The sequence below is a fragment of the Embiotoca jacksoni genome, unplaced genomic scaffold, assembly GCF_022577435.1.
Source record: "Embiotoca jacksoni isolate LCO1_2020_lvr unplaced genomic scaffold, fEmbJac1.0.p SCAF_25, whole genome shotgun sequence".
In the NCBI taxonomy this organism is placed as follows: domain Eukaryota; kingdom Metazoa; phylum Chordata; class Actinopteri; family Embiotocidae; genus Embiotoca; species Embiotoca jacksoni.
The window spans coordinates 6111075-6255253 of NW_027185376.1; the positions used below are offsets into that span (position 1 = coordinate 6111075).

General features: G+C 41.0%; 1 protein-coding gene across 1 annotated transcript; it reads right to left on the reverse strand.

The window, feature by feature from the left end:
* Positions 1–1553: 1553 nt before the first annotated feature.
* Positions 1554–88990, reverse strand: LOC138204226 (cadherin-12-like). The gene is made up of 12 exons (XM_069159344.1): positions 88601–88990; positions 58155–58622; positions 42920–43214; positions 40210–40329; positions 37696–37863; positions 34770–34957; positions 21604–21857; positions 16037–16173; positions 12325–12446; positions 7665–7782; positions 5895–6146; positions 1554–2885 (listed from the first exon to the last, which is right to left on the reverse strand). The coding sequence occupies exons 2-12, from the start codon at positions 58401–58403 to the stop codon at positions 2374–2376; spliced, it is 2415 nt and encodes an 804-aa protein (XP_069015445.1). The 5' UTR covers positions 58404–58622; positions 88601–88990; the 3' UTR covers positions 1554–2373.
* Positions 88991–144179: the final 55189 nt, after the last annotated feature.

Sequence of the window (144179 nt, forward strand, 5' to 3'; positions counted from 1 at the left end):
TAGTGACTCACAACTTTTATTTGTTCAAATCTTTTGTTTTTGTATAATTTTGACAGCTGTACTTTCCCTACTTTTTTTTTTTGCATTTTTTTTTTATGTTATTTCCAGTGCTTCTTGTTAAGTTTCCCAACTAGTGACCCCTGTTTGCCAGATTTTGTGTTTTTTAGAAACGTAGCACTAAACCACCAGCTAAAAACCTGAAGCAATTCAGCCCGTAATGACATAGACGAGAAGTCCGAATCCTCACATGGGAGCCAACAGTTTTTCCTTTTAGAGATAAATGTTCAGGTTCTGTTAGCTCAAGAAGCGGAAATAAAGTGTCACAGCAAGCAGCACAAAGTGGATGAAGCTCAAACACGATGGGAAATGAAGCACAGCTGTACAAGAGAGCTCAGTTCAACAACTGAAGGTCAAATTACAACAACAAAAAAGCTGCATTATTGTCGTCCCTGTTGGTGTCAGTTACAGACCACCTCCACTCAAAAGGGCAGAGAGGGTGTAGGAGTCAACTTATATCGCTGTCACTGCAATTCCTTCTACCTGCAGGCATCATAGATTACCTAATGTCCATTTAAACACATCACTACACATTTACTGAAGCTCTGCCTTGGTGTACCTGTTGGATGTAACAGGGAGAGACAGAAAGAGGGTTCACTCCCCATCCATTGGTTAGAAGCTCTGCATTGTACGTCAGTGCTCTGGCTCCCATCCAGACCTTCCATTATGGCGTCACCAGACCATAGCAAGAAAGGACTGAGCCACTCTATTCAGTGAATGGAGAAATAGGTCATTTTGATACCTTACTGAAGCCTCAGTGTGACTTGTAATTCTTGCTACCTTGATTGCTTTTCCTCGGTGTGGGAATGTTGTAGGAAACATTCAGTCCTAAAAGCTTTTAGGTGTTTTTGTTGATTTTTTTTTTCTTGAGAAAACCAGTCAGCTGTGCAGTAAAAAGTAGATTCTCCCTTCGAGGAAGGTTGGGGGGGGGGGATTAAACATAGTGGTATCACACTTTTAGTGCTGGTGTTTAGCAAATAATGTTTACCATAGTTGTTAACGTGCTAACACGATAATTAACATTTTCTAACTAGCTCTCCCCTATAGACTGAATGCAAAAATGGAAGTAGTCTTAAAAGTGAAGCCAATGCTGAAGTGCCTTAAAGTGCCACTGAAGACCACTAGGGGCTGGCTCCAATAGACTCCCACTCAAAAAGTGACAACTTCTCTCATTAAATATATATTCAATAAAATGTTATATGGTGTCATTAGACAAAGTCAGTGTTTTGGTGGTCCTTCTGAAAATATTCTATAACTCCATACATATTATTACATAATATATTACATAGAATTTGTTCCTTGCTTCAGAAAGGCTCAACACTAGAAATATTGCAGTACATTTCTGCAACTCCACGTCATGTACCATTCAGCTCCAGTGTGCTACAGTCTGTTCATACACATCATAATCAGCAACACCACTTATAGTACGGCATCATTTTTTAATTCAGTGATGGATGAACTTTTGTAAGAAGTAAATATAAAGAGAGTTTCTGTCCAAGTGTGGTTTATTTAAGAAAACAGTGCTTATTACATGACTCAACTGCAGTATTTAGCCCTAATTTATCTTTTTACAACTCTAGTACAAGTCTATTCACAGGACCCACCTAACAGAAACATACATTTTCATGTGGGCCTTGATTAATTACAAAATCCTCGAGTGTCTCCAAAAATAAAAAATACAGATTGATGACTGAGAGATAAATAGATAAATACACAAAGAAATCGAATCAAATTCAATCAGCCAATAAATAAATAGAACAATAAATAACATTCAAAACATCTTTGGCCAAACTCGGGCCACCTCATCGTCCCCACAGAGTTGACATTGGTCTTGGTAAATGCCTCGGCCGGTCAGAGCACAGCACTGTGATGCTGACTGAATTAGCTCAGCCTATGGGGTCTCTAGGAAACAACACTGGATATGTGGCATGAAATAGCAAGTGAAAGAACAATTATATTGAGGCACTTTAAAGGATGTTTTAGGAAATGGCAACATTTCCGTGCGTATGCGTGTTCCCCCGAGAGGAAACAAAACGTAAGAAAAGAAACAACATTCAATTGAAAGGAAAATAAATGGCTGCTTTGCTCGTCTGTTAACATATGTTACCATATGTTCTCTCATTTCTTATTTTATTTTTTTTTACAATTTTGGGACTGAGCGTGGTAAAGTACAACAAAAAGATACAAAAAAAAAAAGTGCGCTAAAATTAGAAAATGAAAAGAGATGGCATGGGAGGAAAACAACGGTAAAACATTGTGTGTCGCCAAACCAAAAGAACATTGTTACATATTTGCTTTTTGAGTCTGTGAATAACATCAATGTGTGTTCTCCGTGGTTGTTGAGTCCGACTGAGTTTCCGAGTGTTCCCCAAATATCCCTGCCAGTGTCTTAAAGCGGGGCCCCCAGTCACTGAGGTAATCATAGTCCTCCTCCAGGTCTATCGCCAGGGACTCGATGGAGCTGAGAGACTCGGCCACCGAGCCGTCGCCCTCGTAGGCGTACGTGGCCAAGGAGTCGTAGGGCGGCGCCGAGTTGTCGGTGTCGTGCTCTTTCAGTCGCTGGTTGATGAAGTCTCGGATGTCCGCGCTGTCCTGAGAGACGGCCGGCCGGGGACCTCGCTTCATCTCAGGTTTGACGTCCCTGCGGTACAGGTTCTCTTTGACAACCTTGGGATTGCGAAGCGTCCCCATGTCAAAGGCGTGCGTGTCCTCTTCACCCCCTCCTTCGTCATCGTAGTGGATCACATTATCCCGGATGTCCTCTTTGGATGACATGAGAGTTTCCTTTTTCTTCTGCCGCCTCAAGCCCACGTAGAGAACCACGATCACTAGGGGGAACGAATCAAGACGCGTACATGTTAAACTGCTGGCTGCAGGTCCAAACTAGTCTGATTTGAACACCTGGTGAAGTAAGAAGAGACTCTTTGAAGCTGGAATTTAATGATTTGCAGCTTTAAAACTTGTCAAGTATTTAAATGAAAGCTGGTCTTAAGTTGGTTAAATATTGATGACAAGATGATTTGATTGATGACAAAAGTACCTGCAAAACTAATTCAAGTCCCATCACTGCTTATTAGCTAATCAGCTCATTGTTTTGCATTGCAAACACACTAAGCTGAGATGGTGAACAGTAGCTGCTAGCAATGAGTGCTAGTGTAGTCATTATGAGCATGTTAGCGTGCTGACAATAGCAATTAACTCCCGGCTCCACCGTGTGCAGCCTCACAGAGCTGCTAGCATGAGTGTCGACTCTTAATTCGTTCCGACATCTGGGTCAAATGTCGCCCATTATTCCAATTACATAGTTAGCTCTCGCTTTAAAAGTGTTGAAATAACCAACCTACATGAAAAACAATGTTTTTCACCCCTATTTAGCCTTTTTTTTTTTTTTTTTTTTCATCTCCATGTCTGCAGATGCTGTGACCTGAGAGTTAATGGCTCTGGTGGGTCAAATAGTGAGGTGGATTATAATAGATAGCATAAGAACTGTTAACATTGCTGGAGCAAAAATCGCACTGCTGACAGGATTACCAAAAGCAGCACTTAATTGTTTTATCACACAAACCCATCAGAGGTTACTTGAGGTGATTTTTCAACACACGGCATGACAGTAAATTTCCTTCCTCCCCTCCGTCCCGTCAGAGCAATCTGTCTCCGTGTGTCTATCTCCCCCTGTGTGTCCCTCTCTCTCCGTCTACTGGATGAAAAATGCAATAAAATGTTTTTTTTCTTTTTCCTCTGGGGTTTTTTAATATACAGTTGCATCTAGGAGGAAGAGCAATGGCCGGGATAAAACTTAAATCATTCAAATGAAAGAGTCCAATAAATACATTCAGAATGAGAAAAAAAAACAAAAAAATTTAAGTAGGTCTCTTCCTTTTCAAGCACTCTGTATCTCAGTTCCTGTCTGCCTCCCTTCACGCCCATGTGATTATATCTGCCTTCGTGCAGTGTGCCAGCTCCCCCCAGTGGCACCTTTGAAGACTTTCGAACAGCAAAGCTGTCACCGTGAGGCACAATGGCTTGAACGCGGCTCCGTTTATTAGGTGCAACAGCAACGCAGATGAAAGGCTCGTTGTCATTTTGTTTAATTTATCCCATCGTTTCCCCCTCACAGGACGAACTCAGCCGTCCTGACAAATCCTGCTCAGAGACTAAGTGGCTCTGTGGAAATGTTCTCGGTGTGAGTTCTGATTTTCTCTGCCGCTTCCCTTCTCGGGGACAGCATGGCGGTTTGGCTTCAGCCCTCAGCCTTGGGGGTGAAGTCGAGTGGGAGCTTTGAAGACATTCTTCTCAGATGCAGTGAACACAGCGACTGTTTGCTTTTATGTTCAATCATACATAAAACAATGAAACCAGAGCTGATATTTCACACGAATACATTCGAGAGGTCGTTAAAAAAAGAAAAGAAAAAAAAAAAGGATTAATGACGAGGCGTAGTTGGAGTTTAACAGTGGATTCTTTGTTGGACGATAAATTAGAAGGAGAGAGAGGAAAGTAAATAGAGCTAAATTCAAAGGTCATGGCTCCCCTTGACTTCCAGTGTAAAACGAGAACTTCTTTAACAACCGACCGTCCCGCATTCATAATTCAGAAAACGAGGCCATAAACCCACATTGACTTCCTCCCTGCTATGCAGATGAGCTCGGACATTAACAGCAGAGCATTAAGGAGGAGTTTTACAATCATGACCTTGTGGGAAATGTAAAAAGCTGTAGCTTGGGAAGCAGCCACGGGGCAGCGAGATTGGATTTCGTTTATAGAGCCAAGCGTCCCTCCCTCCGATCTTTTAACATCTCATTGAATGACAAAATTCATATGGGTTCTATAATTAACTGCGGACCCTCCTGGAGAGACGCCAGCCCGACTCCCGTGGTCAGCTCAGCAAGTTTGGAAACAGGTATATATAAAAAAAAATGGGGTGAAAAGAATTGTACTCCAGCAAAATAGGAAATCCATCTGCTGGCTCAGATTTACATCAATACAATTAGGTCATGTGTTCAGTCTCTTACTATAAGCTTTAACTATGCAGGAGTGAACATTTTTAAAACCGTCCTTAACATCTAAATCATTACAAGAGACATTATGGATTTTCCATTCAGGTTAAATTAAGGTTGGGATTCGGCCAGCAGCAAATCTCACATTTTAAATTTGTCTTGAACTGTAGAGAGAGGCTAAATCACCAACAGGTTTGGAACAGAAATGTCAGTAGTTTGACATTTCATGAAACAGCAGCTACTGTCTTTTAGAACAACATTTTTTTTTTTTTTTTTAAAGAAAATCGTTATCACTCTCCTTAAGTCTTGTTGTCGTGATAAGATTGCTAGGCAACCAGTTAGAAAAACATCCAGCACATAAACACCCCCAAAAACTGGATGGTGTCTGGTTTTTTTGGGGGGTTTTTTTTACATATAAAACAAATGAGACGTATTTTTTTTTTTTTTAACCTTTTGGATGGAGCCATGCTCGCAGGCATCCAGTGTTTGACCCAAGATAACCGACTCCTTGCTACAGCTTCATGTTTAACGGACAGATATGAGCATGCTGTCTGTGCTCTCCTCTATCTCTGCTATAAATCAAATATTTCCCAAAACGTCAACTATTGCTTTAAAAAAAAAAAAAAAAGGAGCACAAATCTTATTGAGGTCACAAAAGGTCATTTGTAGAGAGTAAGATGTGTTTACAACAGTCGGAAATACAAATATCGTTCTGACCCGTTGGAGCTGAGGCCGAAGTCAGAATTGAGCCAGTAAGGCGATCTGATTTATGATCATCAGTAATACTGAAAGCTAAAACGAGAAATGTCCCACAAACCAAGGAAGACAACAAGATCTCACCTAGCAGGATGATGATACACAGAAGGATGGCGATCAGAGCTCCCGTGCTGAGACCCACGGGGAGAAAGATGGCCTCGGCGCTGCAGGTCAGCAGTGAACCGTCCGACTCGCAGCCGCACACCCGGATGGTCAGGGTGCCCGTGCTGCTTTTGGGCGGGTAGCCGTTATCTTCAATCACCACGGGGAGGAAGTAGATCTCCTGTAAACGCCGTCTGAAGCCACTCCGCTTCGTCACGATTCCAGCTGTGTTGTCTAGGAAAAAAACAAAAAACAGGAGAGTTTTTAAAAAAGACATTCCCCGATTCTTTGAAAACAGTCTCGGATTAAAAGAGTCTTGACATTTGTGGATGGAAAGGCCCCGAGGTAGCGCAGCAACTACTTCTTCCTTGATCTGTACAGGTTACGAAGGCCTTCAGACTAAAGTCAAAGAACGTATTCCTCCCAATAAAACCTCACATCCATCAGACAATTCTCTGATCTACGTTACAAGTCTGGAGGTCCAAGAAGGAGAAAGATGAAACTTTTTCAATGTCTGATAACTCTTTATGTTTGATATCAAATCTTCTCTAAATGTGCCTCTGAGTGAGATGAGAAACATATGAAAGACCCTTCTCATCAAAGCTTCTCACCATTTTACACCACTTACTCTAAAAAAATTTAAAAAAAAAAGCCGTCCAAGCCCAACCACACCCGGTACAATATTCCCCCGAAAACCCCCGCGGAGAGAACGGTCGGCCTCTTGTTGTTGTTTATCTCTTTGTGCAGGTAAGCGTCGCTCCGGAGAAACAGCAGGTTAGCAGCGATGGATAATAGATAAGGAATAAAAAATAAAAACATGCAAAGGGAACAACTCGGGGAGACAGCCGGAGGTGTCCGGACAGCGAGTCCAATGGAGGCCGACAACGTATACGAGTGAGAGGCAACGTGTCGGGTTGAAACCCGTCCGCTGCAGCTCTGCTGTCTGACCCCTGTCACGCCAGGTTTGCTGCTGTGACGAGGCCTCGCACTTCCTCTTGACAGGAGGTCAGGCGTTTTAGCACACCTTGCATGTTGTGCACAGCGGCGTGTTTTTGTTTTTTTGGTTTTTTTGTTTGTGCTCTCTCTCCGCCCGCCCCCTCGCCGAACCTGTCCGCGGCGCCCGTGGTGTTTGTATTTTCTGTCCCTGCGTATCAAATCTCCCCCGCGTATCTGGAGAATGTGGCTCCACGGCTTCTGGCAGCCGGGAAACCGCAAAGACAGTGTGTGTCCAAAAAGGTAAAAAAGTGGATCAGAGGTTCGGACTAGGAGCTTGTCAAGGAGGGTGAATGCATTCGTTTCCCCGGCCTCATCCTGCCATGTCCCACTTTTCACTACCTCGTCTTTCCGGTTGGACTTCAAAGGGCCTCGGCCAGCGCGCGCTGCAGAGTGTCACATGTGGCCTCATCGTAAGACGACGTCCAGCTGCATGTGTTTCAGTTATTTTTAGCGTTGGTTCAAGAGCCTTCTTAGGCGCTCGGAGCAGCAACACTTTCGACCAACGATTGATCTCGAGTCTTTTGTTTTCTTCTTTTTCGAAGGAAGAAAGTGGACAGTAATTGTTTTTATGTGATAATTCTGGATCCATTTTCTGGAATATATTATTCTTATACATCGCTATTCTTGTCATTTAAGATTTGATCGAGATTTGATTTATTTTCATTTGTAAAAAAGATTTATTATCTCTGGATATACTGTTGGTTCACACTTAATTGCCAAGTACGTCAAACGTTACAGGAATATAGAAATACTTACTTCCGAAGTCCCGAATGGTGAAATTCTTGTTCTTTATATCTTCTTTTGATGATCTGAAGGAGAACTGTTGACCAGCAGTTGGGAGGTCCTGATCTTTTGCACTGAAGGTTTGAATTACCTGGTTGAAAAAAAAAAAGTTTGATTATAAAAATATATATATATCCAATTCTTATTTCACTAAATTTGGCATTTAACTTTTAGAAGCTTTACTTAGTGGTTTACATTTCCAATAATCCTGCCTGTTGGAGTACATTGATAGTCGACCGGTGACCTTTTCATCGACATACTCCCAGAAAACTGTGTGTGAATTTGTACAGTTAGAAAGTGAAAATGATTGAAGTTTGAACTATTGCCGACCTGCCACCGCTGAAACAAAACCGCTAATTGGTCCCCTCACTCGTTTTGGTTACAGCCGCTGAGCACTTTGTTGAAAACTTGTTGAAATGTCCAAATCACACTTAACACACACAGTGTGATGGATTAACTTTCACTCAAATCTGCTGGAGCCAGTTCAGTGGTCACGAACGGAGCAGCTGTTTTTATATTGCACGTATATTACAGTACAGCTGCTGTAAGGACAGAACAAGCCGGATCACTTTTACACTTCAGCAAACCGGATCAGTTGCGTGAGAAGTTGTGTAATAGAGTTTACGACAACGACACGTGTGCAACCGACGACTATCTTCTTTGACGCAGACTGCTGATTCAGCCCTCTCTGAATGGCTTCCTGCTTTCTTCTGTTTCCCAGATTGTCTCAGAGCTTTTTCTGGAACCGGCTGTCCTGCCGACCCAGCTGTGCAACCAGTCTGTTCTCCCTCACTCGCCGGGCTTGACCTGCCGGAGACGCGATGCCTCGGTCCTGCCCCCCCCCTCCTCCTCCTCCTCCCCCTCCTCCCCCATCTACATGCAGGTGCCACTAATCAGCCCTCCTGGCCTCCTACATCACCCTGACGATCCCTCTCTCTCTCTCTCTCTGTCCTTCCCCTCTCGGTATTTACATGAAGGTCCCACCCGGGGAGCGAACCCGACACTAGGTGTGATGAGTGTTCTGTTGTGTTCCCCGCAGCAGATGCACAGTTCACACTATTAATTTGCTGCAATCAAATTAGCTTTGTGATGAATCAATCCAGCTAACACGAACAGTTCTTTTCATTAGTGTTTAATCCGTCAATTTTATAGTCTGAAAATCAGTTACGTGGCTAATGTCCATGAAACATTACCACAAAAATGATGTATTAATGGGTTGTCCTAGTGGGAGATCTGAGGTAACATCCCATAGAACTGCAGTGTCCCCGTGGAAACGGACTTTAGTTACATGTCATACACCTCTCTTTCATTTCCTGTTAATGTCTGTGTGCAACAAAAGACTGCCAGCTAAATATCCAATAAAAAAAAGGCAAAATATACCAATATTAGGCCCTTGGACAAACGCAATAACCACTCAAATGTATTTAGTTTACAATTAGAAGAAAAATGAGGTTCCTTTACATTTTAGAAGCTCATAACAGAACGTTTTAGGCAATTTTATACAAGAAAATAAGAAACTGTAATGATTTAAAATAGTCGAAAACTGCTGTAATGTTGATGCAAATCATTTTAAATCAATGGAAACTCTGATAAATATGTTAAAACCAAAGTAAAATTGACAACCTTTTCCACAACTGATAATCGAAATTAAAAAAATAAACTGCAGAAAATTCAGCTGCAGAACAACCTGATTCTAATGTTTTTCCAGCCCGTTAAGTGGCCGTTATCAGTTGTCATCAAATTTCAACAGTTTTGCTTTAGCCTGGGGAAAACTGCCCCTGATGTAATTATGGATGGAGCAAAGGAGCAAGACTGGTCGTATAAAGAGAGATGAAGTCTGTGTGAGGAAAGGTTAGGACGGTTGCATGATTCAACCGCAGGACTTTCACCGAGGGAACCGCTGCCTGCTGAGATTTTTGTCAAATTTCGAGGATTTCTTTGTGTTTTCCAAATGTAGTTTGTCTCATGTGACCTGTAAACACTTTTTTCAAAGCAAGAGTAAATATTGATTTCGTAGAAAAGTATTTGGTATACGCTTTTTAAAACTAGAAGATGTATTGTATATTTTTTTACAATACCAACATTAATTGGATTCTGTCATGTACAAATCCCCTTTTTTATTGCTCTCAAAAGTGCTTCCCACCTCCTTGATCACAAGAGGTGCTGCTGCTCCAGTAACTGCTTATTATTGACTGCCATTGTGTACGTTAAATGGCTTCAAGTGTATTCTGCTTTTTGCACTCAGCTGCATTGTGAGTTAAGCGAGAGATAAGAGGCGCAGGCTAAATGCTGTAAATGTTAATGTAATTATTCCGGCATAACAAACAGATTCACTCGGTTAGCATTTCAATGCCACGTTATGAAAAGCAAAGCAAAATTACTTTAAACGGCGGAAACACATTATATAGTGCAGGCCCCCCAAAATACATCCACTACGTTAGACCTCCACAGCAGGAGAGGACTTCCGTTGTGTTTTCTTTTATTGAGGCTCTTTCTCATTTCACACTTGACCAGTTGAGTCTGAGTACAGTAAATTATGAAATAGGGAAACATCCTACTGTATAACTCCACCACGAACTCTGATCTTCTTTACTTGTAAATTACAGTTTAATGTCGTAGGCCACTCTCCTCCTTGCTGTTCCCACACATTTACATGGAAGATAATTCCTTGGTTTCTTCCTGGTTACAGTTTATTTTCAATCAAGGGTTGCTTCCCAGCATGAGACACCCCCAAAACAAGCGCTTTTATATGTTATTGTTTTTCAGCTGTGAGTGCAGACAATCATCAAGGGAAAATGTGTGATGGATTTTTAAAAGAGATAATCTGCAATTCTTTATCATCCCCCGCAACACCTGGTGGAGTCGAGCTGTGGAAACACTGAGGGAAAGTGTATATTCTGGAGAGGAAGAGGAAGGGGGAAAGACGGCGTCAAAAGCAGGAAATTAGATGATAAGAAAAAGGAGGAGTTATGGTAGCGGAGAAAAAAAGATAATGATGCATTCGCTGCAGTCATTTTTATACTTTATAGTATATGTATTTTTCTGTATTTCCATAAAGTTTTGCCTCCAGTAAAACTTTGTTTGGAAAGAGTACAGACCAGTGATGTAAGTGAATATAATGATCTGTTGATACCTTATTTACTATAACCACAAAATTTAAAATCCCAAGGAAACGTTTCTGAAATAGTGCTTTGAATGATAAATTGTGCCTGAAATGGATTTTCTACTAAAGAAAGTTTAATTATCCAGGTCAACATTCTCAAAACAGAATCTACTCATTTTCCCTCCTTCATCAATAATAAATATTGTTCCTTTCCAAAGTTTAACTTCTGAACACAAGGCGTCTAAAAAAAAACCACGAGGTTTGTGCATCGGTGGCTCCGTGTGTTCTCGTAAAGCATCGAACTGTTAGTTGCACATCGGACCTCAACTGGTTTCCAGTTGTGATGTAACAAAAACATGCTCGCAAGTCTATGAGCACAAATAATCTTCCTCAACGAGCAAATAAATGCAAAAAAACAACAACATCCTTCTCTTGTCAAACTTGTAGATCAGTCTGCAGAGTGAAGGTCAAACATCCATGTGAAGTCACCATTAAGATCTATTCTGAAAGAAAACATGTATTTATATTTTATTACTTGTTTGGATTCCTGTGGATTCAGTTTAATCAGATTAGATTCATAGTGCTTTATAAATCAAATACTAAAATCTAGATTAGTACATGGTAATGCATGGCACTGGGAGGCATCGGCAGAATGCTGAAGTCAAATGTTTGCATACATTCGGTGTTTACTGTATGTAGAACTCATTTGCAACAAGCAGCTACTTGAAAGCAAACGTTTTCAGGCCCTTCAGGCAAAGTGTAATTTTTTGCACGTGTCCTGATTTCAGTATCGAAAAGTCTTTGCTCCATCTCGACGGCAACGGCACACGGCAGACTCCCATCCAAGGAAGACAGAGATGCCTTCAAACGGAGGGCACAGCCAGTGTTTTGATTGCAACAGGCCTGAGGAGCAGCAAAACAGCCTCAACGTGATGAGGCGTCTGCTGTGATTTGATAGACTGCCAAAGAAGCTGTTCCCTCACAACGCTAACTGCATATAGATGCTGGTTAATGGGCTAATTTACAGGCACAGGTGGTTTACAATGCGCACAGGCAAATTCTCCGCCGCATCTGAAATGTACTCTCGGCCCGCTGATATGCAAAGCACTGCCTCCGCTTTATGATTGCTTCTGCTGCCGAATCGAACTCGATGACACAATCAGTTTAAGGTTTTCGATTCGTAGTCCGTGCTGAAATCCCTTTCAAATAAAAAAAGGTTTTGTTCAAGTGACCTTGAAGAAATCACGAGAGAGCAACCTACGGTAAGATGTCAATGTGAGAGTTAAACGTGTACTTATGGCGCCCCAAAAAAGCAGAAAATACATCCTCACTTTGTCTCCGCTTACTACAAGTTCAGTAATTATTTATTATTATAAATCAACACCTTTTTAAATAGAATTCTTGCACCTTCAGGTAGTTTTCAGCAGCCACTTTGAAGCCGGTGTGCTCTGTGGGAACATCCACCAGCTCAAACAATCAACACATCCAGCTGTGCTTTTAATTCAGAGAGGAGAGGAGCTGTGAACATACCTGTCCCAGTTTGGCATTTTCACACACAAAGGTCTCGTACGGACTGGCGAGTTCGGGGGGGAACTCGTTGATGTCCAGCACGTGGACGGTGACGGCCACCCGGCTGGTCAGAACTGGACTGTCTGGAGAGAGAGAGAGGGACACAACATGATGGAATAAATGTAGAAAAAAAAGATAACAAGGGCAGTTTTATTTCACAGCACTGACACCATGTGGATGTCTGAAGTACTACCGTCGTATGGCAAAGGCAGAGCTTTGAGGTTTATCACTGTTGCGGTAGGATGGCTGAGTGCTGATGTCCAGTCCCAGTCGTCCTTGAACAGCTGCTCACCTGCTTTTGAGATCTGTGTAAGATGCCGGGAAGCCGCCGGTGCGTCTGCAGTGTGGCCGTGCATTAATTGCACCCGGGATGCTGCTGTTTTATGACGCTTTTTTTTTTTCTTTTTTTTTTTTTTGATTGATGATGTAAAGGAGAATTGAATAAATACACACCGTGAATTCATCCCATGTGTTGCCCATGAATAAAACATGGATCCGTGGGGGGGAATTTTTTTTTCTTGTGCTTTGGGTTTGAGCCATAAGATGCAGCGGCCCGTTTTAATTACAGTTTGAAAGCTCCCTTGAGTGGAATAAACGTGAATCCAGGGTTGTTTGTTACAATGTTTCCTCACTGCAGGGGCACAATGGGGAAATGTTCTTTGTGTGTGTGTGTGTGTGTGTGTGTGTGTGTGTGTGTGTGTGTGTGTGTGTGTGTGTGTGTGTATGTGTGTGTGTGTGTGTGTGTGTGTGTGTGTGTGTGTGTGTGTGTGTGTGTGTGTGTGTGTGTGCGTCCAATTCCCGGCAAGGTAAACTTTGTGGATCTGGTGTGGGAATAGGCTTTGCTCTGCAGTGGGAGGCTTTAGTGTGCGCCTGTTTGTGCGAGTGCCAGTGCAAAGGTACGTATAGGTGCGTGTGTTTTTGTGTGTAGGTGGCGATTGAGAAGAATGCAGTGAGGTGTGGGTGGGTGGGGGGGAGGGAGGGGGGGGGGCTGTAGAGTCGTCTCAAGGGGATTGGAGAAGCAGCCACGGCTCAGTTAGTAACCCGTCTCTGACCTTGATGGAAAAAGCAATCTTCCCACCGAGGTAAAAATGACACTGAGCACGGGATTTGGTGCTTTGCACCGGCTAAACTACTAACATTGATGCTCATCCAGCAAAAAATACTAATCTTTTGTGTCATCCAGGTCCATGATGAGCAAGTCTGAACTTCCAGCATCTCAGAGATTCAATAAAAAAAAGTATAATATAGGTCTTTAAAAGCCCAGTTTACAATTTTCTTCTCATCTCATTTCAATAGCTCATCTCCATAACTGTTGTTGTTATGAGTGATATATCGCTCGGCCCACTAGATGGAGCAGTCGTATAGTGCTTATTTTCAAATCTGACACGCATCACCACTTCAGTCCAATAACGCATGCTCTATTTATTTATTTCCTGAATCAGAATCCTTCCCTGCCGTCGAACGCTTGAATGGTTCCCCATAAAGTCCCCAGCCTCATACTGCCTTTTTTCTTTTTTTCTTTTTTTACTGCACATTACTGTGTTTCTAATTAAGCTCATTTTAATAAAAAACAAAAAAACAACCACCTCATCTTTGCAAGCAATCAACCACAAATCTATAAAAATGTGAAATGGGAAGCTTCCTCGAGGACATGAGTTCGTTAAAAAGTGCAACTGTAGGCAGAAGAAGTCAGCAAAAACAAAACTCCCTGAGAAGTGTGAAACTTCATTCATAGGCTGATAGTAAGTGTGCCTCCCTAATTGCCTCCCTGCCTGTTATTATTGCAGTTAACAGATCTTGCCTTCTCTTTGACTCCTCAAAAAATTGCAGCTGGGTCTAAATGCCAAAAAAGCCGAGCGTGAATGTATCCCCGGCTCTTTTTCAGATCGCCTCCTGCTCCACGCTGCGTCTCAGGAGAGCAGCACACACCGCTCTGGTTTTGCTGCATGACTGCAGCGTCTGGAGACGACCGGACAGACGTGGGAAAAGTCTCTTAACTCTCCGGTCGGGATGTCCATCATTGCAGGATAAGAGCGGCTCTAGTCAAGGAAAATGTCGTCCGTGAGTGTGGGTGGATAAATATTAAAAGGCATGAGCAGTAAGGACGCGAGGTAGATGCAGAGACAGGTTAAATACAGACTCCGCTGTGATTTACTGTTTAGTGAAAGCTGCTGTGCCAAATGAGGCCTCTCCAGACTGTAGATACAGTGAGTCAGCGTGCAATGACCTCTCCTCAACGGACGCATGATTTCTTTTTCGAGCACATGGAGGTATCTTTGCTTTCAGTATTTATTGCTGTTCTTCATGGTTTAAAACCCGAGTAACGGTCAGACAGCAACCCCAACAAATGACAATAGGATACAGCACCGACGAGCCACAACAAGCTCTCCAAATACCCAGAACACAAAGTTCTGCCAAATCGCCCTCAAGGTCAAAAACAGATTTGAACTCACGCTGGGACACACAAACTCGAGAGAGCCGGCTTTATCTCAATCCTGACTGCACCAGTCCAAATATTATTTTGAAACACTGGCACTGGAAGTATTGTTTTTTTCTTTTTTTTTTTCTTTTCTATCAGTGAGTTAAAACTCTGCTTGTCTGAGGAGGGGAACTGGAGAGGGCGAGATCAGAGCCTGACTCGGCGGGAGGTGATAAGAAAAGAGTAAAACACGTGGGGGAGGCCAAAGTACTCAAAAATGCTCCCTGATGCCGACTTCAACATGCAACGGCCTTGTAAAACTGCCCTCCTCCTCCTCCTCCTTCTCCTCCTCCTCCTCCTCCTCCTCTTACTCCCTCCACGTTTATATCCTTTGAGTCTACCTCATCCTCCAATTTCTTGGCACTTATGCACAAAAGCCACACAAAGAAACGCGCGCACACGCACACACACACATTGAAAACAGAATTAGCATGTCACTGCCATGACCTTGAGGGGAAGTGAGTAATATCAGTTTCCAAGGCGACAATGACTCAAGTTTTAACAGCCCATATTTCACAGTCTGTCCTAATGAATATACGGCGTGTGTAATTTTGATTGAGCACCAGCCTGCCTCCGGGATAATGACTTTGACGGTTCTCAGCAGATTTGATGACTTGATGACGATGGATTTGCTTATTTATCCGGAAATTTGCTCCACTTCCTTCATAAAAACATAATTAGCTTGATGACACGTCTTAAAGCCGCACCGCTTCCATCTCGCTCGCTCTCTCGGCTCACGGCATGCTGGGATGCCACTTGCATCTGCTCGCTGTAAAAACTCGGGGAAAGAGGGTTCACATTTTTTACTGCGCTGTAAGTAAAAGTTGACTCTGGCAAGAAAAGCTCCTTTCCAATGCCAATGTCATGAAATGTGATAAAAAAAAAAAAAAAAAGAAAGAAGAGAAAGAAGGCAGTTAAAAATGAAAACAGAGTTGAAGCAAGTGTGGTGGAGGAGACAATGTCCTGGAGATACATCCTGCCGGGGGGGCCATCATGGTTTATAGTCACATATAAACCTTTCCAGCAAAAATGGGATTGAGTATTGACTCGAGTAAAAGTGTGTTAAATCCTTCACACAGATTATGGCGAGGGTGGGCGGGGTGGTGGTGTGTGTGTGTGTGTGTGTGTGTGGGAGGGGGGGGGGGGGACGCCGATACCGGCATGAATCACCATTGATCTCGTCGTCATACTCACTAAGTTTGGTCGCCACGACGGAGATGTTGTGCTGGGCGATGTTCTCTCGGTCCAGGAGCTCGTTGGTGGAGATCGTGCCCTCCACCGGGTCGATGTCGAAGTAGCTGTCCATGTCGCTCTTCCAGTCGATGGAATACCTGCGAGGAAAATGTTTGTTTAATGTCCGCCTCCATTTTGCGCCATAAACCCCCAGAATTAAACCACCGTGATTCCTGCCTTTGGGCTCATGTATACAAGCTCGGTGTAATGTAATGGTGGCGTCGCCTTCATTACTCATTCTTGAATGGTCATTTCCAGAAAAATGTGCTGAGGATCGCACGTACATTCCAATCTAATAATGGGGCACGTGGAACTTCGGCCTTGCTGAGCAAATGCTTTGCAAGAGGTGTGTGTGTGTGTGTGTGTGTGTGTGTGTGTGTGTGTCGGGGGGGGGGGGGGGTAATTTTTGTCGCCATCAAAACCGAATCAATCTCTCGCGGCTCACGAACAAAAGAAAGGGGATAAAGTGTCGTTCTTTTTGGTGTCAGAGAAACAGATGGTATGATGTCCTCGCTTGTGAAATGCATCTTTGGTCTCATACCCAGTTGCTCTGAATACAAACTATGTAATACAAAAGAGATCTGAAAGCAAAGCACATGCCAGTGACAGCGCCATTCATCACCCCGTGCTATTTGATCTTAAAAGGCGATTTTTCATTAATAATTTTGGGATTGTCGGGGGAGTTTGGTATGAAATAGTTGTTGTTGTTTTTTTATTCCCCTTCACAAATAGGTTAGAGGTTGGGAATTTAGGGCCTTGCTCGTGGGCACTTTAACAGAGCTCGTGCTTAATTTCTCAAGGGGGTGTGAGCCTGGACTTTCCACCTAACGGACAGCCTCTTTTTGACACCATTCTGGCCTCTTTTTTTTTTTCTTTCTTTCTCATGGTGAGTTATTTGATCTTAAAAGACTATTTCTCATGAATATTTATCGTGCTTGTACAACAGAGCCTCAAACTGGACTTGACTCAGTCATTATGAGAAACAGGCCGCGTATCGACAGCCTCGAGTCTTTCTCTGTAATGATAACTCGAACAAAACCACTTCAGTCGAAATTTTTATGAGCTTTGGTTCCATCAAATTTTCTGTTTCAGTTTTGATTTGTGCACGTCCTCTCTTTAGCTGTGTGTGTTGCGCGCAGCCTTGAAGTGAACATGATCGTGTCAAAATAGTTTAGTCGTGAGCCTCTTTGATAAATATTACAGCCAAACTCCCTATCAAGAGTTCAAAAGATCAATGCTTTGCAGTTTTCCCTCAGGGCAAAACGCTTTTTTTTTTTTTTTTTTTTTTTTTGGGGGGGGGGGGGGGGGGGGGGGGGGGGGTTCGGGTTGGTGGTGGTGGTGGTTGGGGAGTATTATTGGATTCAAACTGCTACTGAAGCATACATTTCCCTGTGAGTGTGGCCCAGGGGTCAAAGAGACCAAATCATTACACGAATATTTAACAGTGTTGAAATTCAGTTCAACTCGACAACAAACCCCCTTATCAGCTCACTCTCAGTCTCTCAAACTGAATGGCTAAGATGAAGACAAAAAACCTACATTTTGCATTCATGTGAGACAGAAAACATTCAAAAATAAAACAGTTTTACTTGTAATTGGTCCAATCTCCAAATTAAATAGAAAAGAGCTCATCAACAGCTGTGAGAAATAAATCTCAGATCTAAAGAGTCTACTTAAGCTCAACTCCAAACTGACAGCTGTAGATATGAAAATTAATTACAGCGTTATCTCCTGCTTTGAACTGTGGGGATGTTAATTCACTCCAGTGAACATTACACACAATGCGCAAGGTAATTTAAGAAGGAAAAAAAAAACAACAAGGGAGGTAATGTTTCGGTTTATTTTCCACAGGTTTTGATTTTTATGGTTTATGGTCTTTGTGCAGCAGCGTTTTTTAATGTCCACGACCAACGTGGCTCCTCAAAGTCCTGTGATTTGTGACATTACCATTTTAGACGGAGGGCAAGAGTTCAGTCTGTACAACCCATTCAATCTTTGTGAAGCTCTGTAGAATAGGCGAACAATGCAGTATTCATGAAGACCTTTTGTTTCCCCAGCTGGAGATAACGCCACACTATACCGCTAAATAGCAGAATCAGTAGAGTCTATAGTCTAAAAGCATTATTCCCTATGCATGATGGGTCATTGGCTCTATTGTTTTCAAGTGAAGAATGCAAGGCAGCTCTCTGAAGACGCACAAATGAACAATGTCAGCCGTGGTATTGATGAATATTTAAAGTGCTGGAGACAAAGTGGGGATCCACAAAATAGAGGGCATTAGCTTTTTGTTGAACAAATCTTGGCTTCTGCTCTTCCTCTGTTTTCTCTGGGATGAAATATTCATAAAAAAAACAACTACCGTCCATTGCAACAGGTCGTTTTTTGCTTACATTTTTTGCGTAACACCGCGGCGATTCATCTTCGAAGAACCGTGGCTATAAAACAAAATGTGTCTGAGTAAAAGTAATTAATAGATTTTCGAAAACTAAAAGGTCTCATACATTTTTAAAAATGCACTTCTTTGGTCTTTGCAGAGGACAATCTATTGTTATCCAGCACGGAAATTTCATGGTTGAAAACAGAGCAGTGTGTGTGTGTGTGTGTGTGTGTGTGTGTGTGTGTGCGTGTGCGTGTGCGTGTGTGCGTGTGCGCGTGCGTGCGTGTGTGTGTGTGTGTGTGTGTGTGTGTGTGTGTGCGTGTGCGTGTGCGTGTGTGCGTGTGCGTGTGCGTGTGTGTGTGTGTGTGCAGTGATCGAGAGAGAAAATGAATGACTTGCCTTGAGTATAAATCGGTACTTGAGCATGCCACGTCTATAAAACTGAGTAGTGATGCTTAAATGTTCCACCTGATAATTACCAAGGAGAGAGGAGAGGCGGTGTATTTAGGACTCTTTAAGTTTTGGGACATTGTCATAGATCAGGATACATTTTTGAGTTCTACAAAAGGAGATCAAAACCTAAGGAATTGATTCTAATGTTTGATTTAAAACAGCAGGATTAATTTCAGTCCTTTTGATTTCATGATTAAACTAATGTACTTCAATACTGCATTGTATAAGCCATGTTCTCTTTAGATTTGTTTCCAAAGTAAAATTCAGAGCCATTTACTATCCTACTAATTCCGGATGTGGGTTAAAAATAGAGGCACAGCTTCCTCAGTGTAACGTGGACCACTGAATAAGTGCCATGAAAGAACTAATTCATCCACTTGGCTGTCCTTTGAGTCACAGTGTATCACTCCGCCATTAAGTAATGTCGGTCATCTAAATACACATGCATATATGCATAATATGAATAATGCTATCTGAACGATAAATCTCATCTTTGTATACCTCTGAAAGAGCAAACTCAGTTGCGTGGTAACCACCATGGACGTATTGTAAAAGAATAATTATTTTGAAAACCGATCAAACAATAAGCTCCATAAATCCATAAATGTTTCTTAAATCTGTTTGAGCCTCAGCGGACGGTGAGCAAATAATTTAACCTCATACTTACTCTCATTGAAACAGGTGATCTAAAAATGTGCAGTCAGCACACTCGATGCAACAACTTCAAGACATCAGCTGAAATTTGTTTTTGTTGTTTTTTATGCGACATGCCTGCCTCTGAGCAAAACCTGAATTATCCCACTCGTTTATTCCCATACAATATACAATAAATCTTGCATCTGTGCGTTAAAAGTTAGCTGCAGAACTTACTTTTTAAACTGTTATAGTCATTACCAAACTTAAATCAGAACATCTCTTCACTCTTAAAATTTAGACTGATATGCGAACTCTCATTTTATAAGTGCACCTATTGGGTTCAAAGATGCTCGATGAGGCCACTAATAAAGTGTCAATATTGTCTCCACGTTGCACAATATCAGCAACAAGTGCTGACCTGACCAGCCAGCCAGTGACGCTAACAGGATATTACATGACAGTGTCAAATGTTCTACATGGATTCATTAGTCCTCAAAGTGATGAGTAAAAGTGACAAAACTCTCAAGATTAAAGCTATGATGACATTGATGAATGGGGACCGGAGACAGTGATGAATGTATTAGAGATCTAAAACCTTCAATCACCCGCTGCAGTATCACAGTACTTCTCCCTTTAGCTCTTTTATCCTCAAGAAAATAACACGGGACATTCGGTTCAATAGAGTAGCTTCTCGAGATGGAGATGTAGATTCAGGTCAAGGCCGGCTTCATTCATCATATATGTGTGTTTATCACAGATTACAGTCATGCTAACAACAGGTAACAATGGCATGTTTAGGTGCCAAGAATTTCTAAACTGTGTGTAAGACTATGGTGCGGTTTTTGTCTTTATTTTTTTTATCCTGCTTCTGACATACAGCACATTTGAGCAGTTAAAGATTCCCTCCAGGCATGTTTTAAGATGTAATGTATCTAAACACATTACTTTGAATATTAATTTGTGTCTGGTTTTCCTCCAGAAAAAAACAAAACTTTAATATGGTAAAAATCCTTAAAATAACATCTACTTTAACTCGAAAGTTAAACTACTGGACTCAAGATGTAAAGTCCACCCTCAGTGTACCCTTAGAGAAAAAACAAACAAACATGAATTTCACATGTGCAAAAGCTCACGTGACCTCAAACACGTGATTGTGCACATGTGAAACTTGGTTTTTCATTGTGTAAATGAAGATTCCCATGTGAAAACTTTTCCACATATTTTCCCCTATTTATCATATGTTGCAGCATGTGGTAAACACGGGTCATACATGTGGAAAACATGGGAAACACATGTTTTTTTTCTGTCAGGGTGTGTACACTGAAGGCTTCAAGTTTCTGCCCCATGCATGTTTACATTGAATATTGGACCAAGACTGGCACCGCTGATGTCACAAATCGTGCTCACAGCTCCACCCTTCAAATTGATCAGCCAGAGAAACTTTTCCTCTTTCAAGCTCCTGATTGTAAAAAAACAAAAAACAAAAAAACCTGCCTGCTAGTTTTAAGCTCTGCAGAAACCTCATTCTGCACAGCGAGCTCAAATAATAATAAACAAGACGACATTTTCTGAGCGGAGAGAGACTTTAAGAATGAAGGAGAAGAGAGGTTTAATAATGGATTATATTCGGTCTGTGTGCTAACGTTTTGGGGGAAAGGATAATTTATTAGAATGATCAATTTAAAAGGAAATATGCCACAGAACAGAAAGACTGAGAAGGGTGTGACATACATTTTAACCAGAATTGTAATACCGTGCACAATTGAACTCAATCTGTTATTAAGCATTTTGATGGCCTATTTAGTCCCTCTAAGATTGAGGGTTGTAACTGTTTGCTGGAGAAATCAAAAACCAAACTTAAAAATAAGATTTGAGCAAACGTTTGCTTTGTAGAAGTTTAATTTAAATATATTTGAATGTAAGATTTGCTTTTGATCAATTTTGCCATAAATGATAAGAAATGGAACAAAACTGATTAAAGGGCCACTTCTGATATATCATAACAGCATCGCATAACTCCATGTGCAGTGTACAAGTTTGAGACAGAACAGATCAACTTTACCTGACTGGGCTGCTGCTGGCGTCTAAATCCTGCGCCGTCACCGCTCCAATGATGGTGCCGGCAGGTGTGTCTTCATACACATCCATCACATAGGAGGGCTTATTGAACACCGGCGGCTCATCCACATCCAAAACGTTAATCTTCACTGTTGCCGTGTCTTTGAAGGCCCCAAAGCTGTGAAATCGTGGATCCAGATGAGCGTTGGAAGCATCTACCTTGAAGGTATATGCCTTCTTGGATTCATAGTCCAGGGGCTGCACGGAAAAAAGAAAAAAAAACAGACAACAGCACAGTTGAAGATTACTTTCCAATCATAATTGTGTTCGTACTTCTGCTCCGATTTGCTTTCTCTGGCGTGTTCATCGTGCACGAGCGGAGAGATCCTGAGGAAAATGCTGCAGCTCGACACGAGCGTCAGTGTTGACAGCAGTTTGCCCTCTGCTCATGTTTCTTATTTTACAATTCTTAAGCACAAGTCCCTGCGACTGCTATCGCATGTCAACATCAGCCAGCTCATATCCAACAGTATTTGGGTGATTTCCATTGTTTATGTTGTCACTCAAAACACACTGAAACAGCAGAGTTCTCAGCTTCCTGAAGAGCAGAACCAAAGGAGGCAAAACGCACTTGTAAACAAACACGTGTCGTTACGGACGATGATAGCGTGTGTTTTTTAAAAGATTTATGGAGAGCCTCGAAACGGCAGTCAGTCGTTGAAGACGCGCAGCGAGTCCTGACCAGGTTAATGTTTCGCACCCTCCGAGGGAGACGAGTCAAGCTGCTCTTATTTGGTTCAGCAGAGAACTTCACCCTATTTACAAGAGTTCTCCGAACGCGCACCGTCGGGGGCTCGCGGCGTCGGTTTCTTCCTCCTTCAAGCCTCTGACATATCAGCTCAGGGTCAATTAGTCAAAAGCGAGGGAGGGGTGGGGGTGGGGGGGAGGGGGTGGGGGTGGGGGGGGGGGTTTGGGAATCAGCATCCTCGGCATGTCTGAGGCTGAGGTGTACACATCCGACAGCGATGACACCCGCGCTCGTGCTCCCGCCCGTCTCCTGCCCTCTCATGTGTGACCGACCGTACTCGGCGAGCTCGCAGTCGGTCACGCTCCGCCGGCCCGGAGTCACATGAGAGACATTCCTTTCTGTGTATTTCAAATTGACTAACATATAACCGCTGTTGCAGCCAGTGCTATCTCCCTGCCCCAGGACTTGGGCTTCTCCGGCATGTTTGTTTCAGAAGAACGCCGAGCGAAAACAGCTGGTTAAAAGCCCCGCGAAACGCCGGGTGTAAGAAGAGAGGTGCGGACAATGTTTTGGTTTTGGGTGTGAGATGGATATGACCAATCATCTGTCCGAATTAAACGCCCATGAATTGGCCATCGAATTAAAGTCCAGGGGCTTGAAGTGATCGGAGGCTGTGCAGTCATGATTTCACAGATGATAGCAGATGCTTCTCAAGCCCTCGGTCTCTCCTCCATCGCCATGGTTTTGCGGTCTTGCAGCTACAGCAGGTGTCCATAAAAAGAACAGAAAAAAAGAAAGAAAGAGAGAGAGAGAGCTACGTGAAGGCAAGCCAATCTGAAAGCAATCATTGACCATCAACCACCATGATTGGTTTGATTACAGTGTGCCAGATGCAACTGGGTAGGCACAGTTATACGATCCTTTAACAGGAAATACACTCTGTCCCTTTCAATCACTTTCAAGAGGTGACAACACTGAAGGGAAGACCGAGCTCCCCCTGAAGCAACAGTTGCGTCTGATACCTGCATGTATCGTAGGTGTCATTCAAATGCTGATTACTACAATCAAACGAAGAGGTTTTCTGCCAAATTACACAGAATAAGTAGCCTTGAACGTACAGCGGTCGTTATTTCGGTTTACCGAGCTTCCCGCTGGTTCCCGTGAATTCCAGTTTCAAAAAGGAGCTCGGTGTACCTCGTTTCTCGAAGAGCGAGTTTCATCGGCTGCAGTTGAATGCATCAACAATGAAATAAAAGCTCGCGTTCTGAAGCGTGAATAAAGCAACGTAAATAAAGTACAAATACACGGATACCTAATAATAGGCCCTCTCGCACTGTACATCATACCGGTGCCTGGACTGATGCCTGTAGACAGCCACGCATAGCTCAGCTCAAATAGGTGCACAGGTGGAGAGGGAGGAGGGAAGGCGATGCCAGGGAGGTGGACAGCAGGAGGTGTACACCAGGCCTCATTAGCCAGAGTCTCACTGGGGACGAGGAGAAGCTCCCGCTTTCCATCTCAACATGCTGCGTCACCACAATTAGGATACAGGCCCAAAATTTCACCCTCTATAACTGTCTAATTTTCATGTAATCCTCCGATAGCCGAAGACGTGTGATGGGGAAATGCTCTTTTCACGCACAGACTTTGCCGCAGTTTTGACACAAATCTTCCGGCGTCTCGGTGTTCCAGCTGACAAATGAGTTTGCGTAAAATAATGCCAGGAAAACAGTACGAGCATGAAAATTGCAATTGAGGAGCAGGTCCATTCAGAAATGTTCAGCTGGTTTGATGAGATATTTTGGAGCAATACCAAGATTTTCTTGTATTTATCCCTGTCGGTGTCCGTTTCAAACAGTCACCTTGTTAGAACTCAAATCTGCTGGCTAATTCTCAATTACAAAGCCAAAACGCAGCTTCGTATTTGGTCAAATCTGAGCAGAGACTGGTTTGGTCGACGGTAAGCTCTGGAAATCATCGGCACACTTCCTGCTCCGTTACAGAAGGACAACTTAAAGCTTCAGCAGGAGAGCTATTTGAATGTTTTTTCGTTGTTTTTTTGCATCGCGTTCCCAATTTGAAATTTTAGAGATTTTTTTTTTATAATCGCTTAACTGATTTTTTTTTTAACTGAAGTAAAATCCTTACAGAAAAAAAAACATGTGTTTCCCATGTTTTCCACATGTTGTAATATATGATAACATTGGGAAAAGATGTTTTCACATGCAAATCTACATGGGCTAAACATGTTCAACCATGAAAATGTTCCAAACCCACGTTTCTAATTTTTTTTTGCACATGTGAAATTCATGTGGGTTTTTTTTTGTTTTTTTCTGTAAGAGTTCTCTGGCTCTGGAGTTACTGTTCTCAAGACGATCTCACCGCTCCATTACATATTTGATGTGTACGGAGTTGGAGAGATAGTTTCTTTCACTCGGAGAACCAAGGTTACAATGTAACCTTATGTTCTACGTTGTCTTGAGACCATCTCTCCATCTGCGTACCTATGAAATATGTAGCGGAGTGCGATTTCACTCGGAGAACCGAGGTTACAATGTAACCACATGTTCTCTGCTTTCATAGGGGAGAAATGACCGGTGTTAGTGATGGTTTAACACATTGCTACAAATCACGAACCGCTGCCACTGTCGTGCAAAATCAGCCGAACTGTCACAACATCTCGGTCTGTGAGAGTAATACTTAGCGAAGCAGATGCTTTTATTGCTCGATCATCCTGGAAAATCAGTCAAACTCGTTTTTTTTTGTTTTTTTTTATGACAGCGAGAGGGTGTGTTTTAACATCTTGAAAAGTGTCTGCATTAAATGATTTTGTATATTTTTTCTGACTCATTATAAAACTTAGTTCAGTTGATGAATGGATCCACTGTAGTCCACACTAGGGTAGTCTTTCATCTTTCATCAGGAGTGAAAGGTTCTGATCGCACAGCTCTCATTAAATTGGACTAACGAAAAGAAAGGACGTCACGAGAGCAAAGTTCGGTTCATTTCCTCGACAAATGGAGGACTGACACGGAACGATGCCCGGACAGATATACGATTAACTGTCAAGCAATTTCCACAGATTGATTTACATATTGCGGCTTGGGCGCAAAACAGTAATGTTAAGAGCTTCAGTGCCTTTTAAATGTGTCTGAGACGCGCGATGGTCCAAGTACGTCTGAAATATCTGTTGTTAAATTGGAATAAAATGGGACCAGGAAGGGGTAATGAGAAACTCAGAGTTAATGAGAAGACGTGCTAATGTGTCAACGCTCGACTTAGGGAGAATCAAATCAGATCTGCAGGCCATAGGGGAAATTTCCCAAGAAGGAAAAAAAAAAACGGCCATTCATTCTCAGGCTGCATGTATCATTTTAACTTTTTTTTTTCTCCCCCCCTTTCTCAAGATGACCTACTTATGCACTCAGAACCAGTTCTGTATGGATAAGTATTACCCACATCCACAAATACATCATCCTTAAACAAGTTGCATGCACCTATGCATGTTCAATTACACATTCGAAGTGTCTCATTACAGCCTCAGTTGTTATGCACATTTTATGGGTTACCGCGGACACAACAAGGAAGTGTATCAACGAAGGAATTTGTAAGGAGGACAGACCGAGTTCCTCTCATGTCAGTGCTGCTGCTCTTCAACATCACAACAGAACACACTTGAAATTCTAGACATGGTGCTGCACCCTTTGATATGTAAATGTGCACCTTCATTGCACTGGCAGTGATACTGAATGAAGGAACTTTTTTTTTTTTTTTTTTTCATCTTGCCAATTGAACCTGTTATGTTCCAAGGGAATTTGTTAATTTAGGACAAGGGACTAATCACTGCATCACAGTCTCACAGGTACAGTATTAGATTTTACACACTTAAAAAAAAGAAGAAAAAAAAGTCCTTACATCGTCAGATTCACACGTGTGAACGCAGAACAATGGATGTGACGATCTTGTACCGAGATATTTTTAAGGGCAAGTCCAAAAACTGAAAAATCTATTTCTCGCTCAGCTGTTATGTCGGTGTCTTGTCCCTCCCTCGGAGCTCTCTCCTCTCTCTGTACAGCGTAAAGTGTTAGTTGCAGCTGTTTTTTGTTTTTTTTTCTTTCCTGCTCGGTGGTTATTTTTGGGGATAGGAGAAGCAGGATGATATGCATATTTAATAGGTTCTCAGTTTGTTTGTGTGTTCAGTTCAGTATTACAATAGCAGAGTTCAATACTATTCTCAAACCTCAGATGCGCTCACACGCTAATGCAGAGGTTAGTTTCCTGCCAATAACTGTGATTTAATCCAGTCTTCCGCCTTGAAGAATCACAGAGAGGACCATTAGCAAACCGATTCCATGTGTATGTGCTAAACACATGCATCACCTGAAGAGGCTGAAGACTGCAGCATTGTTTAATCTGTGATATGCAGCGCAGCCCCTAAATCCACTTAACCGCAGTATTATACATTTACAATACCACTTATGAATCATTTACACCCCCTTCTATGATTTATCTACTGCGAGCGTGTCAAAGCTAAGCCAAACATGCCTGGAATATCAGACGTTTCTAATTGTAGTAGCGTGAGCCAACATAATTTTCTCCAAACAGTAAATTTTAGGCAATGACTGGATGCTTAATTTCAGACCAAAAACCTTCTGATCCCACATGACAGCAGCCATTATTGAAAGTATAAAGAAAATGCAGGCTGGCTTGCAGTAAGCTCTAATACTCCTAACAACGCTCAGTAAGCTAAACGTTTTATTTTCTCGGAAGCAAAGCCGCTTCCAAGCAAAAAAATTCCACTGAGATTCTGAGATATGCAATTATGTCTGAACGGTTTCAGTCTGGCCTGATATCTCTGTTTGGGATTGAGTGACTTCTTCATAAGGTCACTGCAGTCGTTGAGTGACAGTTCAGCAAAACAAAAAAAATCTGCCACGTGGATGAACACTTAGGACCTCGAGCCACTGTTGTGCCATCAGCAGTCGACTGACCACAGAGAGCACAAAGAGCTTATCATCAGCAGTGAAAAAGCGCACATGCCCAAGAGAGCCATTTCATGTCGCTCTGAATACCAGGGGGTCCTAACACTGTGGAGAAGAGATGCCCACTTTATTGTCCTGCCATCAGTCACATCGGTTTGTGTCCTTGGCTGCCTCAAAGCATCTCCATCCCTCCGGTGCTCACAACAGTGGACTGCCATCTGAGAGCCTTTGCCAGCAGCCCTGTCCACACCGCAGTTGAGAGGAGTGACTGTGAAAGACTCGCACTGCCACTCTTAATAGGACGGGGTTAGCCATGGGATGAGCCCCGAGACACCAGTTTAATCTATTACACCCACGCCTCCTCGGGCCACCGGAGAGACGGCACTTCATCGACTCCCAGCACGACCTCACCCTCCCTCGCCCTTTATCACTCCGTCTCCTCGTTTTCCTCCTTTTGCACTCGTCCGCTCACAATACACGGAATATTGCAGATGTGCCCCCCCCCCCCCCCCCCCCCCACCACCACCACCACCACCACCCTCATCCCCCACCTCCATCCCTGCTCAGCCTCTCGGTGAGGTGTTATTCGCCTGTGCTGGCCACCTGAATCTCCTGCTGCTCTGAGGTATTGTTTCCTCCTTTCCCTCCGGTCTTTTGACTCCTTTCACACTGGGGCCTAAAATAACTCATTCCACCTCCCACTGCAACATTCAACACTGCAATCAATAGATTAGTTTCAACTCTCGTCTTTGCACAGGACACAGTTGGTCTCGTGCCACTGGATGGGCTCTGAAAGTAAATGGCATTTTTGTTTTGTTTTATTCTATGAAATACTGCAATTACCCCGCAGCAATATATATATATATATATATATAGTATGTGTGTGTCAAGCATTTTTACAGGATAAGGACATGTTTTTATTTTACGATTAATGTCCTTGTAGCTGTAAACTTTGTTAAACCACTGTCCACTGTGTTTGGTATTCAATCAACATTCTCCACCTTTTTCTGGCCTTCAGTCAACTTTTTCAGTTTGTTCATTACTTTTGTCATTTGAGCATCAGATTTTTTTGTTTTTTTTCCTTCCTAGTAGTATCTCAGCAAGATTGAGCAACGCAGTAGCAACATTCATTCTCGTAATTTACTGTTTAAACAGCCCAGTAATGACATGTCTGATGGAGAAATTAGACTGCAGTCACTTTATGGCATTAGTAAAATTAAGTCCCTAATTGATGGCAGGAAGGATGAAAAAGACTTCTCGTCTCCGCGCTGTCAATTCACTCCGGGGAAAATCTGAATACGGCTATTTCTGAGCGATCCAGGCAATCAGTGGCATTTCTTTTGTTTGTGATCAGTTTTGCACTCTTCTGGTGACAAACTCTTTGTTTTGTATTTAAATGCCATGCTACACTATAGCATTAATTACATGAACACGCTGTTCTTGTAAAGCAGGAAAAAAATTCCTCCTTTATGCAAGCTGGATGACTCATTGGTCCTTTTTTTTTAGCGTTACCCGATGAATACGAAATCTTAAAAGAAATCGGTTTGCAGCAGTAAAACATTATTTGTATATACGTGCAGTCATCAAGCCCCTCTTGAGTCGGTGCGCTCCATCTTCACTCTAGTCTTTTCCTGTCTCTGTCCGTGGTGCTGAAACATTCAAGCTTGTCCCTGACTCTGTCAGAAATGAGTCCTTTGGTCACTGATTTGCTATTCACTGTATTACCATAAGTTGTACTTTATACTGAGCACTCAACTGAGATTCCTGACAAAGGTAGTAGTTATTTTTGCATCTATAAATGTGACATTGTAGGATTGTACATGCAATGGACACTACACGCTTTGTTCACTTGTGGGAATTTGAAAACTCGGATAATAATGACATTTCAGGCAGAAAACTGGAAGATATTTGTCCCTCAGTTTCTTAAAAACCAATGTGAACGTCCTAACAATCACCAACTAATCCCAATTGAAGACAGCAACAACCTAGCAACCACTAACCCCCTTAAACTGACAGAACCAATGTAGTATTAAAGCTTAGGGAGAAAAATCACTCTGCTATATGAGTTTTATTTTCTTATTCACACCCTCGTACTGGCAGAGCTCCAGTTCCAGGTGTTGGCCAGGCCACCGGGAGCGGGAGGGGTTCGGTGTCTTGCTGTGTCAATCCTGTAATTTATGGACCTGCTCCATTATTATCAGCTCCAGAAAATCACAGCAACCAATCCTGATTAAGAAAGTAACGAGGCATCAAACACCACCTCAGAAAATAACATCTTAGCCGAACGCTGAAGAAAACCTGTTAATATATTTTCTAACTGAACACTTGTGGTTGACAACAATTTAGAGTTCACAAGTCACCTGCACTTCTCTACAGTTGTTTTTTTGAACCCCCCTCTCCGACACTCGGGGGCGATGGATTTGGAAGCGGTGCCAGGAGGTCTGCAGCAAACGCTCTTTATTCGATGCACAGTGGCGGCCGGGGGCATTCAGTTTGTACAGCGGAGGAGATAGACCTGTATTAAAATTGATTCCCTGAATGTGAGCTGGCAAATATTATGCCACACAAGCTGTCATTAAACAATGGGTGCTCCTTTAGGCTCACAACAGCACATTTCAATTACGCATATCTGCTATCTTTTCTCCTCCCGAGAGAAGTTAAATAACATGCAAATGGACAAACAGCACTTGATCTGACTGAAAAACGAGTTCACCAAAGCAAAAACCAACAAGGTTATCATGCTGAATCTCTGAATGTCTGGGAGTGCTATTTATGCTTTCCATACATTTTAATGCAGCTGTGTACCTCTACATGCTTTTTCTTGTACAGTACTTTGCTCTGTGTTCACACATTTGTCTGCATGTTTCCCTGGGAATTCATTGGTGGATTTACCTATTGTCTCCCATAATCTTATGTGTTGCAGATGGAATGTGCAAACCCCCTGAATGCCTCTGTGCCCCCCCTCCCCCCTGTATCAGCAGACTGGGAAACAGATGATCATCCTTTGAACCCATTACTCAGCCTGATCCTCTTATCATAACCAACCTTCCCGAGTCTCTAATTTGGGGTCTGCCAAACTCTGCTCTGAGCACAATGTGGCTTTCGTCTCTGTCCCGCTGTGTGTTTTTTTTTTTCTTCTTCTTCTTTTTTTGGTGTGTGTGTGTGTGCGAGGGAGGAAAGTCAAAAGAGAAAGAAGGTGACAGAGAGAGAGAGAGAGTAGGAGGAGGAGAGGGGTACAGAGAGGGAGGCTGTCTGCACACATTTGCACACCTGTCTCTGGGGATATTCCACCAATCTGAAATAAGACAAGTCTGTGGGAGGGTCAGTATTCTGGGAACACAGTGAACAACTCATAAAGGCTTCATCTCTGGCTACATATACTCCCCGACCACCTTTCCAAAGCACAGCACATTCTTTCTCATCTCTCTCTCCTTCTGTCCATGTCCTGCTAATATCCCTCTCCTCATGGGTAAGAGCACATGTTTTTTGGTAAATTACCCTGTGTGGGGAGGGGTGTGTGTGTGTGTGTGTGGGGGGGGGGGGCTTGGTCAGTTGCAGGGGCTCAGAGTGTCCCCCATCAACACTGGCTTTATGCAGCAGCCTGCCGCTGCAGGGAGTACAACACAATGCCTCATTGTTGTTATGGCAGCATATCAAACACAGGAAGTAAAACAATAAGATGAACCTAACCATCCATCAAGGGCTTACACGATTTAAACAAATAACTGTCTTCATTTACATCAGAATTGCTTGCCTTCTCATTTTGTTATTCAATTACTGTCAATGAGAAGGTCACTATACAATGATCTATAGCTATAAGCACTATTCACACACACACACACACACACACACACACACACACACACACACACACACACACATGCAGGATTTACACACAGAGGTTCGCACGTGTTCATGCACACATGCAACGCAGCGAACTGAGGGAGCTCTTACACGAAGCAAGGAATCAATTACTCACTGAGCTGCATATTTTTGGCGATCAAAGGATCGCACACCTTTGTGTACTTGTGTGCCGGGGCTTGTACTAAAAATGTACCAGTTAATGAATACCTCAGTCTGATACATGAGAGAAACAAAGGCAGATTTGCATTCCTCCAAAGAACACTTTAGACACTTACATCAGAGATAGCCTGAAAGGCACAAAAACAGGTAGAGTTTATTTTTTCTTTCCTGTTAATTTTGCAATCAGATGAAATACTGCATGTGCTGTGTGCCTGAATGAAACACGAGACAAAAAACATTTGTGTTTTAACTCCTTAAAAGCACTTTGTTGGCAGAGGAGGCAGGATTTAATGAGAAAGCCACTTTTTTGGGGGGATCTTTCAGAAGTGCATTTGCATATAAAGCTGGGAAGTTGTGGGAGATGTTTTTATTAAGAAAGTTTGAGGTTCTCTGGAGAAGAAAAAAATCTAATTGACGGTATTATGTTCTGACATCCAACATAAAAGCTGATTTTATTTCCTGTTGTGTATTACTTTGAGTGAGGAATTGTATGACTGCAACAAAATCCACCAACAGTGATTAAAGTAATGGTAAATAACAAGATTTGCTCTCATCAAAATTATTGCTGGCCTGATGGTGAAGCTGAGCGAGTTGTTAGTGAAGCTGTAGCTCATCTGTTACATTTTCCTGCAAAATATTTGCATGTGTATTTTCAACAACAGTATGTTTTTGAAACAATGACAGAAATCTCTGATGCCGACATGTTTCCCAAAACCTCATTTTACAGTCAGGGGAAATAAGAATATCCATTGCAGAAAAAATGAATCCATCTCATGCATGCATCAGAGCACTGCTTCCAAAAAATCCTCACTTTCTGACATTTACATTTTTTTTTGCCTTCTCAATATTGCAGAGATATTTTGTGTTTTTTGAATTATGCAAACTTAGCATTTCTTTGCACTTTTTTTTTCTTTCTTTCTCCCGCGTCTCAATACCAGTGACAACAAATGCTATTTAAACTCACCACAGGGGTCTGCTGCCTGCCGCCAAAGGGAAACTACAGAATGAAATACGGAGGTGTAAATGTTCATTGGCTGGTGTGAGCGAGAGGAGCACAATAGCACAATGAAAGCTTACACTTCTGCATGTTTGCCTGTGTGTGTGTGTGTGTGTGTGTGTGTGTGTGTGTGTGTGTGTGTGTGTGTGTGTGAGAGAGCAAGATACATTCCAAATGTGCACATCTGTGCAGTAACTTCCACACATTATGCTGCTTAACTGTTACATGACACACTCGGAGACGCCGAGCCGAACGGCACGTCAGCTGCTGCAGTGATACTGACATGATGTGTTTTAGTAGAAGGCTGGCAGACGTGTGGAGGCGTTTCTGTTATTCAGCGGTGGCTACAAATGGCTGTTAAAGGTTTTTGTAAACTGCGGAAAAACAACATACTGCACCGTGTTGTTTACTAACCTGTCTGGCCTGTAACGCTTGATGCACTCCAGACAGATTTGGAGAGGCGAACAGATTCTTCAGTACGCACACGACTGTGATTCTGACTCTGATTATTACGGCCAAATGTCGGCAAGGAATAAGTCTAATGGGAATTTCATTGAAATATAATTCTATTAATGTGCTCTTTGTTCCTGCTGGACTTGACCTGTGATTAGGCATACCTTTTAAGAGTTGCCCCCCCCACAAACCTAAACGAGACAAATCTTTTAGTCTCTGCCCATGCAGCACTCACACATGCACATTACCCACTCACTGTCAGAGAGCCCAACGCTTTCAATGCCCAAAGAGAAATAATATCCTGCTCCTGCTTTCTACAAAGCCTTGTGGGTTGACGGATGGATATTATTTCAATTTAGAAGGTTTGGATTGACTGTATGTAAGAGTAGACGTAGCTTCCGGCTCTGAAAAATGAGGCCGATGCGGAAGTGCCTTAAGCTGCAATACCACCGAGTGCCACTAGAGGTCGGCTCCAAAAAGCATCCGTCTTTTGAACCAGTCTCATAAAATTCTGTCAATAAAATTTCTTCACGAGTTATCTCGGTGTTGTTGGCTAGAGTTTCTCCTTCTTACTGGTTTTCTGGAGGTGAAAATAATCCCTCATTAATTAGAAAATAAACCTCAAAAAGCTGTGTTTTTGGGGGCGTGTCTGTTTGATTGACAAGCCTGCGATGGAGTCAGTTTACGTCTATTGGTGGGCGGGATGTAGCATCGTCTGGTTTCCAATCAGATCAGTCAGATCCATCGCTCGCTCCTCCCCCAGCTCGTCCAAATATGGTCACTTCCTGCTCCAAACCGCTCCAAACTATTAAGATGGCGCCGCAATGAGGGGGAAACTTTTAATGGGGAGGTTTTTACTTGATAAACCAAAACAACATGAGTACATTATAAAAACTAACATTACGACTGATGTAGAAATTCACTAGTTTTTCAGTGTAGCAGTTACGGAGTTCACACTCCATTACTCCGTGTCCTCTTATCCACGTTTAAAATTGATATGATTATTAATGTGAATGTTTAGAGAACTCCACTGTGGTATATTTGAAATGAAATGAAATATCCATCACTTCTTAATTCGCTCCCAAGGTCCTTAGGACATAAGATCGTGATGGTATTTAAGTATGAATGGGATGAATTTTGGAGCCCAACTTTTTAATTTTTTAATATATAGGCAAAAGTAATAATTGATTGCACAATAAGTCTTATTATAGCCCAGTTTTTTAGTAGATTAGGACCCATTGCACCAGCTGGGCCGCTCTATTTCTCTTTCTAATTTTAGTCTGTGGCTGTAATGTCCTTTTTCCTCACCTCTGGCAGTTGCAGGTCCCCCTTGAAAATGAGATGATAGATCTCAAAGGGTTTATCCTGGGAGTAATAAATTACTCTAATATCACTCGCGCTTTTGTGCCACTTGCCATTTTGTGAAGTGATATCACGGCCCTGCAAATGCTATATGTGGTAAAAGTTGGTATTAAACTGTGATTTTTTTTCTTTCCTTTTTTTTGCTCCATGGTTCAAGGCAAGTACAACCAAAGATCAGGACCTTTTGCTGTGGGTCACAATGCAATGGATGTATTAATCCATTTAGCAAAAAAGAACATATGGCATAGTTAATGAGGCGTGACATGCTGAGCGAAAGCTTTATATAGCACAAGCGCTCAGAGAGACTCGTGCCGTTGGTCCGAGTTCTGCTTGAAGCCAATGGGCAGCAAGGACTCAAACAGAGAGCCACATCACGCGACGGAAAGATCACAGCTTCAGCCCTCACATGTCCTGCTAATACAGCATTGTGCAGCATCACTAATTGTCCCTTTACTTCATTGTATATCTTATTTTATGTATCTGAATATTTTCATTTAAAAGCGACTTCCTCCACTCAGGGATCTTGTTTCTGTCAATGAGGGAAAACATGTAATATTCCAGATGAGAATTTACCATTCATGTTTTTTGTTTCTGAGATTTCGTACCCTTTTGAGAATGATGATCCCCTCTTGGTTGTGTTCATTAGTGGTGATGTCGAACATGGCTCCTCCGTCACCCGGCACGATGGTGTACTCCACTTCGGCGTTTCTCCCGATGTCCAGGTCGTGAGCTTTGATTCTCCCGACCGCAGACCCCACCGAAGACGACTCGGGAACCCTTAGGTGAAAGAAACCTGTCGACAAACAAATATCAGACGGGACTCATTCGTTATCATCACTTGACATCGGATGGAAATACAGAGCGCCTCACATCCTCGGTCCTTTACGTCTTCTCTCGCCCACCCGGTGATGTCTTATCCACCCACAGGCAAAGCAGCCAGATACTTCCTCTGTCTGAAGTCAAGCCCGTGGCTATAGGCATGATATTATTCAACTTAGTCGTGTTTGGACATCAAGGCCGCTCAGCACCTTGTAATTGGCCGGCTCAACCTGTAAAACCATCACAACACCGAGAGTCCAAGGAGCTTTGATTCTACCAACAGCAGAGATCACTGCTGAGGACTTGGGAGGAAATCTACAAACAAACAGACTGACTGAAGATCACTTCCACCTGCGACTGGATGAACTAAAATCTGGCGTTACGCTTCTCTTCACTCTCTGAGGTGACCGTCTGTTTGAACATCACTTTCTGTTTGTGCCAGGGAAATAAAAAACATCTTCCTGTTGCCTTCACCTGGTGACATCACAGAGGTTTGTCGTGCTATTCATCTACACCTAAAAGCATCAAAATAATTCTCGGGACTTGGAAATGTTTCCGGGTAATTACGCCTCTGATTATATCTTCACAATCACATTAGTTCAAGTAATGTCAGGGAATCAGCGTGGGATTCATTTGGAGCTTTCATTTTAAAAGCAGTGCTGTGTCATAAGGCTACACAGAGGACAATTCATTCTGACTGAATGAGTGAAATTCGGTGAGTGCATCTAATCAGTGAAGCTCTGGTACCTGACCACTGGGTCCATTGTGTCTCTTTAATTATGCAAATTCCTAACATACTGCTGAAACAGCGGGAAAAAAAAATCAGCTAAGACCAATTTAAGAAGATTTATTCTTTGGAATTTCAATGATTTCGGCCTTCATTTTACATTTTAACAAAATACATGAACTTGAGCTGAAGGATGGATGCATTGAGGACGGCACGTTGAAAAGGAAGGCGACCTTCTAAGGACGACACTTTCTTTTTTGTTGTTGGAAAATAAATATACTGAAACAAAACCAAAACACGCATCTTTGCTTTGGGTGTCGGAAATATTTCCAAATCAATTTAGCTAATAATCAGTGCAATATTATACAACAAGTAGTTCAGACCCAGAGATCTGATTGGTCAACTGTAATTTGGAAGATGCTCAAATCAGCAAAAGTAGAATTGAATCTCATATAATATGCAATATAATATTGTTTTGAGTTGTTATAGGTCTATTAAATGGGACCCATTTGGCAAAATCAGGTCTCTTTTGGTCCTTATTTTGTCGCTCCGAGCGGCGGCTAGGTGCTAAAATCGGTGCTAAAATCTTAGCATCACTGAAGTTTTTACCTCCTTGTATAATTATTCTTAATTGGAGATGTTATTGCATTCTTCATTTCCTCCATTTTACTGCAGATGGTTGGTAGTTTTTTTGTGTGTTGATCCGAGGGCTGTCAGAGAAAAGCTGCGGCCTCTGGATGAATCTGAGGTGCTATACTGTCAATAAATAAATAATCAAGTTCTTTTAAGGACATGCATTCAAGTCTTTTTAAGGTTGACATCCATTCAAGGATAGGACTTGAACTTTTGTTGTTGTTGTTGTTGTTGTTGTTGGTGTTTGCCTCAGGGCCAAAGAGTTGCAGGTTATTAGAGGCTACAGCTGTTGCGGCTCTGTCAGTGGTTTAACAAGCCTCTCGGACGATTCAGTTGAGCCAGATGCAGGTATGATACACCACTATTAGTAAATTACATCTGCAGGTTCAGAGGATTGACGGTTCACTGATACGTAATCTCTAACGACAAGGGAGGAAAAAGACAGATGTGTGGTGGATTTATACTGTACAGCAGTATGATAATGTAAACTACATCATTTGATTAGTTGTTGTTTTTTTACCACCACACATTTTGCCGCTCCATAGAAAGGAAAAAAGTGAGGAAGACAAAGAGAGGATTTGAGACAGGGCACAGGAGCCAGCAGGCACGGCCCAAACCTCTGTTGCTGTGACAGCATTATGGAAATATCATCTTTTTCTCGCAGCCAAAGGAGCTTGACCGTCTGACTGCCTTGTATTTACATTCAGAGGAGGCCACTCAGTGTCACCTCAAACTACCTGAAAGGACTGCATCAATACAAAACAGTGTTTTTGCTTTCCTGTCGTACACTCGCTGTTTTGAATGGAAAACATTTTGTACACAGTTTAATTTATTTATGCTCGGTATATGTTGAGAAGCTTTCACAGATCAAAGATTTTTAGCGCATTGTGTTGCATGTTTTTGATTCCAGCTTTGGTTTTTAGATGACCTGGTACAATCGAATTAATCTGGTTTAGCAGTTTATATCAAAATACTGACTAAAATACAATTATTTAAATACAGTGACTCAATCCCTGTTGCAGCACCAACATGCCCAAATCTGATCTAAATATAGAACGATGCCCCACGAGCCGAATAACAGCAACCCCGCTTTATTTGCCAGGAGTAGTAGCTGTAGATGCAATCATGCTAAATAAACAGGCCACTGCTTACTGCGCATAATGACAAATAATGAAAACCAATTACAACGAGTAGATATGATGAATACCCCCTGCCCTGTGGTAATTGCACGGTGTTTATATCATTATCTAAAACGTGCGTAAGGTCACCGGCATCGTTATTGTTTGCCAAAAATGAGAGTTGTTAAGCAGGCATTATATTCAAATCTTCATTTTCTATAAGTGGGAACTCACTTTTCGAGAACCTGGGCGGGTTATCGTTGACATCGCTGAGGGTGATGTTGATGGTGGTGGTCCCGGCCAGCCCCCCCAGCTGGCCCCCCATGTCCTTGGCCTGGATTAATACTTGGTACTGTTCCTTCATCTCTCTGTCCATATTGGGCAAGGCTGTCTTTATAACCCCTGGTGTGCAGTGAGATTTATGAGAAATACAGATCATAAAGAGGAGAGACAGAGATAGTGAGATTAAAAAGAAAAGACAAAAGGAAAGAGCGGTAAAAGGAATGTTAGAAACACGTTTGATGCACAATTTACTTACAACATGCACAATATATTTCCACCTAAGTGGCTCAGTCTCGTGAAGTAAGGCTGTGCGCACGTGCCAAGGCTGAAATAGAGGTCATCTCACAAACTGGAAACACTTGACATTCAATGGGGAGCTCTGGTGAAGCCATACAATGATTCACTTGAGGATCAGAGACCCTGAGATCAGAGAGCGTTTGTACTGCAGATTAATTGCCAGGTCAGTGGGAGGTTGGCGGGGTAAAAAGAAGCAGGCAGCATAGGTGGGTCTACACTTTCCCCTTCCTCTTATTCCATTTTACATGGTGAGGATTTCACATTTTGATCCACAAACTCCCACTGTGTGTAAATCCAAAATCAAAGCCTACGAATATTTTTCAAATTTCTCAGTTTTTTTTGTTTTTTTTTTTGGTGGGGAGGTGTGGGGTGTGTGTGGGGGGGGGGGGGGTGTCTGTGTGACATCCACGGTGATTTATGAATGTTGTTGTTGCTGCCCCCCTCCTCCCCTTCTCCACCTTTCACCCCCCCCCCCCCCCCCCCCCCCAGTGTTTATTTCCCTTGTTTGGAGATAGCTGTACACCCAGCAGGGCCAACATTTGCTTTAAGTGAGATTTCTTTTTCTTTTTTTTCCAGCATCATTTTTGAAATACAGTCACAGTGTGTGCTCTGTAAAGCTCGGGGATGAGCAGCATAATCAGCTACAGATTCCACCATATCTGGCTGTGTGATATGTATGAACCTATTTTCATATGCTTTGAACTGTCCCAGATAGCAAGCCAACAACAGCCCACTACCAGCAAACACCAGTGATGTGAAGGTGTTTCAGATTTAGTAGCAGTCATCTACCAACTCCCCCCCCACCTCCCGTTGCCACGCCACCACCTTATTACTGGCATTCTCCTCCCATGACACCCTATTTAAGCAAAGTGTGTATAAATAAGGTGGAAGCAACCAACACAGTTTGTGTACTCAGCAACAAATCTGTATTGTGATATTTATCTCCTACTGATCTGAGTTTAAGGCACCAGCTGGCAGTTTGCTGACAAACACTGGCAGCAACGACACAGCAGATAACTGTCTTGTAATGGTGTTTAACTGTCTTTTACAAAATTTACAAAAGGGATGCCATGAGGAGCAGCCATATTTAAAATTATAATTGAAATGTTGTATCTGGTTTTCCACACGATCATTTTGCGATTTTTTTTTTTTAATATTTGAACCGTCTATGATATTTGAATGCCTGTAGATAATGGTGAATGCTTGATGTTAGAGCTGCTTGATTTATGCACAGTGTTTGATTCAAACTGCCCCTTACTTCATGCCTGTCAAATAAATAATTCAGTCTGTACAGGAGAACACATGTCCTGTTGTGGCACGCTGATTTGTAGCGTGCCTCAGGGGTCGATTCTGAGACCTATTTCATTCTTCTGATATATGCTTGCACTGGTACACATTATGTTATACATACTGATTAGAAGACACTCAATCATCTCGCTCAAGAACGATGACCCAGATAACTTTATTTCACTGTAAGATTGCCTCACTGGAATATCCAGGTACACATAAAACAGAGACCTGGTATCACGACAGAGCGTGAAACAGACACACCCATCCAATACAGCAAAACGTCAGATAGCTGCGCTTGCCGATGTCTCGGCGTGACAGCTACACACATTGCTGTCGTGAACGTGCGTGTCTATTACACGCTTTGTCCTGTAGCGATCTCTGGGAAAAACAAAACCTACTGCATGGTTTCAACCGTGTGACTTGAAATGAAACCATTTGCAAAAACACATGGTTGGGGTTAGGGAAAGATAAACAACGAAAGAACAACTTTGTCACCACATAGCAGTCTGTGATTATTTTCACCAATACACCCCTCCTATGTCCTAATATGGCAAAATATAATTTCCTTTGTAGTTAATATTGAGACCTCTGTTGTGACACCATGGTCACATGATCCTTTGTCAAAAGACATTTATGTGCGTGTCAGTGTCACACCTAAAAAAGCGTGTAACGGACACGCTGGTCAACTACAGCAAAACGTGTGACTGTCCTGCCGAAGCGTAGCTATCTCACGCTTTGCTGTAGCGGACGGGCATGTCTATTTCACACTTTGCCGTGATACTATGAAAAAATTTGAAAAAATTTGAAGATGTTTACTCTATAAACTTTAACTAGATTTCCAAATTGTGTTTCATAAATTCACCAAGATAATTACTTTACCTGTTTTGGGGTCAACAGAGAAGTACGGTTGGCCGTGGAGGATGCTATAAACTACTCTGGCACTGTTTCCGTAGGTTGGGTCGTCTGCATCCGTGGCTGTTACTTGCGTCACATATGTCCCTGAAGAGAAAAAAGAGTGGGAAGAATTATTGACTTTGGCTTAATCGCTTTCCTCATGAGACTGAAATCCAAACTCTCTGAAGTTCATCAGTTTACTAAACGATCTCACCTGACACTAATGAATGGTGAATCACAAATGAGAAAAACTACTGCCAATGCTGAACAGTCCAGGCTCCAGACAGAATGCAATGAGGGGGATTGTAAAGGAGAAAAAAAAATAAAATGTGTTGAGAAGTGGTTCAACTTTCCCGTTGTATGTTTTGATTTGCACATTTGTAGCCTCGCAAAGTGGCTACTTTGAAAATACAAAGCAATGGTTAAAAAAAAAAAGTGCTTGTGCAACCAATTCATTAAACAATGCTACCATTAAGAAAACAAAGGGTGATGGCAGAATAGTACTAGGATGGCAGTCTTCCAAACTCCTGCGGGGACAGAATAATTACTCGTTGGAGGTTTGGCTCATCCCTCTTAACCAGCTGGCAGGGAAACGCTATTTCACTAACACAGTCTTTATTAAATGTATTTAAATTCAACAGATTTAATCAAAAGTTTCTCGTTTGAGTACCCCAAAAAAAACAAAAAATGCCTTGACAGCCTGATGATTTTGGTGTTTCCATGGGCAGATGTATCTGTGAGAAAGACTTGCAGATACGTTGACATGGATGCCGTCACTAACTGACAGCTCTGTTCACATTATGTCAATGCATCAATCACAAACCCACATCTGGGTAGCTTAAAAAAAAACCTGCTATGTAAAATAGAACGGCAGGCTGTGTGGGAAGCGTCGTGCAATCAAGAGAGACTGACCACAGGGACACCGTTTACATGGTCATTTTAAGTTCTGCTAAGCTCCTGGTGGCAGATAAAGATCTTGCCCTATATCAAATAGGCTTTTCAGTCTGAGCAGATGGCAACAATGGAATTAAAACATGAGATGAGAGAGATCAGGGTCTCAATCCTCGCTAACAACGTCACACATTCCCGATTAGACATACCAGAGAAGGGCTGCACCGTGTTAACCGCCAGGATACAATAGACGAGATAATACATTAACACCTTCTCTCTCTCTCTCTCTTCATCCAAGGAGAAGAAAACCTGCAGCGAAGCAGTCAAGGACTCCGATGTAGAGAAAGTTAAAAAGCCTTCGAGTGTGGCCGACACCTCCGCATTTTTAAAGGCAACAGCAATTACGTGGGTGAGGCTATAAAAACAAAGTCAAATGGATTCTTTTTGTATGATTATAGAAAATCCAATGCATGAGTAACACTAAGATGTACAGAATAACTGCAAAGGTCAGTGCTGTAAACCAATTTTGTAAAAAATAAATAAATAAATGATCTGTCTGACTTTGTTAAATAACGCAGATAAATCCAAATGACACAACAATATACAAAGTATACATGTTTTCTTCTCAAATATGAAGGAAAAATATACAAATTACTGCAATCAGACGACTGATTGGATTGGTGGAGGACTTCTGTCACATATATAAATATAACCTTAACAACTTCAAAATGATATTAACCAATTTATTAAGCCTGGGACGTTTAGTGGTAATTACATTCTGTTCTAACAACTCCCTGTTAAAGTGTCTTTCTCTTAATGATTCACTGATAAGATAATTGCTAACAATAAGAGATTATTGCATCGGGCTGTTTGGCCATAGATTAGTTGTGTTTAGCAGCTATTATTGCTAAATGATGTTCGGCATCTCTTCGTCTCATTTAGTTTTTTATTTCGCCCTGCTAACAAAGACCACAGGAGGGATGTAGCGGTTAATGAATCTCATTGATCACACAAGTCTGGCTGGTATAAATATTGATAACGACTTCGGCTGGTTTGATGTTAGAACAATGGTTGCTTCCCTGTGTGGACGTCCTCATGAAGTTTGACGACTCACAAATCAGGGAGCAAGACTGGTGCACGGTCATGACGAGCAACATGCAATATTTTATTACGTGCAAAAACGTACACGTCAGACTTGTTTCAAAATCAGTGAAACGTGTTAATTGCTCATGCACTGTGGCACGCTACAGCTCCAGCACACAAAAGCACAATTAAACTGTGTAAAACATCCAATTGATCATCTGTGGGTGGTGTTTAAAGTTAATCTCGGCTTCCACACAAGATGCTTTTTTCTTCTAAACTTGCGAGCCTCTTTCTCTTTCTACAGTAAACAGTTACAGTGCAGCTTGTGATTTAGGAGGGCTCACTGGGGCTGGGTCGTGTTGTTCCTGCTTTACTCCAGAGACTGCTGATTTTGGAGTTTCCAGGGCTTTGCTGCAAATTCACATCAAGAGGAACCATTCTCCCAGTGAATTACCTTGATCTGTTCTCCCTGGGGGGGGATATGTAAAGACAAAGCCGTGAAATATTCTCAGGGCACACCGAGAATAAGCGCCTCTCTGAAATGTCAAAATCTGTGGGGGGGAGAGAGGAGGGATGCTTTGCCCCTCTGGTTGTCCCCATGATGCTCCTGAAACTGAACTTTTTTTGTTTTCTGCAGTTGAAAAGGAGAAAGTAAAGTTTCCGACCGCAAAGAGTTCTCATCCATCAAAAAAAAAAAAAAAAAGGTCTTGGGTTAACTTACCTACTGGTGACATCTCAGGAACGTTGGCTGTGTACGGTCCCTCCAGGAACTTTGGCTCATTGTCATTGATATCTTGGACCTTGATTACAAATTCTGATTCAGGTTCGAGGGGCCTATTGGTGTTGATGTCCACAGCCTGGGCGCGCAGGGTGTAGTAAGGCTTCTCCTCCCTGTCAAGACTCCTTAAGGCATGGATGTCCCCCGTTGTTTGGTCAATTGTGAAAATGGAGCCAGCCCCATCCCCGGAGAGAGTGTACTTCACCTCACTGTCCCCCCTATCGAGGTCAGTGTGTAGCTGCGAGACAAAAGAGGACAAAAAAAAGACAGGTTGAGTACAAACATTGGCACAGATAATGATTCATTGAAAGCACTGGGGGAGAGCTGACATGGAAGAGTGCTTCACAAAGACAGTCAAGGAAACTGACTGCGCATCAAAGAGCAAATTCATTCCTCTGCAAAGATCTGCAAAACACTAAGTCATGAGAAAAATAAAATGATCGTGCTTTCAGAACATTTCATAGATTAATGAGGCTAAATCTCTCATAAATAATGTATTCTCTCAGTGCAATTACGCTGCGGTGATAACTCCTCAACATCGCGGACCCATTTCTATCCAGGCGTGACTCAAAAGTCTCTTATGTGAGATAGGAGATGGGAGTTTTTCTCAGAGAGGCAAAGATCAGAAGGATCACCTGACAGCGGAGCTCTTGTGACCAGAGGACTCTCAGCACAATTGGAAAATATCACAGCTCCATCCAGAGAACGTCTTTGTTAAAATAGATCCAGGACTGTGGCAGCTCTCTTTGTACAATAAAAACACATTTGCAGCCGGTGGCAGAAAGCCTATTGACATAGTTGTGTTTAGCTCGCACATCACTCATACAATTCAAAGCTCTTTAAATATTTAAGGGCTCTAATGCAATGTGATCATTACCATATATAGATATGGATTTTTTTTTTCCCGTTCCTATCGATGCCATGAAATTAACTCCAACACTGTTGAACAGAAGTCTAATCCAGGAAGACTTTAAGCACTGAAGCAGATGAAAACAATACATACACCTGACAAAGTTACCTGTTGACATGGTGACGCAAAGATTAATTTTTCTTCTGTCAAATTAGAGCTTCTGTTACTTGCACTGATTTGTCTTTAATTCTGCTCTTCAACGTGGACTTCGGGCCCTTTTTTCTGTGACTGAATGGACTCTGAACTGATTACTGTCCTGTTATCACTCTCTTATTTGTGAACTATCTAATAAGTGACATTGACCGCTATTTTTTTTTTTTTTTTTTTTCTCCAAACACTGACATATCATTTGCACATGGACGATTTCCCCACTGAACTTTCAGATCCAGCCACGTGACACAGAGGAAATATGAGAAGCGGCCACAAGTCCTCTGCAGATTACGGTTCAGAAACAACACAAGACACGTGCACAAACACACCGGGAGTAATTAATGAGGTTTAAGGGAAGAATTGCCAAGTTCACTCAAGCATGGTGTGGCATTATAATGTTGTCACCCACGGTGCATTATTCATTGCTATTCAAATGAATTAGAATTATTTTTAGTACACAACCCTAGTTGGGTTTCTGCTATGAGCAGAGTATCTGAAATATAGATTATTTATTTTCACTACAGATCCAATTAACATGTTCCTCCCCCACAAACTACATACTCTGACAATGAAACAAAATATTTATGTATCCTTACTTGGCGCTACATGAGCCACCTTACATGTTGAATTTAGGTCAAACGTTCTGCTGATTTTGGAGAAAGTGTTAAAAAATTATGTGAAGATTAATTTATGCAATGCCAGCCAAACTTATTTTGAAATTGTATCATCTGCAATTGGCTTCAGGCAGAGTTGATAATTACCATAATTATGATTGTGTTATGTAATATAAGTGTTATGAATTAATGAGGGTTGTGATGTGTTACTTTAAACCGTGATCACTGTGTCAGCGTAATGCTACATATATTACAACTTTTAGTGATGTTTTATTAGGCTTCTGACAATAAAACATTTTATAGGGATTTGTCATGGGACTGGAACATACAGTATTTCCGCTGGATTATAATTTCCTAAAAGCTAAAATATGATGAATGCGCATTTATGTAACATCTCCCGACATTATGGGTTGATAAGGAGTTGATTTAACAAACAAAAAACAAAAAAATAGATTTCCAAGATGGAGCAAAAGAAGGCTGAAATTATTCTCTTGACCTCGGACATGCTTGTTGTGGTCCATTATGGTGCGTTGAATGCAGAATGGAAGCTTCCATGGATCAAACCTTCAGAACTTCTTCCCTTTACTGTGCTTATCGTAATGATGTTAATGTCAAAATAAGATGGCCCTCGAGTGCAGAAAGAAGGGATCAGTTAAAATTGAAACCAGTCAGTTCTCAGTCAATCAAACAAAAATACATCTGAAAACACGGACATCCAAACGAGTAAACATGTTGCAAGTGCTTAAAAAAAAAAAAACCTGACAGTGAGTTGACAATGTCAGTGAGGCCAGAGAAAGCTTCTCCACAACCGCGCTTCAGTTGTTTCATTCACCCCAGGTCTCCTAATTTTTATGGTAATTAATTAGGGGCTTATGATTTTTCACGTGTCCCAAATTAGAATAATAAAAATGCCTTGGGTCATGTGTTTTTCTTTTTCTTTTATCACAACCTGTCTTCGGTGCAGCACCCCCAACTGAATGGAAAATTAAAGCTTATTTAAAAATGTGAACTTTGCTCTTGTCATTTTTAAACCTCGAGTTTGAATGTGTTGGACCACAGCGCACCTACAAGCACCCTCCTGTGTAATGACGACATGGGGTCGCAGGTGAATACTTACATAATCAATTTTATGAGGTGGGAGGGGAGGTGGAGGTGGAGGTGGTGGTTACGTGGGGTTTCCTGTACCCATTTCCAGGGAGAACAAACATTTTCAAGGAAACCTATTTCACCTGTCCACGTTAACAACAATGAGGACAACCACAGACATGAAGTACAAAATGTGTATATAACAGCTGTACTTGTGCAGTTTGAGATGTATAACTCGTATAAATCGGCTGTTTGACATTTTTCTAATTGCCAACGATGATAGAGGTAGAAGAAACGTTGACTAACAGGTCAGCGTGGATACGAAAACTCAGCCTTACGGACGACTTGACGTTGTTTAACAACACTTCGCGTCCACCGCCTTTCAAACGCTGCTGGCTGCGTTATGATGTTACAACTTCAACAATAAACCACGTTGGACGGAACCGAGATGCCGGAGACACACGGTTTGTTCTCCACCAGAACCGAGGTCTTCAGTCCTGAGGGGAATTGCGACGGAGCATCTCCAGGACCGGAGGATGTTGGACCGCCATGGAGCCTGGAGGTGTCCAGGAGCAACTGGAGGTAGAAGCTGACTCTTTGTTTTGTTGGTTTTCTTGTCCTGTTGTGTTATATTTAGTATCACTGGGTGAAAGGCCGCCGTGCACTTCATTATTCCGAGCTTAGCTGCTGTTTTACACTGGCTCCTGTGAGCACGGACTCGATTATAATTCATAACAATTGATTGGCTGTCAGCATGTGTCGATGTGATTTGGTATAGAATTGCCATTCCATTATGTTCATTTTCTGTGCTGTTTGGCTGCAGGCCGTTGGACCATTATGCTGCTGGGATACTATAATTTGCCTCTTGTGCTTGTGCCTGCACGGAGTTTGTGTGTGGAAGTGGAAAAGTACTTTTTTGTTCATATCTGGACTTGAAGTTTGTTTGAGTTGCGAGCACGTTGGCAGGCTGTATGTGTTTCATGGTTTTGTCTCGCCTGTTGCTGGTTTAGCTTTTGGACTATGTCATCTGACAAACTGGGGGAATGCTTCATACTGTAACGGTTTGTAACTGTAAAATCATTTATCATTGTGGGACTAAGATGCAAATGTGGCTCAGTAATTATTATGCAGCACAAAGCTCCCAGGGCTTCTGTCTCAACCCGTGGGTTTAAGAAAGTCACCTGCAGATGTGATTTATTGATTTCTCTTGTTGACTTGTAAACTGCAGCTACACTCGATTTCGCTTCAGTGGAGAATCTTCGATGGCAAGTGGGACATGCTTACTATCATAGTTTTAGCACATGGGTGGATGGATTTATTGGCAGCACAGATACAGCGTGCTCCTAATATGTTGCCTGTCTATGTAATGCATAATTATATTATTTTATTTCCTATCATACTGTGGTCTGTTGTTTTTCTCAGCTTCCTGGGATGAAGCGATTGTGCCATTACCTTTGGCTCTGTACTGCATGTGCACGTGTCGGTGACCTGCTGCAGTGTTCTCGGCAATGGTAGCTTATTTGTTTTTATTTGTTTTAGTTGGACACATGCCTCCTGTAAAATCAACTGGGCAGAGAGCCTCCTCTGTAATTTAACAGCCCCCATCAGCAAAAAAACTGGAAAGTGCTTATACGAGCTGTAATGATCATGGTTATCTATTATTGTGGGATTGAGTAAAATAGCATGTCTGGCATTCCTGTGTGTTAGGCTGCAACAGGAATTACTCGCCCGAAACATCCAACATTTCACTGTTATCAGGTTAAACCCTTAAAAAAATAGTCAGTATAAGTCTTATAAGACCTCATAAATCCTTTTATTTGTAACTTTTAACTCGCAAAATGTAGAGTCTCGAGGGCGTGGATTGTTTTTTTTTTACAAATATATGCTCTATCATACAAACAATGCAAGTAGCGGATGATTGCATTTTGTTGAGCAAAATGAAAGGGAACCATTTCCTGAGGGCCTTTCGACTGTCAGCAGCGTGGTTTAAGAGCCTTGTTGCCCTCAGGTGCTCCCCAGAAAGTTTTGCTTCCTGGCTCGCCAGGCTTTAATAATACACTGTGCATCGCAGTATACGCTGTTTTAGTCGGATCCTACAACAATAGTAGCTGTTTTGTTTAACCATTATTTATTTATCTTCTTTCCTCTTTTTGTAATCCAGTAATTTGTGGTACATTCACGTGATCTGCAGCATCAGTCGTACTAGATTATCTCGAGTTTAGTATCTCCCATTAGACGGCGTTTTCATTCAAAGGCATCACAAACATGATGTTTCTTTTTTTGCTTTTCGACATACTGGTGAGATCGTATTGGCAGATGAGCTGTTGCAAAAAGCCTAAATAGGATCCGCAGTCTTTTGTGAGTTAAATCTATCCAAGCAAAACACACTGCTGTTCGAAAACGCGTACAGGGGTTCACAGAGCAGCGCCCAGTATTATGCAATCCGGTACAAATCGCCTGCAACAAACAACTGTTGTGAAAGAATATTTGATGGCGTAGTTTGTGATTGCGTCGTGTTCTGAGACGTTCACCCTAACGTGACACTCCACTCCCAGTGGGACAAAATAACAAAGACTCCTACAATGATGTCTGGTTTTGTGAAGCTGAATCAACATCTTTTTGACACACAGGAGCATTGTAAACAATTGTTATGAATTGGCTGAGATTCTGCAGGTGTTTGTGATAGTTTCCATCATATGCACCAAACTCTGCACAAAGATATTTAACGGCAAATAAGAGGGAAAATGATAAACATTTTCTGTTGGCTCAATAACTCGAGAGCTGTGCTTTTTCAAAGTTCTCCCGTCCCAATAATCAACAATCAAAACAAAATACTTATTGTAACTGAAGCTGGATTGGGCCATTAGTATACTTTGCACTGTGGGGGGAGACTCATATCTTCATGTATTATTGAATAGATTATCCCTTTGTATTCATGATTTTATGGCTAGTTTACATTTGATTGTCCTTTGACTGACAATAAAAGGAAGAGATAAAAACACCCTCTTTAGCACATTAGCATTAAATATGCATATTTTTTCATATGTGTATTTTATTCAACACAAATAGCCAGGAGAGGCACCTGCACATTGATTCCAGAATGGCACAATTAGAGATGAAAAAGAAAAGAAAATGCAGCTATAAAACCGACGGCCACGTTGCCTCATTAATTATAAGTGAAAGTTGACTGATATTAATTAAAATTTCCATTAGGCCAACAATGGTAATCAATTATATAAAAAGATTCATTAATATGGAGGCAGACACGGGCTTTGTTTAAACTACAAAAAAAAACCCACCCCTCCCCACCCCACCGCGTTCAATAGACGAGCGGCAGAATAATAGTCGTCACCATCCCAACAATACGTTAAAGAGAAAATACGTTATTTTCCTGAAGAGAGTAGAAATCCCCTCCTTTCTCATAACACTTTTTCAAATATTTAACACATAGCAGTCACTGTGTGCAGAATTCAAATGATGGCTAATCTTAAGTAAATCAGCACGTGCGGGATGACTGAATGAAATCTTGTGGTGACAGTTCGATGGCATGCACCTGCGTTACGGCGAGAATATCCCTCCCCTCCGTTTTGCCTCATTGATGAGCGTAATTAGTAAGAAGCTCCTGCCCAGCGTATCATCTGACGTGGCAACTATAAAAGGAAACGGTTTGTGTGTGTGGAGATGAAATAAGATTCCTGTTCCCGTACAAAATCACATTAACGTTCATGCTCTTGGTGGTTCAGATTCTTGCTTAACCTCATTTTGCTCAGATACCATGCCTATTATGGAGACACATAAGCTATTATATTATTTTATATAGGGTTCAAAGCGGTGACCTAAAATGTCCACACTGTTCTCTGTAACCATTTGGCCACCTTGCCCTGTTTGAAGCAGTTGAGACGATGCACATGGGAAGTCAGTGCATCATTAGCGGTGTCATCAAAAGCATCGGCAAGTCCATTATTCAACTTGCTATTAATCAGCTGTGTAAAGGAGTTATATTGACCAAAGCTGCTCATCTACTGGTAGAAAGAGGGGGAAGCGGTAGCTGATCTTACTGACCGTGGAATAGTCACATACTTCTGCTTCTTTAGAGCGAGTTCTTGAGTCTGGGAAAAGGGTCGGCGTTCCCCTTTCACTTCCAGGATCTGCCGCTCGTGGTCCCTCATCGGCCGAGCAGTAAAGAACGCATATTGATTAATTGAAGTGATTTCAGAGGAGAACGTAACCAACCTCTGTAGAAAACGCTGTAATTGGATTTCTCCAACCGGGTTTATGTGGTGGCTCCTCTCAGGAATGCATATCAGAGCCGCAACTCTCGAGCTGATGGCGAAGCCCACATTGTTCCTCGAACGCTCAGACGATACCCGCGCCGGCGAGAACATTTACAAATCTGGAAAATAAAAGTTAGGAAACATCCTCGTTCTGGTCTTTTAAAGGCTATCGCGTGTTTGTGTGGGTTATGAAATAGAATATTATTGGTATGGTACGCGATACATACATTTTTTATATTGTAAATTTATTATGCTTTATACACAAGTTGAGATGGATCCATATTTAATTGTGGGCATGTACTACATGTCACCCGTCAGAATTCACACTAATGAGTGTAAATCATTCAGTGTCCATCAGTGCTTCGTATTCCTACTCCCGTCTTGAGTTTATTTTTATGCTGCGAGTCATTTTTGAGCTCTGAAGCCACCGTTCATTCCTGTAACTCTTCAACCACCGTCCTACCAGCTCGGTAGTGTGATGACACAGTTGGCAGCGTGTTGGCATGTTGTAGGTGGCTTCAACTCGTGTGTGTGTTGTCAGGGCCAGTGTCACATCACGACTGGTGGTTGCATGGTTTTTTTGAGGGTAGTTGGCAAGCAGCTGATGGAAAGAAAAACACGACGTCAAAAATGCTGCAAGCTTATTATAGCTGATCGATATTGGCTTGCGAAGCCATTTCTCTGCTGCTGACAGCTCAGAGATTCCTATCTGGGTTGTGTCATGCCTCAGTCAGGTAATAGGGATGGAGCACAGGAAAAAAAAGGGAGGCCTATACTGATTAGATATGCAACCACAGAAAACGTATGTGTGCAAGAGAGGGAGAGGGGTGGGGGGGTTGACAGACAGATGTAGCCTCGGGTGTGTGACAACAGATAAAAGTCAATGAGTTGCATTCACCTCTGACGCTGTTGAAATAGGTATTCATCAGAACCCAAACAGCTACTTTCACTGTTTATGGACATGTGAAGTTTGATATAAATTCTACCTCGCTCAACAACCAACACGATGCAATAAGCAGCAACGTTATTACACATTAACAATTCTTCCCCCCAAAATATGTACTTTCACGTGAGGTTATCTATTTTGCATAGCAAATAGCACCGAGCGCGACTGATGTTTGACATATCACATTCATGTACGCGACTCTTATCGATCTCGGAGACCCCGGTTAAGGCTTGATTCCCTTTTCTCATATCACACTTGATTAAACAATATAGTGATATTGATACAACATACAGAATGCAATTTTCTACCCAGAATCACAACAGTATTGCCCATCAACGTCAACGCACAAATGGAAAACGTTGACCATGGAAGTAAGTGATACCGATTGGGGCATTAGCACACCATTTGGAAATATGATCCAGGCAATTCAGGAGAAAAAGTCCCATTACCCATGGGGGCAAAATATATGAAATGTATCGCTTTGGCAGGACAGATGAATGGCATCATTAGCTTTTATTTCAGCTGTTCTTTCCGGAATTTTCCTGCCAACATTCATCATCAACATACATTACAATTGTAAATGTTCTCGTCTTCTTAATATGTTCTAACGAGCAGCTGACTCACCGACATACTTCTTGAATAATCTTCAAGAGGCAGCAATCCTTTCAAATTACTTTGCATGTGACGGTGAATTACAACGGCAACAACTTTCCAGATGAATTTAGAGAGTGATGTATTCGCATTTTATGGGAGTCACATTTTAGGAAATCCACTCATTTACTGCATTTTTCTTTACCGGCATTCAAACCAACTTTCACACCTGTGGGTTTAATTCTTATTAGTAAATAATCACAATAGTAATCGTATGACAGTAAGACGGTGACCTAATTGCTCTTACACGTGTGTGATATTCCTCTGTGATTGCCGTATTGTTGATTATGGCCGTCATGGATAAATCAACAAAACTGTCATTTGGCACATTGCTTGAACTCTTCATGTAAGTCTCTGAATAAACACCTGCACAGCTCAGTGAGAAGAAATCAACTTGCTTGATTTTTTTTTTTTCCTCTCTCTCGAGTTGAAGTTAATTAGCTGCTGGCTTGCTTTGCACTCAGTCCCACTGAAGTATTTCACAGCGGTGGCTCTCATTATCATGGCACGTAAACAGGTTTGCTGCTTTTTATAACGGGGTCCTTCCAAGTTTTTAGCTCTACGACAAAGTTTCTGAGCATTTAATACACATTTAACAGCGCGGAACACGCTAGTATGGCCTGTAAATTTCATACGGCCAACCGATGGGATGGCTCTTTGTCGTGCCAGGTGTGGAAGTCTTGTTGAAAAAGGGTTTTATGTCCTTCTTATAGGCCCTCATTGAAAGATTAAATTGCAGGCTCCACATCAGTAATAAATCTCAGCCAGGTGTGGGGTGGGACCGTGAGGAAGAGCCATCAATAAAGAGGAAGGGTGGTCATTCCTTGTCAGGCAGGAAGCGAAGGAATAAACAAGTTGTAGGAGAAACGGGGCTGCCCTTTCTATCAAAAGGTGCTTATTGACTTATATGTAAATAAGTGACCTTTTGTCTGCAAGTGTGAGAAACAGGGTATTGAAGCATGCCAGGCCTCCTCATTCTCTGCAATAAAAGCTACTAGGAGACTTCATTTTTTTCTTTCCTTTTTATAGGACCTAAGTGTGACTATCCAAATTGATTGGGCTTCTTTTCAACCTTCAGTGCATGTGTGGTTATGGGTATAATATTTGCTTTTTGAACTCAATGGCTGGAGCGTTGGTGATGTTTTTTTTTTTTTGTATGGAACTGATTCCCTATCTGGATTTTCTTGCCAAGTGTATAATTTGTTTAGTATCCTTTGAGAGAGTCTCGCAAATTGCCTAGCTGTCATGCTCCCATGACTTGTGTAAAAAGAAAACGTGGTTGTGTCTGGTGTTGCTTTCTGTGGGAGGTAACACAGCGGACTATCTGTGATGGGCTAAGGTGGTGTTTTAGATTCATGGAAATCTACAGAGGGAGTTATCTTTACGTGGCTCCAGTCCCTCATCAATGAAAGGGTAGACATTCAAACGCTCTGTGCAGTCCATCACAGCTTGGTTATATTTTAGCAATCTATCTACAATTTCTGTATCTGATCCTCAAAACCTGTTCTTTTTCTCTTTTTTTTTTTTTTTTTTTTTTTTTTTTTGTGATGAATTGAAGCTTTTATGTGTATCATACGATACGGTCAAGGTTGTTTATACCAAACTGAGAGATGTACTGTCTTCGATTACACCTCCACTTGTTGCGAGCATCATAATATTTATCATTCATCAACATGACAGGTGCATTTCCTTTAAGTGGATTTTGGAATTGCCACGTTATTTCATTTTAATTCTGAGGAAAATGGGTCAAACAGCATTATATGACTATTATGTTCAAATGAAGACTGCTATCATGTTAAAAAAAAAAAAAAAAGATTGCCCGGAAAATAGCCGGTGATCTCAGAGTGAGAGGAAGCAACTCGGCTTGATATACAGCTGCACATTTAATGGCAGATTTGTTTTGCAGATAATCACTGCTCAGTGCAGGAAAGGCCTCGGTATTATCTAATTATGAGTGCTCAGGCTCGTTACATTAACCCTCTTAATCCCTCTGGGCTTTGTTGGCTAAACTGCAATGATGTTGTTGTCAGCAGGAGATTTGGAAACACTTTTTTGACATGAAATCAAACCATATGGGCATTGTTAGGATTTTACTAGAGTTGATATGGTATAACTTATTGATAGCAATATGTATTGGTAATCTTACAGAAATACAACCTTAATTTCATAGAATTAAAATAACTAACTGTTATAACTAACCGTTAACTCTCAGTAGCTGATGCAAGTGGCTTAGCAAATCTACCCGTGATTGGAAAGTTAATAACTGTGGAGTTGTTTGACCTGATAACGCGTGTTACTTTGACGTTAATCGAACTAGATGCACTGCTGGTAGAAAAACTAGCTGCTTTGCCCAGAAAACGCCACAAACATTTGGTGTAATTGTCCAATTAGTTTGTCAGCTTTCCACTGTTACATGCAACTGTTCTTCTAGTATGAACTTTTAGCTTTGCTGCAGTGTTTATTTCACATTTCACAGAATGTAAACACAAAATAGTTGGGCAACACTAATGAGCACATCATCATTAGTAAACAACTAGATGTTGGGAAGAAAGTTCATTTAACAGAAGGCGAATGCAAACACTGGAAATTGAACACATGAATGATGTTCAAATACTAACAGCAGCGCAACTCTCTAGAAATGCCTGTAAAGTGAACTAATTGACAGAATATTTGTTCATATTTTTTATAAACTGTCATGAAAATATAATGATTTGTTGTTATTTTTCAATTCGTATTGTTTCTGGCATTGGAGCATTTGAGTTTTACCACATTGCGTTTCACTCAGCAGAGCAGCTTCACAATAAACGTGAAAAGTTAATGTTTTAAAACCTTTTTTAAAAAATATATATATATCCTTGAATCACCACTTTTTCTTTTTTCAAGTTAAATGTGGTATTAAAAACCCCATTGAACTATTTCGACACAAAATTTGCGCATCCTCCACCGAGGGAACACGGTGGCCTCAAGACTCTCAGGACATCGTGACTCCATGTGAAAAATTAAATCACCGCTTTTCTAAATAGCTGCAGTTCACTTGCCCTTGAGCACTGGCCCTGAGCATTTGCTCCCCCATTAAAGCTGGTAGGGACTGGTAGTAGTGCTAAAGACTGTGCTGAAACTTGTCATGACCTTATTTGCACCTCAGGGAGTTAAGAGGATAATTATGAAAGTATTGTAAGCAGTCGCTCCCAGTTGTGACTGGAGCGTTTCTAACATTCACGTCACGTTTAGAGTCCGCCGCCTCAACTTTTCTGGCCATGAAGCTGTTACAGCAACAACATACTGTATATCTATTCTGACATAAATATTAAGATTAATCTGAGTATATTCATCGTTGTTTTTCACGGTTTGTGCTCTCAGATTGGCTTGCATCCATTTAAATGCTATGAAAGCCAGAGTATGAATGAGTTCTCTTTGTTTTATTTTGTTGTCCTACCGCTGGAACAAGTGGAAATGCAGACATGGCATTTATTTCTCCTCATGTTGCAGAAGAAAAGAAATGTTGCTTTGCTTGCACTCATTAATCCAAAATAGACCAGACAGAATGTGAAGATGCACAATTTTTGTTTTTTGTATTTCCTTCCCTGCAGTTTCCTGCACAAGAATAGTATTCACCTGCTTCGTAAGATTACAGATGTGCACATAGAATAGGCAGTTGTGATTATACTTTGAGATGTATGTTTGTATAGATAGTAATACAAATTTAAAATAAAAATGAACTTAGACATGCACCAGGTTGTGAGCAGATGGCCTCTCTCTGCCTCACTCTGCCCAGAGAACTGCAGCTAAGATTTATATTTGTTGTGGGTAATCTATAATTTAATCACCCAAAGTTTAAAAAAATACTTAATCTCTTCACATAAGTCAGTCCCCAAAAGCTTTGTTTCTTTTATTTTTAGTGTGCTGCTTTATATTTACGCAAAAAAAGACCACCACCTCAAACAGAAATGCCAAACTGTCGTACGAGGTGTTGGATTTGGTGCTAAAATATGTATTTGAAATGTTAAAAGTTTGTTATTTACAAAGGGTTTAGTGGTCAAATGGATTGGTAACAAGAAACATCAGATAATTGTGTTTGTGTTGATGAATCTTGTAAATGTCCCACAATCTTAGCGAAATCTAAGACTCGGCATGTTTTGACGTTACAAAGATAAATATATCAGTAAATCATTCACAAGGACAACTACATGTTATCTTTCTGGTCACAAATACCTCTGCCTTCCACCACAAACAACCACTGGTGCATTCAGGTGAACGTTGTTTGGCAATATGCAAACTAGTTGATCCGTAACACCGGCACTGACTGTGTACTCCATCATCAGCGGTTGTCCTCCCGTCCTCCTCCAGCGCTCGTAACAGCAGCTACAAAGTCCTTGAAGCTAAAACTATATATTTGTTTGTTTCCACCTTATATAGTCACCTGAGTTACTGCCACCGTGTTGATTCTGGTTCTTGTGCTTTTAATTTTAATTGCACTGCTGCTTATTAAAGAATGCTAAAGTACCTAAAAAAAAAAAGAAACGAAGACTAGCTACGTGCTAGCAGTGGTAGAAATGCATGGTGCATTCATGCATTATGCATACTTTGCATTTTCTTAGTGTATTTCAGCAAATTTTGAGGATTTCAAAAATGCAAAAAAAGCGTTTTCTGGGGGCGACCGTTGGCAGAGCGGTGAAGGTGCATACCACATTTCCTGTCCATCTCAAACGCAAAATACCAAAAATCTATTATAATAATGGGACATTACAGCCCTGCTTTTTACTAAATCACCCTAAAAAGTAACATACACATGTCTCTTACTCAAACATGCATGTATTTTTGGGGGGGCTCCAAGTGTGTATTTAGATGAACAACTGATTCCCGTGTTGCCTTCTTTGTGACTTGAATGCAGCTTTAAAAAAAAAAAAAAAAAAAAAAAAAAAAAAAAAAGCCCTACAGCTGTCGCCCTCAACTTTTTTTCCCCTCATTCTGCTTCTGTTGCCTCTATTTAGAGGCTGCTGTCAGATAATTACTTCTTCAATTGGTCCAGAAGGGCACTTCTGCCTCTGAGGAGAAAAACAACAACTCTTGAGTCCCTTTAGCCCCTTTAGCTCTGCAGGTCACGGAATTGAAATTGTGTGCGCGCTCCAGGAGTAAATACAGCACCACAATAAGACGTGTATTACAGAACGAGCAGTCATTGTTGACTCACGGTCCATTACAGTCCATTTATGCAACATTAAGACGTAATTATGACCTTAAGGCCTTTGTGATTGTACTTGATAACTCCTGTGTCACCTGCGCCCCGTCCTCTCCGTCTCCATGGTATTAACTCTTTTAACATTTGCCGTGTCACAGCTACAATCATTAAGAAGCAAAAAAAAAACAACAAAAAAAAAGATCTCCCGGATCTCCAAATGCTTTTCATATGTTGAAGAATCAGTCAATTATTTTTGAAGCAGTGCAGCGGCCCGGGATTAAGTGACTTAGGAGTGCAGCAGACAGCCGCCTCCCTCCCCCTTCTTTAGCCTCAGAGACTTCCACAAACAGCACGACTTGTCAGGGCTGATTGCGGTGGCACTGGGGCAGATAAGTCAGTCTTACTATTATCCTATGTAAGCCAGGAGTGCCAAATTACAACTTTAGCCTTAAACCCCCACAGAGTTTGCTTACGAATGTCTTAAGCCACAGCGGTGAATACAAAAAAAAAATCCTATACTAAAAAGAGCGAGAGCCAGAGATCTGAGGGAGGGGACAAAAGGAAGTGAGTCTGATGGAATATGTGTATATATTTCAGTCTGGATTTAGTTCACGCAGTCGGGTCTCTGCTGTCTTTTTATTGCTGTCAGCATCTTCACCGGCTCATAACTAAGATGGTCTGACAGGTTTACAAGGACTGTGATTCAAATTTATTTCTACCACGCCATCGATTCTCGCGCCACCTCGACGTCATGTGTGTCCGGCTGCTCTAACATAGAAAGGTTGTGGCACAGCTCCATTTGCATTTATAGATTTTGTTGTTTTTGTTTTTTTCCACCCCTCCACTCCTGGCAATGTTTATATCTTCAAAGAGTATCAGGGACAGTTTTACAACACAAGCATTATTAGATTAAAGTGGTGAGGCTCCAGGGGTGAAATGAAAAGAGGCAACTGGCAGCAATTGCCTTCAGAATCATAGATCTCCTTATATATGTATATATATATATATATGTGTGTGTGTGTGTGTATATATATATTAATTAATTGTTTGTACATTTATTATTTTAGATTACTCTGCTTAAAAAGACAAACTTACCAAGACAATTCTGAAATTGTTTATAAATATTTATGAATAATTCATATATTTATTGCAGTTTCACTTTAAAATGTTGCCCAACTGAAACCAAAGAAGTTTGAAACTTACTTTACATTAGCACTCCTTTCTGTTTCCTTTCTCCCATTTTATCTCCCTCAAGTTCTTTCGCTCCCTCCATTTACCACCAATTCAATTTCTCCACAGCTTCTTACTATGTGATTTATGACTTCTGCCGCATCATAAATAACTGTAAAAAAAGAAAAGGCTTTTTACCTTCCCCACGTACTGTGGGTCTGACCCCATGTACTCCTCCAGTACAAAGAACTGGTTCCACACCCAGCCCCTTTTGACCCGCTGAAATCCAGCTGCTGCCCCATTCCTCATCGGGCCCACCGAGCTCCTGGCGTGCTCCCCCCTCGTCCTGCTCCGTCCCGGCGGCGGTAAAGGTGGACGTAAAGAAGAGGCTGAACCCTCGTTGACAAGAATCCACAGGAACAGCAGCAGGCAGTTCCTTGTTAGCATTGGCGGTCTGTGAGGTTCAGGTTCCCCGAGTTAAAGTCCAGTGACGAGAACTGAGCCACAGTGAAACGATTCGTGATGGGTTTTTTTTGTGTTTTTTTGTGTTTTTTTTTTTTATGGGAGATGGGCGAGGTGCAGGGCTGCGCTGGCTGTGGCAAACCCAAAAGCAGTTATTTCCTGGGTCTGTCAGGATCCCACTCAGAGATTTGTGGAGCTCATCACCTGAAGGAAAGAAAACACACAGTTAAAAAAAGGTTTTCTTTTTGCTGACTCCCTAATAACTGCATCGGCTAATCCTGCTTTATTCTGTACCCTTTTTTTTATTATTCTTATTACTGGTAGTCCAGTTCTGCCTCACAGCACCTGCGATCCTCCTACAGTTAGTATGAGGCGTTAATAGCTCGCTATTCATAAATACCAATGACTTGGTGGCCTCTATTCTTTTCCCCCTCACTTCCCACCTGCTTTAGCTTTTAACTGCTCAGTGATGGATGACACTTCTTTCAATCTCAAGCATAAAAATGGTGAAGTGTTGTAATTTTTTGCCTTGGTGATAGATTACCTCCACATCAGACAGTTCACATGGATGCATGCTGTAATTAGTTAAATCACTCGTCTCTGTCGGGAAAACTTTGACTTTATTTCTGCTGTCAATTACAGGCCGCCGCACACTGTGCCACCGGCCTGTCACCGCTACTGCCGCTCCATGATTGCCCGTAGATGTTGAAAGTCATGTATTATTTAATGGTACTTTTAATGAGAAGCCGCTGATTAACCTTCATGATTTGCTTCACAAGCCGCGTGTCAGTACTTCTGATCAAACCTTTGAGAAAGCTGCTGGAAAATAGAGACGGAAACCCCTTTTTCTGAAAAATCAAGTTGACAATAACGTACATTTGTTCCATCAAGTTGCAAGTAACCATCTGGAGCCAAAGCATGATGCATTGGCAGGTCATATATCAAAATGACATGTGTACTGTAGGAAGTGTCAGTCTGAAGCAGCGCGCTCGCAGTGATTTCTTTAAGATGCGTTGCTTTCTCTCAGACATCCTTCTGCTGAGGAGCACAATTTGACAACCAGCGGCCACAGGAGATTAAGCCCATTGCTTCAGCTTGTCGTTTGACAGACACTCGCTTCACTAAAGTGTTCCCTCATACAATAGATAACTACGATGTAATCCACCTCGCAGACAAACAATTTCATATGTCATGTTTATATATTACCAATACGTATTATCTTCACGTACTTTGGTAGAACTACAAATGAACTCCGAACGTGCTACGTTATGGTCACGTCAAACCGCCGAGTGGGATTTTGTTTGAATATGTAAAGGACACGGGAAAATTGCGTATCAAAGGAATTTTTTTGAATACATTTTAGACTATTTAAAAACGAGTATTTGACGAGTTTTCAAATATTTTTTTCAGCAGTGAAGGCCATTTGTAGTGCAGTCCATGAGAATGTACCCTTCATTTCTGAATAAACCAAAGGAAAAGCAGGTCTTCATTAAGTTGTCATATCAGTAGTGTGCATAAGTGCATTCATAAAAACTAGATTATAAATTGAAAGCATAGAAGTACATCTCGCTCAACCTCGAGGCAAATGAAACTGTTTGGTCTGGATTGACACCAAGATATGCAAGTTATTCACTTAAATGTATTGATGTCAGGTGAGTTATGTAACTTTAAATGAACTTGAATGTAACAGCAATGAAACCGTCTTTAATTAAAGGGATCGTCGTATTGAAGGAGAAGGACCGCCGTTCATTATTGAGCAAACGGCTACTGCGCTGTTGCTGTTCGCACCTCGTTTACAACGTGGTCGTGTTACAAGACACTTAATTGCGCTGAAAACAAGAGAAGGGAACCACAAACGGTTGGAGTGAAGAAGGGAGCTAATGGTTTCCACACCTGGTTTATTGTTCCTCTCTCCCTCCTAATGCACTTATAAGCTGTACAGTAATGGAAGACAGCGTGCCTCTAATTTCATAACTGGAGCCCTCATTGACTTCATTGTCTTTGATTAATTATACAGACTTGGAACATCAGCTTCAGGGAAAGATTGCTTCAACAAGGTTACACCGCGCTAGCCGGATCCATTCATTCTCTCTGTCACCACAATATCTTAAAAGTCAGAACTGATCTGCAAAGTTCTCCGTGCAAAATTGGCAGGAACCGCCTTGACACGGGTCAGACATGCCTCTCCCGTAGGTCACTCCTCATTTAGCATTGACATAATGGAAAATGACTGTTCCCATAATTCCTGCAAAATCACGCCTCTGCCACTGTTCTGGTCCTGGGAGGGCCCTGATGCATATTTTATGAGACGGGTTCATTAGCATATGTCGGGCTTTGGTTGTGAGCCTTGACCTGCGTGTCTACTTCAGATAACACAATGCAGTCGGCTGACAGTGTTCGCACACGTCACCTTCAATAATCAAAGAACATATGGCTAGCTCATCTGCCGGTGCCGATTACCACCCACAAGGAAACTCCCACAGAAAGTTATTAATCGTCAAGGCTGCCGCAAACACGACAAACAAAGGCACTGACTTCTGGAATGGAGGGGAGAAATGAGTCATCTGGATCAAGTTATTGTTTTGCACACACTTTAATATCCTGGTAGATCAGTGGGAAGAGCTTTTTAGTTATTTGGCTTTCCTTCTTTAACAGCTGCAGTGTTTTGTAGCTGCATAGTAAATCGATTTCTTGAATGTAGAGCGACAGTCAAATATGAGGAAATCGACAAATGCTCACGCAGCCGAAACGTGCACATTCCACTCTACAAAGCAGCAGCGATACAGAGATGTAATGTAGACGATTCAAAGTCTTCTGGGGCATTTTATGTAAACAATAATGAATATAATGTGTTTGTAAGTGAGAGATAGTGAACATGAGATCATCGACTTGATGATGTGATGTGCAGGACACCTACAGTCATGGGAACAGGAGTCTTGTGATGGCCCCATTTTGCCAGCACCAGAACTGACCTGGGACCTCATCTGCAGTGGTGCAATTTATACTTACAAAAAACAACAAAAAATAAAATAAATTGAATTATATATGTAGGTGTTATGAATCATTCTTGGCAATAGAGGTGCAAAGGAATCTCAGAAAGCCCGTAGTACTGTAGTCCTAACCCATCTGGGCCGGATACTGTTCCGGTGGGGAATTCTTTAATGGCTTCTTGTAGCTCAGACAGAGACAAACTATTCCCTGAAAGCTGCATCCGGCAGTCGTGGAAAGTCAAGAGGATAAAACACAATGATGGTAAATCTCTCAAAAGAACTTGAGGAATCGTTTGTTTGCAAATCAGGGGCGCTTTAGATTTTATTATGTTTTGTCTGCTTCTCTTTTAGCTGCATCTCTAAGAACTTTCACTTTCTCGACTCAAGGACAGAGTTATATTTCTGTTGTAGTTTGACAAACTTGGTATTATCTGATTGGACAAGAGACTCGGTCTCTGCATATACATCAAAGGACATGGAGCATACCACCACAGATGATATTGTTTTCACCAAACAATATTAACCGAAGTCAAAGATTTTCACCACAATGATCAAGACAGTGACCTAATTTCAACTCCAGCCCTGACTGACGAGAAAAAATATATGCAGTGAAGCTGAGGAGATGAAGGATAAAGAAGTGTTAGTCAGAGATCCCTGTGTAGACATTGTTTTTTTTTTTTTTTGCATGGCAAAGGCAGAAGGAGACTAATATCATTGAAAGCCTTCGGGAGAGAGTGGGAGGAGAGAATTGTAGGTGGAAGCAATGTAATGAAAATGGGAGGAACAACACAGCTGGCCAGTCAAGCAAAATTATCAAAGACCAGCTCATGCGTCGGTTATAGCACAATGGAAATGATGAATAGTGAATCAAATGGCTGCGTTAGTAGATGCATTTCCAGTTTTTAAAGTCTTTTGAGTCAAAACAGAATAACAATAGTTCAGTACTTGCATGGTAGCACTGGAAGAAATGCAAATGTTTGTCCTGCTTGTCCATCTGTATGTATCTTAGTTTACACATTGGTTTTGACCACTACGCTACCTCTGGGAAAACGCCGATATAGTCATGAATAACCCTTGAAATTTCAGAGTTGATACCAGTATTGAATGCCTTTATTGTGGTTTTGTTTAAACTCTCGATTTGGACTGTTACAGAATACCTCTATCTTTCACTGAGTTCATTAGACCACCAAGATAGTCGGCCAAAACACAGTCTTTTAATAGTGACAAATGGCAACTACTCTTGTTGCCAAGACTATTTCTGTGATAAATGTGCTTCGATGCTTGCTAAAGCGCGATGTCGGCAAAACCAAGAGGTCATCAGTTGAAAGGAGGTTTTGCAGTGGAGTGGGATAAAGTTATTTACTGTATTTTAGTGTCTTGTCTCTGCCTTATCACGGGCTCTACAGTGCAGCGTTTCATTTGCATGCTAGTGAAAGTTAAGAGTGGGCGAATTTGTGTGTGCACAAATTCCAGCGAGTCTCAGTTTTGACACCCGGACAGGTAAAATTAACATAAATCATAGAGCTGCTGTCGGCACTTAAATTCTGTCAGTAACTTTGACGCTCGTCCAAAATTGTACTTTATTGTGTGCTTAAAGTGCACTCTACGAGCTGCTGTCATTTCATATCAATTTTAAAAAGGTGCACTGACATTTTTCTGCGTATCAATTTCATTTTTTTTTTTTACATTTAAAAAAACAACAACAATATATTGGTTAAATTTTTCAAAGACAACATAGAACTGAACACGGACACGGTATCACATCAGCCTACGGACACACGATGCAGACAACTGCGGACACTATACACCGACCCACAACCTCTAGAGAGGCGGTGTTGAAAAGTCATCATCAGCAATATAATTAGGAAAAAAAAAAATAGCCACAACAAGTAATCAGTGTGTTATGACAGGCTGGACTGAGTGAGGGGAACTCCTGCAAACGTCAGTACTTTTAATAACCTTCTGTGTTTAGAGATGATGGTTTTTTTCACGCTGCATGTTCTCAGGCCAAAATAATCCTCGTTTTCACACACAACAGGGTTAGCCGAAGCCCAGGGTGAAACGGTTCGCACGGCACTTCCACGAGCCCCGGGTGTAATCTGTAACTAACGTTTACACTCGAGAGGGATGTGTCACCGGGCTGCGCTTTAACAGTAAAAGCAGGGACTTAGCTGTTGCCACGTTTCACACTGGCACGTCTTAGTCCAGCGTTTATCTGATTTTCAGGGGATAACCCCGTAAACGGGGCTACCGCCGCTCCGGCGGCTAAAGTCGGGTTTAGCCCACTTCGGAATGTTTCAGGATTGCGCCAGTGTGAAATAAGGGAACTGTACAGCTGTAGAGATAATGAGAAATAATACCCAGTTCATCCACACTAACTTTGCAGTTACACTTGTGGCAAAAATGAGACACGTTTGCATCCATTTCGCTCATAAAAAGCGGCCGTTGAACGTGAATGCACGAGCTGCACAGTTTGAAGTTGAGTCGACCTGGTGCGGTTACATAATGTATATCTCCGTAGCTTGTTTCGTAGCTGAGCAGTAGTGACTTTGTGCGTGGTGACTGGTTTCAGCAATATTCACTGGTGGTTGTAACGGAAACACTCTGACAAGTGACTGCCGGGAAAAAAAACAAAAACTGAATCTGGCAATAAAAGTGAACGCGACAAGGCTAAGTTTGTCACAGCAAGAAATACGACAGATGTCAGCTTGTTCTGTTTTGTCTTTTGTATGAAACGTCTGTCTTTCCATCTCTCCTGCCGGAGACAAAGGTGTCAGACCTAAAAGTGTCTATTCCATGTCAACAGAAAACAGTGACTGGGCAGACGAACGGAAACCTTTTTTCTTTCACAGTAAAACAATACGCGTCTTAAATTCTCAAATATGTCTGTAATGTTTCAAATAGCAGTAAAGGTTGCTTGGCAACACACAAAAGTATGTGTCTGTATTATTATTATTTATTTTAAATACCTTTTATTTATTAATCAAAGCTGACGGTATTAATTTGTTGTACATCGAAAATAATGAAAACAACAAAATGTTTTTCCCTTTAAGTTTCCTATTTCCTTATAAAGCGGCGCTCAGTTATCTCTCATTTGTGTCTTTGACATCTGAAGTTTTGACAGATGCAAATATTCAGAGTTAGGAGACATGTCTGATCTTATTCTAGACAGGCAGCCACCGAGATGAAATGAAGCAGCCCTGTTGCCCCAAGGCAGCCATGAAACACCACTGGTGCTCAGGCAACTGCTGTCAGACAGGCAGACATTTGTCAGGCATGTGGGGCTTCAACCAAGGTTTGACCCCCCGCGACTGATGCTGCACCAAACCACGTTTTACTGGCCCTCCTCCTCTCTTGATGACCGACTGCGAGCTGTGTCCTTTTCCACGTGGTATCTTGCAGCCTCCCCCTTGTGGTTCCCTTTAAACATAACCCGTATCAAAGAGGATCTCTTCAGAGTCAGCGGAGAGTCATCCAGTGTCTCTTAAACCTCATTCAGAAGCAGACGCTAAGTGGCGAAGGCACGTCGGAAGCAGAAGCGGCGGAGTGTCCTCCGGGTCTTCATCGCATCCGGTCACAGTACCGCTGTGTTTTCCTCCGTGTTTTAGAAGAGTTTATAGCCGAATAAATAATTATTGTGGTTTTATGTGTGCGTCGGAAGCAAACAGACTTCAAAAGATATGTCCCGGTTTAATGTTTACCCATAGATCTTTTTTTCAGTAGCAGTGTGCCTGTCCAAAGGATGTGCGACGCCGGACCTGTTTTCACCCACATCTGTGGAGAACTGGCTCAAAAGGAATCGAGGATTCGCTACAGATAAAGCCATTCACGTCCTTCCCACCAGGAGCTTTTAACAGGCTCTGCAGGCCCAGATAGCTGTAATAATAAATAAACTGCGTGCAGGACAATGTTGCACCAGTTCACTACGAGTTTGTACCTCTTGGCATCCGAACCGGGGCGGAGTGGAGATCTGGAGACACACCGTCCACGTACCGCCGGAGTGCCACTTCAAGAATCGTGTAGGAAGCAGATGTTTAATTAACCACTCTGTCGCTGCCTGTAAGTATTTATTTATGGGTGTCTGGTAGACACTGACCTCATGTTTCATACTGACCTCAGTCAGCTTCACGCAGTGCAGAAAGGCACCCTTTTGTGTTGATTGTTTCTTTGTGAATATTAACGAGCCGTGAAATGTCTGCGGCGGTGCTCATAATTCACAGAATAGATGTGGATCAAGATGAAACATATCATGTCTGTAACGCTAACTAACTCAAACACAGGTTGGATTTCGTCCAAAGCTGCAGATGGACAGATTTTTTTGTTTAAAAAAAAAAAATCATTCATGTTTAAAGAATTTTTTTTTTTCCAGAGCTACAAAGCCAACGTCTTTTTGTATTTTCTGAGTGGGGAAAAAAAAAAAAATCCTTTCTCTGGGATGATGTTTCAACTCTTTATTTAGCCTCTTCTCACTATTTTTTCATTATACTGTCATTCAGGAAAAACAAACTTGATTTAAGATGAATAATATAGTTTTATCTGTTTAAATTTGGTCAAATTAGAAACTCTTCCTATCGCAGAGTTTTCCCCAAAGATGGTATATCACCTTGAATATAATCCAGTGATGATGAAAAATAAATTAGCTGCGTGTCCTACTGAACGAAGGTTGCCTCTCTTTTAGAAACTGAACTTTTCCCCCCTGAAGATATGGAAGGCTTAGCTGTAGAGACAAAACTGGCCCGAGGCAATAAAAGAAGCACCACACTGACTCAGCTCTCCCCAGCGTGAACACGTCTGGATCCCCTGCCAACCGAATCCATGATGCAACAGATATCGCGCCAATGAAAGGTTATGATTAAAAGGGAAATATATATTAAAAGGCAGATATGCACCCAGGATCTCAATTTTGAAGTTTTTCTTCTTAAATCTTAGCTATTATGTGGATAATCTGCGGCGTATTGCACGCATACGGACAAAAAAAAACCCACCAAATAAAGTACCCTAAAGGTGGAACGGCTCAATACTAATGCCTGGTGCCTGTTGTTTGAGTCGGAGCTGCTGCTGTTCTCTGATTTGAACCGAATGAATGTGCAATAAAATACGAGGTGTGACTGCGTAGACCTGTCGGTGCTCAGCTTGACTACGAACCCACAAGGCAAAGTGACATTAGGGGGAATCTTGCTTTTACCTGCCACTACAGGGTGCGCGGTGCAAACTCAGATTGTGCTTCGCCTCCCCCTCCTTCCCCCCTTCGTCGCCCCCGCTGGGTCGGTTTGAACTAAGGGAAGAAAGACTCTCGGCTGAAATTTCGGAACCCCGTTGTTGTGTTACACGGTGCGCCATTAAATTCTGCTGAAGGCAATGGCAACTATTGACAGACGAGGTAATAGAAGGCAGGTCAAGTTATAACAAGACCGATAGCATCGGGGGCTCGCGGTCGAGCACCTGTTCTCCTCCAGGTGGGCGAAGGGGAACATTTTGGAGTCGCAGACAGCTTGAAATGCCTTTTATTTTCCCTAAACGCTTTGTAAATCAAGAGTCCCCGATACTTTGTGAGGCAGGTGATGTGACCCTTAAGTGTAGGACGTTAAAGTCAGTCACGGGATAAATTCACCATTCACTGGCTTTGAGGGGGGGGGGATCGTTTAGCATCGTTTGGGTGTTACCTTTGGTCTGTTAAATATCATTTAGTTGTTAGTTCCCTTCGATTTCTGAAGCGTTTTACTGTAATTGTATAAAACTGAAAGAGTTGCAACATTAAGGGAGTCTGTTTCGCAAGAGATTGTCTAATCCCTGTAGACAACCCCCAGCATCCCATGATTGAACGCATTGTGTTTCTTTGTTTTCACAACACTTCTTTGTCCTTATTCACGACTGCATTTTGACAAGACCATAACATAATCTAAATTCAAATTCAATTTTCACTGGGTATTAGATTGTGGATTCATTTATTCCAAGACGGCTTCACATCTGCTCAACTTTCATACACCGGCAGGCAGGAAATCAATCTACACAACTTATAGTTAGAGGATTTAAAATGTGTAAATACCCACCAGTATGGTTCCTGGCAACAGAACAGTGACAGCTGACCAGACAATGCAGACGTTATTTAGCAGACAGTATGGCATTATTATTTTCCCGAATAGGCTTGATCTCGTGTATTGGAAGCAAACATGTGCAGTTTGCTATCAGCTCCGTTGCTCGTTTCTGGCTGCTGGTGAACGTTACGTCACACTGAAGCTCAGTATTGAGCCAACTTAGTGGTAATTCAGTATTGTGCAGCTGATCCGGCACAGTTAATTAATGTTGTCTTTATCTGATTATCCAGCAGAGCAATTTTCAGCATTACTACATTTAGGCCAAAACCGTTCAACAGTGGTGGTAGTGAAAGGACAAGTTTTCAGGTATTTTGTCTTTCGTGACCTTCATCTGTCATTTGCGCAGCTGGAACAAAAAAAACAACAACAAGAAAACAACCGACGTACTGCGAGTTGGCCTATTTAATCACAGATGAACAGCTTCTGCCTATTACAGCTGTTGTCTTCTTCTAATTACCCCGATCTAATAAGTGCGTTTACTCGCTGTGACAGACACGTATCCCAAACTGTTATGACTGTCATTATCCGGCCGCAGCTTCTTTTTTTTCTTTTTTTTTTTTTCCAGCCAAAGCACTTTCCCATTTTTGGTTAATTAGACATTGCTGAATGTTAACAGATACAGCTTGGGCGAGCAAGTCACTCTGTGTTCAGATTTACACCCAGGCTGAGCAGATGGCAATAAATTAGATATGAGAGAGAGAGAGACAGTGAGTGAGTGAGTGAGAGAGAGAGAGAGCGAGCGAGCGAGATAGGGAAACGGGCCTAAACCATTACTGAACTCCTGTTGAATGGTGGCGGAAGAAGCCAACATGCGCACTTTTGTGGCACTTTTAAAAACGTGCTTCAGTCGAGTCAACAATTGTAGAGCCGTTACTATAGGAACACTTCCACGTCTTACTGATGATGTTGTTTTTCATCTTGTAGTCAACAATCAGATCAAAAAGGTTTTCACCCACCAAATCCACCGCTGCCTCTCTTGTTGTACTTATCATGCTGATGCAGCGGATAGATAACTCCCACTTCTCACCAAGTACAAAAAAAAAAAAAAAAGAAGTCTGTCCCGAGGTTGAAATGAAAAATCTTGAAATCGTGCAGTGAATAGATGTGTTTATTTTGAATAGTTACAAATATATGAACATTAAGCTTCTGAATATTGGTGTTCGCTGATGCTTAGATAGGCTAACATCTGCACCTCTGCAGCCGACTGAATGCTCATGACGTCTGTCGTGCAACAAGTGTGTCTCTGACAGAAATTAAAAGAAAGTCAAGCTAAAGGTGGCCGATGTGGCCCGAGAATAATCTCACAATATTATTATTATTTGTGTTATTTCTGTGATAACAATATTCTTTACGATATGACAAAAGACTGCCTGTGTTTGGCTGCAACACAAACTTTTCTCTGAAGTTTTTAAAACTTAAGTATTGAATAAGTTTATGCTGAATGCCTTCTCTGTAACTTGTGTTCAATTGTTTTTTTGTTTTTTTTATTAAGTTTTTTTATGCCTTTTGTTGACATATTCCCTTCCACAGTAATGACTAGAGTCCACGGGGGTATCCTCACCCGATGAACGCCTTATTATTTGATTATTTGAGACAGCTCAAAAAAAAAACAGAAAAAGCGTGTGTGCGTGGAGGGCTGTTGATGCTTAATTAAGTGGCTCTGATGCAGCGGAGCCGTCACTTCTGCGATTGGAGGACGGGGGAGAGAACTGAAAACAAATTAAGCTCTTTTGGTATGCACTATTGACAAACAATGTGGTGCTTATGAATATGAAAATCAGCAGTTGCTGCGGCGTGTGGCGAACACCTCTCCAGACTAAAAGACAAAAGATTCCTAGCACTTGGCATGACTCGAAGTCGTGCGAATATTTAGTTGTGTGGAGATTGTATGTAGAGAGTGAAGGTGGCAGCTTTTAGGACCCGACGTTGTTAACGGTCTATTTTAAAGGATTGCGTAGGAATAAAAACAACAACTTGAACTTCACATAAACATTACAAATAATGGCATCAACACTTGCAGCGACAAGCAGTTTGGCTAATCTTTACGGTATGTACAGGGGGTCCCGGTTAATTCATCATCATCACCATTGTTTCCTTTGGTGCAATATGTTTCCCCTCATGCTAATGAGTGTGGCTTTTTGCTGCTATTGTTTAACCATGATGGATTGATTATGATGATTCCAGGATGCAGCTTTTCATACACATTCACCCCGAGCATTTAACTTCACAATTTTATTCAAAATACAACCACATTAGTCTCTTTTTTTTAAGGACAAGATTCATCACCATGGTTTTTCTATTACCACAGTAATCTAAATGCAAATTTTAACTGTCCCCCTTTTTTTTTCCCCCCCCCACCAGCATGATGCTCTTGGCACAGCATGTGCACTACAATTGAGATGTGTTTTCTTCCTCTCCTATTCGACCTGCGTTACATCGAAATGTAACATTTGATGAAAACTGCTTATCGCGTCAACGCATTGTGGAAGAAAAGATGTCGTTAATTGAGCCGAAAATAAAGCGTGTCAGTTCAATAGCGGCGCTGTTTGTCGAGCCCCGCAGATGCAGACGGAGAGCTGTGGGAAGCTTTCTGAGGAGAGATTCTTCCAACCAGTCCACAGGGATGATTAAAGAGTAGGAGTACGAACCGTCTTATCACAAGAAGCCATCAGTAGCCGAGTTACAGATTGATACAGGTGGTAATTTTGATCAAATTAGGGTTTCATAACCTGGTCCTTTTAAGCAAAAATGTTTTTCTTCTTCTCACTTTCAGGTGTCACTTTCATTGCACAGCGGGGGGGGGGGGGGGGACACACACTATACCCACACTATACACACCCGGTGTGATGCCGCGGCCATCCTGGATACACTGATATGGATTGGTGGCAATGAAAGGCTTCATCATTCCTGCCTGCCTTCTTGCCCCGTCATCAATTTCCCCCGCGTGGATGTAGTCCTGAGTGACACCTGGCGAGGTGCTTTCTGCTATCTCTGCGCTCCTCTTCCTCGGCACTGCAAATACATCCGTAGCGCGCGGCGGCTGAACGTGCCCGTCCTCGCGTACGTGTTGGTGGTCCGATACCGCTAATCCCCCCCCCCCCCCCCTAGCGAGTCGCTACTGTGGCGTCGCCGCCTCAATTGTACTCCATCATCGTGGTCAGGGACGTTTGCTGTGGCCCGTCTTATCGTCTCATATTCATTAGAGAAGTCGTGGCCGGGGGAATGTCTGGATCCATATGATTCATTTCTTCACTGTCTCTCACTTTGCGTTCGTTCTTCTGAAATGAACACATCTGTCTCTCATGAGCTTCAACCACTAAGTGAGTCCTGTATCTTAAAGGGAGGGTTTAATCCCCACTAATATTTTTTTTTTTACGTTAAAGCTCTCTCTGTTTCCGTGAATACATTTTAGACGTCAAGAATTATACTTTGATGTACCGGTAGTGTTGCAGTTTATTCAAAGTTGAGAAAAGTAGGCCAGATCTTGGCCTCAGCCTGGCAAAACGGAGCTGAACTCTTCCAAGACAAAAAAAGATCACCTAAGTTTGACACTTGTTGGGTGACTAAAGCCCCGAGTGCTTCAAAGATTTCAGCTTCCCCGGTGCAGATTTAATAGGCTTACGATGTTTAAATGAGACAGTGAATTTTATCCTCTTTACAATCTGTCGCATTAACAAGGAGGCTTTCAGAAAGGATTATTCAAAACAAATTCTCGACACATTCTTACAAAACTTTAGAGCTGCAACAACTAGTCAATTAATCGATTAGCTGATTGACATAATGTTCATCTTTAAATGTTTTGATAGTCGATTCATCCTTTTGAATCTTTCTTTAATGCAAAAATTCGGTGATTCCAGCTTGTTAAATTGGAATATATTCTGGTTCCTTAAGTCCTTCATGATAATACACTGAATATATTTTGGTCGTAGACTGTTGGTCCAAAATGAAACACGTAAGGATGCGCTTTTGGCTTTGGGAAACATTTTTTACCATTTTCTGACATTTTGAAAAACAAATAACGAATCAATTAATAGAGAAAAAAGTCAACAGATTAATCGATCATGGAAAAAAAAAAACAATGTTAGTTGCCGGATTGCAAAACCCCCGTAGTACTTTAAAAAAAAATATATATATTATTTAAATATCACATTTCCTGTGTGTCTGTTAACTGCCAGGGGAAACTCATTTTGCTCAATATCACATGCTCAATTTGGTTTTATCTCCTAAGTAATCCAGTTATTTTTCAGATTTCTGTTTTATGTTCAGTCATCAGGGGTTTAAACAAGCCTTTGAAACGATGTGTGACAGGATAGCACAGTATGTGACCGAAACATCTTTCTTTTTGGCGGTTAGCCTGGAGTTCCTGTGGTTTATTCGGTTGTGTTGAGAAACTCTAAATTGTTGTAATCTTCTCGAACGTGTCAGTAAAAGGAGTTTCCGATACATCCTGGCATTTTTTCCTTTAAAACAAAGAAGAGAGTCAAAAACCAGAAGACAGGCAGCACCGTGGGTGCTATCAGTGCTGGAAGTAGAAGTACCTGATAAGAGACAGATGAGTTCAAGGAGGCTCTCTCAGTTGAGGCTAATTACACATTTTACAGTCTTTTCTGACTTATTATGCTGTCTGTGCGTTATTGTTGTTGGAAAGCGAAAGGGGATTCAATGTTTCAATTAACATTTTGGCTTTTAGAGGTGCTTCAGAACCGCTCGGGGACAACTGAAGAGTAGAAGGAACATCAGACAGATGCACAGGTTCAGACCTGAAGTACCACTAGATTATTCATGTCTGACTACCACTTGCTCAAAGTGAGTATTGGAAGTAAGAAAAGGTCTTTTCTAATGAAACATGTAGGATTTGTGAGACATTTTTGGCTTCTTCAGACAGAGGATGTAGGAGGGGAGTGACAGTGACCTGATTTCTGTTGGTTTTAATTACACATTTAACTCTTCTTTGACATCCTTCCTTGTCGCATTCTTCGAGCCAATTTGTGACTCGACACAATAAAGGAACCGGCTGAAGGAAGTCTTTAATTACTTTGTGATATCAATGAGCATGTTCATAATACATTTTAAATAAGAGAAGGTAATTGTAGAGAGATTAGTCTTCTGATGAAGCCAGGTGTGTTTTTTGAAAGGGCTGAAATATATTAAAAAAAAAAAAAACATCTACTGCAGTCGAGTTTCCTTTCTTCTCTGTCGCTGTCCATGGAGCTGAGTTGTTTTAATAAAACTGCCATCATGGGTGGAAGCATCGCCACACAGCTGGCTGCCATCAAATGTCCACACGAGGTTATTTCTTGCAATCAAGCACCAGTGTAAATAGTTTAATACAGTATCAAAATTATTACATTTGGTTGAGTATCAAAGTAACACGTGGAATGATTCAGTTCAAAGAATATACCGTTAAAATATTCTTAATTTTTTCTCAGCAAATATGTGTTTAGTTTTAATCTGCATCTCACAGTAGTCCAATAATATATATTGGCAGACTCGTCTTGTGCGTTCATATCGGAGGAAGTGGGGAGTTTTACAAACATTTTAATCATTTCTGACGATGATTATGTTTGAGAGCATATCTGCCACAGCCCGAAAAAGTCTTTAGAATAAATAAGAACATTTTATTGCAGAGAAACACATGTTTAATTATTTAATGCCTCTAATGGATTCAGTATTCTACGCCAAATGTATGAGCGTCAAAAGGAGGATCAGGAGCTGTCACGTATTCCACCACTGATCTTCCTCATTTGAATTTGCTGAATTTTGTAGGTAGAAAAGATTTCCGACTCGCATGTGTTTCATCTATGCTCCTCTTTTTCTATCCTACTTCATCAAACAACCCATAATTACAAATATGACTGTTTTGACTGCAGAGAGGAATAGAAATGATGCGCCTACCAAAAGATCCAAACGTATCCACGCTGAGGCAACATGGATAAACTGTGATTACGTTAGAGCCTGTCTATATTTTGACAGATTCAAGATAAGGCAACTCCACAGGTATTGCTATTTTTGGCTTACATCTGTTGAAGCAAATAAAGAGAAAGATGCAAAGGAACTGCAGGGAGTCCACTATAATCCCGGCACAGAAAGGGTGCGCATTAACATTTTGATTTATTATGCAGAACCATTGAGTACACGGGTTCAGTGTGTCTTTTAATTACCCTGTGTGACCGAGGACTAAACTATCGATGGGTGTTGCATGGATCGAATGTGTGTCATTTTATTTCGGGACCATCAGGACAAGGCGGTGCCGGCAGCATCGGGAAAAGGAAAACGATCCTGACCTCCTGACCCCGCGTCATTAAAGATGAATATGGATCGAATAGGTGCACAAGCTGTCTAACGCGTCCCTCCATGGACGGGATGTACTTTGGCACATTTTTCCTGTCATCACTCGGGACCTGTGATCATAACTTAGTGGAGGAGGATATTGAAGGACGTGCTCAACCTCCAGTATGTGGCTCTTCAATTTGAGACGAGTCCTGCTTCAACGAGCCAGACTTGAAACTTAGAATACGCGGTGCAGAACACACGACAGGACGCTCGAGTTTACATTATGTGCATTAATAAACAGTTAAACATCAACATCACAGGCCAGTTTAAACTGTAGCTATCAGGTTTCCGTGGCTGATACGCCTTGCTAATAATAAAGGCAATAATGGGCCTGTATCAGCCGGAAACATGCAGCCTTGCAATTATGTATGAACAGATATGTTTTCTCCACTTTGCATGTTGATGGATTTTAGATTATGTGCGGAGGTCGCGGCGTGGCTTGTGAAACAAATGGCCCCTGAGTCAGCGAATTCCTTTCAGCTTAAAGTGTCATAATGTCAGCACAACAAATTTGTGTCCGAGAGGGATCAAGTGAAATCCTCTCGAGACTCGCGTGTGACTGATTTCGTTTGTTTGATGAGTGACAACGAGTCCTTGGGACCAATTGTCACCTTTTATTTTACCCCCCTCCCCCCACCGTTTTCATTTCAGTCAAAAGGAAAAATGTGCAGGGAACAGCGTGATCACAACAGATAAGAAGACAGAACGCCTGGCTGATCAATAATGTTTTACACTTCGCTACGGACACATTAGTTTTTGCAGATACCTGTACGAGGGACATGAGTGCTTAAAAGTATTATTGTGCTGAAGTTGCTTAAGTGCACTTAAACAACTTCAGCGTGTACAGTATTTAAAAGGCTAATTTATTGGAATGACTGCTTTGCACATCGTGGCTATATCTGAACTTTGACAATCTGCTTGTTCTGTATTTAATCATCGAGATTTTTTTTTTTTAGAAGAACCACACACTTCTGTTATCATGCACTTGGCACATTCAGTAGAAAACATATAAGACTACAAGAGTAAGAGGAGATAAGAGTTGGTTGAAGTAATATTAAGGGCTGACTGACCCGCCTGTGCTGAATTAATGTAGTGAGCAAAACTGATTTAAATTGCCTCCTCATCCTTTTCTGGGACATAAAAAAAAAAAAAATGAAAAGCAGAGTTAAAACCTATTTAGTGTAAATGTGCTTTTTAAAGTACTTTTATTGGAAACTATACTCTGACGCGAAAGACACGAATGTGATTTACATTGATTTATGAAATTACCTACTGTGCAATTTACTGATGTGCACTACGGCTCACCTGGATGGAGTAAACCCCTCGGACAGACAGAGCATCTTTATTTTTTTTGGAATGGAAAAACTAAATGCAAATGTAGGCGAGCTTGTTGAAGAATATCATATCAGCCGTGCTGATTTCTCCTTTATTGGAGTTATGTCCTTGAAATGAAACCTCCAGACGAAGCACTCTGGACCTAATTTCATTAAACGGTATGTTTTGCCAAGTCGGTGAACCTAAAATGATGTAGTTGAACTCTCTGGTCTACAGTCTCTGTCAAAGGAGTGGGGAGGGGTGGCGGCGGCGGTGAATCCACCAGGTTACCGTGCTATGGGCTCCATTCAACCTCAGCTCGTTCCACTGTATCCTCGTTTTAATTTCTCCTCGTCGTCCTCCTACACGTTGTGCATTTTCCGCTCAACCGTGCCGCAAAATAAAACCGGAGACGAAAACAAATATTTTTTTTTCATGGTGTTATGGGTTATTAGACACACAGAGTCACATTAAGCTGAGTCTCATTATCAGAGCAAAGAAACCCAGGAAACATTAGGGTTGGAACTCACTGATGTATGGTTATGAACATCGCATTGGTTATGCTAATGGACGTCTGTGTTTTCCATGTGGTTACGTGCTCGCCTCTAATGGTCATGTTCATCATTGTGTGTGTGTATCTGCATGGCTCTACTGCGTATGAGAATTAGAGAGTGAATGCAGTGTTTCATTGTGCAGGGGTGTTCATGTAAAACAACAGACAAACAAAGCGGAAAAAGGTTTCCTTCAAGCTTTTTCTTTGACATTACAAAGTGTTGGAAACCCAGCGGTCCAATCACATCAACTAACACTAATCGGCCAATATGCACATTATGCACACTGCAAATTTAGTGTAATCATTTTCTAATTAATTAATGAAGATCAAAGGGAAATCAAGCAAAAGAGAATGTGTTTAGGATTTTGCCTCCGGCGGGCCTCAGTGACCCGCAAGAATGTGGTATAAACGATGCGCCTCCTGGAATCTCATCTTCCTCCCCTTTAGCAATTTGCACTGCAAGCTATTGATGTTTGCAGCATTGCACTCGGTCCTGCCGGCTGATATTACTCTCAGATAAGTGGTGGCAAAAAAAAAAAAAAAATCTCCACTTTAACCTGTGCTACCTCTGTGCAAACAAGAGAGAAGCGGCTCTGAGAGTCGGTGGCGTTGAGGTCGGCTGTTCTCTGGGATTATCGTTTGGAAACTTGTGATCTCATTTATTAGCTATACTTCCCTCGCTGGCTGTCATCTTGCTCTGATTACTGAAAACAATATGAGGCACAGAGCTGACAGGGAGCATTAGGAAAGGCAGGGGCGATGTGCTTTCAATTAAAAAGAAAGTCTTTTTATTTATTTTGATATACATGCATACACTGCCGTCTCCTCGCTCAACGTAGCGTCACGGCCCCTTTAGTCTGACACTCGTCTGAAACTGAAGACTGATTTAGTAAGTAAATAACGAGTTCCTACACGCGTCTTTATTTATCGTCTGATAATCTGCTCCTCGGGGGGTTTTCTCTGAGCACAGTTTGACTGCCACGACCCCCCTCCCCCCCCCTCCCCCACATCCCCCTTCTCCTCCTCCTGAGATTCCTCTTTTTCAGCCTGTCAAGCCCCCATCTCAAACCACAGATAATCTAATGGACCCTCAGCTGAGCTTCACTATGAGAGTGGAGTGCTCTGACCTCAGCGGCATTCAGAAAGCTGCTTAAGCACCAGTGTTTTTCAACACTTGATTAAAGTGACACGAGCCGTATTCCCGGAGCGTTTAATCAAAGCGTTCTTCAAGGTATGACAGTCAGTATCTCACTGGATTGCACTGCTGCCGCTCCACACTTTTAGTTTTTAGTGGACGCGAGTGAGTTTTGAGAGGCAGCGGTAGTTTTACCTTGTATACATTTCTACCTACGTATCCTGGCGATAAAGAAATCATGTAAAAGGCAGCCGATCTGAGAACTCAAACTTTTAACATTGAGATTCCAGTTTGTTGCATTTGGAAAATTGATTTGCATTGCTTAAAGATTATTCTTTGAGAAGTCTGAAAGGCTACTCTGAGCGCCTGTCACCCAGGGCCCATCAGCATTCGTAATCAAGCATTGCAGTTCAACATTATTAGCCTCAAGCAGTGCTGGCATAATCAGTCAGCCAGGTAATATTAAAAGGTGGGCTCTTTCAGGCTCTCAAGTGACATAACTGCCTTAATCAAACAGTTATCACGCAAGAGGCCAGAGGGAGAGATAATAATGAGAAAGCAATATCCTAGATTAAGAATTAGTCTTTTCTGTAATGGCTCTGTCTCACTAGGTCAATGGTGCATAATGGTATAGCATACAAAACTGCGGTGAGGAAGATTTTGAGGATGCTGCACCGGGGGTTTTATGACTCACACTGATAGAAAGAGAGCGGAGCTGATTTACCCCCATGCACCGAGCGGAGGAATAAACAGTACAGGAGACGGTGTTTTTCCCGCTCATAAACACAACACTTTCCTGCGCCTGATCGTCTGTCTGTGTCACTTTGTGTCCTCAGTTTTAAAAGCTCTATTTGTCATTCCCTGCGGCTCCGTGTGTGTTTCCTCGTTGCATTTATTGGGTTAAAGAGTTAATAGTTGCGAATAGACACTCTCGTATTTAACTGCAAAAAAACCACCATATTTGCACTGGCTGATTTTCTAAAGGATTCATCCGTGTTTCAGATGGTATAATATCTCCGGTCTGTGTGGCAACGGCACCGGCCCCAAAAGTCCCACAGGGAGGAACTTTTTCTCCCTTGCTCTTTTTCTATTTGTACTTTATTCTTTGCAAGCCGTATTAAAATATTGAATAGATGGAGTCTAATGCTGACAATGGCTATAAAAGGCTTATGAATAACTTCACATACCGCTTTTCATCTCCCTCTGCATTATTCAGTTCCAGTTAGCAAGTAAACTTTGAAAAGCTATTGTCATGTGTTTAAAAACGGGAATAGGTTAATGTGCGTTTCATAAAAATAAAAAAAAGACAACGGGGGAAATCCTTATCCAAAAATACAAACATGCTCATCCATAATTTCTGTGAGCTGCAATGAATGTAAAACTATACATTCTTCAAACTGTCCCTGACTGCAGGCTGTATGATATTCTCTGGTATACTGTGATGTTTTACTGTGACTCTTGTCTAAATTTCCACATAGGTGACAACAATGAAATAGATCATCTTTAATGTTAAACATCAATATATTCTATAATTCCAATCAACGTCATCTGAATCCACTGTGGAATTAGAGCACAGCATGTTCAAGTTACATCCTTAGCATGTTATTAGTGGCTAGAAATTGCAGGTGCTGGAAAATAAATCAAGTACATCAGTGTGAGTCCCATCTGTGACAGTCGGCTCTGTAAGTGAAAAACCGAATCTTCATGTGGATTTTTTTTAACACGAGGGGAAATAAATTGATTAAAGGTTGCTGAGCAGCTACTGTGAGGCATCATCTGTCTAATGTGATGACACTGCGCTGCTTCCTGTTTCCAGCAGCTTCAACCATCAAATCATGATTTCCCCTGAGCAACTGTTAATTGCGCAATTCATGCTCATATGATAAGATAAGAGATCATCCATGTGTTTCTTGAATGAATCACATGTATCTACTATTTCAATTTTTTTGGAAGTCTTTTTTTTTTACACTTTTATGATGCATATCAGGTGGAGACTTAATCACCGCTCACCCAAGAAACATCTCTTCTGCAAAGAAATATAATTGAAACATCCTGCAGAAGTCCTCATACTCAACATGAAATGCCTGTTGCTACAGCAGATTATACACCCAGTGGCTGGTTGTAATTCCACTTCATGCTTTTAGTGAAATTAGTGTAATTTTTTTTTAATTTATTTTTTTTATCTATACCATGATCGCAAACCCCGTCTTACTGCACCGCAGAGCTCTCAATAGCTTTAGTGTGCATACTGTGACTGTAATATGGATTAAGAGTAAATGTGCCGCGTGTCAAAATGCATTAGTAGTTAGACGAGCGTACAAATATTAATTCAGATGATTTACAAGTGGCGGTAACGTGGCCGGGAAGGCAGCAATGCACCAAACATACGCAGAAGTAAGAAGACTATTCAAATGTAAACATGGATGTTGACAATAGAGATCTAAAAAAAATAAAATAAAAAAAGTGGCTTTGCAACCTAATAGATGAAACACATTTTTAGACCTTAACAGTGTTTTGGTAATGCAGATACAAGGTGTGTTTGCTTTAAGGAAACTCCTCAGGGCACCTTTAATTTCACTGTGTCCACTGCAAACTGGCTCCGAATTAGTAGGTAAATGTCTGTTGAAATTGTGTTCCCGTACTTTTTTAAACAGGTCCTGGACCGCAGTGAGAAACGGTTCTTTGGAGTAATGGCAGTAGCAACGTAAGCTGTCGCCTTCTGCCTCGGAGATAACCGCACGCGTGAGCTTTGCCAGTCAAACACGCTTGAGTAATGGCAGCAGCAGTTAATGACACCGAAAAGGGACCAAATGTTCAAGTGAAATGTTCAATGTCAAATATAGGACAGCCCTTATCAGACAATTCAGTTGTCAATAATTTATTACCGCTGTGACAGTAAAACGCGTTACTCCAGACCTTTGAATTTCCTGCAGATTAAACTGAGTGAATACGACTGTTGCCTTTCTACTGGGACTTTTATTTGGTCAGTCCTGCGTGGATCGTCTTCATCCTGGTGCAAAGATTGAACAGTTGTTTTAAAACGTTGTTTAATCATGTTTTATCATGTAGCAAAAAATGGAAATGAATTCTGGGAATCTGTTAAAAAAAAAATAAAAAAAAAATCTAGACTTAATTTCTTGGTCTCACTTGCAGCCCTACACACACTTCATTAAAATGAGGCATGGCGCTTTAAAAATTCTCAATAAAACCACCCAGCTTTGTTACTGCAAGTTATTGTAGCAAAAACTTATCCAATTTTAAGTTAGGATGTTTTTTTCCAAAACATAACCCGGGTTGATTTATGGCTCCATATAAGGAAGATGATAGGTCTGTCAGTCCGGTGGATTGTGTAGACAATCAGAACCGGGGCAGGCGGAGGCCTCGCTCGCAGAGGGGTGACTGAGCACAATGTTGCTTATCTTCTACACGATGAAGTCAGCGGACCCCTTGCTCATCAGGAACACTCAGCAGGCTAGGTCACAGCTGTCACGTCGACATCCCCCAGCCCCCCCGGGCGGGTTTTGTTTTGAGTTTTGCTTTGTGTGACTCGACGGTTCAGATCCGAAAAGAGAAAAGTAAAAAACGGCTCGTGGAAGTTCAGTAGGAACACGGGCCACTCGTGTCGCGGCGCTCCCTCTCTGAATAGCACTTAAAACCAAGAAAGCTTCAAAGTGACTCCAACACCCAGCTGTGGTGACATATGTATGAACACGCGGGGTTAATTCGCTAACACGTGTGCAGCCTTATTGATTTAACGCCGATACGTTTCCCCGTGTTGTGCTGGATTCCAGGTTTGATATCTCCATTTCATTAATTAAACTTTAAGCCCGAGCACTAACGATGTAAGATACGGCCTCTGGTAAAATACTAACTGGCTGTGTGGAAGCCTGCGGAGGGGGATGTTCTCCGGCAACCCCTTGAACACATTCGAAAAAAAAGTCCAATCTTGCGCCGCAAGAAAATTAATAACCGTAATGGATCATTTAAGATGCATTTAGGGGGTGCAGCACACAAGCTGCACCATGCCGACGCCCCGACAAAACCACATTTACACCAAAAACAAAACCAAGCCTTGTCGCCACACGGTAGTCTAGTTTTACACGTAAACCACAAACTTCAATGCTTCAAGCATGGAAAACAAGACCGTCGTTGCCTCATTGTCTAAAATAGACTTTGTAGCTGCTTTTTCTTTTGTTCATTTCTCGGTTTAGTTCCTTTTGGACCCCGGCACCAGTCGGACGGACCCGTTTGATGCCGTTGCCACATTTGGTCTGTCTGTTGCGCCGACCAAAGCGTTTTGACTGTCAGCATCCAGCCTCTTCATTTGAATCCTCTCATTTTCAAAATATCGTTCTCTCCTTCTTATTTTTCTGAGTAGCACACTGGAGACGTGTTTCTGCCATCCCATAGTAAAGCCGCCTTCTTGTAATGTTTAATATTTCAGGAGAACTTTGTTTATTTTTCCCTGTGCTTGTAATCAACACACTTTCGGGTGAGAAAAATAGACTCCCACGGAAACCTTATATTCTTGATGCGTACCATGTAAACATAAACAGGTTCTTAGAGTTCACTGTGCTGAATGCACTATTGGTAGATTTCTACCAATATATATATAAACATATTAAATCCAGTACATTGTTCATTCTTTTGGCACATTACGTTCCCTTTGAGAAAGGATCTTTTCCGGCTTTTCACCTGATCTTAAGTGGTCCAATCAGGACTTGATGTGACCCTGCTGTTAAGCTAAATCTTCATATTTAAAAATGACTTAAGCCCCTAGCTAATTCTACTGAACCTTAAATGATGTCAACATTTTGAATTATTGAATACACTTTTACAGACTTTTACTGTTCTCAATTGTCATGGATATTTTGGTTTCCTTGAGTCCCTTAACTGTAAAGTCATACATACATTTTTTTTTTTTTTTTTAAATCATTTGATGCCACTATAAATAAGAATACTAAGTCACAAAGAGAAGGATTTTACATTAGAATTGGCCTTGAACGGCAGATTTTGCTGCGGATTAGCCAAACTTTTTACACCTATCTCTAAATCTGATAACTGTAACAGTTTTCAAAGAAACTCCTGAACTTGCGGTGTTTTTAATCTTAGTCACAACTAAGAAACGCACAACTCCCCGCGGCCTCTGTGTTCAGGTAAACACAATACATTAACCCCCCCGAATGTTCATCCCTCTTTTCACCTCACCCCCCCGCGGCCCTCACGTCCTCTCCCTCGCACACTGTGTCCTATTCATCACAGTTGCTGCACACACTGAAGAAAGTACCATCACGCTGACCTTGAGGAAGTCTCGCTCATAAGAAGACTCACCCAGGCCAAGATCTAGGGTCTGTCAGGATGATTTCTTATTCTATTTAATGGAGGAAGTGCAACGCTTTATCACTCCCCAGGTTCACGGTTTATATAAGGCATAAGGACCGAACCTGTTTGAAATGGGGGGCTGTTAAGTCAAAAAAGCCCACATACAAAACCGATGTCCTTAAGAGTCACAGTGATTTAGGGGGAAATTTAATGTTAGATCGGCACTCTTCTGAATAGTAAACTAAGAAATAGACGACGATGCCCCCCCTCCCCTTCCCTCCTATATCTCCTCAATGACATTTTCCACTGAGGAAGATAAGCATGAATGAATGCAGAGGGAATCGTCTCTTTGTCCTTATGCTCTCATCTCAGACCAGACTGCACACTCTGATTGTTTTTCTCCAATAAAATATTTTTGATTGGACTGAAATCTGTCCTTTGCAAGATAACATTAACAGCTGGACATGCATCATTAAATGCAAATGGTTGCTTTAAGTTTTGTATGCACTTTCCTCAAAATCCTGTTGTCTTTTTTCTTTACCAAATGAATTCATCAATGACAATGCAAAATGCAGATTTCGCCTCCTCCCATCATATGAAATTCATATCAGATAAGATTAACACAGCGTCTCTTTCTGCCGCCCCATAGCTCAAGAAAGGTTTGTGCAATGTGCAAAAACAAACCCAAGTTCAGCAAGTAATAAAATCACTTAAAGGACTAAAGACAATAAAGTTGGCGTCTCACAGACTTGTATTTGTGGTCACGGAGCAGAACCTCCATTATATCAGCGGTGGGTGACACGACTAGCAGGCTAACCCTAGTATACACTCCACAGCATGATGATACTACAAATGAGCAGACCGATATTTCACGGATAAGTGAATGCAACTGAGTTTTGTGGTTTGCTCCCGTTCTCCTTCAGTAAGTTATGATGTGATTTTCCTCTCTCGCCATGATAATGAAATGAAGGAGGAGATACTGGGAGGAGCGACTTCCTTGGTTAAATATTTCAAATCCAACTTGAGCACCATATGGCGCCACAAATATGGATAGTTCCCTTTTGTTCTATTAGCTCATAGGCACACCTGGGGTTTTCTTTTCTCTTTGTACAGTATTCACCTTGCTGTGTCCAAGGCCGACGCTACATGAATCTGCTGTGAGATACTGTGATAGGATTACTGTACAGATGGTAAAGAGACTTAAATATTTATGCTGGACTGGTTGCATTTACAGTGGTCTATATGCTTGGGAGAGTAGCTTGCTCAAGTGTGTTAAGCAAAATGTAAAATGTTATATTTTGTGAGAGGTACTTCTCAGAAAGGTTGTGCCTGCTGCACTGGGAAATGATTTCAAGGAGCGCACTTTCTTTGAATGAAATGAGGATGAGGTTTGATGTGGATGAATAAAAGTGAAAATTTTATGTGGCATATAGAGGACAGAATTAATAACGGAAGAGGAAGAGAAATGTGGAAAAAGGAAACGGTATTAGATTGTAACGCAGTTATAGGTTTTTACTTCAGGTGATTTAGAAGAGAGACTTCAGTATGTTTTTAGCAGGAATCAGATGTGACTATATGGTGTAATGTTAAAGTTTACTCAGTAATCAGCAGGCTAAAAGGGAACGTTCAGCATTACAAATCCCCTCTTCTCCTCACAAACAAAAACACATTTATATATTTTGCCAGAAATCTTAAGAAATAACTCGAAAGATATAAAACCAGAGACGATCACAAATCTGATGTCACCTACTACAGAATTAGTCCAATTATCCAAGCTAAAGGTTTTCAAATGTGAATTGCTGTATCAGTTGGTCAAAAATAGGAAAATTAAACATGTGAACTTAGTATATTTTTAATACCAAGCAATTAATATTCAAATAAACTCTATTGATTAATCGATTTAAAAAAAATAAATAATAATAATTCGTGGCAGCCTTAATGTCAACCGCTATAAATAGTACTCTATCTCGTTAGTGATCTTATCATTACTGAAGGATTAACTGATGAACTGCCACCACCCAACCGAAGCCCCCAACTCAAATGAAAATAAACCTGTAATAATTGTATCGACCTGTTGAAGCCATTATCTTCAAAATATACGTACAAACGGCCAATGCAAGCTCAGCAGACTGATGTGATTCCATATCTGTTTCTTACCTCACATTTTCCTGCCGGAGTGCCACAGCTACTACTCAGCCCCTTAAAATGAAAGGCCCCCCATCACCCTCTCTAAAAATCATTACAATCTCCCTCTACCTCCAGGGTCAGTAAACTAATAGTCATTCACCTGTGTGACAGGAAATCTTTCCCAAGTTGCCATTGGGGCCGGCGAGGTTGTGTTTAAGGTTATAAAGTCGAGTCCAGCCAGAGATGTCTGTTTATTGTTTGGATGGATGCTGATGATCGAACGTGTGTCGAATCGAAAGCGTTTCATCACAAATGCAAAGCATGGCAATTACGTATATAACGTATATAACCTGCTAATTGCCCGTCTTTCTGAAATCTATAATTCAGCGCTTGTCAAACATGGCGACGAAGACAAAGAACAACTTTATAAATAGTAGAGTAAATGCATTGGCGAACAACCCCACCTGCCCTCCCCCACCCAGCCAATCACCCACTTGTACTTGTGCCTGTGCATTGCCCGCAGTGATTTATTTATGACCACAACTGTTGCCGCCGACAGTTGGCTGATAATCTGTGGTGGGTTTTCTCAAAGGGATGGCACAAATATGCTCAAATAAACAGAAGCCCCACGGTGTCTTTGGGATATTTTAAGACTTTTCTCTGCAGTCGTCTAAATATGTATAAAAGAAAGTTAATCAAACAATGTGGGGGTGGGGAGGGATTAACTGACCTCACGTTGGAGTTTCCTTGAAGCATCTTTCAAGGAAATGGTTGCGAACTGAAATGCATTGGAGTGAACGTTTTTTTAATTATGCCGAAGAAGTTTCCAAGGCTGTTGTCATTTTCCTTGAGCCCCTCCACAGTAGCTCTCCGTGGAGTTATAATCAACGTTCAAACTCAGTTCAGAGAACGTTTCTTTTTTTTTTCTGTTTTGTATTTTCATCGGGGCAAAAGAGTCGTGTCCTGGATTTTTGAGATGGTACCGTCAGGTATAACTGCAGCCTTCCCACTTTCTATTTCCACCGCTTCTTCAGACAACATGTGTATACCATAGGGAACGTTATATTTGTTTGCTTTCCAGAAAGAAAACAAAAAGCCCGAACATCAGTAGGCTGCAGAAACTGCGAGTCTTTACCTCTGCAGGGTATTTCCACCGCCGAGAGGAAGAAACAAGGCATCTCCAAATCTGACAAACGAACAGAGACAAATCTATATAAATAATTGCTAAGTGGAGTGAAGAAAAGTTGGCCATCATTCAGAGCTGAAGCCTGCGCAATATCTCCTGGAGATTGAGAGTCATCCATCACGGCAAGACTTTAATTTAAGATGTTTAGGACCCTTGCTGATGATTGTCTGAGAGCCAGGCAGAGCCCGGCCTCCGAGGTCTGCAGGGGTCTCGGCTGAGTGTTGCTCGCTGTGGGAGAAATTGCTGCCTGCCACGAAGCACGTCCATAAAAGTACAATAGCTTCATCTGAGACTGCAGACAGAACGAGCAAATCCACCGGCTGATCAGCATTCAGATCCTTTAAAACTGAGGGAGGCAAGTTTCTGACAGTTCGCTTATTACATTGCATGGCGCTACAGCGATGCACACAAAACAGACAGGTTTTTAGTGCTCACAACACAGATTCACACACACACACACACACACACACACACACACAAAGAGAGAGAGGCGTGCGATCAGACACAGCTCATTTAGAGCGGAATGATGTCAAAATGAGTCCATTGAGTGTGGGCGGAGATTGAAGAGCCCAAGGTAAAGAGAGTCTGGAGACTCCAAATAATCTCGAGTATTGATTCCGTTTAAACCCGAAGGCTCTTGATGGACACTTATTTCAGAATGCGCTGATAGGTGGCACATCCGTATGACCGATCGCTGTAGTTCTGCTTACGGTAAAGGTTGTGGACTATCCATAAATAGCAGCTCACCCTCATCAGACGCAGCAGCGGGATCCACAGACATGATGACAGCTTAGCGGGCTGTAATTTACCACAAATCTCTCGGTCTTTGCCGTCACATTTACATGGACACAGTGCAGAGGGGTTCACAGTCGTCTGGGCCGGTGGTCTTGCTGTGGCAGATGTATATCCGTCAGGTCATCAAGGCAATCAATAACGTGTTTTGCTTTGCCCCACAGGAAGATTTAATAAAAAAAGAACATAGAAGAACCATTTGTTGAATCAAAAAATAGATCAATTTAGTTCAACCATACAGCAACCCGTCCCCTAAAATTGTAAAGCGGCGATATCTTTTTCTCATTTGGCACCTGAGGCTTTGCGTTGAGTTAATTATAAATCAGAAAAACGAATCCATGTGATTTTAAAAAGTGTTCGTTTAAAACAGAACTGTGTGAATTGAAACGGTGAAACAAGGCTGTTTAATGTCATGGTGTCAGTTGACGCTGCCTGCCGTCATTGCAGGGACCTTTCACCTTCCAAGAGCAGGAATAATAACACGCAACAGACAAATTAGAGAAGCCCGACCTTTTTCTCCTATTATAGAAAGTTTAATTTGCAGGTAAATTGTGTTCAGAAAACCATTTTCTTCCCCCTCACTCTGGCACCAGATAGGCAAAATTATTGCCATTATGTGCACCTCAGTTGATTAGTATCACTGTCATCACTTAATATACCACAAGTATATTGCATGTCTCCTCATTTATCCCCTCTAATGCAGTTATAATACCTGAGTGGTTGGTGGCTGCATGCCCTGAATGCTCATTTTCTGCACAGTAGCCTCTGTGTACTCAAAGGGTCCAGCTCCTTTTTTTTTTTTTTCCTCCTCTGGAAGTGGACTCCTTGCAGCGTAATTTGATTATTCCAAAGCAGGTGTTTTCAGCTGAATGCTGATAAGAAGACTCAGTGCCTCTGACACTAAAGTGAGTTACATTAGATGTGCTTAAAGTAGTGGAAGGAAAGAGCCTGTTTAAAAAAACAAAACACATTTTGTTATATCTAATCTTGAAGTGAAGATGGGATTGACTTTGAAAAGCTGTGCCAGAATTCACAAAGCATCTCTTTAGTCAGTGATGAACTGATGTTACACACACACACACACACACACACTGGGAATGGTAAGAGAGAGATCTGCATTACTCCTGGCGCAATAATAATAAGCACGCACCGCTTCAAAAGTCCAAAAAGTGCATAATGTCGGCCCATGTGGCGGCCAGTCGCTCACACTCCAGATGCCTTCCTGTGAGAGATGCAAATTTGATGTGATTACACTTTGCAACTTGGGAAACGCTGATGGAACATTGGAAATGTATAAATTCACTGCAGATTGAGCATTGCAGCATTGAGGGGTTCGCATCTCCACATTTTGTGTCCCTATATTCCTTTCTGGCTCGTCCGAATAAGCATCTGCTGCAGCGGAATAGGGGGGCAAGGTTGCATCTGTGATCCCATGTTTCTCAGCAAATCGCATCCTGTCAAGCCTCTTTGATACCCTCTCAGATTGTTCTCTCTAATCCCCCTTCCACGCCACAAGAATGGTCTTACCCGCCAATGATGTCGCTGATACACACTGTGTAAACAAAAAGGAATAATCTCTGGGCTGTGATTGAGCCATCAGAGCTGGTGCGCTCTTCTGCTCTCCACTGAAAACACTTGCATGAGCACCGCGCTGTGTAAACAGATGCGGCACATCTGTTACATTTTAAAGTGAACACATAGACTCGTCCTTGAGGCTACGAATCGCATGTAGAGTGGACTACTAATTTAGAGAATTCATCATCAACTGATTTCTTGTAGTTTGGCGGAATGAGCGCAGCTTAGATCGACTTGGCAAAGCCACCTGACACGCCATGGTGTGATAATCAGCGTTGAACACACTCCAACGCAGTCGAAAAGCTACACAGCCTTTCCTATGCAGATGAACTGAAAAAAAACCAAACTCAGACCTACAAATGAGGTCAGCACATTAAGAGTGAACTGGACTGTGTCATGTGTCACTTTGACACTTCCCGGATTCTCATTTTCACTCTTTTTGAGCCATGACAGAAAGAACAAGAGGCTCCACGGCTGCTTGAGTGTCTGCGGTCCTTCTGAGTTAAACAGCTTTTCAACATTGTCAAGGGCACCTCGGAGCCACATTTCATCACACTTAACCAGCTGTTACGGAGAAGTGTCGCAACTGCGTTCGCCGAAGGGGGATGATACCAATAACTTCACCAAATAAAGCCCCTTCTGTTCTTTTGAAGCTCCGTGCACAAGCCCCATTACATGTGAATCCGCCACTCGGAGCAAGTGCCAGTCGGAGTTGCAGGATATTCGAGTAAAGAATAGCTCGAAGAGAAGACGCACTTACCTTCAGCGGTAACTTTAGAGCAGAGACGAAGCCAGTTTAATCCCAATTATTCACTGAATCAAACTGTCCTCCAAACCTTTGTGCGAGTGCGAGCTCTCTCCCCTTAATTCCCTCTCTCACCCTGCTTCTTTCCCCTTTGCTGCCTCGCTGTCATTATCCCGCTCTGCGTGTTCAGTTGGAGCCCGAGCAGGAACAGAGCCGACGCTCGCGAGTGCATCGACCGCTCCGAGGTACCGAGACGCCGTCGGCTTCGGAATAGCTGGAAGATACCAGAGGAGCTGCAACCAAAGTGAGAGTGTTGTCCGTACGGCTGCAGAAAGACGACTGAGGGAGAGGAGGGGGACGGAGGGGGGTGGGGGGGGGGACGAGCGACTGAGTGAGCGGCGAAGTGGGAGAAAGAAGCTTGTGTGTGTGTGTGTGTGTGTGTGCATCAGAAAGAGAGAGAGAGAAAGTGTGTGTGTGTTTAGGAGAGAGAGAGAGAGAGAGAGATAATGTGTGAGGGTCTGTGAACGCTGCTGGCTCAGTGGCAAGCGGCAGTCATGATTACGTTGGTGCAACCCCCCCCCCCCCCCCCCTCATCCGCCTCCCCCCCATCCCCCCCCTCCATCCACCCCCCAACCTCCATATCAGGTCCCATGAGCACTGGGGATCTCCATCATCAAGCAGATTAGACTCGACTAACAAGCACCCCACCCTTCCAACCCCCCCCCCCCCCCCCCCAATGCCACACACACACACATACACACACATACACGCACACGCACGCACACACACACGCAGAGCCAGTGGTGTGTGCCGTGGTCACCGGGGATATTCTAATCACAGAGACGGTTGGAGAGGCTTCCTTTGTCCAGAGCTCATGTGGTTGCTGATCCTTTCAGGTCCAAATGAAATTAGACAAGTTGTCCCTCTTTGCAGTCAGAAGTGAGTTAATTAATCTTTTCTCGGCGAGGATGGATATATCCTGTAGGGCTCTGCGTTGGCAACAATCCGAGTACGTATCACAATACACAGGTTTCCGTTCAACACATTCATGTATTGTGAAACTGTAAGCAAGTCCATGTATTCCTTTTTTTTTTTTTTTTTTTTTTTAAATCTAATTTTTGAAAAACGGTCATAGTCTACACTACTTCCCGCCATAATATATACTATTTCCTGCCTCCATTTTTGTTGTTATGTGCCACCTTTTGCATGTAAACTGTTAATTTGATATTGATACAGACTTTTGGAGAATTGATGGTTTCCCAAAACATAATATTGCGGTTCTCAAGTGTATCTATATTTTCTTACAACCACATTATCCAGTAATGATCTGTTGGGGCTTGTGGGTGTTGGAGTAAAGGGTGTGGTTAATGGGAGGGTCCGTTATTCTTGACTGACTCACAGCTGAGCCAGAAATGTGAAGGGGATGTGATGGAAACCAACTTGTTCTGGTAACTGGGACTCGCAGACCAAAGCCAATTTTGGCCAAATCACCAAATTGCATCGCTGACCATTAATTTAGCATTTTGGACAAAGAAGTGAACCTTTACGATGTAACGCTGTTACCTACGCAGCTGTGAAAGTGATGTGATTCAGGTAATTTGCCAGTACATGTTTAAGCTGCAATACAGCTACTAACACTGGAGCCCACTTAATGGCTTCAACAAGTGCTTTTCTACGCTGATGATATCTGATTTTCTATCATTCTCATTGCCGAGTTGTCCAGATACAATAACTTATGTTTCCAGTCTTGTACACAAAATAGACACAGCAGCACAACAGTGAATGTTTTTATCCCATGTCAATTACAATTACTTTTATTAACCACTGTTTATGCCTCTTCATCTATTTGGGCATCATTTTTTTTAAAAGAAGGTCCAATGCACGTCATGTACACAGAATACATTGTGAATGTTCAAAGAAACCGGTTTTAGCTGCAGCCCGACTTCATCGTTGGTAGGCGGTGTTGGAACGCGTTCATGTGTTCCTTTGTGAAACGCATTCGAGGAAAACCTTCCACGGAGATGAATGTTCTTGAAGGATAGTTGGAAAAAGAACAAGAGTAAAATTAGTAACGGCTCTAATTATTATTATTTTTTTTTTTCATTGAATAACAAATAATCAGTCCATGAAGAGAAAATAGCAATTCAGAGGTAAAGATGATATTAGGAAGAGTTTTTTTTTTTTTTTTTGTTCATTAGCGCTCCTACATTGATGTGTACAAGTTCATGGTCAGGTGTTGTTTGCACGGTTTAAATAAACATTAGGATTAAATGAGATTAGGAACATGTCTGAGGTTATCTGATGGCCAGTGTTGGCTGGGTAGTGTGCAGTAATCTAAGTGTGTGTGCGTGTGTGTGCGTGTGCGTGTGTGTGTGCGCGTGTGCGTGTGCGTGTGTGTGTGCGTGTGTGCGGGGGCAGATTGTTATGGCTGTAAAATGTGTCTTTTACTAGGATGCCCGCTATAGAAGAAGCGACAAAGTACACGCTTGATGCGGATGGCCCGGAGTGGTTTGGAAGTGGGGGCAATCTTGTTGGAAAAGGGAGACATCAGCTGGTGCCTGCTAATACCCATAACCTCTCAAAGAGAAAGAGCTAATAACGAAACCCAACATCCCCCGCCCCTCTATTTCCAGCAGAGATCCCCACAGAAAAAGAATTACATCATCTAAACATCAAAACTTTACGGATTTCTCTGAAGTCTGGCAGTTGTCACTGACGGTGACCTAAATTCTCTTATTTTCATGTTGTGCATGATTTTAATGCACTGCTTCTCGTCTTCCTCGCTCACATAGAACACAGATGTCATCTTCCTTCTCTCTGGCATATTCAGGAGCAACCACACGATTTTAACCTTTTAAAATTCGACCAGGATATGGTGAGGGAATCAAAGGTGGTACGCATCACTCTATGGAAAAGGTTATTGAGGCATTACCATTTAAGTGTATTTCTTTTCAACTGTTTAAAGTTGGACAGCTGTCAGCTCTTTCCCTTTTAATTTGCCTCAAAATGACTTTCTTATAATTCATTTTTAGTACAATAAAGACTTTTCAGGGTGTAGACATCGTCTTTCTGAAAATGAATTATTAATTTATATAATTTAGGCTTATATTAGAACTAGTAATGTAATATGTAGTAGAATTTAAAATCAAGGTCTCCACGTTGACTCCAAATTGATCAATCATCCCATTTTGATCATCAGGAAGCAGGAAAATCAAGTAAAAACAATAAATCTAATTCAAATAGGTAGTCTTCTTCCACCTAGAGGAAGAAATACAAAGAGAAAACAATGTGACACAAATAAAAGAAAGACTGAATCACTGAGTCAAAATGGCCCTTAAAAAATGTCAATCTAAAAAGCTGAAAGCTGTGTTTGAATGTAGTTATGCAGTATTTTATGCACTCAGCAGTCCTGGCTGACAACCCTGCTCCCAGATCAACTCTGTCCAGATGGCATGGCATGGCCCAAGAGGACTCCATTTTTAATCCTCTTGGCACAAGCTTTGCTAAGCAAGAGGTGGAACGGATGCTCAGAGTCAGGCGTCAATCAGGGCATTTTCAGACCGCCCCACTGCCGTATGGGACTCTCACACAAGTGTCCTCCACGAGGATAAATACAGGACGGACAAAGGGGGGTGGGGGGTGGTATTGGCGTCATTCCACTCAAAAGATTGACTGACATTAAATTGAAGGTCATGATACTTTGTTGGTGGCCAGTCGTGGAGGCGCACCGCTGATATGATTGGCGGTTCCAGCAGTGAAAACACAAGTACTTGTTGAAAATATCTGCGTCATTTGTTTAAAAAAAGTATATAATGCAGTATTGTGCTTTTTAAAAACTGCACATGTAAGCGCAAGTTATTTATACGTCTAACGAAAGTGCAATACAAGTGCATCCCAGGAAGACGTAAGAGGCGTGCCATGTCCAAACAAACGACAACAGACAATACAGATACAATGATGACAAGACGGTATCGGAAGAGAAAAACAGAAACGATTTTAGATTTTCTTAATGTGTGTGTGTGTGTGTGCATAGGAGTTGAGTGTTATTATAAAAGTGGTAAAAAGCAATTTAAAGAAACACTATTTGAATACATAGATAAAAAAAAATAAAACAACAAAAAAAAAAAAACATCGCCGAGCAGACGTTACGGAGACAAAGCTCGGGTTAGAATTTGAAATGCTAACACGTCACCCCACAAACCTTTAAAGAAATGTAGTGTTTTGGTCAGAAATGAGTAACGTGATTTCTTGATTGAATTATTTCTCACGAATAACAATATCAGAAGACACGGCAGAGAATTAGGTCTGTGAATTGTTAATAAGCTGAGGGAGTATATACGCTGTAAAACTAATGCACAGTAATAATTCAGAATTAATTGCATCTGGTTTATCGTTTAACTTGAATCGGTCACCAGTGGAGTTCAGTGGCAAATGTTTTATTTTTTTCTTGTCATTACAATTTCATTGGGCAACCACAGCAGCTCCAGTACTGCAGAGCAAACTCGTTTTTCTAACGTACGTCAAATAAGGATGTTGACTTTTTTTCCTGGAAGAAAAATACACAAATGACATTCAAAGTTGTTTCCTTTTAATCCCACATATTTTATCGGAGCATTAGTGGGAAGAAGCGGGGTGGACGGAAAGGGACGTGTTGCGGGACGACAAGGACCCAGGTGTAGCTGTTATTAGAGGCCAAGCTAATGGAATCACCAGTCTGCCTCTCGGCGAATCATGCGGCTCAAGACAAGACAAGCCTGTCCTGAGGGAGGTCTGGCCCAGAAGAGGACATCTGGAGCCTCGGTCTGCCTCCTCCTCTCTGACTCACCGCGTTTACTGGCAGGGGAGACGCAGCCGTTATCCTCTAACAAACACTCCAAAGCAGAATTTCTGCTTTTAAATGGCTTCGGAGATAAATCAATGTAATGAAAATTAACCTGAGTGGCCTATATATTTGAACTGGATATGGTTAGCTCCGTGTATAGAATATACTGTATATCGGTTCATTACCTTTTCTGTATTCTTCCAAGAAAGGACAATGTTGGTATTACCAGTATGTCTTAGAGTATATGTTCCCTCTCTCGCAAAGACATTACCAGTCGATTTAGTATATATGGCCTCTGCGCTATAAAGCTATTCATGACATGAATACATTATATGTTATGGCAGAAGCTTTAAAAATAAATGTTTCATACCAATAATTCTGCCTACAAATCCTGTGGTTAGACAAAAACAAATCTCCATTCGAGTAAACCAATCTTTTAAAACAATGCTTTGCATTGTGAATTTACTTGTATTTGGTTTGCGAGAACTCATTCACATACGAAGTGTTAAATCAGAGCAGAATAATCTTTCATTAAGCCTGTTCACATAAACGGGCTCTTCACAATCAAGATCCCGAGGCGCAACGAGGAGACTTTTTAAGGAAAACTCAAATCCTGAATACTGATCACAGTAGCACTGCTGCATTGATCTAAATGGAGCTGTAATTAAAAAAAAAAACAAGCCATGTGTTTCAGAGTTTGAACGCAGCGAGCCAGACACTAACTCCGACAATGCCCCTGCAATACAGGTTGCCATTAACAACAATCAGTGGAGGCACTAGGAATGAGACATCCAATCAGTTTCTCAAAGCTCTAATGCCAACCTAATGAAAGAGATTAAAAACGCTTATTTGAGAGGCCGGCGCGTGTTTCCCTCATAATGTTTTTCTTCCTCCAGATGAAGATAAAAGCAAGGTAATACGAAGCGATTTATTCTCGACCAGGATTTTAAGATACTGAAGATGGAATTAATTTTCATGGAGGTAAAAAAAATTTGGTCCCACGGGAGAAAAAAAAGAAGAAAAAAAAAAGAAACCACATGCAATTTGATTTAGAGTCACATCAGGATGTCTGCAAAACGTGGATGTCAGAAATTGGCCAGCAAATAAATGAGGTCACATTTTCAGCAGGTAGGGGTAAAAAAAAAAAAAAAAGTGTCTCAAAAGTTTGGATGATTTGACAATTTGATCAGCAATCTTCGCAAGTAATCAGTTCTGGCAGACACAAGCCCACTCCCGTCGGTGCCACGGGCTGCGGCAGAATGAGCCCATATTACTTGGCTGCAAAAGCTAAGGGATGTGTTGTCAGGCAAGCATTTGGCAAAGGTTTGAAGTAAGAGTGGGAAGGAAGGAACACATTAAATACTGTGGAGAGATGAAGCGGCCGGTATATGGGCTCCAGCCTGCAGAGGTGGAGGTATATTGAGCGGAGTGAACGAGGACGGCTGAACAGCCAGGAGGGCTGTGGTGCAGAAACTGCCTCGACTCACCGCAGGCTCTGAATTGTGCTCTGCAGCTCCAGTATATTACGTTTCCATGCTGTCCACCTGAATGCAGCCCACCGCCTCGCATTTTGGATTTCACTCCGGCTACATAGCTGTGCTAGCAGCCCGGTGCTGTGTAAAGATGTTTTTTTTTTGTTTTTGTTTGTGTTGTTTTCTCATTTTTAAAAGAAGTAGTACGTTTAAATATATTTCACAGTTAACTTGCATTGTGCCGTTGTGCATTGGTAATGACCCAAAGGTGCGTAGATGACACAGTTGCTCCAGTGCGGTTTATATTTTTTCCTGGCCGGTCCGATGCGATAGGATAAGTACTGAGGTCTGTCCTATTAATGGTAGCAAGCCAACTTGGATGTTATGATGAAAACGAGAGACATGTAATCTCTGAAGAGAGGGCGATGCCAGCGAAACGGCTTTTCTGTTTGTCCACAGCACGGATTTAGATCCCTTCATCCCAGCTCTCTCCCACTGCCTTCACAGGGTTATTATTCTCTGGATTCCCACGGTGTGGCCAATCAACAGATGTGTTTAAACTGAAATTGTCTTCCCTCCTGACAAGTACCACCCCCCCTCCCCCTCCTTTCCACACACCTTCCCCTTAACCAGGGATATTATACAGTATCATCCAAAAGAACCTGGCAAATTCCACATGATTGCCAAAACATTGTTAGCGAATGGGATTTTGCGTTTACCTGACGTCGAGTAAATTCTCTGTCTTTCAACTAAAATATCAAGTGGAGGGTTTTAGGAGAGCGTTGTACAGGTTTACTAATTATTAATATAGTGAAAGGAGAAATATTGTAATCATATGGTTGCTTAAGGTAAAGCCAGTAATGTCTAACACGCTAAATACAACAAGATTGTGTGGGATTTTTAAAAAATGGACATTTTTTTAAAATGACATTTTTCCGAGACCACCACCCGTTGTGGTCTAGGAAAAAGCTAAAAAAAGCATTTGAATGGATAAATGATGCGTAATTATTTATTCTTTATTTAATTTATTTTGATATTATAAAAACTACAATCAGTGTGTGTTTATATAAAACGGGACTGCGGGGAAACACAATTGAGGGCCATCTTGTCAAGTCTGAAATTATGGACAAATTGATAGCTTATGGTGTGCAATTTCAGACATTGAACGGTGCTGTTTGATGTGCAACGAGACACTTAAAGCACTCCAAATGTGAAGTTTGTCAGATTATCAAAATTGATAGTAAACACAAAATGGTTTATCAGAGTATTACGTCAGTCTGACATGAAGCTACTCTCAAGACATGGCTGAGGCTGTGACACATTATCGTTTGTGTTGTATATTTATTGTATTATTGGGTATTTCAATGTCCTCGGATCAGAACAGTGTTTACTTGCTAGAAGAAAATACAGCAACTTTTGAAGGACAAGCCGTAGGTGGAACTCGGCTGTCCTCCTTTCAAACTATACACGGGTACATTTGAGTAAAATTTGAAAAAAAAAAAAAAAAAAAAAAACCTGCAACAAGCAGAAACAATAACCCAGGGTCACTTTGCTTAGCAAAGTTTCTGATTTATTGCATTGAAAATTGTTGTTGCATCCATATATCCATATTTCAACATGAACAATACTAGTACTGCATATCGCTAAAGCGTGAACACCAACTGAAAATATAGAATTAAGTATGCAAACATTTGACCAATCACAGAACTCTGCGTTATTTTATTTATTTTTTTGTTCATTTATTCAATCACACGTAGGGATGCACAAAACAATGGGAGGTGAGGAGGAAGATAACTTGCAGCAAAGTTGAACCAAAGATGCTGTGGTTACATGTTGTGCCTCTTGGACTAATACACCAACAATATGCCCCCCTTTATTTATTCATAAAAAATATTTTAAAAAAAAAATACCCTAAAATAATGAGCCTTGCACATGATTCTTGAGCAGCCTGGTATATTACAAACATATAAGGTAGCTCTGCAGCAGTTGCCATACTGAAGCCTAATGTGTTACCGAAGAAGATGATTCCAACAATTCTGTTTCAAAAAATTGGGTCAATAAATTGCTGTCAGTCTAATTCATTTGGCGCTGTGTCATTAAAGCCAGAATGATGCTGTTGTAGCACTGCTGCATCTGCCAGTCTTGGCAAGCAGGTCTTAAATTAATATTTAGCTGGATTGGTTTGGATACACACACAAACACGCACACGCTCACACACACACACAAGCACGCCCACACACACACACACACACACACACAAGCACGCCCACACACACACACACACACACACACACACACACACACACACACACACACAAGCACGCCCAGGAAGAGGCAGATAAAGAGAGCGGTAGAGAGATTATTTAAAAATTATAGTACCAATACAAGCAAATGACTTCCTTCACCTTCAGGAACTGTTCTCCACCATGAATAATAAGGGGCACTAAAATACTTGGAAACTTAATAAACTTGTATCACCTGCTGTATTTCATTAGTACATCTCGTAAAAACATCAGATTGCGTTCAGCTAGTTATTTTAGTGACTGAATCTGCCAGCTGTTGTTGTTTTATGCTGAGCCACATCTTGTGACCATAAAACCTCGCGGTTGCAATTTCACAAAACAAGTTTTTTTTTCTTCGTCCCCCTCCCCCCCCTCCACAAATGTATCAAATAGCATGGCATTGTGTGGTGTACTGTGTCATTTAGCAGACTGGAGTGGTCCAATCCATTAGGCACAGATGATTTATCAGCGGTCAACACGTGTGGTAAATGAAATGAAGGGAAAGTCCTCGTTTATGTTATTTCTGCAGGGGAATCTGAAGAGGGGAAAAAAAATAAAAGTTTTACAAATGGAGTGGATGCTTGCTAAATTATGCCACTGCATTTCTTTCTGTAATCTCTACCAGGGGCTACTGGGACTCGCTGTTGCCTGTGAAAGCATTAGCTAATAGTGGGATATCATTTGAAATGGTCCTTGGCTGGAAACATAAATCACAGTTCATAGTACTTTTCTTCTCTGATGCACATTTTTGCATCATAGTAAGAAGGAAACAAACTTTGGATATTGGAATCAGCCTCTTGGAGGCAATACAGTGTGTGATCTTGTTACATGCAAGGGAATTCTCAATTTTCTCCAAGTTTTTAGATTTTGTGCATTTCATGTGTTGTTGGAAAGTGAAATCACAAGGCATTCTTCACTAATGTCGACAGGCTCATGTGGGACAAATAATGCTGTTCTGCCAGGCTGCTCTTTGTGACTTGGATATTTTAATCTGGACACATTTTCCTATTTAGACAAATCTTGAAAAAACAAAACATGCGTGTGGACAAAGTAAATTGGCTCTGCTGTGAATACTCTTGGCCTCTGCTGGGGGGCTTATTAGATGTGGCATTGCACAACATCGGAGAGTGGTTGTCATTTTGCAGTATTTCAACACACACATTTCTGTGACCTGTCATGAGCAGGTCCAGCCTGCCTGGTAAGGGGGTCTGGTCATTATTGGACTGAACTTATGGTGATGTTAAGCCCGGCACCATCATCGCATGGCTTCTTGCAACAGGCACGGGCAAAAGAGTAGTGTTGGCAGCCTTGGGCACCAAGCTGTTCAACCTTACGCTCACTAATTGCTCTCTGTCAGGGAGGCCAGAATGTGTCAGCTCAACAGTGTTCAACGCTCAGGGAGGAACTGTGCTAATGAAACAAATTTAAGAAGGGGAAAGAAGTGGATTGTATGTGGAGAGCAAAAAGTGGTGACGTGACTGAAAAGATGCAATTTGGGAACATATTAATGATCTTGGATGTGGCAGCCACAAAACATTTGTAATATCTTCACTCACCCAAAACTTAAATAGAAAAAAACATGTCAAGACAAGAACTGACAAAATGTTTGGTTTTTTTTCACATTTTTTTTTTAATTATTATTAAACTAAACAATAATGTTAAAGATGGACTAAATGGATACATGAACTGATATTGGTTTAAAACAAACTCTCTTCCGCTGCCAAAAATATCTGTTGATTTATCTGTTTGACTTGCTGTGCTGCCGTGAATGAAAAGTTATTTATATACAGTATTGATCTGTGTCTGTCAGTAATGTTATCTGATGTCACCGGTTCTTGGAAAACATTAATTAATGAGATAAACTCATCCACCAATTAAATTACAAGGAGAACTAGACAAGAAACGGCAACAAAAAAAAGCCGAGATAAACTGCAAACTTCAAGGCGGGAACTGACGTTTATAAAAAGCTAAACTAACGCTGATGATGTAGTTCAGGTGATGTGGATGTAAAGTTGTTCAGGAATGGACAAGTTCCAGGATCTTCCACTAGATGTTAAGTGGGGGAAAAAAACCTGTAGGATAAATATATTAATGTTCTCCAGCTATATAAAACGAAAAGCACCAACTTGTGACTAAAATATCACTGTGGAAAACTTGGCTAAAACTAATAAGATGCAAAGGACTAAAATGTTAATAAAATGAATAGACGTTTTCGTCTAAAGATGAAAACTAAACCAATATCGAGGAGCAAATTTAACACTATGATTCATCTGAACGGCAGGCTATCCACTCACGTAAGTGCAGAAGAGTATCTTTTGAGTCTTTCACCATTACTGCCCTTTGATCACCTCGGCCGTCCGTCGTCGCGGGGAACAAATGGATTATCTCTCTCCCAGCACACAGCAGAGGAAGGCCTTTGAAAAAACTAAAGGAGGTCAGTTTGTGCCGTTTTGACAGTTTCCCCTTTATTACGCTCCATGTTGCCTTCGCGGCGTTCGGCCCGCTCTCTCATAAAGATGATGAAAAGGAAACGGCCCTCTAAGAAGAGACATCCATTCATTTTTAAATAATAAAATCACAATCTATTATTTATGTGCAAAATGTCCATCTTGGGATATCAAATGCACTTTTGAAGTCTGGAAGTGTATATCTTTTCACCTTGTGTGAAGCCAGTCCCAACAATATGAAAGGAGGTGGATCTATACAGAGAATATCAAGCTGAGTGTCTGTTTACTTATTTATCGGTTTCATGCATTTACTCTTTTAAGACTCAGTTCACAGGAAGTGCAGGTTGGACATCTGAGCCTTATGGGTAAAGATATTTCATAAACTGCAATAAGTGCTGTGTGCCAGCAGTAACTTCTTTCTCTTTGAAGACAGTTCAGGAATCCTTCGGGAGTTAACATATTACTTCCTCCACCTTATTGAAATTGGACTGGCAGCTGGTTTCAAATTTATATTACGAGACAAATAATGACTTAAGTGACAAACTTTCTGGAAACGTATCCCACGATGCACGGAGACTACCATAGAAAAGTGGCAGTAGGGTAGTGCATCTTCGTGTGTGTGTGTGTGTTCCTCCAAAGTTGTTTCTCAATTCCAAACATCCAGCGGCCTTGAGACATCCTTATTGTTTTATTGGCTTTCTCCTGACCTTTTGCTTTGATTGACAAGTTGACTCTTAAGATTTCATCCACCACGAAGAAGAAGAAGAAGAAGAAGAAGAAGAAGAAGAAGAAAGCTTTGGCTGACTTGTTTCCTGCATAGTATTGGTCACTAAGCTCTATTCCCACAGCATCAATACTAAACCCTTGATGTGTATGTGGGACAGTAACTTTTCTGTAAGATTTGGGACTTTTTACGATATAAAATTGTACACACAAAGGCTTTAAAATTACACATAAGTGTGGAGATTCCACTTATTCTGATTGGAGGTAGATATGACATGTCTATAAAGGGACAATGACATGCTGGTCGTTTCACCTGACATGAAAAATGTAGGCCGCAGTGACAGAAAATGATGGTGTGGAATATATTTGTGGGACAGATGGGGCTTTTTGTTCTGCTAAATCATTTAGTGACAAATGTAGATTTGTTGTATCGAGGGAGCTGCTGTTTTTTTTGGTGAATTTCTATCATCTGATAGTATGAATTCGCAAAGCACAGAGGTTGTTCACAGTTCATTAATTACCTGAGGTCCCCTCATAATGATGGCCACATGAGAGCAGGGCTTAAGGCTCACTTCCGCTGATATATTTCCCTAACATGTACATGCATGCATACAGATTTACATACACGCACTGAGGATACAAAATGCCGTAATTATGGGGGACTCCTTCCTCATTCACGTCCACCCTTTAAAAAAAAAAAAAGAGAAACCTGTGACAAAAAATATGAATATAAGATGGAGCACCTACGTGTAGAAGAGGACGAGCAGACGATGTCCACACATGTCCCTGATCTTATAAGCAGGGACATAAATTCTGTTCAATGTGAGTGTCACTGAAGGGTGAACAGAACTGATTTCTGTCCATCTGTTGTCGAGTCAACACATGCAGCTGGTGTAATCGTCGGTTTAGAAGTCTCTTGAGTTTGCGCGGCTGAATAAGCACGACAGTAATATTCCATAATCTCATACTTTACTCGGCTATGACAGTTGTGGAAATCGGACTTTGGGGTTCCCGCCCTTAAAATGAGATTTTAAATCTGTACGTGAGTCGGCTACGAGATGGCGTTCTGCTCCCTGTGAATAAGCAAAAACAAATTCAACTGCATAAAATGCAGTGTCGGTGCCCCAAACAGGAGGAAATAAACTGTTGGAATTCTCAAAGTGTAGGAAACCTGGCTCTTAAACATCAAGTCTTCTATTTGAGGGGAAGGAACATCCGCTAACAATGAAGTGTTCTTTTTAGAATTCCAAATTTTTCTTAAACGGCCGCCTAAGAGCTGCAGAAAGAGGCATTTTCTTACTCTTTACACTCTGTCTCTCGTGATAAATCCAAATACCAGCGCCTATTACTCATGCCGGAATAGGTCTGTGTTCTTCACTGTAGAGGGATTGAATCGACTCGAGCTTTCAGGGTGAACCAGTAATGCGGAAATGAAAGAAAAAGCGAAAAGTTGCAAATTAAAGTCCCCGCTTCATCTGGCAGGTCCTTTTCAAGAGGAGCTGACAGGGCTTGACTGGGGAGCTGATATCACTCAAGTAAATGATAATTAAATAATGGAAGCCCACGTCTCGCAAATTCCACAGTATGGATTTGGGATTTCTCAGCAGTTTCACCTTCCCTACTGTGCCACACAATCAATATTTGATCAAGGTCCCAGTCATCAGAGCCTACACATCTCCGTTTTGACTTTTAATTCCTTGCCCAGATGTGTAATTCCTTTAAACCGGGATGGCAGCTTTTGCCAATATTTGATTTTCTAATTGTTCAACCACATTCTTTGCCCTTTGAACTGTATAATTTCAGACATGAGTAGCTTCTTTGTACTTTGAGTTGGCCATAGATTGTAGTCTATAAATGTATTCAAGGCATGTGCCCACACATCTGCCATTTCAAACAGGAAGTTCATCAGAGGCTTTTGCTGGAAATCACATTGTAGCTGTTCAAAATCAAATCTATTCATGCAAAACTAAATTATAACTGCGATAAAGGATGCACAATTTTGGACAAAGTCAAGACAAGGTTTTGTGAAAATGGGTCTTTTTACATTCAAAGTGCAAACAGATCAACAACAAGAAAACAAACCAAAATGGACCTTGCCTTGACCGTTAAGTGAGCCAATGAGTATTCACTGATTAGAGTTATTTTCAGGAGTCAAGACTAATATCTAGGGGGAAGCTGGTTTGTTTGGTTAGTTTTTTTGTTTAACTGGAACTTCTTCAAATTTTTTTTTTTTTTTTTTTTTTTTTTTGGTAAGTTTTCTTACTCTATGTAAGGAAATACGGGCTGTGGAAATCAGAGGACTGTTTCTATTCCCTACTTTGACGACACTGGGAATGGGCAATAATTAAAATCTTATTTGCATAATGTTCCTCAAAAACTTTATGGACAGCAAATTTAATTAAACTACCATACTTACACACCATGACCTTGCGGCAACAGCACAAAAAGAAAAAGAAAAAGGAAATGCTATTTTCTTTTTTCCTTTCAAAGGTATGCTAATTATATCATTTGAAAACATTTAACACCCTTTCCTTAATTTTTTGACACACAGTCCATATCTCTCTAGTGGTCACCCAAAATATCAGTATGGTACTTTAAGTTTGGACTGGTAAGCAGGACAATTAGAAAACCTCTCTGGTAAATATTAAGCGGATAGTGTGCATTTGACTAGAAATGAGGGATTAACTACTTAAAATGTTCTGCTTGATCCCTTGACTGGACTTCAAAGTGAAGTTATATTAGAAGAGGAGCGTTTGAGAAGATGAAGTATTATCTGCGGCCCTGTCGTGCGACTGACACTCAGAAGTCACAGAGTGCTTCCAAGAAAGTTTGAACCCCATGAAAGCACACTTGTGATCACAATGGACAAATTGGTGTACAGTCAAGTGAATTTGTTAATGGCAGGAGTGATGTAAAAAAAAAAAAAATCGGTGACCTTTTTAATGAAAACAATTCCTTGATCGTTTGATATATATATATCAAACGATGTATATATATCATTATATATAATGATATAACGAAGCTGAAAAGTCAATAAGCTGAAAAGCGAATTGTTACACTGGTCAGTATCAGAATTACAAGTAATATATTAGTGTAGTAGTCATTTAGGTCCTCCTTGTGACTCCTAAAACACACATCTGTTCACTAAAATCATCTATTTAGATTTTTTTCCCCAATGAATAAACATCTGCTAATGCCTTAAAGTGGCTTAGATGCAACTAAACTCTTTGGCCTTCATTCAGTATGCATGGATCCCCGCCTCCGTCCCCACCCACCTTCCTGCCTCTTGCGTGCAGCTCGAGCTGGCTTGCTTCCTGAGGTATGTGCCATATAAAACCCTGGCTGTGTGAATGTGTTTTTAAGACTGCCATTTGTTCTGCAGTTCCAAAGTGGAAATGCTCAGCCATGGTGTTGACTGCTCAATTCGCTCATATGTGTTGTAGCATATAAAAACAAAATGTAAATAGGTTATAACCTTGATTTTCAGTGATGCAGGTCTTTAACACAAGATAACAGTGAACGAATAAGCAAAGGGTATCTGTTCTCTGGATTTCTGGATTTTCTTCCTCCCGCAACTCATCTGAACCAACAATTCTGTCCACAAGCTGACACACACCATGTGTGAATAACCGTATGCTTTTTCTTTGTCCAAGTGAACACACAAGAAGACACAGTTATGAGTAATTTTGAGGGTTTACATCTCCAAATGCCAAAATGAGTCGGAGTCGCACACTCACATTGTTATAGTACCTACAGTTGTGAGATCGAGGTGTTTGTGTGTGAAGGCAGGATAAAAATAGCAACGCTGTTTTTTCCCTTTGTGTAAATGGCATTTTCTCCATACTGTCCAACTACGCCTCTTTCCCAGTATGGTGTGTTTACAGTTGGGGTATAAAGCAAGCTTGCCAGTGATGTTGCATAATTGGTGTTGGCGCAGTTTCAGAGGGCACCGGATGCCTTACACACTGTTTGTGATTGCTTCATTCTCGGCCAGAAAACAAATCAGATGCTGGTGATACGTTGCTTTATGTTTCTTGTGCTTTCATGCTTTTTTCATGGACTCCCAATTAATGTGTTTTGAGCTCAGCTAGTTCTATATGATGAATCCTCTTATAAGTCAAGACATTCGTGACTGGTTTGTTGATTTCTAACAGAACCGAAAGGTGTGAGGTTGTGCCACATACCTTTGTTAGCTGCAGACAAAAGACCCGACTAATGAGAAGAGCCACATCCTTTCAATTAATTCTGAGCAAACACATTTTAATTGCTTTTATAAGCTAAACAGCAACTCTTGCCAGATTTCATTCGTGTTCATATTTTATTCAAAAGTTTTTTCATCATTTCATTTGGTAAGAAATACTTCGGTTCAAGCCGCTTGTAATGATACATGTCTATATGGCAGCATGAATATGAATGTGAATCTTTCTCTACAAACATGCAGCTGCCTGCAGAGCTTAGTTTGAGATTTTTCTTTGTTTAAGGTCGAGACGTCTTATTTTAAAAACATCTAACATTTTAGAAAAAAAAAACTTTTACGAGACAGTTGAATCTCTGGCCTGTTAGAACTTGCTGCATGTGATGCAGTTGGATCAGTTTTCAGGTGTTGTGTGTGGATTTTGTTTCCTAAAAAAAAGTTCATGGACGTTAAATGTGAAAGCTAAACTTTCTGATCTTGTTTAGCGATTCTGGTGAGCGGTTTATGTTTTGTTGCATTCTCCTTGTCGCCTTTGTGACTCTCAGACAAATTGCAATCAGCCACTTTGTCTCTTGCTGTTGGTGTGAGCGCACAATCAGAAAACTTTGAATTTGGTTCCTCCTTCCTTACCGTAGATGTGAGTAGGTTTGGTACCCGGTCATCTCATTCCCATAAAATGTATGCAGTGTTTCCCCTCGGCAGACAGCTATGGCTACATAATTAGTAGTTACCAGACACCCCGTATGAGTGTGATGATCATAAATCTAAAGAGCCACAGTGGAGTCTTGGTTGGTCCGTCTTTGAGGGCCTGTTGACTGCTAAGGGCATTAATCCTTTGAACATGTCAACAGTAAAACCCACACAACATAATGTAATCTCTATCCAAAGTCAACCAGCAGCTTTCACCAAAAGATCTGGGACACGATGGTGTCATGGAGGTCACGTCTGTGTGGCCAGGCTGCTGAAGAGAGCTGAAGGAAGACGGAGCGCTGCTCCATTTGGAGCGAGAGACGTGTTATTCCCTCTTCAGCTATGACACTTTCCTTTCATTCATACCTGCAGTGTTTGCTCACCACGGAGTAGTATTGACTCAGTCCCAAAGGAAGACGAAGAAAAACAAATCTTCTAATACTGATACCATCAATTCTCAGAAGTGTTCCACTGTGGAAGACATTATTGGTATCCGCAGTGCTAAGTCAGCTGCGGTAAACATACATCAATGACACATTTTTATTGCCATTTCTTACCTTGCATAGTAATGAATAGATAAATAAATCTTCGTGTTTGTTTTAGTTTTTGCTACGTTGAGAGAGAAAGTAAGAAAGCAATAAATTGTCTCCAGAAGGTCGATGTTAGGAAGCCACTTGACTCATTTACATATTTTGAGTTTACGAATGCACCCAGCCCTAACTACATTCTTCAGCCCACAGCGTACAGTGGTATAGTGCTGATATTTTAATTCCAATATGTACAACTCCAAGCATAAATGAAAGACTGGTTGACCTAATTATACAATTGCTATAACTATTCATCTTTTTGAAGCTTCAAAAAGCATCAAATCAAGTTTAGCTGTTTTTGTTTTAATATACCTTCTCAGGGTTTTATGCAAAAGCTTAGATTTTTTTCATTTAAAATTAAGGTGAACTTAATTTCACACTGTGCCCAATTTATTCTATTACGCGGGCTGCAAGCAGGAGTCATAATATTAACAGCCAATGTCTTGTATAGTCATTTTTGGGTAATTTGCTATTCCTGCTTAGGCGATCACTGGCTCCCTATGAACAGTAAGTTATTCACATGTCTTGGTTTCCATGAACTCGTTTGTTGCCACCCGTCTTTCATGTTCGTTTTCTACTGACCAGACTGAAGTAAACAATCTCGAGTCAAATTGGCTTCTCAGGATTTCTCCAAATAGTTTTTTCAGATCATTAAATAATTCTATGCTTTATGTATTTTACTGACTCAGTCCAAGCATCACTGTCGGTGAATCAAGTGTGTCTGTAACTAATGAACTCTCGATAGCAGCTTGAGGAGATCCATGGGCCGATGAAAGCAGCATTTAATCAATTATCAAATAAAAAATATTTGTTTTTCAGCCTGACTTCAGAGACAAATTGATCTTTTTAAAGACGGATCGCCATTTGGGATGAACTCGAAATTAATTTAAGTATAGAGCTTACAAAATTACACTTGAATATATATTTTGATAGCAGATTAATATTCACTATTTTGAGTGATTTTGCCATTTTGCAATGCAGGAGTCATTGTAATTGGGGATTGTAGTCCCAGAAAACAAAATTCTCTCTGTTGTCTCCTCCAAATGTGTTTGACAAATTATAGTGTTGGCTGATGGCAAAGCTGGTAGCTGTTTTCTCAAATGAATGTGGAAAATCTCATTTGAAATTGTGATCAATTAGAGTCTTGAGCAAAATTAGCTGGTTAAAGAAGTTTGCCACACAGCTGTTGTTTACTCTCGACTTCCAGAAGTTAAAGTGGACATTTTCAGTGTATACTTGTTCAAAGTTGTGGATTATAAATATGGTTTTTTTGGACTGAAAATGACAGGAAACATGTTGCATTTTCTGACCACACGTAACCAAACCATAGGCTTTCAAAACCCAAATTACTGGTCAATAAGAGCTGAAATATTAACAAATACTTCTAAATTAAATGTTTGAATATAAAAAAAATAATACTTATGTTATTCTTGTGTGTAGTGTAAGTCACCAGGGAGTAAGCCCCTGATTGGCCCTATGAGTATCTTATTAAAATATTAAACCTCCAAGGACAAACCTATTCTAAAGCAGGCATTTTTAGGGTTTTAATTATGCATGTACTAGATAACGAGACTCAATGATTGAGCTTATGGCAAGGTTTTACTACCTCAGGTCAAGGACTAGTACACACCCAAGTGCCAGTCCTTCCCCTTATTATTCATTCTGGAAAGTGGGACAAAGTGGAGCCGGTGAGGAGCGAAAAAAGCCTCAGCAGACGAATAGCAGTAAAAAAAATAATACATATTTTAACCATGATTCATCATTCGACGTGTTGTGGTAAAAATTGAGAATAAGTCACGTCTTGTGTCTGCGAAAATGGGTGTGTTCCAAAGAAATGAGGGCTTGTAACTGAGAACAAAGAGACTGGGTTACACATACAGAGATAAAGAGGTTTCTTATTGGAGTTCTATACAGTAGACTTCTCTGTTGGAGATCTAATTTCAGTAATTAGAGCCATAAAGGAAGTGCAATATCATCACAGTTAGGAGATCAGATTGGACACATCTAAGGCTGCTTTAGATCTTCTATTGAGCTTCTTTAAACAAAGAGAGCTTGGGTAATTAAGTCTGGTAGCTCCAATGGCTTTGGATGAGTCACTGTTGCCAGTTAGGCTTGCAAAAAAAAAGGACAATGGCAGGAACTAGACTCTGCGCCGGCTCTTTAGCCTTATGTAAGGGCATCGCAAAGAAAATGAACCTGCTTTTAAATGCATTATTGTTTGCACCCAGCAGCTAAGCATTATTTCATGGTGTACATTTTTAATACTGTTGAATAAATGCCATAAATACTGTAAACGAGGGCATGATTTGTGTTTATTATGAATTGCGGCTCCATTTAGGAGATGAGAAAGGTTTTTTTATTTCCAAGTGTGGTTCCCGAAGAAATCCTTTATGCATTCTAATGGTGGCATGACTCGCTCTGGGTTTCCAAGCACAAGCTCTTTCTCCTCTCATCTCCCCCCCCCTTGCAAATATATTACTGCAGCACGTTCAAGTTCTCAGACATTCATAATTGAGTAGAATATGATGAATAGCACAAGGGTTGTTCCATTTTAGGCTGACTGGAAAACAGTGTCAGGATCTGCAATGAGCCAAAGCCTTCTTCCAGCCATCAAGCTCCATGTATCTCAATACAGAACACAATTTGCAACAGTTAGTGCATGAGAGGGAATACGAATTTCCGAGCAGCTTGACACTCCTACCATTTGTCTTGCAGTTCCGCTGCATACTGAATCATTTCTCTTTACTGGTGCAGCTATTTGTTTGTGTCAATATGAATAAGTGACAGATAAGAAACATGCAGTTATAATTACAAAGGATATAGATGTGGTGGAGGGGCTTTGGTTCTTTTAATGGTCTCTGTAATTAAAACATCAGAAATGTCTAATTCTTGATGAAAACAAAATATGTAGGAATTAAAGTATTTAATGAGTTGGGATGCAACTTGGTAGAAGGACTGGGGAGGTAGCGACCAAATCAAATATCACAACATTTTGGGCTAAATACCCGGATATTGATATTGCTACAACATTATAGAGATTCTTATTTACACAATACGATCCTGATATATTTACCAGCCCTGATGGTATAAGTACAGCATATATTTACTATATTTTGTTGAACTGAGCTACAGCTGGTGATTTTGTGTGGCCTTTTTTTTTTTTTTGTCACATTCTCTCCCAGGTGCTCTCGCTCCCCCTTTACCTGGATAGGTACAACTGTAATTAATTTTCGGGAGTAGAGAGGGAGCTCCCTTTCTGGCCACTTATTAAACACACCCAGACCAGGTGGCAGGCAATATTGCTTTTTGGGACGATTTCTTTTCCTACTTTTTCTTTTCCCCCTCAAGTCTTCTTCTGTCCAGTATGATTTAGCCTTTGTTATACTTTAGTTTGTTATTTCAGTTCGTGCTGGAGATCACCGATAGTCCAATTTTCGGTCTTTTGGTTTAGTGTAGGTAAGTTTATCTCTTTAAGTAGGGTTAGAGGGGCGAGCTGGATGCGACGGCCCATTGTGTGGTTGGCCCAGTGACTTCCCCTCCTTTAGTTCTGTTTGGCCAGGATCTTCAACCCTCTTTACATTTTTTTGTGGGAAAAGTAAAGCTTTTGTGGTTTTGCATCCAAAAAAACAGTTTTTCAGAGGGTGCGTTTTATGTTTCGGTCTCAATTTAGAGTCTGTTTAGTCATTTATTTTAGTTGAGGAAGCCATAAAATTTATGATATTCTCTCTTTTTGCTTGCCTGCCACTGATCAGTTTGAACCATACGGTCAACAATTTGCCATCCAAAGAGAAAACTTAATTCTTAAATTCAGGATCGTTTATCAGTTGTGTGGCTGGTAAACTACTAAATGCACAAACTTCAATCAAATCTAATGCGGCGAAAAAAATAAGCTCCAAAAAGGGAAGAGTGAAATCCATGATATGCCAGAATCTTACACTTTGGACACTCACTGTCTTTCAGTTATTCTACTGATTCAGGACCTTTTACACCTTTTGACTGTGACCTTTCAAATAGAAAACCATGCCAAAACAGTCAGGCAGCATGATAATGGATTATCACCTTTCTGATCCACCACCTTGATGCCTGCAGTGAGCTATTTCCTGTCCAGTGCCTCTCCTCACAATGTAACACAAAACTGTAGCTTTTATTATAAAGTAAAACTTTGACGCCAAAACTTTTTTGTTTTTGTTTTTTTAATTGCCTCCTAATTTATTTGTAATTCAAATTAGGCTGCATGATATAATGTGCATTAACATTGTTCAATATTTACATGACAATATGACTTGTGAATAATAAACTTCATATGTGCATATTTGCGATACAGTTCAAGTATTTGGGATTATTACCTGTTCATTACCTGTCAGATTTTTAATGCAAGCACCAACAAAGGTGCTCCAACCACGTCGTCTAATACCTTCCTGGTTTTCTTTTTTTTTTTGTTTCCATGAGACGTTGAGCTTTAAGCATTAGCTGCCTTTGAGCATGAAACATGTAAAAAAAAAAGTTTGTGCTCTCAAGAAACCTGGGATTACCAACATCAGCTCCAATTTATCTACCCCCATGTCATTTTGCTCAAGCAATCCCATTATAGCTTGTTTTTGTTCCTATTAAGCACCTAATTATGTGTACATTTTGACACACAAATATTTTGAGTAGCCATTTTATGGCATATAATTGATTTACAGTATCATCCGTCTTCGGGCAGCCAAGATAGACCGAGTGGTGCAACCCCGTCGATCCCCTGTGAGGGACTATTTGATATGGTTTTGTTCCTCGTGCTCGTAAAGTCATCCCCGGTGACAGCTTAGTCTTTTGAACATCAGGGCCTCTAAAGTTTAACCAAAGATTTATTGGTGCGTGATCACAAGATAGGTGCATAAATAAAAAAGCACTGACAGATACATCACCACCCAAGGTCACACACAATGTACCACTTCTCAGCTCAGTGTTTATTAGAGAGGGCACTCACTTGATTAAAATATGATTTAGATCGGGATCTGAGATGAGGGACATTTAGCTCGGTTCATTATTGCTATACAACATAATGGGAGGTATTTAAAAATTAAGGTTCCGCAGGAGGTGAATGCATCAGTTAGGACTTGCTGTGATCGCCGTGGTGACATGAATGAACTCTATGGTGTAAAACCGCACGTCGACTTGTGAATTGACTTTCATCAGTGAGATGAATCATTTTGGGGTCAGAGTCTCGAGAAGATGACACATCAAAGTGCAGTGTCTTGTGTGTGGATGCGTTTTTCATAACATCTGCTTAAGTGAAGTGGAGAGAAATGTTTTTTGTTTTTTGTTTTTTTTTGTTCAATATGGACATGCCATCTTACATTTTCTCCAACATGTATCTTTCTCTGGCTCCCACGATATGATATCTTTTTTGACGTGAAATTCAAGAGAAGCCTGTTTTTTTTATCTGCAGTTTGACGCTTGATCTGCGAATGATATTTGCCCCAAGTTTCAAGTTTCTTAAGATCGCAACTAAAAGGACAGCCTTCATATTTCGACCAGGTGGTTTGTTCAACACAGACTGCTTAAATGCAGAAGGATTACACGCTGGAAGGCGAGGAAAAAAAAATCTTGAGGGTGCTTTGATCGCTGGTTCAAAATCCATTACTTGGGCTGAGAGGAGACAAGGGGATCCAGCAGTATAAATTAACATCAAAGGCAGATGGGCTAATGGGGAAAGGTCTACTAGCCCCATACCAATGGAAAGTTAGAATAGAGTACTACCACCTACCTGCTTTATGATTTGACAAGAATCAAGAACATTGCTTGAAACTAATGTCAAAATTCATCAAATTTGATGTTTCTGCTCTGTTGAATTATTGAGCTTTGACGTGATTTCTTTAATAATCCTTACATTTAACATGCTCTCTATGTAATAATATGTAGTATAAATCATTTCTAAGAGTTTAGATGGTGGCCTGCATTTAAATTCAATATAGCATGGATCTCTAAATCAACCAAGATGTGTACAAATATATGATTTGTGACAATATGTTTGACAAGTATTCATAATCTTAGCTATTTAAGGGAAAACATAAGCCATTAACTAATGTAGCTCTGTTTTTTCCCCCGATGACATTATCTATATATATCTAACTGAATTATTACTGCAGTATCTCAAGGCTTTGCCTTCAACCTAAATAAACAAAACAACAACAAACTTTAAATCCAGTAGAAACAAGAGGATAAAAGTTAAGAATCTGAACAAGTCTATGTAATGTCATGTTGGACTGAAAGACAGCTGCCAGTTTTAAAGACAATGCTTTTGGGATTCCTATGTGGAAAAAAAATCTAATTCAAACTCTCCCTGTAAGTTGTTCAGGTTCTCCCATTTTGCTCTGAGAATTTTGGTTCATTTTCACTTGCACCTGCAGCTGTTTCCTTTAAATCACTATGGCGGAAGGACCCAAACCATAGACCTGTGTCTTTTCTCTGGGTTCGCTGGTTGGCGCACAAACTGTTGCTGAAGGACATGGAGTCGCTTCAGATTTCAGTGGATTTTTAAAGCGCAGGAAGCATTTACATTGAAAAAACATGAGCACAGGTGTGAATCTATGTTTGGTTCCAGGTCTTCAGGTTTCAACGAAAAAATAGACTTTCCTCCTTTTACTATAGCCAAGAAATACACAGGCTGTACTTTGCATGTTCAGCATCAGCAGAATCACAGGTGATACGCACATAAATATATATATATATATATATATATATTTTTTTTTTTTTTTTTTTTTTTTTTTTTTTTTGTATATATATATATTTTTCCCTTTTACTATCAGCAACAATTCATGATGGATGATTTCTGTGCAATCACCACCTTAGTGCAGCAATATTCAGCTAATCAAGACATACGAGCCACAGCATTCTTTTTAGACCTGCTTTTTCTTTCCAGGGCTGCGACTGGTTCAGTAAACGTGATGACGGATACATTTCCCTCAAGACAGGACCTTTAATTAACTGCCTATTGTCATTAACAGAGGCTGGAAAAAAAATCCTGATGGCTGATGAGGACATCCAAAAAAACTATTGCCTCCATTAGCTGTCACAATACCACAGCCATACAATAGTGAATGGAAAAAGTGCTTCACGAGAGCATGATGAAGAAAGAGAGCAGAGCATCCTCATGTCATGCATATTCAACCATTCAGTCCAGCACTATCTTGTCCTGATTTTTTTATTTTTTTTTGTCACTCAGAACTAATGAGTTACCCTTGGAAATAATTGTCATATCGCTCTCATTAACACTGAGGCTGCTTCTTTTAAGTGCTTTTGCCCTCTGAGCTGTTTCGGAGTTCTGTCACAGCACTAAAGCAGGTGAGGGGGCTTTTTATATATATATATATATATATTATTTTTTTTTTTTTTTAATATGTTATAAAAGGTTATAAAACCCTTATCACAACAGCAGTCTTTCAGTGGTATACTGATATAGCACAAAACAATGACTCGTGTTAACCTGCAAGATGCCAATTGTGCTATTACAGTAATCATTGTTGGTGCTACAGCAAATACCGTTCTGCTGCAAATGCTAAAAAGTTCAAAGGCTCAATTTGGTATGTTTTTCTAGATTCCAAGCAAACAATTACCACTTGCTGTTCGAAAGAAAACACAGAAGGTTTAAACTCTCAGGATGATCACCTGCGGTTTCAGCACAGCACACCTGGGCTACAGTCTCAACCACTACAACCACCGCGTCGCTCCTCGGAAATGCTAATGAATGCAAGTGGGAGGGGGTGGGTGCGCGGCACAAAAGGGTGAAATCATGTTCCGGTTGTTCCATGTCAGCGTGAGCATCTTCCCGGGTCTGACAGATCGGCCAATTAACCTTATTTACCGCATCTCTCCTCTTCCTCTAACGAGCTCCACTGGGCTTCTTCCCTAATAACTAGCTGCTGAGATCGGGGACCGTCGGTGTGCTGGTTCCAATTGCGTTTGTCCTGCAATTATTAAGGTGACAAGATAGCAGCTCATCTACGCCCTGTGCTGCTCAAGCATGAACACTCACGCTGTTGTTCATGTTGTTTTCCTGTGATTGGTATGCCTCATTGTGGAGCCGCTTGGACTCCGGTTCGCGCGACTATTATTCAATGTTTCAGTTATTTTATTTTTATTTTTTAGTGGTATTTTGAGTAAATTAAAACGAGTGTACCAAGATTATCTGCCCTGTGGAAATAACACGCAATGGGAACTTTTTGATATACTTTTCTGCAAGCTTGACTGAACAAGTGAGAAACTTTCAGCGCCTTTTTCGTCGTCCTCATCGCCGTTCATTTTTATACAGTATTTTGTACTATCTGGATTGTTTTGGTTAATGCAGAAAATTACTATGGGTACTGTGTAATTTTGCACACAGAAAAAGTATATTTTCTCTCATGGATAAAATACTTTCTTGTTTATAGGAAACACACGTATACATGTCTGAGAAGTTTTTGAACTGAACTTTTCCTTTGTTGTTGTCCTCTTAAAAGTCTCATTCCTAACTTTATCTGTGACAGATTTCTTTTATTTTTCCTGTTTTATGACAAAAGTTCCATCTTGACAAGCAAGGGGGGGAAAAAAAAACAAAAAAACAACAACTTTGGTCCGGCCACTTGTGATTCATCTATTCAAGTAATCCTGAGTTTGGAGCAGATATACTCTCCGCTCCATGACCTTCACTGGACAAGCATTGGTTTCAGGGCTGTGGTTTTCAGGTCCCCACTGTGTTTGGTGTGGATGCCTGTGGAGACACTAATACAACCCATAGTAGTTTAATATGGTACCCTGAGCAGGTGTTGAGAATCCTCTTCTATTCAACCTTCAAGCCTTCGAGAGGCACTTGAGCAATCTTTTAAGTTGCTATTTTTCATAAAACAAGGGGATCCGTCGTAAAACTCGAGGCGCAGACATTGAGACCACTTAGAGACTATTGTGCATTTGTGTGTGTGAGTGCGCAAGGGCATTATTTGTCTTCATACCTTTAGTCCGTTTTATTGCCCTAAATGACCCTTGGGCCTTTTTACAACTCTGTAAATAGTCGTTTACCAAGTCAACACGCACAGTTAATGTTAAGTCACCATAGCCAATATATGGCTGTCATCCATAACATGTGAGCATCTTCAAATGGTCTCATGTCAAGTTCATGTTTTATGTTTCACTAAGTGCTGTCACTGCAACAAGGCGGCTTCACTGCTGCAGCAAAGCTGTCAGAAGATGGGATTTTAAGAAAGAGGTTTGTTTACCTCATATTCTTTAATCAACATTCATGTGACTCCTCTGGTTAGAATATCTTATTTCTAAATAGATAAAAGCTTACAAAGATTTACATCACCTAGTCAGGCAAATACATATCTGTGTCCGTCCATGTACGGTGCCCTCATCACATAATAGAAGTATGACAGTCAATCACAAAGCTGATCAACAGTAGATATTCAGCAATTATGTTGATGTTTTAGTCATTATTTAAAAGACATTTCAAGTAATGTGGATCATAAAGGTGCACCGCACCACGATGTGCACGGAGCATGGGGAAGGTATAATATCTGCAAACAAGTATTGCAAGTTTCTTCACTTGATCAACATCAGCACCTGAGTTAAGGCCGTTTATGTGAACACCGGTTCTGCTGTATCAGCGATTTCTGTGTGACGTGTTCACGGCGCACAACCCCACGAATGTCAAAGAAAAACCTCACCTGGTTGCCCCTCTCAGATGTGACTGAATCCACCTTTTACCCGACTCATTTTTCTCCATTGCTGTAGATTTTCTGAAGGCACTTCAGGGGTCTCCATTGCTGATTTCCACTGTTTGACCCCAAATTTGCTCATCTCCATGGTGAAACCACCGATGATCTCCAACCATTGGTCACAAAATAAACGGGTGTAACTCAGCGTCTGATGTTGGTCAAGCGACGAAACTTGGAACACTATCGTCAAATAGGTCATAGCTTCCATCTGCTCCATACACACAACGCAATGCTTCGATCCGCCCTCGCATGCTGTGGCTTTCTTATCTTTCTGTGACGGTTAACTGACTTTGGATTTTTGAGTTAACTAAGCATGTCACTTTGAATACATGACAAATATCTCAATAAATCGACAGTGAAATAATACGATCGATAAATGTATCCATACCGAGCTCAAAAAGAAACTTTAATGCAGCACTCAAACAATCGATGCCATGAAATATAAAATACCAAAAAGCACTTCACACCTAATCAGGAGCCTATAGAAAAATTGCACTTCACTTTCAGGTTGCTCGTAAATATATATTTGCAAGCCGTGACAGAGAGTGCACTATAATCCTGGTGGCTCCTCGTCTTCAAAAAGACCGGCGCTTCCCAGGCAGCGCAGGGACATCAGAGAAAATGTGGCATGTCATCTTCCCTAATGCAGCAGGAGCCATCTGATAATCAAGCTGGCAAGCTGCACTCACTTGTATTTGAACTGTAAAAGTTGATGAATCAGACTTGGCTGCACACTCACGAGCCCTCTAAGCCTTCTCCCCTTTGTCTGTTGCTCGGCCAAGATTTGTGTGCCTCGTCCGCCCTATTAGGGCAACAGTGCCCTCCGATATGCTGGCCTTCACCGTGTGCACCGAGGGATCGCCGTCTCTCCATTTTGATGTCACAAAGAGTGACAAACGCTTCCGTAGTGCCTCGGAAAAAAAACGGTCTACAATTTGTTCATAACGGCATTATGTGCCAAGCACAGTGAAAACACACGCACAGCCATGCTTATGCTTTGTTGCACTCGCCCCTTCATATCAGCTGGATAAGTTCTGTTCTACAAATACATTTAGGGCTGCCAGTGACTTGCAGATTTAACAAAATATTTGATCAAATCAACCTTTTTTTTTTTTTTTTCCCTTTTAAGAAGGATTTTTAATTGTAGCTTGCATTCAAAATGGTTCAAATACTCGCAGTTCTAGTTTTTAGCACCATGTCGCCTACTTTCAGTTCACTATAGTGTGTTAAACGAAGAGGCAAGAGTCATGTCCTCAAAAGAAAAAGAACAAAAAAAAAAAATCCCCCAGCACCTTTTAAAAGCATCGAGATAACTCGGAAAATTTATGATCAAATTTAAAAAGGATATATTTATGCTCCAAATTCAATAAATTTACTTCACCGGAACAATGACAGAAGTGTGGGTGTTGGGAGTTACTTGAGGCTGTCTGGGACTTGGAGACTATGCTGTTGCTGAAGGGTAGAAGTGCAATCAGGGAACCTTTCCAAGACCACACTGCCTGTGTGCATATATATAAGACAGGAGCTCTTTTTCCTGCACAGTTACCATAATGAAACTGAGCAACATGGCGAAGACAAAATACCTTTAATATCTTTAAAGGGTGTTGAAATGACTTTAGAAATTGATTTTGAAATCATTATACTAATAATAAAGCACAGTATACCAACCGGTCTTTCATTTAACATTCATAACATACAGATGGAATATTATTAACCTTACAGATGAACGTTTTGAATCTTGGAGGCAAGCAGTCATTAGTAACGGAGGACAAGTTTGATCTTGTTTTTGTCCTCCTGCTTCATCACAAAAATGTTATAGATGTTCTGTTTTGACTTTAACGTGAAATATGTATAATTTATCTGATAGATGCGGCAGATGATGCAGCGTCTGCTTGCCTCCGAGAACTCCAGTTCAGCATGTCACTAAATTAGGAATGCAGTGTTGGTCATACTTAAATCTATTAGTGGCCGGTCATATCTGCCGTTGCGCTCGCTTTTCATTTGTAGAAGAGAACTTGTACGATAAGCAGGCGACTCGTGTCCCAAAAAGCTTGTCCGGCGATGTTTTCAAGCCCTGAAAGGTACTTCACACAGTACAATTATTATTACAGTACTTTGCATCACGGTACCTCGTCATTATGTGAATTTGTCGGATGGTGTGTCTAATTGGCTCGCCGTACTGAACAAAAGCAGTTTTGTGTCAATTACAGGCTACGGTATCCCGAGGGGATGAGCTGGGAGGAGGCTGTGCGAGACGTCGGTGTCGGAGGATGCTGATGTTGTTCCAATTACTTCCATCATGAGGAAAACACATATTATTCATCACCTGACCTCTTGAACTCTGGTCTGCATCTCTTTAATATTGCAGACTGCATTTGATGGACCAAACTGTCAATACAGATTTACTTTTATGTACGAATTCCGCAACTGCTATTGGGAATACTGCAAAGTACGTGTGTCAGTATGAGTCACAGGATTTTTTTTTCACAGGGCTTGATGGCAGTGACAGCAGACCATAGAGTAAATACCTCATCAGACACAGAAGAGAGAGAGAGGGGGTGTCTGCTTAATAATGTCACAGCTCCCTAAACTGTATCAGTAACCTTGACGGTAGAGTGAGTCATAAGGTTGTAATTTGGGAAGGCAGTGTGCCATCTTAACGGTCCTGCCTTATGGAGAGGTCCTGAGACAGCCTGCTGTGGTCTGCCTTCATTTCCTTTGTTCTAATTCCTATTTCTGTCCTCTGGACATGATCCTCATTGTCAGTTGTCGTCCTCGGCGATTGAATAGCCTTGCCGAGCCTCCCCAGAGTCCCCTGCTCCACTGCAGTCTTGGCAGGAGGGGAGCGGTTGACGTTGCCTATCTCAACCTTTTTTTTGTTGTTGTTTTTTTTTCCCTGAGACACGCTGCCACTTCCCCGCTGCTCGGTGCTGCATTTTCCCAGTAGATGGTTTGATTTGTGGGAGCATTTACCAGAGCCAAACCGGTTAAATCCTTGTTACAATATTCTCATCCCTGCGGTTTCACCTGATGTGAACTGCCATATTTACTGATTTGGATTAGGGGAAGCGTGATGTACAGCATTGTGCAAAATCTCAATGCCCTTTGTTTAATTACCACTGAAAAAACAGTTTGGACTGTCCAGTCCGTGAAACCTGTTTACAAAAGCTAAAAAGAAAGACGTTTATGTGCTTTCCATGAAATTAGTCATTCATATTGAGATTAAAGTCTTTCTAGGACAGTCTCTCTGCTGGTATCATCACCTCAGGCGTGCATGCTTTCCCTTTGTGTTTTTATCTGAAAAAAACAAAACATTTTTGTACTTTTCGTCTTAAGCTCTAATTTCCTCACTGACTATTCCTGGAGAATACATACAAGGGATGTAATATTTATTGTCATATCAAGAGTCACTGGCATTTATCCTTTTCTTGTTTTCCATCGCTCACCACCCACTTGTGTGCTGAGTCTTTAAAAAAAAAAGAAGAAGTGTAGAACAGCCAGTGCAGTGGTCAGATGTTGATATGTGCCACTAGCTTATCTCTTGTGTAGCTCAGCACTCCTTAAGAACATGAACTCTTGTTGCCTGTCACTGTTGTCGACTTGTGTAAGTGCAGAGGTGGACAGATTGTGCCTGGCCTTGCGTGCCCGTGGCCTTTTGTTTGGAGTCCCAGTGGACCTCCCTCTCGTGACAGGCCCTGTGTCTGGGTGGAAACCCTGCCGAGCACCCTGCTGGCAGGTTAAGTGCTCTTGCTCATCACCATGGGGACTGAAACAGACAGACAAAGAAGGTGTCTTTCCTCTACCTTTTTTATTTCTTCCCCTTAATGGTTTCTTTGTTCATGCAGTTGGCTTTTGTGTATGACTAATATCAGAGTTTTTGTGTGATTTGTTTTTTTACCTTTATTTATTTAATTTTTGTCATAATCTTTATTGACTGAAGTCCATAATATTCCCAAAGGGGATTTAGGATATATTTTGGAGTTAGTATATATGATGAACTGTATGTATCTCTTCTTATTTAGGTTTATCCTGTAATTTTTTTCTAATTCTTACAATATTTGTATTTATACAGTAAAATAGTCAGTGCACAAATAGTTCTTTCTAATAATATTTATAGTTTTATTTATGGCTTACTCACTTTTGCCCATACAGTTACACCTCTCGGGTCGCCTCTTGACAGTTAGTTTCTACATTCAGTTGCAGAACAAAATGTTCAGGTGGTACAAAGTCCGACAAGAAAACTGGCCCATTGATTTTTCTTCGAAACCATCTTTTTGTAGCTGCTAGATTATTGGCTGCTGTTACAATAAATACTCACAAACACCAGCTTCATTCATGTATTTGATTTCTACACACAAATATGGAAATCTTTTTAACCATCACTCTATTTGAGTTTTTTCGACACAACCCCTGGCGACACATTATCAACATTTGTAAAAAAAATTAATAATCTTGGCTGGAAACCACAGCTGGAGAAGATAAAAAAAAACGGTCCCATTTAAAATTTGGATCATGATATTCATACAGATAACATATCTTGGGCTGTGTTTTCTGTTCCAGTTCAATTTAGTGAACTACATATTGATACTGGAAACGTTTTGTAGTCTGTGTGTTGTCCGAGGAGTATTGACCAATCACGTTTGAGCATGTTTCAGTTGCATACAGAAATCTCAGAACCCATCAGCTATCTTTTTATTATCTTCATTTTAGTGGTTTTATTTTATTGACTGAGTGTAAACCGGCTGCTTGTGAAAACAATCCGGTTGCAGATGTTGTCTCTCAACTCCACTCTCGCGTCTCAAGTTTGACCAGAAAGCATCGATCAGGTGTACCTTTGTGGGAAACCGTGCGCTGCAGTGTTGAACGTACAGCCGGCTTCGTGCTGTAAATCATGTGCCCGCTTTGGCTGTTCGGTCTCCTTCCACCTCTGCTGTTCTGTTTCTTCCGCTCGAGGCGTTTGCCGAACGAGCTGCTTTCCTTCTGCCAATTTTTTTTCACCGTCGAAAGTCTAAATGCTTCAAAGCAAAAAAAGGCTTTAATGAGATAAGTCCCAGAGCAAAGATTTAATTAAGTGTGCTCGGTTTGTTTTCTCGAATCTTCTGTTCATCAGCGTCGTACAATCAAGCTGAAGCGCTGCGTTTGAACCATTCACTCCAATCAACTCCAACAGACGTCGTCTCTCTATTGTTTGCTGCTCTTCTGACTCTGGATGTTGCGAGTGTTTAACGAGGGTTTTATCTGTGAGAATTGTGTGCGTTTGACTTTGACACGGCTATACCTACTGGTTGAGGGGTGACATTTATTGAAACGGGAAGAGTTAGAGAGGCCTGAAATGTAGTTTCTGTAAGAGCAGAAGTGAAAAGTAGGCTTTATGGAAGTGAACTTTCCTTTCGAGGACGTTCTTCATTTGCTATTCCATCACCGTTTGTACTGCGTTTGCAGTTCTTCACCACTGTCATTTGGAGTAACACTCACTGTACTATTATGGATATTCAGCTGTAAACACTTCAAACGCACGCAAACACAGCTTTGCTCCAACTCCTCGCACTCAAATACAACTTCCTACTTCTTCCAACGGCACACCGCTCGACACAATACGAACGGAATTAATTATTGAAACTGTAATTTTCCGTTTTCAAACAAACTTCAGAAAATGAATGATTTGGTTTGTCGCGAAGAAACATAAAGACAATACCAGAGAGGGTGTTCAGCCTGCAGTGAAAACATGTTGAGCCAAGAACAGAAAACAATTCTCGAAAATGGATTCCTGTTGGAAATTGGAGGTTTTTGATAGAGGACAGTGACTCCCCTCCTTACCAAAGTAAACAACGTATTTTATGACTGCGATGAAAACAACGCAGCCGTAAAAAAAAAAAAAAACGTCACCTCGTTTCCACTCTGAAATACTCTGAATGAATAGGAGAATATTCATTGACCTGCAACCCAAATGTATATTTACCCTTTTTTGTTGTTGTGTGTTCTGTAAGGATGTCGGTATGATTGTCTCCCAGCTGACCTTATTATAAAGGGTGAGAGTCATAGCGAGCGAGAGAGATGGGGGGGGCGGGGGGGGGCAGAGGAAAGAAAAGGGTTGGCTGAATTCTTCTCTGCAGGTTCTCCGTCAGGCAGACACAAGAGCAGCGATGTGACTAATGCTGTAAATGTGCTGGCGTGCTTACAATATGGGCTGCTTGAGTGAGCCAAGCCGATCGGCGCTTTTTTTTTTTTTCTTTTTCTTAAACGCTGCCTGTCTCCTCACCTACACATCTCAAAGATTCATTGTGAGAAGCAATTTAAACTTTTGTCTCACTTGGTTTTTCATTTTCACTTAAGTGGAGAGGGGGGCTCATAGAAATGGCGTGACACAGGGATGAAAGTATAGGTCATATCCTTTGGAGATATTTGGAGAGATACAGACTAAAAAGCTCGGTTTACAATAATGACGAAACTTTTTGATATCCAAGACCATTACCAAATTGTTTTACGTTTGAACTATTATAGAAATAATAAAATGTCCCACACTGTAGACTTTTGACCCCTTCTGCTTAATATGAGAGCAGCAGTTAGAGCTGCGGGCATGGCTATTACAGCCCGGACAGCCTAACACCCTTCAAATGCTCCTCTCATTGGCGTAATGGCAAGTTTAAACATAAGCCTCCAGTTTGCCTTGTCCCCCCGCTGTCACATTAACTCACATCAACCTGACCAAGCATGGAGAAACTTTCCTGTGTGGGAAACATTTGTGCCCGGGCTTTACAGACCACATCTTTTATTTTCAGGAATAACAATTTGTTTCAGAGAACAAGTGTCCTCTCCATTTCCGATGCATGCTAGTTGAAATTCAGGAACCGCAAAAACAAAGTCATTTGAGGTTGGACCCCGTTCTCCAAATGTGTCATGTGGGTCAAATACAATATATTTCCTGTTATTTAATTTCTTTTAATTACTCACAGACTCAGGTCGGCAACTTTGAAAGAACAATTTGACTCATCGTTATTAGACGATTTGAAGGTTGTATACGCCGAATTGCCTTTTATGCTGGACATTTTGTCTGGTGTAAGTCAACGTGATACATTATTATATTGTAGAGCCCTCGTGTGAAACAAAACAAAACAAAATTGCAATATGTCTGTAGTGTTTTCATGGCTTGTTGACTCGCCCAACTTAATGCATTAGCTTCACCCTCCGCTTCATATTTCACATCGTCGTTTTGAAAGACATGCCTGCAGTGAGAGGGCTGAAATGCATTAACTCTATTAGGTGTGTGCATTTAATTCCGTGTGGCCTTTTAAGAGGAGGTGTGGAGGTGGAGGGAAGTGGGGGGGTTGGGGGGGGGGGGGCTCAGCATCTGTCTGTGTCCAATAGCATTTATTATTTATTCTTCTTTGAGAGCACAAAAGTGTTTTTGGTGACAAGGGGCAATATCTAAATGGGTTTTTTGAGTGCATCTAACCCCCGTTTCCCCTTTGCACACTTGGCGGCACCCTGTCACTGTAGATTTGTTTAAAGAGGTCCATTGGTCCCTTTGTGGCAATTATTGCCTCCTCCGTTTACTCTTTTAGTCTATTAGAATTACTGATCAAAGCGCTATTCCGACCTCAGCAATTGAATTTCATCATCATGTGTGCGTTTCTCTTTTGAACCTAAAAAAAAAAAAAAACAATTACTGGTTAAATTAAGGGTGTGAATCACCGGAGGCGCCACAATACTATATTAAAATGACACTAAAGTCAGGATACAATTGAGATTTTAAACGTTTGGTGATATGCTTATAATATATATAATTCAATTGTTTTTATTTCTGAAAATGATCTTCCCAAAAGGAAAACTTTGTCAACATCTGTTTTATCTGATAAAATAATGTTTTTAGTCTGCTCTTCTCAATTCTATCATTTTGATGTGCAGCTAAATGAGATTATCAAGCAGATAGACTTGATCATCTACCGTCAGAGAAACCTGTCATCAATTCTGCATGAGAAGTACTGCTTAAAATTGTGAGCATAGTTATTAGTACATGCTGTATACATCATGTATATGTATTCAATAACTATATCTTAGTCTACATATTAAAAAAACACTAATTTTACAATGTATATTCAGCTGTAAGTAATGAGTATAAAAAGCTCCTTGTTAGCCAGCTTTCTGTGACCAGACAGCACAGTCAGTCAGTCAGTTGCTGGCGAATATTGTGGAATATTTAGCTGCTGAAGAGCCTGAAATATCCCTTCAGAAGATGCTGACCAGAACAGAGCTGAAAGAGGAGTTGATATTTGAGTTGGGAGTCGCCGGGGAGTCGGAGGCACCGAGCTCCAAAATGAATGCTAATGTATCCGCAGGCTGTGTCAGTGGGCAGTTTATTTGTTAGCAAACAAAACGGCTTCATCTGTGGGCGACTGTCAGCGTCGTGTTTCCACTCGGTTTGATAAACGACAAATAAATTAGAAAATAACAAACGGATATTGATAAAGAATCTCCCTGTGAAATATGATTTTTGTTTTTTTGTACGTTTTTGAGGCTTGTACGCGCTCGGGTGCTCGTCCACAGGCACATCTCCCTCAATGTGACAAATTGCAGCAATTACTCTGATGAAGTTCAACGATGACACCGTTATGATGATGTAATAATGAGCCCAGCCCACCTGACAGCTTCTAATAGGAAAGTGCCGAAGGACATCTCGGTGATGAATGAGCACCTCCTGGTGTATTGCCTTTTTGTCAAACTCCACTATAACCTGGATCTAAATAAACCTTCTCTGTGGGCTTCAAAATCCCGAAAAACTCACGCCGGGGATGGAAGAAACTTGTTCGCCGTGGAACTCAATATCCTGTGAGGAGTTGCTTTTAGATGGTCAGATTAGATTTTTAACAAGCTATCTGTTAAATTGGATTTGAAGTATTTATATCGTCTAATATGTGTCCTTTTATATCGTAACAGATGCAGTCAGATCGGGGTAATAAGTTGTAACAATACAGGGTTTTTAATAAAGTTTGGGCATCATAAATCTGCATCAGTTTCATGCAAATGATCAGATTTAATTACTAAAACTATCTAATTAAGTGCTATCATACAGCATAGACCACTGAATCTCATAAAATAGTATGGGCCCCTTAAATGGCAGCACTTTAAAAGCTCATAAACCTATTTTTCAATTTCTGTTTTGATATTTGAAACTGATTGGTACCTGAAAATGTACTTATACCATATCCACATACACAACAATAGTTTTTCCCTTTTCTGTGTTGTTTTCAGTCATTGTTCTGATCCTCTCAGCTTTACTGTGACTATTCCGATACAAGCGAGAAATCTCGAAAGTGTTAATCTCCTCCGAGTTCCTCGAAAAATTGCAGTGATATTTCAAGTCCATTAGCCCTGGAGGTTTTTTTTTTTTTTTTTTTTGCTTCAGCTATATCAGAGACACTCGAGACCCCTCGCTGCGTAAGGGGCCTGCAGACACAGCTGAGAGTGTGGGCAAAAGGCAGCTGTTAGCCAACCTCCAGACCCCTCGCTGCTCTTCTAATGGCCCCGCCGGCCACCTCGCCATCACGGTCCCCCGTAAAACAATCTCCCAGGGGAGCAGCAGCACACAGTAATAAGGCAGAAATGTGCGTAAATATCCACCAGGAGGAGAGAGCCTCTGACAGCACATCAAATATAAATGGTCTGTCTACTGCTCGGCTAATGTGTTTGTTCATAAGAGAGCACATTAAGACCGAATGGTGTGCGCGGGATGCTGTGAACTGCCCGAGGATTTGTGTTCTTAGACCGACTAAAGATTGGACGAGATTAAGGTGCAGCGTTGCATTTGTAGTGTTTCTCGGTCTCAACTTACTTAAACATAAAAAAAATAATTGAATGCGTGTGTTTAAAACTAATGCCTTTGTAAGCCTCTGGCATGCAGTGTTGTTGTTTTTTATTTTTTATTATTTATGTACCTACTTCTCGTTAGCTAACAGGCTTGAAATGATAGTAGTGAATCACAATGAACAATTAGCAGATGTGTTGTTCTTTTTTGCTTTGGTAAACTGCTGGATGGTACAGATGTAAAACAGATGTGCATATACACAACACAAATAATGTTACATCTGTAACAGCTGGCTTTCTGCTGCCACTTCATTATACCAGACTATACGCTTATTTTTTTCGAATGCAGGCCACATTATCAAAGTATGTTTGTTGACTATGTAAAATGTGCATGGATGAGACAGTAAAAGTTAAATATAAAGTTAAATAAAAGATAAAGAAACTGAAAACTTCCCGTTAACCTCAGGCGCAACCTATAACGCACCATACATAATGGAAATGGTATAAATCATTAAACACTTTGACTTCCTGTTTTGCCGAGCTTAGAGACCCACACAGATGAATATGTATTATTTAATTTAATTGTTGATTTGTTGTCATCGAGATGAATGCTGTTCACAGGCTGTATTCGCTTTTCTTTGTATAATATCGGCAGTTATACCATAAACATGGGGTGTACTTAGAAAAAAACAAAAAAACATTCCAAATTAACCACGCCTCAAATGATAAGCATAGAAAACTAGATTGCGTCATTATTCTTTACATAGACAGCATGTTTATCCCATGTGTTGCAGCATTGGACTTCCACTTCCCCCACAGGAAATAAACGTGCTGTCAGCAGAAATTCTTCTCACACCTCATTGCTTCCATCTGTACGGTAACTCAGGCAGTTTGCTTTTACATACAGATGCCAGATGCGGGCATTACTGCTGCACTGCTACTCCACCTGTTTGGAGAATTGTTGGGAAATGTCTCCCTTCACGTATTTAGGTGCAGTTTCAAAAAGAGGGATTTTTGTATGCGCAGCGCTGATCCAAAGTGACAGTCTGTAATGGAACACCCAACACTACACACACACACATGAGTGTGATCATTCATTAATGAAAAAAACAAAACGATAATAATTATTTCCCACAACAAATATATTCATATTATACTTACTTATAAATCTATATTTCACATTTCTTGTTTTGCCTCACTGACTAACGTGTTGGATATCTTCCAACAAATATTGAATGTTAATTCACACCCCCACTCTTTATCAGATTCAAGGATGTGTCGGTCTGCGTTTTACACATCAGACAGTGTAAATAACATCAGAGGAGAATATCAAAATAACAAAAAGTGTGCTTCAGACCTTGCTGGTTTTTTATCTTTAAAGCCTTGTAGTCAGCGCTGCGAGAAATAAGCAGGGATACTGTCCCTAAAGTGAGCGCTGCACCGCCGCCGCCACCGGGGGGTTCACCTGATAACAAAGAGATTGATAACGGTATGATAATCATCAGCTGCATAGACATGATAAACTGCATGTACTTATCATGCAACATCGGTCCTTGTTTTTCTTTTTCAAGCCGTATTGGAAGTAAACGCTGTTTTGGATAACTGATAGATCACAGAGAGACTTTTTTTTTTTTAAATTCCTTACGTTACATGCAAACCTGTTTAAAATTCCCTTCAGCTGCTCGAGGATGGGGATAACTTTTATTCAAGTTAAAGCTATATACTTTAATGAAATGACCCCATTATTTGGATTTCCTAACTCTGGAATATAAATGATATGATAAGTGCAACTTTAAATGCCTGACAGGTAGTATATCTCCTCTAATTGGAGGCATTTAAAGATGTGACTCTTTATCTCCTACTAGTGATTACAAGCATGCTCTGCCCTAATCCATTGACTTTAAAATATCGCTTTAAGAGGGTAAGAAGATGAATGTTTATTGCCAGTAATCCCTGACTGTGATATATGAGAGCGGCCCGTTTCCTCAGTTTCCCCAAAACCTTGTATGCAAACCAGTATTCGGCGTGCTGGTGAGATCACACTGTCCTCTTGAAATGTTTTTTTTTTTTTTTTTCTCCCCCCAGTAGCTGTCAAGTAATGTTTTCACCTTCATAAAGCATTTCTTATGTGGACATTGACACCTTCTTAGAGGAGCATCAAGGCTGTGTCCGGGTTAGCTGTCACCGAAGTGTAAAGGATGTCATTGTAATCTCTTTATAGCCATAGTGGCCACATGGCTCTGTTACAGGAAATGGCTGAGAGTACTGTACATTTTTCACTCCTGTACAAATTAGATGTTCTGATTTATTGAGACCCATGAGGAACCCTTGTATAAATCACCACAGTTCACATCTTACTCCAACATATAAATGGCAAGAATTGTCAGCTTCTCCGCTCTATGCAAACTATAAATCATTTTGCCTCTTTATTCACGACAGACTTGTGATGAAACTCCTAAGACAACTATATAGACATATTAACTGCGAGGAATTCTTTAAACAAGCATGTTTTCCTCCTGTTTTCATTCTGGGTTGTTGGTAAAAAAAAAACAACCTCCTTTTTATACTTCAGTTTACTTTGCCTTGTGCAGACATTGTTTTTATGCATTAGGAAATGGCGAACTGACTGTCAAGAGGAACTTTTAATATATTTAAATGACTACTGCACTATCATAATACTTGCTATTCAAAGACTGACCTGTCTAGTGCTGTCACAATCATGACATTGTAGTTCACAATTAATTGCCATACAATTAATCATTATTACTGATTTAATTGTCTTTTTGTATTTGTCTGTTTTCATGGCACGGTCTATTAAATAACCACCGCAAAGTAAAACAAAATATATATATATATTTCCAAGCTTTGCATCTATTTATTTCTTCAGTGACAGTAATTGTACAGTGCTCCAAGTGTCATGTGACTATTTTCTTTCCATTATGTTTCTTTTTAAATGCAAACGTCGCCTTCCTCCAGTGCTGCGTTCACAGCATAGTTCATGTGCTTTTAAAAGGTCAGCAACATAATCTTTTAGTAAAAAGAGATCAGTGGTGTGATTGCTATTAAGATCTGAGGCATTATGTTGCGCTCACTGTGCTTCTGAAAAGGACTGATTCATTCTTCCATGGATCTATTCATGGTTATATTTGCTTTGATTCCCTTTTAGCTGAGAATACTCTCCGAAATCAAATGTTAAATGATGCAATGTCTGTAGTTACAAAGGCTCAGTAGAGAGTTGAATATGTTAGCCTGAAATCTTGCATATTTCCTTCTTTTTTTTTCTTAATGAAAATCTGGGCCTTCATTATACGGGACGTGTGCATGTGGTTGCTCAAGGTCATTGAGAATATAAACTTTCCTTTTGAAGTCGTGTTCAAATTGACTGGGCCGGAGCAGGGAGTTGGTGCGCTGCCTGATCTGCGGACCCCTCGAGAACTCACACTAGTCATCTTCCAGATTGCTGAGGGCACTTTAATCAAACCCTCCAAAAACGAAACCGCAACTGCGAACATGCATATAGTGACACACGCACACACACACACACACACACACACACACGCACACACACGCACTTATACATATATAAAGAGAAGGGAAGAGAGAGAAAACAAGCAGAAGTGACTCACGTCTTTACTTTTTGATTCCACTAACCCACGGTACAAGTAATTCTATGCAAATGTGATACAATGCAGTGCGAGTATACACTGTGGTATTGAAATAAGGTTACTTCTAAAAACAAAACAAAAAATACATGAGGTGACAGATTTGGGGTGGGGGAAGCAATACCAAATGCAGTTTTTACTTTTGCGTCACCATCGGGGGACGTTCGTGTTTCCCTCAGGTCGACCATGTGAAAGCTTTCCAGTCAGCTTGTATTACGTGAAACACAACGACTACACAACCCCATCACTTGAAAGCAATGAAATTGCTGACATTTCTCATCCCGCTTGGCGAGATGCTAATGCCGGCACCTTTATTTGGATTTCAACCAATTTCATTTTGACATCAGATAAGGATAAACAAGGCTCATTAGCATCAGTCTAATTAGAACTCTGCCATGACTCCGTAATTAGCTCAAAAAAAGCACTTCTCAGATCTCCCAAGTTACATCAAAAGGAAATCTTTCTCAATTATTATTCAGAATCCCATTTAATTTTCCCTTTGTTTACCTTTTCCGAGTAACAGTCTCCATATATAGTGGTTGACAGCTAGCACACATACGATTTCCATATTTTCCCGCTCCCTCTTTAACTAGTAGGTTCTCCGTGTTTTTTTTTTTATGGGGATGACACAGTTTGGAAAGACACAAAGTCCATCAGCAGACCTCATAACGTACAAAGGGAAACAAAGCCTCAATACCACATGTACGTGTTAGTTTTGGCTGAAGTGAACAACCTTGAAATACGGCAGTTTATTGGTATTCAGGGCCCAGCTGTTCAAGTTTTGTGAGTGCCAGGTGTTTTTGCATGGAAAATGTGACCGAGAAATTCAAGGCTTTTGTGTCATTAAAATGAAAAACAAACATTATTTTTGCCTTTGGAAGGCTGAGTCTACTCGACCACTTTCATGGCAACCTACATCTGAGATTACTGATGAAATATCGTGCAAAATGAGATTTTGAACTGATGCAAGTTGTGGCAGAGGAAAAGGTCAGGGCCTCACCAAAATATTCAATTTGTTTTTATTGTTTTCATCAAAGACTGTTTTTAATGGAAATTTTGCCAGTTTATTCAAAGGAACTTTGTCAAGGACCAAACTGCTGGTGAAACAGAAAAGTTGTCCTTACAGTGGCGCACGAGTTCTTCTAATAAGAGTGACATGGGTGAGAAATACGGCAGTGGACATCCTATGTCACATCTTATGTCCCGGACTCATTTGCAACAGTGTTTGTGTTTGTGCAGCGAAATGACCCATTTCAGCTTAAGAATTCCTAATGCATCACTGTGATCTGCATAATATATGCTGACTTGAAGCCCTCTAGAGTCAACTTGAAGAATCTATGGATGTATTGTGAACCGTAGTGGAGGCCTTTTGGCACAAACTCGTATATGTTACAAACTCAGTTCTACATGCCCCGCAGTCTGAATTTAAATGAACGATTGTTCGGCCTGAAATACGGCAAATGGGAAGCCTTTGTGCAAAAACAATGTCTTAAGGCCACATCAGTAATGTGATTAAAAAAATAAATAACATAAAATAAAATAGTTAGGTCCACAAAGGTCAATGCATTCTCTTTTAAAATGCGATTAAGTTCACTAGAAATGTGAATCTTCGTTGGCTTCACGATTGCATTCAATTATATTTTCACCTATTAGCGATTTTATTGCACGATGCATTTTACTGTAATTTATGACTATGAATAGATGCTACAATTTGCCTATGTTTCCTAATTGCACATGCGGGTTATCTGTATACACTAGCTGAGCAGCGATGAGCTGAATGGAGCAGTTTGGCCGGGCAGGAAGTCAAGACAGAGGAAAAACAAAGAGAATCTGCTCAATTTTCAAAATAAAACACCTATTTGCAGACTCCCGATTGTGCAACACGTCACGACATCACGGCGGTCTTTCATCTACGACAAGAAATGTGTTCTCCTCCTGCTACAGGCACGGTGTGTGAAACGGTTACGAAATATTCAGGAGGGGGATTATTTTTTGAAATGACTAAAACATAGCAAGCAGAACTTATGTCTGTAGGCTAAGGCACAAAGTGGGAAAGAACAACGACGAACATAAAACGGACAAAAAAGAAAGCGTTTAACAATGCGAGAAGCAAAAAAAAAAATCATGGAAATGCGACTAAATTAGGAATAACGAAAGAAACAAAACTGGCAGACAAAACACTTTGCCTCTGAAGCATGCCGGTGGAGTATGACGCCGGGCAGAAGACGGAACAAAGTAACGGCGGCACACGACATGACGGAAAAGTGGAAAATGCAGGTTTCAGCAAAGCGCCTTCTTTCATTGGTTTGGAACTAAACTGAGTCATATTATCTACCTTTGATTTGAATCTAACTAGATGAGCCATCCAAGCACAGCCTTTTGGAAACGATAGGCTATCATTTTGAGTGATTATGTTCTGTCGCTGTGTGCGTTGCAGAATCTTTAACACATTTTCACACCTCTATGAATCAACTCTTTGTTTTTGATGTAGTTTTAAAGCAATAAAACAGGGCTTTCATAAATACACTCTTTTTCTTCTTTTTTTTTTTTTTTTACCCTACATCTCTTACGCTTCCTGTTTAGGGTTAGCTTCCACATGTATTTTCCTTACACTCTAATTTGGTGCTCTTTCATATCTACAGTCTGCAGTGATTGTCATTTGAAGCTGTGGAGTGAGTGACCTGCTCTATTAATGGAGAATTATTCTGTCACTCAAGTCTTTGCCTGCGCCACAGACATGTCATAGTTTTCAGATGTTGCTCCCAGGGCACACGCACTAAAGCTGTCACAAAATGAATTGTTGAGAGCGGCTCTTTAAATATGAAGTGCCCAGCAACTATTTAAGGGGAGGGGGAGCACGTCATTCAATGACACGTCGCACAAAGTGGAGGGTTTTTGAGACTTGGCATTTGTCAGCAGGCTATTCTGTTATCTGTTGCCTTTTGCAAGAGCCACTGCACCGAGGCAGACCGTTCAGCCTGCCTTGGTGCAGTTAGTGGTCAGTGTATTTATTTATTTTATTTTTTATAAATAAGACACTTATTTTTTTATATATATATATATATATATATTTTTCATTTTTAGACATCCACATCTGTTTTCCCATGCGCTACAGTTCATGCCACAACTAACAACCCCTTGGTCAGGACTGTAAACACCACCATATGTTTCTAGCACTGGATTTCTCACCCGGTTTGCTCTCACCTCACAGTCGACTCTCACTTCGAGGGTGATGTTATAATCTGTCCTCGCAGCAAATTCTGATTTAATGAGAAATATGACTGTGTTAACTGTGTTATTAATACTCCATATTTACCCATGTGTGTATGTGTGAGAATGAGTGGATGAGATGTTAAACTTTAAACAGTTTTAAGAGTAAAAGAGCTACACGAGTGTGCGGTCCGTGTACCCCTCCAAATACTTTTTTCTCGGGGTTTGGGTCAGGGTAGAACATGATTTTGCATTGGATAGCGAAGAATGCAAGTCACAGTGCTTGTACTCCCACACAAAGTGGTGCTTCTCCTCCTACACGGATGGGTAGGAATTTGTTTAGCCAGGTGTATTAAAAGTCTGCGCAGAACCTCGAATAAAGGCTACTTGAACCCGGACCGGAGTCATATTGACCTACGTTGACACTTAGAAATACAAAATCTAAAAAGTAAAACGGTGCAGGCGGTTATTTCTTCGAAATTGCATCAGTTGAAAGATATCATCTGTGTGTAATTATAATGTGACAAGGGATCTTTAGAAAGGTGTTTATCAGGATGAAGGGAAGGCAGGATGGAATCAAAAGTGAGCCGTCGGCCATGATAATACCGACCACATTTGGTGTAATAGCAGGTCTGAATCCAAATTGGTAAAAAAAAAAAAAAAAAAAAAACTTTGACAAATCTGAGATTTCATTAAGTTCTGAGGTCAAAGACCAGAAAAAAGTGCTGAAGGCCTGCAGTAGAATAGTCATTAGACAGGTATTAGACAGAGTTAATGCTATACATCAAATCCCTGTCATTAATACCTCATGCATAAGAAAGAAAGATGATACTTATTGAGACGATCAAGCAAATGAACCAGAACTAAATATGAACCCAATTTAAGCTGAATAGCTGATCACAGTAAATCATAGTCATTTTAGCATTTTAATATGCTAAAATACAGCTAATTTTACTCTGGTCTTTTAATATGTGAATGCTAAAAGTGTCAATATCCCCAAAGGCCATAGGGTATTATTTATAGGTCTATATTTTTCTTTCTGTAGCCCCAGTTCTGTGTTGGGTAGGCTTGAATTAAAAATAAGCCACGAATATGAGCGAAAAGAGAAATGATTACGTGTCAAAGGTGGGAAATAGCAGAGCCTCAGGCTGTCATACGGGAACCTTGTATAATCACATGCTTGTGTATAATGTGTGGTTTCACGCTATAGGCTTAAAAACATGAAATAAGTAGAAAAGAGGACTGATTAAATCAAATGTCGATCACATCCAAAACGTCACGTTTCATGTTGAACACCATATCTCTAAGCATTCCCCTTATTTGAAATCAGAGGTTGCGTCAGTAAACGTGAACAAAATATGGTGTGGCAACTCTCCTGTGTGAGGCTGTTTTGTGTGTCATTTCTACTTTAATTGGAGTTGTAATACATATCTTTACTAAACCAACACAAAATTACCATTCTTATCTGAGTCTTGAATGCTCGTACGCATAAATAATTCTCATTATCACATTATTATTGGCAACTGCAGGAGGACGACTTCATTTATTTGGCTATTTCTATCTCTATTCCTTCTAGAGTACATACAGATACAGATCTGATTGTGTTTAATATCATCTTACCTGCACGTGTTGACACATTGACCGCATCATCCCTCTGCAATGTTTATTTTTTCTTCCTAAAAATTTCGGTTTAATCCGTGTAATAAAAAGGACAAACAAATGATAACAGACTCCGTGCCCCGTTTAAAGTAATTTGCAGCTGCTACTGACAGCATGTCCGTGTCCACAGCTACGTGCACTGTAATGTATTAGTAGCCAGCAGGGAACATGTGTGTGTGTGTGTGTGTGAGGGGGGGGGGGGGGGGGGGCGGGGGGGTTGGGTTTGGGCTTGTGACTTGCTCTTGATCTGAGGCAACCCCGCTGTCAGAGAACACAGAAATGTTGGCAAGAGCTCGTGGTCTAATACATGGAACTGTCAAAATGCTAACAGGCCTGGCACACTTTTTTTTTTCTGCCTGGGAAAACATGAACACGTGTGTGTGTGTGTGTGTGTGTGTGTGTGTGTGTGTGTGTGTGTGTGTGTGTGTGTGTGTGTGTGTGTGTGTGTCGTCACAAACTGAAACAAAGAAATGTTTTTTAAAAAGGCGGCACAACCATTTTGAGTTGAAGACATGTTGGAAATAATGACTTTAAAAACATGTACATAATGTATTTTCCAACCCCCCCCCCCCCCCCCCCCCTCAACCAAAAAATATCAAAATAAGAAGTAGATTGCTTTGAGAACTGTTTACTGCCATCAAGCGTTGTAATGGGCTCTTGACATTTTAAAAGGGGCCATCACCCACGGAGCCGAAAAGCAATTTTTATAATCACTCATTTTTAACACCGTGGTTGCCAATCTGCTGCCTCATGTTTTATTTTATTTTATTTATTTAAAAATTTGCTGTATGTTTACTGTGGTTTGAACGACTTTACCTTTTAGTCTCCAGTTAAACCTTGCCTGGGGTTAGTGGTGCTCCTGCTTAATTGGCGAGGCTCATTTGTGCTAGTTCACGTTGGCTATATCATTCTCCAAAGTGCCTCCTTCTTCGTCTTCTTCGTCTTCTTCGTCTTCTTTGTCTTCATCTTCGTCTTCGTCTTCTTTGTCTTCTTTGTCTTCATCTTCGTCTTCGTCTTCTTCGTTTTCGTCCAGCACTACAACGCGGCGCACTGAGAATCAATAATGAATTATTTATTTTCTTTGCCTCTAATTCCACTGGGATAAAAAGTCAATAAGGAACTACTGATTGCAGTAAGTGGGGCATCCATTTGTCCTTTATTTAATAAATGTCAAATGGAGATGGATTTCGAGTCATCTTTCTCTTCCCTCATTTTGATGACAGAAATAAAGTGGTTAAAATAAAATTGATATTTCTGCTATTGCACAAAACATTCAGCAGATGGGACCAGCGACAAAAATGCTCACAGAATCATTACTTGGACTTTTTGACTGTTGTTTGTAGTTGAGTTACAAACGTTATAGGTTTGTGACATTTGATTTGAATTCAAAATAACGAAGAAGATACGAGGGAAATGCTAACCAACAGCACACTCTCCATTCAGCTGATCAGTTTTGCCTGTAACCGGTTCCACTCTACGCCGATTTTCTTGTAATTAGCTCGACAACTTTTATGAAGGGCACCATCCAGTCACACCATTAAGAGAACTGGTTTTAATTGAATTACCTTCTCCTGCAAGTCCTGTATGGGCACCGGTTCCTCTGGAGAAAATGCGATGAGCGAATTCTAAATCAGCCTGTAGAAGGAGAAGGTCCTGTGGTAATATTACATTTCAGTTTTAAGTCTTTGGGATAATGAGCTTAGGTTTAAGAGCAACGAGCCAGACACTAGTGGAGTGACAGTGCTGGAGGAAGCCGAGAAACTCCAGGGATACAACTTCTTAAATCCTCATCTCTTTTATGTCAGAACTTTACTCACACTCGAAGTAAGATACAAGCGTGGAAGCAGAGAGACGTTTAAATGGAACATTAGCAATTTATCACACTTCTCTTCAGTTTAACCGACTGAAGTTTTAAATAAAGAATGACAGCTTCACAGTTCAGTTTGTCTCCGAGGAACATTATTTAAATACTTATTTTTGGATCCAAACGACATATATTGCAGTTTATAATTAAGCAAACTTTGAGTGGAATTAAAAAAATAGATTGAAGTTTAATGTTCATGTTGACTGTGATGCTGAGATACATATTCAAAATATAACAGGGCAGTTGAGGGTGACATATTATGATTTCACACACTTCTGCATATACTTAAACCTACAGAACTTTTGTCGCCCCCTTCTGCCAGTGAGGGTAATTACAAAAACACTGTTGACATGTGCTTATAGGCTCTGCTGTACTTCATCACTAACTTTTTTGTTAAATAGTGGATGAATTGTTGGGCATCTCAACAACAAAGAGATGACTCGTTTCACAATAAGAATTTGATTCATTTGGACTGATAGTATTTATAAAGTCTAAAAATGAATTGAATTATTTTATTCCCATTTAAGTTATTATAGGGCTAAACTGGAAGTTAGCTCTGCCCACAGCCCCCATGAAGCATGCCCAGTATGCAGTCATCTAGCCAGTGCGGGAATGTCTCACCAGACATGGATATAACAAAATCCGCATTGTGTGTACTCTGTTGGCTTAAATGTTACACTCATTTAGAGGTAAAAGCCCTATACGGCAGTTAAAGTAACGTGATTTTTTTTTTTATTATTGTAGTCACCAAACAACTGTCCTCCATGCGCACTCAACAAGTGGAAAGTAAAATGTAATGCACATATGCGCACCCACCCTCCATCAACTCCATCACTTTAAAATGCATCCATGCGTAACATCCAGCATCACTGCTCAAACAGACAATATAATCTCTTTCTAAATCAGCAGATGATGAGAGATACTTTCACGAGTATTAAACTTTCTGAGGGCATCGGTCTCTTTCTATAAACAGATGTTTCCACTAATCCTTCTATTTTTTTTAAAACAAATTTCTACCCTTTCTACTGATTTTTTTTTTTCCCCCTCTTCCACCTCTTTTTGCTCCTTGTTGCTCCTGATGAACTCACCTCTGCAGTAGTTTATTTTTGTTGTGTATGTAGTACTATATGGAAAGAAAAAATGACCACAACACCTCAAAATTTTAACACGCTCGCTATTATCTTACGCTACCTCTGAAGTTTAACGCTATAATGATTATGATAATAATTTGACTAAAAAGAAAAATTAAGAATTAATGGTCAATCGATTTGAGTAAGTTTTTCATGAAAATATGCAAAAATTCTCTCATTATAGTTTTTTAAAAGAGACTATTTGCTAGTTTCTTTAGAAGTCCATACTAGTATCTTCATAGTTTGGTTGTGGACTGTAGATCTGGAAAAAATACAACAATTTAAACAGCCATAGTAAGTGGCAAATACTTGGAAATGGAAAACACACCACTTACCGTACACCAGAGGATTTTTCACCACTGAGTGATTTCTAGTGAATCCAAGAGCTCATGAACTGTTACCATGCTGAGTCATGGTTTTTCTTGGTTTTTTGGGTTGTTTTTTTTCAATTAGCCTGCATGTTGAAAGTCACAGAAGATCCAATTCTCACATTATTTCTTTAATATAACAATAAGCACTTGCTGAAACATCAAGAGTCAAAAGGTTTTGTAGATATCCAAGTCGGCGGCAGAGTGTTTATACAGTCACAGGCAACAATTTCTCCTCCTGATATAGTTTCCCGGTGGGATAGGAAATGGTAAAAACACAGCATTTCATATTTCAACCTACTGTTTTTCTAATTCTGTTGAACACACAAAGGGAAACGGCATCAACAAGAACCGCAGGAACGTACCTATGTTAATGAAGCAACTCCAGAGTTTTTTCATTCGAGGCCACTAATGAGACATGGATTGGCAGAGGGGATTGTGAGGCGTTTGAAATGCTAATTCAATTTAGAAGTGAAATTACAGTTCGGTCACATGACAATTCCAAGACAGTACAGTGAAGACTCCGCTAATATAAATCAAGTCACAAGAGAGGCAGATTTAAAGAACAACAACAAAATGTAGGCCATATTTTATTTATTTTTCCATCGTGGGTCGGTGCATTTGTGAATGATTCAAAAAGCAGGGATAAAGTTCAGATCAGTGGCAGATAAGCTCCTTTGAAAGAGGCCAGATCTTAAGTTTTAAATTGGGTGGTTGCTGGGTCGTTAAAAAGTGGTTCATTTCCATACAGCGCCGAGATAAACACTAAAGAGATCACGGCAGTCCCATTAATTCCTCCAGAAGTGAATCCATTACGGTGTTGGAACATTGCCGCCATGTGCTCCTTCCTTATGTAGCCGCTTTTTGCTGATGCGGGTATATGTCGCCCTTGAAAGACAGTTAATTTTACTGTCAGTTTGTCAATAAAACAATGCGGTGTGTATAATATTACCATGTGTTAGAGGCTGGAAACGCTTTGTGTCAAAATATGTCGAAAATGTGTAAGTGTGATGAGCACGTTTAACAGGATACTGAGCAGCTGATTAAACCAGAACGTACTGAACTCAACAAAACAAAGAAGACCACCTGTCCAGTGATTAAATGTTCAATTAAGCCATCTGTCCGCCTCTCTTTTGTCCCTTTTTTTGTCCTTTTTGAAAATTCTTAAATGTTCCTGCTGTCTTACTGCTTTCTTGTCATTTGTTTAGTTGATGCTGATACCAAAATTAGGAAGTAAAAAAAAAAACAACAACAATTGGATACCGATATATTGTTGTATTGGCCCAAATGTCGTGATCAGAAGCTTCAGATCAGATATGGAACCGAGGCAGGATATTTTACAGTTTTACAAAAAACTTTCTGAAATTATGTCTTTGAAACTACAATCTTCACTGGGTCTGGAATAATTATTACTATCGATTTGAAAAATACACAAATAGAACAGTTCTCCAAGTATCTTTTATCTTTATTATTTGTGTGCTCTTTAAAAAAAAAAGTTTGTTCTGCTTGCCGATATTTCTTTGATTGGCTTTACTTTTTATTTAACATTTTACTGTCTATCGTAAGCTTTACAATGTATGTGTTCAGTGTCTGAAGAACGCAATCAGCAAACTGTCTAAAGGTTTTAATCGATTAATTAAAAACAATTATTTCCCTTGATTGTTGTAAATGTCATATACAGTTAGAAAGTGTGTCAAATGTCTGTGAGACTGTTTTTTGAAAGGTTACTCAATGCAACACGCTCCGGTGCAATTTCTGTTTGGCATTTGTTGCAAAAATAATAGCCTCTTGGAGATGTTTCAAAGTTGAGAGAAGGACATGGAAAGCAAGTTTTGTTTTCTGTGGGTTTAACTACTTTAGATAAGGAGAGCTAAGATGAACTCTTGATCCTTGTGAAGAAATAGGTCATTGCAAGAAGCCAAAAATATCAGTTGAGATTTGAGAACACCCAAAAAAGCTCAAACGTGTGTGAATAGAAAAGAAATGGAGGTTAATAATAAATTAAATGAAAGATTGAACATTTTGTGCCTTCAATAAACGTCTGCCCCTGATGTTTACAAAGAAATCCCAAAGTCTACAGAGCTGTCGTCGATGAATGCAAGAGAAAGAGGGGAAGGTGCACTAGACGGAGTCAGCAGCATCTGATTAAAGCGGAGAGAAAGCTGCAGAGGTTTTTTTTTTTCTTCTCACAAATGCACACTCTCCTGAAAGCATACATGCCGGGAAAAAGGTTGGGAGATTTAATAGATGACAATAGCATTCCCGATAAGAAATAACAGCCTCTCCTGCTTATAAATATTAGACCCCCGAGTGCAGCTCTGTCAACCAGAACATCATTTAGCCTGTTTGAAGAGTGTCTGCATTGATTGAGCTCGCCCATTGACAATGCATTCACGGGGCAGCTTCCCACCCTGTCAATGGGAATTTGATGGGAGGTTATGATGACTGATGACGCCGTCTTGTCAAATTAGCCCGCCATCGATGTGACGTTGACAAGTTTGCGTGAATAGTTGTTAAAGGGAGATCGCTTTTAATGGGTCCTAATGGTTTCAGGAAGGGTGAACTGTAAAAGGAATGGTTCAACATGGAAACTTGCATCAATGAGGAGATCCATATAACTGTCATGTCTCTGACAGCCAGCAGCCCAGTTAGTTTTAATTCAGCAGAAAGGGTGGAAATTATTGAGCTTTTGGAGATGTAGGAAAAGTAAATGCTGTTACCTTTGAACAAGACCAGACGCGCTGCTTGACTGATGCTGTGTTTGAAATGCCACACTTCCCTCAGTACACGAACAAATAAAGCTTTTACATGTTTTGATGGGGTAGTGTTGTTTCAAATCGCGCCCTGCTGTTCTGCACTGACCGGAAATAAACTCAGCATGTGAACACATCAGCCGGCAAAATATCTGCAGCTTTAATTGTTTTACCCAGAAATAAACGTGTTCTCGTGTCCTCCGTTTAAAACACTCCATGAACACACTGATTCTTCTGTCCAGCAGCAGTAGTGAAGTAGTGTGGTGTTCAGGAACAGCTGCAGCTTCCTCAGATGCCTTATTTTGAAAAGGTTTTACTTTGGTGGCCCCGCCCCCCCCCCCTGCTACGTAATCAAAATGGCGACCGTTAAGGGTGGAAAGTGTCCAACGTTTCACACTTCTTTTTATCCTGGTACTTGCAGTGCACTGCACTTGTAGTGGTACTTGTGTCCGCTCTTTATGCTAAGCTAAGCAGCTCCTTATTACACATTTGAGAGTGGCGTTGATCTTCTGCTCCAAATTTGGGCAAGAAAACACCCATTTCTCAAAATGTCAAGGCATATTTGTTTGACAAAACATCTGAAACCACGTTAGGTTTAAGAATTGAATTTGATGGTTGAGAGAAAATTATTGATGTTGACGGGATCCTTGTGAGATGTTCATGTTCTCGCCAAATGTCACTTGAGCTGAAAAGGGGAACAAAACTGACAGTAAAGCCACGACCAGTACTATATGAGCACCGGGCCCGCTGATCGCTATGTACCAGGCTCTTAACTGCACCTTCTTACATTTACATCGTGAACTTTTGAAAAACCTCTTCTGAGTTTCAACTTTTCAGTTGACTTGCAGATTAAATAACAAGTAAATCACAACCCCAATTGAGGATCAACGCAGTTAGGTCCTCCAGAAATAATGCTCGTCCTCTCGGGAGTCATAAACTCGGCGGCGGTGGAAGCGCCAGAGCCCGTGACACCGCACGTCTCATTTCAGCTGTCGTAACAAGAAGAAGCAGCTACCTGCCATTTTAATTGCATTTCTCACTTTCGACTAATCACAGAAGACACAGTGGCCCTCTGGGCAACCAGCCAGCTGGAGCAGAAGGACACTGTATGTCAAATTTATTCCCTGGCAACACAAAACAGCGGCATAAACAGAGAACACAGCAACTCTAAAACAAAAATGTGTTAATTTTATATTGGGATTTCGGTTGGGATTTGATTTTCAGATGTGTCCTTCGGCACACATTTATAGAGTCTGAAAACATAAAAATCTGAGAGTAATTCAAGAAAAATACATCAGTGTGGTCATTTTATCTTTCAGATAAACACAGAAGTAAGACGGCGAGTAAATTTAAAGTGCCAGGAAGTAATTAAAATTCGCCATCAGGTGACTCCGCTCTTGGTTTTGTTTATTGAATAACTTATTCCAGTTTATGTTTGGGAAACTGTCATAGCCATGAAGCAACAGCGTTTTGGATTGTGTTGCATGTTATTATCTGGTGCTTTGTCATATTTCTCAGTTTGATGTCAGACATAAACTACTTTTGGACCAATCAGACGTCTCCCTGAAAATATTGCACCATGAATAAGAACCGAAACATTTCAAGTGCGCTGGTTGTCAGATGAAGCAGTGGATAATCTGGCCGATGTTTTAATTTAAGTAGCATCATAATGGACTTCAGTGACTTTTAAGGTCTGAGATTACTGAACTTTTTTCTTGATTTTCTTTGAGAGGCCATAACAGCCATGGAAGAAGTTCCATTACTGTGGTCAGGAGCCAATAATCAACAAAATGATTAAATTTAGTAAAGCCATTATCTTTCATACCGAATTAGCCCAAGGACAGAAATTATTATTATTATTTTTTTCTATTAAAGAGAAGTCGCCGAGCCATGGCGTTAAAGAATAAATAAATAAAAATAGCCACCTGAATCAATGTTTTCTAACATCCGTGTCCATTGAGTACTTCATGCCGCTATATGTATTAATGGAGTTTGTTTGCCTCACAGCACTTTCTATTTTCCAGCTGTGATTGTCACACACTGGTGTTGCTGTCTGTTTGAGATGTGCTGATAGTACAGATCTGAGACAGATACCCGCCGACTGCACGCCTGGGAGGCCGACCCGCGCGGCAGCTACAGAGGGCTCGTCCCCTCCTGCCACCTCATAAATGCTGGCCTTGCAGAGGCGTCATGGGTGGTGTAATCTCTCCGCTGAAAATATGCCCACATGTGCCACTTCCTCTCCTTCGACCGAGAGCACATACGTCGGTAGCGAGTGATCGCAGCTCTTTAGGGTTTAATTACGTTCTCCTCTGTCCTGGGCTATCTTTAGAGCAATTATGTTTTCCAAACAAAACACTGTTGTTGCATTACAGTGTGCAGATTGCCCTCCTCAGAGATGATACAGCAGCTTACACTTAATTAATTGGATGGACAGACAATGGAGGCGAGATGTGTCTAAAATACTAGGTATTTTTTTGTGGTTCTGATAATTAATCTTCTAGGAATTTTCTTGCCAGTTATTTTTAAGGCATCTCATTATTTCTGCCAACCCAAGGTCACGCTAACGAACTAATAAGTGACTCACCGTTAGCAAGTCCCTCCACTTAACAGTCAATTTATCACGAGTTTCAATTTCCTAATTATGGTTACCATTAGTATTCCACAGCTTTAATCTTGTGGGCGGGATTTAACGCCAGTGAGGCTGCAGCCTCTTCTGGCATCCACTGTTGGTTTATTATGTGACAGATTCAGAGAACAGTACACACTTAACACCTGTTCAGGTATGAAATACAAGAATACAGCGTTGTACCTGTGTTTGAATGTGTTCGGTGAACAACATTTAGTTCTGTTGCAGGCACTTTCTGAAGTTGAGAGACAGCCAAAACGACCTCAAACCCATTCTGACTCTGAAACACAGGAACTGCTTACAACAGCATCTTTGCTCTGCAGTGTAGGTGGGTCTTGAATTCACTTTGATCCTGTTGAGTATCTCAGTGTGCAGATAGGCAGCACTTTCACAATTAGGTTAGATAGGAGTCCACTTACATTTAATAGGAGTAACAGCAAAATCCAGGATTAAGTGAGCAAAAAATATTGTCTCCTTCTTGATGTAATTGCTAAAACTTTTGTCTTTTGCTGTTTGCGAGTAACTTTTTTTGCATCATGTATAATATTGAAACTCTTCAGATTTCCTTTGTGCTCAAGTTGCATGTTAAATATAAACATTTGCTCAATAATGAGTGATTTTCTGGTACTGAATTCCCAAGCATGCTAGGCTGATGTCCTTGTCCACAATGTCCAATATGAATGAGCAATAACCGGCTCGCTTTCTTGCTTCAGGATATTTCAACGTGACTCACTGATGTAGATGGACACTCAGCTCGTCGCAGTAAATATGATTCATGGCAAAACGCTGTCTAGACATATTTTCCAAAACAGCCTTGATCAGACTGCAGCCATCAAAATGACTTAAAACACTCTGCAGTTTCCTTTTAAATTCTTCTTTATATGACAAAAAATGACGTAATTCCCATCGTCAAAGAGATCTGTCTCTTTACTTAGTTGTAGGATATTTAGTACACTGCTGTTGAAAGAGTTGCAGCAGGGCTGCGTTGTCACGTTGCTCTCTACTCAAAAGCCTGAGGGTACAGTCATATGTTCCACTTCCTGTTCTGAGGTCAGCTTCCTGTTTGTACACCGACAAGGTCACTTTCAGTCTGATGTGAGAACAGTTTTATTTTTCACCCTTAAATTTAAAGAGGAAGAAAATTACACTGCAGAGTGTGTCAGATTTATTGGTACAGACAAGCAGCACAAAGTTTTTAACAGGAAAAAGGTGCACGATCCGTTAAAGCAGTTCTGAATAAAAACGAACCACAGCACAATATTTAATTAAAACACATGTATGCCAGGTCAAGGCAAGACGTCTCAACACTTTGGAGGATATTTGTCTTCGCACAGTTCCAGTAATAGCTCATGAATTCATATGTTCCACCTGTAAGGGGACGGCAGAAATGACGCAGTAGAAAGCAGTCGGTCTCTTTCTGATTGGCTTCATATATGGAATATATGCATTTCAGTTTTCATCAGTGCAGGCAGCTCCCCCAGTGTGTTTCCTTTGGACTTACCCCCATAGCCACATTATGTATTGAACTGTCAGGTAGCTGACCGCACAGCAGTACCGCTGACACAT

Bases quoted from the DNA above. Each gene is read 5' to 3' on its own strand.
- LOC138204226 (XM_069159344.1), bottom strand. From the start codon at position 58,403: ATGCTAACAAGGAACTGCCTGCTGCTGTTCCTGTGGATTCTTGTCAAC. The intron at 37,864-40,209 runs GTAAAGTAATTA...ACTGCACACCAG, and splicing joins CTCTGTTGACCCCAAAACAG to GGGTTATAAAGACAGCCTTG. The intron at 34,958-37,695 runs GTGAGTTCCCAC...GTTTGTCGACAG, and splicing joins CCCGCCCAGGTTCTCGAAAA to GTTTCTTTCACCTAAGGGTT.